A 134,457-nucleotide genomic window follows, 5' to 3' on the forward strand; every position below is an offset into this window, starting at 1 on the left:
CCCCCCACGTTGCTCCACTGCAGGTATTCATGTGTATAATCAGCGCCCCAGCGCAAGAAGCCCCCCCCACCCGCCCACCTACCCAGGAACAGCACTCCCCCCTGCCGCCTGTGCGCCTCCGCCGCCACCACCCGGAGCACCTCCAGACAGGTGGGCAGAGAGCTCTCCCGCACGTGCAGGTCGGTGAACACAACCCAATGCCGTACAGATGACCACAGCGACCCCCGAGGCACTTTGGAGCTGAACTTCACCACAGGAACCTCCGCCACCTCCTCCGCTTCCGCCACCGCGGCAGGAGCGACATCACCGGCACTGCCACTGTCGGGCTCGGGAGGTGCAGCGGGGGGAGGAATAGCGGTGGCGGCTTCGCCGCCGCCCTTGCGATTGCGACGGACGCGCCTCGGGCGCCTTCCGGAGGCGTCGCCGCTGACCTCGTCGTTAGTGTCGTACGTAGAAGGCATGGCCGCCGCCTCCAAGGCGGCGGAATCCACGCTGGCCGCAGTGGCGCCTTCAGGAGGGGCCTTACGGCGCTGGGTCCGTCTGCGTTTGGTATCAACGCTCCCACCCGCAGCGGCCGTAGGGGCGGTGGCTGCTGGGAGGTCGTCGCCATTGGTGGAGGTGGAGGAGGACGCCGCGGCGTGCGGGTCGCCGCCGCTTCCGGTTCGCCCGGCAGCACCCGCGGCGCGCTTCCGAGTTGCCTTCCGCTTTGGAGCCGGCGCCAGCGGCAGATTCGACGCAAGCGGTGCAGTGATGTCTGTGGCATCGAAATCAGTGGCTACTTCTGACGCTGTCTCTAGAGCCCCAGCGGATTCGGAATCGCCGTTGTCACCGCTGATATTGCGGCGGACAGCGGCAGGGGGTTTCCCGGGTGCGGTGTCGGGGCCGTTTGCTGACGCTGACGGGGCGGTGCAACGGCCTTGCCACATGGTTGCGTTGGCTGGAAAGTAATGCCATGTGAGCCACTTCTGCTGTCGTACAGGAGAAATTGAGGAGCAAGCCGTGGTCGTAGCAGATGTTGAGACAACCGATCGAATAACCTCCATTCCCCTAGATGGGGATGGTGTCACCATTGAGAGCCGAAGTGGGGGGCGACGTGCTAATGGCAGCGGGGCCGCCGCCGTACGGATCCGGATTCGGGGCCCAGTGTACCGCCCGAGCGCTTTTGCAGCGGGTTCTGAACCCAGAGCGGAGGCAGCTGCAGCGCTGCAAAGCCTTGCCGTACCGTCCATCGCCGATGCGTACCCCTAGCCACAAAGCACAGGACTCTGCTAAATCCCGTCGGGACTGTTCCGTTGTGTAGACGATGACAAATGCAACTGCAATGGCTTTGGGCGATTCTGTTTAGGGAATCACGCTAAACGCCGAAACCGACATCTCACGGAAATAGTGCGGAGCACCTGTGAAAGCTTGTCTTGGTTGCCTTTCCCGAATCCTTACGCATCACTACCGGCGAAAATGCATTTCTCGTGTGAACAAGATGTGGCTTAAATTGGCGCCAAACCGGTAAACCAACCACCGGAACAAGATGAAAACCGCTGCTAATTATTTCCCGGGCAACGAATTGCTGACAGAAACCAAATGTGCTGCCGGTCTGGCTTTCTTCAGAACAAGGACCCCTAGCTCGGTTGGGGCCTGGACGAGCAACGCTTTTTACACATCAGGCACCTTCGATGCCGATCGGTGTCAACTTGAATTACTATTTTTCCTACCACATACCATATTCCTTATAGCAATTGTAGAGGTCCTTCATGCGTTGTCGTTGCAGGGCACTGTATTGTAGTTTCAACGCCAACCACGCCAGCCTCGTGACATACCACGCCCCTTGTAAACTCCAAGTATGACTCGGCGGAGCTTTGTCAGTCGATTAACTCGCTATGCAATAGATTGTAGTTGTGCAAAGGGTCCTTTGAACCCATCATGGCCTCCGCAAGGGGCCGTTGGCACCCATCATGTTTGCTGTCACGCTGGAGGACATGAGCCCAGCACAAGCTACGCTTACGGAATTCAGTCCACGGGCTTCCACAGTGTCGCTCGTCGTCCTTCCTGCGCTCGGGGGTTCTGCTCATGGCCGCTTACTGCTGCGGCCACATCGCAAACACAGAGCCAGGAAGGGAACAGCTCCGCAAACTGGGTCCTTGACCCGGCATCGGCGGCCGAGTACGACCGCCGGCTACGGGAGTTCCTGAATGCCTCACGTGCCCTTCAAGACCTTCCGACAGCTCGGCGCGATCCGCCTGCCCCTCCACCGCCGCCACGCCCGAACCGCCCCCTCCCTCCACCTCCATTCCATTCCTTCATCGCTCCTGCTGCTGCTGCCACGATACCAGCCCAAGACAATACGGGCTTTCTCGTTGGGGACGTGGCTACGGCTGTAGCAGCAGTAGCATCAGAATCGACAGGGTCGCCAGCAGCGGCATCGCCGACCTCGCCCGTACCATCCACAACATCACCACCACCAGGCATTTCCCCCGCATCACCATTATCACCTCCATCCCTACAATCTTCTTCCCGGGTGGGGCTGGGCCCGCCGGAGGTGGCCTCCTCGTCCTCCTCCGCCCTGCAGGCCACCGCCGCCGCCGCCACAGCTAGGGACCGAGCCCGCGCCGCCCTGCGCAACGTCCCCGCCTTCACACCAGCACGAATAGGCGGCTGCAGCAGCAACAGCAGCAACCCATCGGGGCCTCCCGCCAATGGTTGTGGTGGTGCCGCCGCCGCTGCCGCCCTCCCTAGGTCCGAGGTTTCCGCCGCCCTCCCACAGCCCGTTCCCGCTGCCCCCGTTCTTCCCGCTCCTCCTGCTCCCCCCCACCCCGCCTCTCCCACCCCTGTGGACTGGCGGGGGCTGCTGCAGCGGGCTCGCCAGGTGCTGGGCAGTCGCCAGGTGGCGGGGGCGGAGATGCTGACGGACAAATTCAGGTGGAGCGGGTGGTGGTGGTGGGGTGCGGTGGGTGCGGCAGGTGTGGCTGAGAGGCGGGGGCAGTGTAGGGGGAGATATGGTTACATGCTGATCTTACGTATTGTAATTGGGAAATAGGCTCTTGGTCACGGTATGAGAGGTCTTAGACAGGGGGGAGGGTGAAGGGTTGTCTCCGTACAGGCCGGGACTCGATCTGCGCTGTGTGGTCCCACTGCGTGATGTGGTGTGGTGTGATTGGTGTGGAGCTCTTTATAGTCCCCAAGGAGCCGGGACCGGGGTCGAGGGCCCCGCCAGGGAAGGGACTGTCCTGCGCCAGGGCGCGAAGAAGATCGTGCGCCGCGAGGTGAGCGCGAAAGTGGTGCCATCTGCTTCGCTGCAACACCCCGGATTTGCGTTAATGGACCCCGCTCCCTCCGGCCCCCTCACATTTTCGCCCGTTCCCCCGGCCAGTCGCATACACACGTACCTGCGGATCTCCCTGACTGAGCGATGCAACCTGCGGTGCACGTACTGCATGCCGGACGAGGGGGTGGCGCTGACCCCCACCCCCCAGCTGCTCACATCGCGGGAGATCATGCGGCTGGTGGGTGGCGTGTACGGGCTTGGGAGGGGGAAAGAGGACATGTACAGGCCGCACACCAACGTTGCAAAGTATAGGTTCACGGGAATGAAACCCAAAGCATCGGGGTGTCCCTCCTCCTCCTCCCCCTCCCCCTGCCAACTCTGACAATGCCTGACCCTACCCCACACCTCCCAACCACCTCCAGGCTCGCATCTTCGTTGAGGCCGGTGTCACCAAGATCCGGCTGACGGGGGGGGAGCCCACTTTGCGGCGTGACATCACCGACCTGATACGGCAGCTGTCCTCGCTACGACCCATGGGTCTGCGTAGTGTGGCTATCACCAGTAACGGTATCGTACTCGCCCGCCAGCTGCCCGAACTCAAGGAGGCGGGTGAGCCCCGGGGACAAGCAGCGGGTAGGCAGTCCAGGCTTAGGGTTGTATGACGGGGAGGAGGGTCGTCCAGTAGGAGGTGGGCCAGCGGGCGGTGGGGGGTAGTGGAAGGGGCTAAGCGGGAAGAGACCGGAAAGAAGGGGAAAGGATGTTTGGAGGCGAGCAAGCAACAAGGCACGAGGCCCAGCCACCTGTCAACCACCACCCAGCTACCTAATACCAGTCACGTCCCAACCACTTCCCAACCACTTCCCGTCAGGTCTCACCGCTGTCAACATCTCCCTGGACACCCTGCGGGGGGAGCGATTCGAACAGCTCGCCAGGAGACCCGGACACAAGCGGGTGCTGGAGTCCATCCGTACGGCAGTGGGCTTGGGGTACGACCCCGTCAAGGTGGGTCAGTACAGCGCCAAGTTGGGGTGTTGGGGTCCCCTCTGAGGGGTAGCAGTCGACCTGTCCGGGGGATCGCGGCTGGGGGGGGGTGCGGCTGGCCATGTAGAAGCGGGGGGAGCCCGGGGGGGGGGGTTGCGTGCGGTGTGATGACGGATTGCTTGGAAAGTAAAAGCCTGGAAACAGCCTTTCTGTTTCCCAGCCACCCCTACCCCCGCACTCTCCAACCCCCCATATTCTTGCCTTGGGGGCCCCCATCTCTCTCACACACATACACATGCACGCACATCTCCCCATCCCTCACCACCTACACCGCCTCGTTGGCTTGTGTTGACCAGGTCAACGTGGTGGTGATGCGGGGGGTCAATGATGACGAGGTGGCGGACTTCGCCGCGCTCACCCGGGATCAGCCCATCAACGTCCGCTTCATTGAGTACATGCCCTTCGACGGCAATGTGTGGTCGGACAGCAAGATGGTCAGTTCAGCAGCAGGGGGAGGAGGAGGGGCGGGAGAGGCAGGGAATGAAGGGCGCGGTGTCGAGACAGCGGCACGGGCCGGGTCGTACGGTCGTGGGTGTGTGTTTGGGGGAAAGGGAGTGAGGGCGGACCGGGGATTACAGCAAGGGCGTGCGCGGTGCTTCGGATGGACAGTTTGTTGTGTTGATGTTTTGTGAGGTCATTTACAAGAGAGAGACTGCGCTGTGGGCTCAGAGGAGTTAGGGGATTGCTGTGATGAGCTGTGTGCTGTGAGTGTGGTGGAGGGGGCGCACCCTGGGATGAGGACGGGGACGATGGGGACGATGTCGTGGTTTTCGGTTTGTATATTCCGTGCGCTTTGTTCCACCTGGCTTCGCGGGGCCTTCCCCTGCCTTTGCGCCCCTTGCCTTATTATACCCCTTCTTGGGTATTGCAGGTGCCGTACCGCGAGTTGATCTCCCGAATTCAAGCGGCCTTCCCGTACACCCCCCTGGAGCGCCTGGACGACCCGGCGGGGGAGGTGGCCAAGAACTTCCGACTTTGGGTGGGTACCATGGCGGTGGGGGCGGTGGGGGGTGTAGGAAAGGGAGGGGGAGAGTGGAAAAGACAAGCGAACCCCTCTCTCAACCTGAATTGTGAAGCACCACCACCACCACCACCACCACCATCACCACCACCACCATCATCACCACCACCACCACCATCACCACCACCACCACTACCACCACGTCCAGCAGTATCAGGCTTTCAGGCGTTGCTGCCCCCTTGCCCCACCGGTTTGCTTTGAACCGCCCCCTCTCCCCAAATTCCAAATTCCCCAACCTCTCTGCCTTGCATGTGCCTTTACCCGCTGCTCCTGCTGCCTGGCCAGGTGAGTCCATAAGGTGGTTCGAGCTTCTTTGGTTTTTCGCGTTGGCGTCGGTAGGCTAGCCGGAATAGTTTAGTTTGGGTCGGTCGGGTCAGTCGCGCGTTCTAGTTTTTTTTTTGGGGGGGGTTGGGAGGAGCACTTGCATACCGGCAGCCTTTCAGTATCAGCAATGCAGCTTTCTCTCCTGGCCAGCAACTTTACGCCTCTTTTACGTCAGCACTTTCTTTTCTCGCCGCCTTCACTACTTTTTCTACACCTACTAGTTTACGTTTTGGCTATAATATTTCTGGCGGCTTAGGTAGGTAGGACTTCCAACTTCTACGCCAATTCTTCATCCCGAGGTTACAGTCGTCATCCCGAGGTTACAGTCGTCACATTCGCCACGGACGCCTTTCGGTCAGTTCTTTCGGTTGCTACTATCTTGCTCTGGCAGCAGCTTAAATCGCGTGTGGTTCGTCTTTCCCCCTCTCCCCCCGGTACGCCGCCACCGCCGCCGCCGCCGCCTCTCACCGCGCCTTTGTGTTCGCCCGCCTCCTCCCCCGGCAATCCCCGACAGGGCCATCGTGGCAGCGTGTCGTTCATCACCTCCATGACACAGCACTTTTGCAGCGACTGCAACAGGTGCGCGCTGCGGGAGGAGGGAGGACGGAGGAGGGAAGTGGGAGATGGGGGGATGCAGGGATGTAGTGCAAGGGGGTTGCGTCTATATGACTCAGATCGACATGCTGTCAGGTCCGGGCCCTCTGATGGGTTTCCGTTCCCTTCCCCCCGTCTGGTACACTCTTGCCCTGGCAGCAGCTTCACTCGTTTGTGGTTCGTCTTTCCCCCCTCCCCCTGGACCCACTAGGGGCACTTTCGGATTTTGGACGCCGGCAGTTCATTTCTGATCTTTTCGCACCATATGATGTTCCCCCTCCCGCCCGCCCTCCCTCGGACATTTGCTGCTTGTATATCCTTTTATTTGTTTCTTCTAATTCCTCCTCCCTTCCGTTCTCCTCCCTCCTCCACGGCCCTTTACGGCCCCTTTCCCTCTTTCCCGGGGGCTGCTCAGGCTGCGGCTGCTGGCGGACGGCAACCTCAAGGTGTGTCTGTTCGGTGCTGCGGAGGTGTCCCTACGTGACGCCATGCGGGGCGGCGCATCAGATGACGACCTCCGCGCCATCATCACTGCGGCGGTGGGCCGGAAGCGGGCAGCGCATGCGGGCATGTTCGAGCTGGCAGCATCAGCCAACAGGCCCATGATTACAATTGGAGGGTAAGCTGGCTGTGAACAGCACCACCAACACCACCAACAGCAGCAGCTGGAGGGCCCAACAGCGGAGCGGGATGACCCACCGGAGAAGGGGCCGAAATTTGCGTTGGAGTAGGGAGCATAAGGTTCTGTGCGGGTGCGGGTGGGTGCTGAGGGTTTTGGGTGAATAGTTTCATGAGAGGAGTGCTGCGGAGTGTCGTGATAGGGTTTTGGTCTTCGGCAAGGGCCTCGGGAGGAGCGAGGGGGGGGGGTCGCTGGGTGTGCGGCCGTGTTGGAGGCCGCGAATTAAGTAACGGGACCCGTATGAGGAGCCTTGCCTTGGGTTGATGAACTGTGCTATGATGTACTGTGCTACGAGGGTTTGTGCGAACTGTGTCGGAGAGGAAACTAGCATACGAGGGGGGTGTACCTGATATCGCAGGTTTCGCTGGGTATTGACCGCCCTTGACGCCGCCGTAAGAGGTGTTGACGCTGCCTGGCGGTGTACCTGGTTGAACATATGTATGTATGTGTGTGTGTTCAAAGAGATTAGACGCCGATTCGCGCGGATTCAACCCATGCACTTGTGTGCGTGTTTTTGTGAAGTGAACCGCGGGCCGAATCTGCATGGGTGTGTATGTGTGTATGTGTGGAGTTCATGTCTCCAGACGGCTGTATTGTTACATGTATATGGGGGGGGGGGGAAAGGCCGCGGCGGCCGCGGACACAGCGTTCCGCTGTTTGTACACCACCTGCCGAGGCCGGCTTACTCCCGATGCTCGTCCGAGGGGCAGTCCTCAGGGCCCCCCCTCCAGCCGCCAGCCGCCAGCACCTCTCGCTCTTTCCTGAGGGGCCCCTCACATCCACCGCCTCGCCAACATGCCTTCCCTCCCTCCACACACGCACACACACAGATTGACACCGAAGCTGTGCACACCATCAGCAGGCTCACGGGCAACACACCAGCCATTGCGTCTCTTCCCCCCCCCCCCCGAGCCAGCCCACCAGCCAGCCAGTGTAGCATCCAGCTAGTCAGCCAGGCAGCTCCTGTTCCAGATGAAACGGGAGTCAAAACCCCAGCTATCCATGTGTGTGTCAAAGCTGGCCGGCTACCTCACACCGGACTGGGGGGGTGCGGGGTCGTTTCCGGAGCGCCAGTATAGGGCGAGGTTTGGCCGGGTGGTGCGGAGGACGTCTAGAAGCTCCTGGAAGCCCCCCTCCTGGGTACCCGGGTTGGCGCCCACCTCCAGACTCTGCAAGGAGGGTAGGGTTGGGGGAGGAGGAGGAGGAGGGCAGGGAGGAGGAGAGGAGAGGTGAGAGGGTAAGGAACAGAGGCGTGTCAGATGAGGAGTCAGCTTCGGAACACCCCACGCACCGCCCACATCCATACACGATACCCTCCTCTATCCTACCTTGCGTCCGCGTCCCACAACAGCGGCAAAGTGATGAATGTGACCACTGCCTCCGCCTCCCGCACTCGGGCGTCCATGAACACCGGCACCCACTAGGTTTTAGCGTGTGGGTAGCCCCTTCCCACCAGTGGGCCCACTCCACCAACTATTTTGCGACATGGCCGTTCATGCACCCCAGTGCCCACGTCCCCAAGCGCCCACCCACCATCACCTTCGGAACCAAAACATACATATATACACCCACGCACGCGCACCCACTTGAAGGCGGGGTGCTCCTCCTGCTGCCAGCGCACCAAGCACCGCCCGCAGCTCCTCAAGACCCAGACCTGTCCCCGATATACAGAGCTCCAGTAACTCACACCAGGCTGGGGGCCCCCCATTCCTTGACCTTCCCCGTGCTCCCTCTCCCGCTGCTGCTGCTGTATCTGAGGATGCTGTGGCAACCAGGCTGGAGGCCAGGGCTGCGGCCCCCGCTGCCCCCAGCGGGCAGCCCACCATGCTGAGGTGGCGCAGACCCACTGCCCGGGACAGCGCCGCTACCGCCTGAGGACCCGCCTGCAGACAGACCGCGATCGTGTGGAAAGGGAGGAGAGCCCCTGGGGTCGTAATTGGCTGGTCAGCCGCACGGGTGGTGGTGGTGTGGTGGTCAGTAGCATCGGTGGTGGCGACGAAGGTGGCGGCAGTGATGGCGGGGATGGAATGCCACTCTCAATCATGGATAGGTTCTCCCAGGGCCCCGTGAGCTCCAGTGCCGTGCTGCCCAACACAACCCTTTCACATACATACACACACATAACACACATACACACACATAACACATACACACACATGCACACACACGTGAAATGGACTTCAGCACGTAAAAGGCGTTGACCCCCCCTCCCCACACCACACAGAGAGGAAACAGCCAACGTGCGACCGCCGAATTCCGCATGCAGAGTGGGGGTGGTGAAGGGGACAGCCCACACGCACACAGCTCTCCCCACCGAGGCTCAACGCGCCATAACAACACGTCTTTCGCCGGGGCGGCAACAGCAAACAACCAGGGGCCCCCGGCACGGCAACACTGCACACACACAGTACATATACACACATTCCTCCCCGCCCCGCATTCCCCCCCCCACACGCCCCACCGAGGTGCCCGACACGTCCAGATGCGTCAGCCGCGGCGGCCGAGCCTCGCCGCTGCCCTCCGCGTCCTCTTCCTCCTCTTCCTCCGCTCCCGCCAGCGGTCCCAGGGGGCCCCCCAGCTGGGCGACATCCCCATCCGACACCTCCGTGTTTCCCGCTAGACACAGGGCCGCCAGTCGGGCACCCGCGAAGAAGGCGTCTCGGAATGCGGCCCTGCGCAACCCGACGTGGCAGCCACCGGGGTACAGGCGGCCGCCGCACACGGAGGGGAGGAGAAAGGAGTCGCTTCATGGCTCGCAGTCGACCCAACAGCGGGGAGCCCTAAGCGACTCCGGGGCCGTGGGGAGGGGGAGACGCGGGTGAGGCCTTTCAACGCGCACGCACTCAACTTCAGGAATACTTCACGATAGCCATAGGGCCCACAACCCTCACACACAAACACACAATCACTCACTCACTCAGCCCCCCCCCACACACTCGCAAGTCTAAGTGAAGGAAAAGTAAAGGGAAGGGAAGCTGAAGGAGCTGAGATACACACAGACACACACATGCACAGATCAGTTGCCTGTGGTTGAGATGGTTGGATATACGATGGGGTAGGATGAAGATTCGATGAAGATTCGATGAAGATTCGATCTTTGCCGACCTGCTTTCCGTGCCACATAGCGGCCCGCCAGCAGCCGAGGGCCACGGCACCGCACCGCAGCCGCCCGGTGCTCTCCAGGGATGGTCATATGAGGCTCAGACCCTGGCGCCCCGTCCGGGGGCCCTTGGGCCGGGGTTTCCTCGAGACTGCTCTCGCAGCTTTTGAAGCTACTGGTGAGAGCACATACCTCCTATTTCGGCCGCGACCGCGACCCCCAACCCCCCACGGAGCTCCACTGCGCTACAACACTTGGCAGAGCTGGGCCACCGCCAGCTCCACAGCGGCGCTGCAGGGGTCCCTGGTGCTGTCCCTACTTGCTGTGTAGCATACCCGCACGCGCACATATCCCCACGGAGCGGGACTACTATTACAACGCCACTTACATCGCCCGGGGTCCCAGACCGCATTCCTCCAGGCCCAGACGGAGCAGCGGACTGCGGCTGGGTGGCGCTGGGCGCAGATCTACTGCTCCAACGGCAGCTTCTGTAGATCCTGACCTAGATGTGGATTTGGATCTGGGTTTCAGGGCCGCAGCCAGTTCCTCTCCGCCCTGGTCCCCCAGCTCCGTTCCCCTCAGCGATAGCTCTCTGAGCTGCGGTGCGGCCTGGCTGGGGGGAAGGGGAGTGTGCGGGCATGGGCAGGCGGGGGTTGAGTGGTTGACAGCTGGTAGGTTGGGGACTTGGCTGCTGGAGGGGCCGTGTGTATGCGCGGGTAGCAAAGCCACTCGAGGGCCGCAGAGGAGCATTCAAACACAACACGGCATTTGAAGACGCGTGGCGCTACTGGGGCCGCTGACCCGCCGTGGTCTGGTGTGAATCACACTGCTGCGATTCAGCAGTGGTGGGCGGTGATGGTGGTGGTTACGGACCAGAGGCTGGAGCGGACTTTAAGGCACGTCCCTCGCGCAGCAGGGTCCCCCTTTCGGGCCCCCCTTCGTCTCCCCCTCCTCCCCACACATACAGCATGACATCATCCCTCAGCCCTACCCGGTGAGGAACCGCCCTAGCAGCCTGCGACCAACCTGCTCCCCCCTCACACCCCCTGAAAGATCCTCTGCTTCCCGCCTCCCTTCCCCCTTTTTTCGTCATTCCCTGTACCCCCCCCCGTGTAGTAGCTGAGCGCGAAAAGGCCTTTGTAGATGCTGGCGGAGCGCCTTAGCGCGTATATATCGACAATATGCGTGCGGTACTGTGTACAGCTACTACAGCTCGCCGCAACAACCCCCTTTCCCCCCCCTGCCCTGCCCTTGCCCTGGCAGCAGCTTCAATCGTGTGTGGTTCGTCTTTCCCCCCCCACCCCGCAGCCGACGTACCCCCAGCAGCTCCCCGATAGCCTTCCCGCCTTCCGGTCCCAGCGGGTTGCCGTCCAGTCGGAGCACCTCCAGCCGGTAGCAGCTGGGCGAAGCCGCCAGCGCACGAACACCCGAACACGTCACACCGCAGCCCTGGATCTCCAGCACCCGCAAACCCGCCCAGACCGCAGCTGCCATCGGCGGCACGTCGGCGGTGTCAGGTACAGCGCTGCTGCTGCCGCCGCCCCTACCCCCACATAGCGCATGTAGACCGTCGTCCGACAGCTTGGGATTGCTGTTTAGGAGGAGGTGGGTGAGCGAGGGTGCCGCTGCCAAGGCGGTGCAGAGCGCCGCGGCCCCTCGCAGACCCAGACCCTGCGCGAGCAGGTAAAGAAGGATAAGCCGGGCGCGGTGCATATCGTTTAGTTGTTACAGCCAATAGTTCAATTCCCCTTCCCTCCCATTGGAATGGCAGTAAGACGTGCTCATGATGCGGTGCGATGCAGTGCGGTGCTTTCATCAGGTAGCTGCCAACCAGCCAGCAGCCAGCAGCATGATGTCTTCCCACCTCCTCCCAAACACCGTTGGGGACTTATGAGAGAGACGCGGTCCGGGCGCAGTGTGTCGGCATCTGGACTGGTGCAGGATGCGGATGTGCAAAAAGGTAGAAGGTGATGCACCAGGCAGGCATCTCTAGTCCGAGCTGTGAATTCAATCCAATCCAAATCTATGTCCATAGCCCCTGCCGGGTTCTTGGCCGATCCGAGGAGCCCGTTTTATGCGTGTCTTGTGCGTATTAGGTCGCTTTTGGCGGTCAGAGATGGCGGTCGTCTCAGCACAGACGCTGCGGTGGGGAATGGAGAGAACTAACCCACGGGACACAGGCGCAGCCGGACACGGCGGAGTTACAAGCTGTAGCTGTGCACATTCCCCCTGAGTCGTCTGCAACATACACGCACCCAGGTGCTGACGCACCTTGTTGCACAAGTCCAGACGGGTGAGGCTGCTGGCAGCGACACCGCGCGCCAATGCAGCCACTCCATCGTCTCCCAGGGAGCTGTCCCCCACGCACAAGGACTGCAGGCTTGGGCTGGCAGCGAGCATGTCAGCCAACAAAGATGCTGTGTGTGGAGCCAGCGGGTGGCTCGAACAATAGAGTTCAGTCAAGTTTGTGTTGGACGCCATGGCACGGACAAAAGAAGCCACATCCTATGATGTTTAAGGGGCGACGGCAGCAAGTAAGCCACAGTAGACGGATGCCGTTAAAGTAATTACGCATCAGGACGAAAGTCCACTGTCTTACGTCGTGGGCGAAGCGACGCTGGCGGAGGATGGTTAACGATGACAGCTTGGGGTCGTTGTCCGCAATGCGACGGACCAAATCATCTATTCCTCGGGCACCTGCTTGCCCCCAAGCCATAGCGTAATAACTGCGCCGCAAACAAATTGGTCCACTGGCGGCTGTGTAACAAGTGTCAGGTGGAGGCAGTTATGTAAGGCAAATGCAGTAGCTCATAGAGCTTTGCAGCATACGCAAGTTTCGCAAAATCTCCTGCGCAAACGTGTGAGCTCCTAAGAGGGGACGTGGACGACAGAAGAACTCGGGCCGCGTGTGAAAGATCAAATATTGTCATACGCTGTCCCGAATGGCACTTTCGCTATGAAGCTACCAAGCTTTGGAAAAGGTTGATCGGTTGTTGTGGCCACACGTGGCTATTTTGTACTCGGCTACTGCCATTTAAGTCGTACAATAAGAAAGTTAAAACCTTGAGTGGGTCACAAGAGCTGTTTAAGCATGGAAAAATAATGACTCATTACAGCTGCCACAATGCTCTCGGTAAGACGAATATCCTGGGCATGAAGTAGAAGCAGAAACCGCTGGCCGAAAAGCTACCGCCGATTTTGCTGAAGGCGGATGAACAAGGCGGTTAAAAGCTAAGTCATCAGCAGGATGGATGGGATTGCATGTCGGCATGCTCTGTTGCAATTTATGCCACAACTGTCACCTGCTCCTGGTTGACCCGGCATTGCAGTCCATGGTGCTCACCAGAAAGAGCATGATCATCTTGCCGCCTCCAACGGATGAACGTGCGGTGTTAACTTGGCATTACAGCCAAGACCAGTTGCAGGGCTTGACCTCTGTGACCCAGATGGCGCGTCCTGGGAAGCGCGCCCTACGTCCCTACGTCCTCCATCCCCAGATTTGTCCGCTGAGCGCGGGGCCAGAAATGTGACTCAGCGACACTCCTCTCCTCAAGTATTGCCCTCGGGGTGTAGCTCAACCTCGAGCAGCGGTGCCCAGAGGCGACCTTTACAACTCAGGCTGATATGCTGATATGTACCGTGCGGCGGTTGTACTGCCTGGGAGTTGCATGTTCTCTGTCTTCCGGTGTATAGTAACTTGGAGCGACAGCACCATCAGTGCGGAGTGAATCAAACACATCAAGACCGCGCCACATTGGTTGGAAATGGATGGGGATGAATGGTGCTGCGTCAGTGTCATGGGTACTCCGATGGGCCGACGCCAGATTCCGTGTCTGATGACATTCTTTAACCTTCTCTAGGACACAGAAGCTTCGTTTCCCTCGATGGTGATGATGATGATGATCGTCTTTATTGTGGTCAGTCGCAACAGGGACGGTGCAGCGACTGGTAGCAAGCCACAGACGACTTGCATGCCAATCCTCACCAGAGGCTCGACCATTGCCTCCGGGAGATCCCGAGATCGATACCCGTTAGGGTCAAAGACCTTCCGATGGTGGAAGGCATTGCGCCCCTAGTTGGTGGACGGTGGTGACCTGGGATTAAGTTTACCTGCGAGCCAACCAGGAATGGAGTAGGGCCGCTGTCGACCCGGCAGATTCCGTTGGATGTTGGTGGTGGGTGCAGAACTTGAGCGATCCACTGAGAAGTTGACTAGGGTGACTGGATGAGGGTGCCCTGAAATACCGGGGAAGGCAGGGTTTCGCAGGGTAGCTGCCACGGGCGAAGATACACCCCCCTGTTTCACACATCATACTTCGCCTATGGAAAAGCGGCTGTGGCCACCCGTCGAGGTTGCGGTAGGTTGGGGAACATGAAACCCTAAGGCATGGCAGCATGTGCTACCGAGCATTGTCTCTGGCGAGGCTATCGGAGCTGGGAGCCCTTAGGGGGATCGACCTTATGGTTTGGCCCCAGCCGTGGTCAAGCCCCCTTACGGTGTGTTTTTAAACGTTCTTGTGCATAGACTTGTCTGAATAACTACCGCTCTACCGACCTGGAAAGATGTTCCGGCTTCACGGACGTCGTGCGTAACCTCTGCCCGCTCGGCATGTGCTTCAGGTGCACCGTAGGTCGCTAGCGAAGGGATCCCGTACACACCTTTCCTTACGATTGCCAACGTCTCCCTAGTACGTTGCCCAGCCCGTTTTTTGCAAGGTAAATTGGCGCGCTTTCTACCCTGCCCATTGTCTCATAATAAGGGGCGACGATTTCCACCCTTCCTTCAGCGGCCTCGCCGCGGGACTTTGACGACAAGGGCACACGAAAACTTTCATACAAGCCTTGGCAAGGAGCCTCAGTTGCCGTGTTTTGGACTGAAGTTGAAATCACGAGTAACTGAGCTCGAGTTGGCTTGTTGCTTAAGGGTGCTTATGGAAGAACGCCAAGCGACGGGGACTTGCCGTGTTACACCTGACACACATTTGGGTTTCGTCATCAACTACGCCCGGAAAATCGGATTACAAATCATCATATATGAGGCTTTACGAAGCATGTTATTAAGGTTCACTTGACCTGTACAGGAGGAAAATTCGTTGCCGTACGACGGCCGGAGAAAGGTTTCACTTCACCTTTCACAGTTGCAACCTTCAAGTCGTCGCGCCGTTGCTTTGCAGACTGCTTATTGGCCCAGGAGCCTAGAGCAGCCAATGACAGTCGAGGATGAAGTCAGCCTCCGGCCCTTAGCCCTCAGGCCGGGGGGAAATGTCGCGAATCCGTTTGCAAGCTTTGGCAAAGGCCTTGGCTATGGTGTTAAGGGCAAGAAAGTAGGTTACTGTTTTAGCGCCGCCTTGAGGGATCTTTCCCGCGTAGCCTCAACGACTGACTAGCGGCGGCGCCTTGTGGATTTATTGTTCAGGCGGCAGCATCCTCTTCAGCAGAAGACAAGCCTCCGAAGAAGAATGGAGAGCGGGTTCGGTATGCGAAGGACTTCTTGCTTAAGTTTATGGAGGTGCGTTCTGATGGCGTGTGTTACAGTAAGATCAGCTTGATGTGCTTCTTTTTATGCATTCTTCGCCTGTGACCGCAGAAGTATAACAATTGCCCAAGCGAGCTGGAGCAACTGAACCTCGAGATTGTTGTGACGGGCGAGGACCGCCAGGCGCAGCAGGAAGTTCTTCAGGCAAGGGATGTAGTTGGTGTAACAATGCACACTTTGGGCTGTTAGGGCCTAGCGGGAATAAAATGGATTTTCAGCAGTGCAGCCGCCAGTATATGGTCTCATCCCCGCTGGGAGATAGGCGCATACTATCATTAGCTTACTTGTACCAAAATTGCGCAGAAAGTTGCGGAAGAGATTGACGACAGGGATTGGCGCGCCCGAACTGCTGTCAGCAATTACCGTGAGCCATATGAGGAACGCGAGTTTCGGGAGCCGAAGCAGCAGCGCGAGCCAAGGTGAGGAGCGATGTTTACACGAGCAATCCTGTGCGGCCTCGGATGTCGGGTTATGTGGAGGCTGGAGCAAAAATGCCTTTTGTGGTCCTGCCTTCATGCTTTGCGTGTTACCAATGTATCAACCCTTGCTCCTTTAGGGAGCCTGTCGAGTCACGACAGCAGCGTCCGGCTCCCACGCGTCAGGATGCGGCGCAGCAGCAACCAACCCAGCTGGCCCCACCTGCGCCAGCAGCTCAACAACCCGTAGCCGGTGATAATGCAACCAGCACGGCCGGTAACGGCCAGGTATGTGGGGATGGGTCTTTCAACCTGCTAGTTGCCCCAAACCTGTGCTGTAGGGGGGTGATCCTGGTGCTGTGTTTTTGGGGGTTTGGGCAAATGCTCAAAGGTTCCATTGCGCCGGTCTGAATTTTATTCTTCTTTCCCAACCCTGCAGGATACCTCCCGCATTGCAAAGGCCTCGGACGTGGGCCGTCAGGCGTACCGGCCTGGAGGTGTGCTGTCAACCGAGGAGCGGGTGAGCGGTGCCTTCTCTTGGATTTTTATGCAAGGGTATGCGCTCATAGGCCGGAGTAGAACGGATGCGCAACTACCACATGAAGTCAATAATTACCTCCAACCACGGGACTGTACAGTTCCGGGCAGATGGAGTGCATCGGTGGGAGCAAGGGCGCCATGGCGGGCACATTTCCTTAAAGTTGGACTGGCAGACACCTAAGACAATGTTTTCGCTGAAACACTAAGGTTGTGCAGCATTTTCAAGATTCGACTGGTAGAATCGATTGGTTGTCATAAAAAAAGGCGGTGTTGCTTTGTCCAAGCTCATGACCGACAGGCATGAATCCTTTTCTCTCTTGCATCCTCCAGGCTGTACGCTCTGTAAAGGGTATCCTAAACAAGCTTACGCCCGAAAAGTTTGAGCGGCTACTGAATCAGCTCCTAGAGGTAATTACTACTGCAGACATCCTGCAGAAGACGATAGCGCTAGTGTTTGAAAACGCTGTGGAGCAGCCGACGTACGTCGCCATGTACGGCGATCTCTGCGTCAGCCTGTCCAAGGAGCTGCCGCAATTCCCGCCGCCGCCGGGCTCTGACAAGCCGCTCAGCTTCCGCCAGATTCTCCTCAACACTTGCCAAGACGAGTTTGAGGGCGCATCAGAAGCCCGCGAGGTATGGGGTGGTGCAGTTCTTCCGCATGCCTGTAGCGTGGCGAGGGAGCAAGTTACAGTGGCGGGACTGTCAAGTTGAGGACAAAGATGCGGGAGACTCGCATTTCTTCTCGGGACCTGTTGACATGGGGGTGTCCTTGACGGGGCAAGGATTGGTCTTTCCGTGTCGCAAAAGGAGCAGGTATGGTCCTCAGTCAAGGCTGATGGGCAGTTAGCAAGTATGCTTCTCTCGCACGCACATGTAAGGCTTTTGATGTGTGTTGAATGGGTTGTGCAAATCAATGGTTGAAGAACTAAGCTCTTGTCAGGGCGTGAGCCTGGGCACAGCCGATTTCCTCATGATTGCGGTGTGCTCGTTGCGAAATTCTCCGGTTCCACAGGAGCTCTCGAATATCAGCGATCCGACTGAGCGTGAGGAAGCGGAGCGGCGCGTGAAGAAGCGTGTGCTGGGTAACATGCGCCTTATATCGGAGCTTTACAAACAGGACATGGTCAAGGACTGGATCATGGTGACCTGCATTGTCGAGCTGCTGTCAGCACGGGCTACCAAGTCGGCCAAGACGGCCCCCGAGGATAACATTGAGGTGCGCAGGGAGCGTGGCCAGTACGGCTAAGGGGCTGAACTGGTCGACGTGCCATTTCAAACTGTTAAGCTGCACAGATTCCTCGCAGTTGCCTTGTGTTTTGCAAAGACCTGCCTGAATTCAAACGGCTTCGGCATAAAATCCAAAATTCAAAGCACTGCTTGTCCGCGAACGCCCAACCTTTCCACTTTCTGGGAAGGTGCAAGGGTAAGAACTTTGGGGACTTCCATCAGCGCATGCCTTCCCACTGTAGGCTGTGTTGGAAATCATCAAGTTGTCGGGAGCGAAGCTATCTAAGAGCGATAAGCAGGAAACGCTGAAGAAGCTGGACAAGGTGATGCGGGAGCTGGAGCGGCTGATGACCGATAAAGCTAATGGCATTACGACGCGTGTGCGTTTGGCCATCAAGGACGTGATGGAGCTGAAACGCGCGAATTGGGTGCCGCGTCGGGAGGCCTACACAGCCAAGAAGTTGGACGAAGTGCGCGCGCAGGCGGAGGCAGAGCTGGGCATGATCAGCTCAAGCATTGCAGCGTCATTACCACAGCTGCCTGGCGCGATTCCGCGGTACGGCGAGCCAATGGGTTTGGGTCCAGGTGGCCTGGCGGGCATGGGCGCCGGTGCCCGCGACGACGCAGCGTTGGGTCTCATACCGCCGCTCCGCTCTGAAGCGGACGTGGCGCTGTTCCCTGCGTTCCGTGGCGATTCGGGGGCGGACCGGGGCTTCAGCCGCGGTAGCGCGCTGCTGGGAGATTACAAGCCGCCGCCAATACGCGTGCAGCTGCCGATGCAGCGACAGGAGCAGGTACCAGTGGTGGTACAAGAAGCGCCAGCTCCTTCCAGGTGGGTGGTGTGGGCCAGAAAGGGTGACGGAAGTGTGGGGTGGGATCCACGATTTACGTACAAGGTTGCCTGTTAGACGAACGTAGTTCATGTCAGCAGTGGGGTGTCGTTACCATGCAACAAATGCGGCTCCAATTGATCCGTCTTATTGCCAAGGACGCTCATGACGGCGCGGGGGCCTTTGTCCATCAATTGTTTTTGGAGCTGTCGTATGGCAGATCGCGAAGGCAGCTTTGGGAACTCTGCGCTTGGTGTTTTTTCACTGCACAATTCCACCTACGTGAGCGTCGAGTGCCTGGTGTTCACTGAACTTATCTCAATATGACCATTGTTGGACGGATGCTGCAGGCCTGCACCGGCTGCAGGTGGCAAGGCGCTCAGCGACGAGGAGGTGGCCCGCAAGGCACAGAACCTGTACGAGGAGTTCACCAGCACGCTGGACAAGGCTGAGGCGACCACCTGCGTAAGGGAGCTGGGGCCCCAACACCTCGCGAAGGTAGGGCAAGGTAGTTTGTATGTCATACTGGCGCATCAGGTTGCTTTTGCCCTTCACGTTTCTCCTATTGGCCCGTATGGGTGAGGGCGATGGCCAATTAGGATGGGGGTTGGGTGAATGGAGTGGCTTGCCGCAAGCGGTCCTCTCCTTTTGTCACTACTGCAGGCCCGTCTGTTTTCGTGTTGCACACGGCATAATCGTCCGTGCCCTTCTGTTGGAGTACATGCAAGTTTGCAAGCAATTTGTGCGCAAATGTTGCACGGTTCGATATGAGCCACAGGTGGTGGAGATTGGCTTGGATCAGATGTTCAACTCGCTCAAAGAAAAGGAACAGGACGCGCTGCTGGACCTGATCTTGCACTTCCACGATGCGGGCGCAATTACGAGTGCAAACGCCGTGGATGCGCTCACCACGTACACTACGCAACTGGAGGACCTCAGGTGAGTCATGCGTTTCGGCAGTAACGGTAGATCCTTGAACAAGAATTTTGCGCGCAACTTCCATACTCAGGAGTGTTTAAGCTTGGTTTCCATGTTAACTCACGGCACTTGAATTATCAAGTCACGTTTCCGCATGTCCTTTCCGCTCCCCAGTATGGATGTGCCCAAGGCGCCGCAACTGCTGGGCCGCTTCTACGGCTCGTGCGTATCCCGAAACATTGCATCGCTGGATCTGCTGCCTCAGCTCATGGAGGGAGACGCGTCCGTGGAGCCCAAGCGCCGGTTCAGCGGTGCGGCCTTTAAGGTTCTGCGCAGCGCGAAGGGCGATCAGGGATTGGCGAAGATGTGCGGTGATGTAGGGCTGGCGGCGGGCACATTCCTGGAAGCAGACCCCGAATTTGACCGTGATGAGCCGTCCCTTGCTAACTGGCTAAAGGCCGAGCGTTTGGCCGGCATTGTACCTGTTTGACTTAGAGCACTGAAAAAGGCAGGGGTTTCCGCTTTGGGGTTCTGATGGCTTTCGCTGAGATGGATGCTGCAGGTCGATCCATAGCTGACAAGCGCAAGGGGGTTAGGATAAATTGTGTGGGTTATAGCATGGGCGTTAGGTGCAGTCTGGCCGCAGGGCGGATATCTTAGATGAGGATGGGATGCGCCGTAGTAGCGCGATAAGGCATGAGAGGAGCTGCAGCATTAGGTACAAATACCGGATGCTGTTTCGTGAAGCTGAGGTCGAGTGTGGAACGGAGCGGGAGGATTTTTTGTGGTTCATTAGGTGCTCAAACTATGCAAGCCGAGTGGCGATGAGGGAGCGATGCGATAGGTGTCGGCTTGAGAAATGCAGACATGAGGGGTTGTCACCTGCGCGGCTGCAACGTCGCTTGGGTTTTGGCCAAACGCGCGTGTGCCGTGTCGATTGAGGCTGGCGCGCCTGTTGACTGGGCACGCATTAAGGTGCCGATTAAAGAGTGTTTTATGAGGCGCAATGTTGGTATTGCAACGTGGCAGTTACAAATATATACCATGTTTTAACATGGTTCAGCTGTGTTTGTAAATGTCACCTGCAAATTAATGTCATCAGCCAAATTAAATGTCAATCCGTTTGGACTGCCTTACGGCCTTTGCAACTATAACGAGGTATATACAGGGTACACACCGTGGAGCAACTACCCATCTTTTCTCTCTTCACCACCGTGCTCTGCTGTAGGCTCCGAACCAAAGAAATGCCGTAACTTAATAGCTTTCACACAAACCAACAACCAAAAAATGATGCGTATCCAAAAACAAACTTGACGCCGCCGTCGTCGTCTCTCAACACAGGACAGCCGGACTAATCCGATAGACACCTCGGCCGTTACTTGCAGTCCTCGAACCGATTTTCATGCAGGTTCGGTTGGTCTAACGGCGAAGTCTCTAACCGCAACGTAGGTCACGGAGATGATTGCGTCATTAGGCCGCGCAGCTACAGTCACATCAGTCACGGCGTGCGCAAGGCGCGCTTCACCCCACCCGTATCATGCACGTATTGTACAGAATGCAACTGACCGCTGAACCATAGCCGCCCTTTATATTGTACAGGTCTTTGCAATGGCCACAAGATATCTATGCCTTGTGGAAGCAATGCAAGCAGGGCCCCCAAATGGCGGCATTTGCTTCCCATGACCTGCACAATGTGCCACGCGCTCGCAGTTGCTAAGAGCCAAAAGACAGCCATCATCTTGCATGTTGCGACCGCATCACATCAATGTAAGCCTTGCCAGCCGGCGTAGCCGCATCGAGCCCCGGGGGCATCAGCGTCACTCCCCAGGTGCCGGTACTCGCCTCCCGCCGTTGTTCGGCAAGGGACGACTGCGTCCACTCGCCGTGTCGGCCCGCCCAAAGGTGCTTTTCCGGCTCCAGACGGGCGGCGGCAGCATCGGCGTGATATGGAATGCGCTCGTACCCTGGTGGGAGACAGGAAATAGGGTGGTCAAGCGGCGGAATCTACCAGGGGTTCAGCACCGCTAACCTCACGCAAGACAGCACGGGAGCCGAACGTGACACGTAGGCAAGCCTAGCTGTATGGCCACGTCAGCTATATAGCACCTTAGGTGCCAGCAAGATCTCGAGCTGCTTCACTTCAGATTTGTCAGCGTCAAGACGTCTTGACCTGGGTTCTGGGTTCTGGTACTCTGTACAGATATGCACGACACCCCACATCTTTCCGCGCCCACCTATAATGGAAGGATCAAGCTGCTGCCCGGGGTCAGGGCGCAGATGACCATGTAGCGCGGCCGCTCCTGCCGCCCCGCCCAGGATCTGGCCGTCCTGCCCCACCAGCAGCCCGTCCGAGTGGTTGCGCCGGACGCTGCCACCACTGCCGCTGCCGACGGCCGCCGAGCCGCCGCCGGAGGACCGGGGTCCCCGCAACCCGGGCTCGGCTCCTCGCCGGGCAGCAGCCCGCGCAGCGTGCTCCACACACTCCCTCTCCAGCATCTCCCGCAGCCGTTCCTTGCAATCCTCCACGAAAGCCAGCGCCTCGGGTGTCTGCAACGCTGTGGCCGCCCTCGAGCTGTCATAGCCCGCTGTGGCAGCTGCGGCTGGCATTTCGGGCGGCACCAGCCGCGCCAGCTCCGCTTCCAGAGCCGCCAGCGCGAGCGCCGGCTCGTCAATTTGCCAGAAGCTGTGCCGGGCGCAACGAGGGTGGGACTCTGCCAGGATTAGCACCTACCGCCACGCTCACGTAGGGCAACGACGCTTCCTTGCCGAGACACGACGCGGTCACGTACGTAATTAAACTAAAACGCTCTTTCCTATGGGGAGGAAAAGACTGACTACCTCAACGCAGGACAACAACAGAGCCATACTAGGGGTTGAGCCGTTTCCAGACTCGCAACAAACGTAGGTGCACGCCACCGCTTTTCTTCTGGTGTGAGCTGTGCGGCCATCAAAACGCTATCTCCTAAGTGCTGCTCTTGAAGGGCCTTCTGGGGTGGGCCAGGAATCCCTGCTGTCTTGCAGCCCACCTAACCTGATTGGGCTCTTGTCCGTAAGAGACCCGCCCTCGTCCGCTAGCACTGCCTGCTGCTGCTGGGCCCAACCCTGCTGCTGTCCATCCTCGCGTTCCGAAGACTCCTCTTCCCGGGAATCCTCGAGCTGCTTCCTTTTGGTGAGCAGCGAGCTACAGACCCCTACCCGGGCGCTTAGGGTGCGCCTTGTGGGCAGGGCTATGGCTGACCCCAGTGCCCGCTCACGGCCCGCCACAACGCCCGACCTGCTGCTGTCCGCGCCATTCTGCACCTCGAGCTCCATGCCGACGTCCGGCCCTGAGCCTCCAGAGCCGCTGCCACGTCGCGATGGCCCACGACGCGGCGGCCATGTTGGCAGCGGAGACGATCCCAGCAACGACTCCGATGTCCCGCGAGCGCTCGCCGGTGCCGCTTTTGCCGCCTCGTCGCCGTCTCCCGAAGCTGTCCTGCGGTGCAGCTGGCTGCGGACGTGCCCTAGGCCGGACATTTGTAGAGGCGCCAGACCGGTGGCTGCACGGCCAAACAATATCGCGTTCAAAACGGATTAGGCGCGATTTGTTAAGGCCACGCGTGTGACATGAACCAGACAGACAATGGAGGTTGGTAATAGTTATGTGATATGGCGGAAATCCTTGGACAGCTGTGCAGGCAATAAAGAGAGTGCTCACGTAACCGTTCAGAGCCCGGTTCCTGGTCCGGCCCGGCCCGGAGATGAGACTCGCAACTTGGTGAGGAACACAGACGAACACGTCATACACCCACATACAGGGCGCACGCACAGGCCTCCGGAAGACGTACCAAAGGAAACCCGTTTCGGTGCTTCGGAAAGCCCGGACCTGTAAAACACCTTTGCGGGTTGTGGCAGCATGATCACGGTCTCGCTCACCGCACCAGCCCCCATTTAGCAGCACGCCTAGAGCCCTCCTGCCCCACCTGCCAACTGCACCTCCATATGCAACATGGCAAAGTACTCGTGCGCCATGGCCTCCTCTGCACTGGCCCGCCGCCTCGGATCAAACTGCAACAGCCGTGCCAGTAAGTCCACTGCCACCTCCCCTGCCTGGCTGAAGCGCCGGTAGAGCGTGGGGGCCCTGGCGGAAACGGGAAAGATATAGCCGGACGCAGTACGTATGGCTTTACCGTATTACTAGGGGATAAGCCAATGTAACCAGAGGGTTGTGCAGGGAAGACGTACAGGCAAGAACGATGCATATGCTGGTGCTGGCTGCAGCAGCGACGACAGCGACCTCCAGAGGAGCAGCCTCACCTGCCGGGGATGTGGTAGAGGTAGCGGCGCCAGGCCTCATTGGGCACCGCTTCAATGCAAGCCCAGGCGGGGCTGCCGATCACGGCGAACAGCGCCGACAGCTCGGCATAGGCAGATGCGCTGCCGCCCGGCTCCGCGGCACCGTAGCGCTGGCCGGCATGGGGCGTCAACGGCTTGCCCGTGATGGCGAAAACTGGCGCGACCTGCGAGATGGTGGCACATAGGGCATCATATCAACGTGTGTCCTGCACACCTGCGCACTAGGAAAGGACACATGGACCTCTTCATCGCTCCTCCGTTTGTTTGCCAAGTTGGTAAATCAACGCACCCACGAGGAGTGAGAAAACCTGATGCGCCCGGGCAAGCTGCCCTATGTCTTGTACCCCACCAGTCTTTGACTTTCCGCATCCCTGACCTGCCTTGCGCCAACCCTAACTCTTTCGCCATGCCAACCTTTCCAAGCCCCCTTTTACCCTTCCCGACCTGCAGGTGCGGTGTCGACGCCTTGCCAAGGTACGCGGCCCGCTGCAGCAGCTCCCCGAATACACAGCCCGCTGACCACATGTCAATCGCGCTGCTGTAGCCGCCTCGACTCATCACCACCTCCGGGGCCCGGTAACATGGCGTGCATACCAGCGATGTCAGAGGGGGCTGGTAGCCACCGTCAGCCGCCGGCACCGCCACCAGCCCGCCGGCCGTGGAGTGGCAACCCACGGCACCCGCCGTGGACCGGGGTGGCCGGCCACCAGCGGAGGTGCAGCGCTCATCCTCGCCGCCGGCGTCGCAGCTGCTGTCACCACCGCCGCGGCGGCCAACTGGGGCGGAGGCGATATGGCCCAGCGGGGAGCTTGAGATGTCATTTTCAACATCCATGCCGTCAAAGCCCCCCAGAGGTAACGGCAGCTCCATACTGGATGTCCCGCTGGGGCGACAGTTAAGCAGTAAGCAGGCGTGGGGAAAGAGCGCGTGACAGAGAGGCGACAGAGTAAGAGGATTCCATTCTCACAGCAACTGAGCCCTGAGCCCATGCACTAGGGGCTAGGAGGCGTGTTCGGCTGGACGTTAGCAGGAAAAACAAGATGCAGCGCACTGGCCAACATAACTGTAATAGGCGGGGAGCTAACTTGCGGGGACCGAGGAGCGCAGCGGCAACCGGAAGCAGCCATAACCACCGCACTACAGTTGCAGTCCCCATTGCAATCCGTCAATGCAACCTTACGTTCCGTATCAATGCACGGCCGTGAGGGCCGCGTGCTCATGGGTGGTTGGCAATCGGGGACTGGCTGCCACTAGGGGGCCCAGGATGCAAACACCGACACAACACGGTGTCGGAGAGCTGGTCAACAACATCGGTATTGGAGAGTGATCAACACTCCTATACCTCTGGGATGTTTGAGGTATCTCAATACGGCCCGTAAGTGGCCGGGCGCTTTTCCTTTCTCACAGGATATGAGCTCCGAAAGCGCTGCGGGTGTGCGCACAGGGAACAAGAGGTCTTGAGTTTCGAGCCCAGAGCCTGCGCTTCCGATGCGGGGAACCGCCGACTTTCGATGATGCAGATTTCGTGCGCTATGTGCTGCTTGTCTTGCGAGGACGGTCGGTCTCCAAGAAATAGGTAGGTAATGTGCAAGCACATTTAGGTGCATACCCCTTCGCGTACTCTTAAGTTGTGATTCGACTAGCTCATGACCGTAACACTGACAGTATTAAATGTTTCTGACCAACTCCTTTGCTGCCCGCAATCGCCTCAATCGTCTCATAGTGTACCTAGACGACGACCTTGACGCTGCTTTACATATTTCATCAGCCAGGCCTTGCGGACCAACAAACTCAGTACCAAACCGCTCAGCCGCAGGCCCGCAGCCTTACCGTTCATCACGACCGTTCAGTTGTGCTGCCGGTCCCGCATCGCTCGCGTCCTTCGCCGAACGAGCCGACCCGAAGTCAGCCACCTGCAACGTCGAGTGAACGGAGGGCGCGCTGCAAAGGTTACTATCCTCGACTACTGCGCGCTAACATCACTCTGCCGCCCATTCCACGCACAGCGGGCACAGTACACCGAGGCTCCAACCTCCGAGTTAGGGCAGCGACTGTGCTTCCGGCTTCCGCCCTGCCTCTCTGCAAAACTGGGACAGTGCAACCGCCCAACAGCCTGAACGCCAGCAGGCATCCTAAATCAACCCTATCCCAGCCAACCGTACCTTAAGCAACCGTCGCCCCTCGTGCAGCGTCAACAGCAGGTTTCCCGTCTTAATATCTCGATGCCATACATTTAGCCCGTGGAGGTACCTGCCAAAGCACCGCAAAAGGCATCGGTACCGTGTGTGTGACATGGGCTGTGAGAGCTACACCCTAAGAGGCTGTGCGCCTAGCTATCCTCGGTTCGTGGGTTGGCGACATAGGCATGGCAAGGTAGCAGCCTAAGGCATCCCCGCCCTGGCCGGTGTGCAATCTTGTGACACCACTCAGCTGTCCCTACACAGGCCCCGCCCAAAGGCCTGCGCGCACCCACCTGAGCGCACTCAGCAGCTGCCACATAAGGCTGCGCACCTCGTGCTCAGGCAGCTGACCACGCATGTTGAACAGGTCGCCCTGCGGCGGGATCACCATACGGGACAAGGCCGCGCGTAAGGAGCACCGCATAAAGTGCTAATGGGCCAGCTCTCCTGGCCGCTCTCGGCTCCGGAGAAATACCGGCCAGTCCATGCGCACAGCACGCAAGCAATTACACATGTCACGTGCCTCCCAAGCACGTCCCATTCCTTCCACACCTTCTGTTCCCTCGCACCTGGTCACAATACTCCATCACCATGTAGCAGTCATAGCTGGTGGGCACCAGGCGGCCACCTCGGAACACGTACTTCCCTGGCAGCAGTGTACCAGGCAGAAAAGCGGACGGGGAAAGGGGCTCCTTTGTTTCTGCTTGAAGTAGCAACAGCGGCACGACTGCACTTCACAGCACGTGCCGTGGTCGCTGGCTGGCGCCTAAAAGCAATCCCAGAGCTTGCAACTGCTCCTTCCAGCTGCCATGTCTGTGAATCTTTTTTCATTGGTTGCACGTTGAATGCGAAAGCATATGGTCATGAGCTAAGCGGGAAAGGGCCGCTTGCGGCACACCGGACTAATGAGTCATTCGCAGCAATTGCGAGGGCTGAGTCCATGCTCGCACTTACACACCCATAGCGCCGTCCAGCAACATAAGGAGGGGGCCCTTTGTGCGCTGCTGCAACCCAGCCTTGGGCCCCGGAGGGCCTCAACCTCGCCAATGTCCCAAGTAGCACTTAAGCTGTGATGGAGCTTTACAAGTAGCACTTAAGCTGTGATGGAGCTTTACCGCCAATGCTACCACTGATCCTCACCCGTGGGCGAAGGCTTCAGAAAGACGTCCCTCAAGCGAATGATGTTGGTGTGCTGCGGCCCAGGCGGTGAGGAATGGTGGACATGCGGAGGACCGGGGTTTAGTACCTTGTGCGGTAACCCTGGAGCAGCCAGCTATATTGGCAATGACGCCGGGCTGGGAGACACAATCGGACGCCATGGTCATAGTAGAAAGAATGGAGGCAATTGAGCTGAGCGGGCCACTGACACCTACCTCCAGGCGGCGCATAATGCACACCTCCCGCAGCACCCGCTTGGCGTTCTCCAGGCTTGCAAATACATCCCCCACCCGCTTCAGCGCTACCTACAGATCGGCACCAACAGAGGGACGGAGGAGAGCTGAAGCGTTGAAGTGATTTCAACAGCGGCGTCCAAGACAGGGTGATACGATGCAATGAACACCGACTTGCGTGCCCGGCGTCTAAGGAGGCATGATTAAACCCGATGGCTTCGTCCAAGGTGAGCAGAATCCAAAATCTGTCCGTGTCGGGTGGTGCGCGGCACTATCGACCGCATGTGGATCCACAACCGTCTTCACAGTATATGCACGCTTTGCCCCAGTTATTATATGATTTGCCGTCAATTTAACTCCTCAAGGTGGCCACGGAGGAAGACGCTTCCGGCTGTCCGCACTTCTATCAACGTGTTGCATGGCGGAAGACCTTCAGCCGCGAAGCTAGAAGGCGGGTCCACACACTGAGACCGAGCACCGAGCCCAGATATCTCGGGAGAATGCCTTACAAGATGTCGCCTTCACTAGCAATTGGCACATCCCAATAATTAACAGTTGGACCAGCGGCTTATCGCACCTTGTCGCCTTCAAGGTTGTCGTGAGCTAGACATACCGCAGAAAATGATCCCGTCCCAAGAACCTTTTGAAGATCATAGCGAGCGCCAACCTGGCCGGATGGTTGCTTCGACCGTGAGCTTCCGACGTCAGCGGGACCAGGCCGGAGTGGCAGGAAGCCATGCCCACCTGCCATGTATCTTTGCCGACATAATACACCCCAGGTTCATGGCACGGCACTATCCGGGCAATTTCTCCGGGCATGGTCACCTAGCTTACACCTTTGTCCCGGCATAAAAAGTTTCTTCCTGACTCTTTTAGGTACCAAACGACTATGCATGCCTTGTAGGGGATTGGTGTGAAGGAAAGGTGCTCGTCTTACGCATTCTCAAAGACAGTTTTGTCGTACCTTACCAGGAAATGGGAGGACCTGCAAATATCCGGTGCCGCGAGCATGGTTGTTATAAGCTGTGTCACACATGAGGAGGCGGAACATCTTCTGAGCGATAAACACTCGGCGCTTGCTTCTGATTGTAGAGATTTGCAGCTGGCATAGGGGAATCTATAGTGCTCTTTACCTTATCCTACCAGGATAGTCATTTTATTTAATGCAGAGGTGATAAAGAGTCTTTTTGCATGGTTGCATAGTTGCATGGGAGAGCTCGGCTGGCGTTCTGGGCGCCCAGGCTTTAACTGGAAACGCGTAAATTATTAACATTCCTGACTATCGGGAGAGGAGCTGCAGCTTCTTGGTGAAACACAGGTCGGCAAGTTGGGCACGGGTCCCTGGACACACTTGCCGCCAGGGGGCCAACCCCACCTGTCCGCCCACGTTATGTGTGTGTCACTCTCTCCCTTTGCCTTCCCTCCTTTCACTTTCCTCCTTATGGCCTCTTACCCTTGGCTGTATTATGGCAGCCCCTGGGCATACTCGGCCAGACGGCCGTACCTTCGTTCTTCTCCCAAGTAGTCGCCATGCAGCCCCAAGGTTTCGCCGCGTCCACGGGTTGGGTGTCTTTCGACGATGACAGCAGTGGGTTTGGTCTTGGAACGGATTGCCCTGCCGTTGCCAACGGTGCACCTCCCAGCGCCTCAGCCAGTTGGGCCACGCACTACACCACACCAGGCGCACCCGCATCAGCTCCCCAGGCAACTTTCAGCCAGCACCTCGCCGTCCCCCTGGAAACAACAACAGCAACAACAATGACAACAACGACATCAGCAACATCAACGGTAACAGCACCACCACCGCCAGGTCCCGCAGTAGCACCAGCATCAGGGCCTGTCAACAGCGCGGCGCCATTACTCCCCAGGCCTCACGGTCGGGCGGATATCCCCGCCGCAAACCTCTCCCCACAGGCGCCACCGACCTCTGCCTCGCCGTCTGCAGCATTCCCTTCTTTTGCTGCTCTGCATGGTGGCGGCCCTGCATTCGCCGCTGCACCCGCCAACGTGAGAAGCCCTAGCCTCAGTGCGGGTGTTGGAGGGCCCGGCACCAGCCCACCCGCGCTCCCAATGCCAGGCGCTTCGGCGGAATCAGGGAACTTCATTCACCGGTTGCAACGGCCGCCTACGTCAGCGCTCCGCGGGGCAGCTGGCCCGCCGGCCGCCAACCCATTTGGGTCGGATGTTGCGCCACCAGCAGTGCTGCCATCCAGCAGCAGCAACCCGTTTGCCTCCAGTGTCAACCCGCTTGGGGCCACGGCGGCGGCCCGCAGCTTGGACCCCTTCGCGGACCTGTCCTTAAAGCCCGCCCTGCCCAGGCCGCCGCCCATGGCAGCTTCCAAGGGCTCCCCGCCTTCGGCTTCTTCGGTTTCTCCGGTCTCACCGCCCGCGGCGCCAGGGGCTGTTCCGATGGGGGCAATACCGGCCGCGCCGGGTCTTGCAGCTGTGGCGCCTGCGGGTGCGGGGATGGCCGGGGCAGTATCGGGCCAGGCAGCAGTTACCGGGGCCACGGCAATGACGGCGAGTGGGGCGGGGTTGGGGCTGCGGCGACCACCCGCCGATGGGCTCCTGGCGGCGGGTCAGGGCCCCGCAGCTCCGGCGGTAACCGCACCGGCAGCACCACAGTCCATGTTCCCTTCCTTTGCGGCGCTCTACAGCCAGCAGCCGCAATCACCAGCGGCTGCAGCAGCGGCAGCGCCTCCGCACCGGGCGGTTGCACTGGCGGCCACAGTGCCGGCTGTGCCTGCTGCAGCCACGGCTGCTGCGCCGTCGCCGCCAGCAGGCTTGGACCCCAGCATGCAGCCACTAGCAGTAAGGGCTCCCCAGCTGTCCGCCCCACAACCAGTCCCCGAGGCTGTGCTGGTGCAGGGATTTGGCGTCGTTGACACAACCAGCTTTAGTTCCTTCCACCCGCCGGCCGCCAAGCCATCACCGCCATCATCTCAGGGCCAACCAAACTTGTCGCGTTCCGAGGCGCTGATGCCGTCGCTCCCGCCGCCACCATACTCCCTTGCCGATAAGGGAACCGACCTCGCTTCTTCGCTTCTCATGGGCCCAACTTCTTGCCTGCCGACGCCGCCGCCGTACACTGAAGCCTTGGGTATGCCCGATGCACAGCCGCCGCCACCGCCATCGTACGAAGAGGCCGTCGCCTTGCCGTCCGCTGCGGAGCCTGCCCTCGACCGCGCCGTGGTGCCCCTTCGGCACAGCAACACACATGCCTGGACCGCTTTTGACGACGCCGACGGCTGCGCAGCAGGTCCCCCACAGTCACATGACCCTCCCTCCGCCGCTGCTGCTCCGAGCTCTTCGCCGTACCGATTCGCCGCATCGGCCAGGTCGGCGGCCCAGCCGCCGCCGGACCAGATCTGTGTAGAGGTACGGCTGCCACCTCTGAAGCCCAAAGATGCCGCATGCCCCAGCCGCCTGGTCTCGGGCATGGGGCTGCTGTTCGCGGCCCCTGGCACAGAGGGAGTGGCCGCTTTGCAGTGGTGGTTGCAGCCGGGGTCGGGGCCGCGCTTCGCCATGTCGGTGGGGTCGGGGACGGGGTCAGTGATGCTGGCCCCCCGCTGTACAGAGGACGCGGATTCGGCACCTGCGGCGGCGGTGCTGCTGGCGCCCCCGGTTTCCGACGTGCAGCCAACATGTTGCATGTTGCTGGATGACGTCAGCGGCAGTCTGTGGACGGGTGAGGGAGAGAGGGGGAAACGGGTGGTGGATAGGCGGTTGGGGCTTAGTGGTGCCGCTTGAGGAGCGGAAGGAAGCAAATCATTGTGATGATCGTTATGATCATTATGATAATGATGATGAGGAGGAGGAGGCGGAGGAGGACGACGACTAAGCTGGCACGTGAGGGAGGTATACTCTGTGGCGATTCTCCCCGGAGAGAGATAAGCGGGGTTGAGAGCTTCAGGGTGGGAGTTAGGGTGTGAAGTGGCAGGGCAAGCAGCTTCCCCACGGGCTCCTCATCCCGGTGCCTTGGTACGCAAGTGCCGATTGCACCGCAACTTGGGGGCCTTGTCGGCCCCTTCTGGTTCCCAACGGAGAAGCTTGCGGCCCAATGTCGTCCTCCTCTGCGGATCTGCTGAAGTCCTCCCAAGGTGCTTTGGCAACAGGACCGCCTCTCTCCTCCTCCCTCATCCTCTCCCCCCTTCTTATTGTCCCCTGGCTTTCCCCCCCGCAGGCCACAAGGACGGCCGTGTGGTGCGTTGGAGCGTGGAGCCCGGCAGAGTGGCCGTGTACGAGCACCATTGGAGGGTGGGTGGGTGGGTGGGTGCAAGATGGGTGGGTATGGCTGGTTGAAGCCTACATCAGTGGAGGCTAGCCGGGCTCGTTGGGGAGGTGGTGCCATTTGGCTGTGATGTCTCTGCCTGCCCAAGCCTGGGGGGGCTTCAAGGGGCGACTCAACGAGGGGCGTGACGATACGCCGTGCGACGCGTGGGGCAAGGCGTCCCCCAGCTAGCCATGTAACGGCTGTATCCTGGGTCTGCGTGTAGAGCTTTCTCCTCGCTTGGCGGACGTCACTCGCTAGGCTGAAAACCTTATGGCCCGCTGCTGGTGGCCCCTTCCTTTTTCTCCTGCTCCTCCCACCGGTTGATGCCGCCATGTCTTCCACCTCCACCAGGCGCACGTCCGTGGCAAGATCACCAGCATGACACTGACCCCCTGGGGGGATCTGTGGACCGCTTCCTCGGGGGGCACCATCCGGGCCTGGCAGTACCAGGGGGGCCTGCCTGGTGAGCAGGGAGGGAGTGGGCGGGTAGGAGGCAGGAGGTGAGGCCTAGGGGTATTGGGGGTTCATTTGATAGGGCACGGGGTCCGGGGCCCTGTCCCCCGGTGGCGGCTGGTTGTGCTGGCAGATCTCCTTTGGAGGAACCTCCGTCTCCAAGCCATGTGTGTATGCTTGTATCCTCCGCTGCATCCTCCGCGTCGTGTCCTTATCAGATCCATAAGGTCCTCCCCTCTACTGCGGTACATTCCGTGCAGCCTCACGACCACCCATCAAGCTGTTCGAGTGCCGGCGCTGCAAGCCAGCCATGGGCTCCGCCGCACGCACCAACGCCCAACGCCCCCACAGCAAGGCTAGGCTGTTATGTCTGGGACCCAGTGGCCGCGTGGTGTGGTCCGCGGGCCGCACCGGCATGGCGCTGTGGGCCGCATACGACGGGGAGTTCCTGGGTGCACTGACGCCGGGGCTGCAGCAGGACTCCAACCGCCAGGGAGGGGCATCGGCGGCGGCGGCAGGGGGCGCGGGGGTGTACGCGGGTGACACAGGCGCACTGTACAGGGAGAGCGGCGCGGCGCAACAGCAGGTGGAGATTAACCCTCGGACGGTGAGTTGGAGATTAACCCTCGGACGGTGAGTCGCGGCTGGCGGGCACTGGGGCTATAGTCTTGCGGCAACGGGGATTGGGCTGGGTAAGGTAGGGTTGTTTTCTCTACCCGTCCCTCACAACCCCTTATGCCAGGTTGATAGCAGGGGGGGCTCGGATGTCCGTGCGGCAAGCCGAGCACAGAAGTGGCTGTTTTATACCTTACGCGTTGTTATACCTGATCACGCGCTGGCTGGTTACTGCGATTGCGCTGTCGGGGTGGAGCACCACGGGTTTCACGCGGCACATTTGACTCTTCCACTGCTGAGCTGTTGTCTCCCAGGTGCACCGGTGTGTGTGTGTGTGTGTGGCGGGGGGTGCGGGTGTGCATGCGCGTCGCTCGTCCCTTCCCTACTTTCCTAACCCGCGGCTCCACCTCCGCCCTCCGCGGCCGTCACTCGCATGTCGCTCTTCATATTCGCCCTGCAGCAGCCCCGTCGCTGCCCGTACTGTTACACGTTACTACTACCGCTTACCGTCGTCGCGGCCTCTGTTGCCTCAGGGTCTGGAGGCGGCGCTCATCACTCGACCCTTCCTTCCCCGTCAGCTGCTGGAGTCCTTTGAGGAGGCGGAGGCGGGGGACCCGGACCTGGACCTGGGCCAGCAGGTCATCAAGGGACTGGCGGGGGCGGCCAAACTGGCGGCAAAGCTGGGGAAGAAGATCCGCCAGAACTTTACGGTGAGTCCCTGTATGGATGAAGGATGGGGCAAGGGCGATGGGGGTAGTGCAGGAGGCGGGTGGGGTAATGCAACGGGCGTCATGTGTGATGTGGGGAGTTATGGTGCAACAGGAGGCACCTCTTAAGAGGTCAGCGCTGGGGGAGTACGGGCGAACTAGGGACGGAAACAGACGGAAGGGATCCAGCCGCTGCACCGGACACCTCGCGGGCTGTACATGGCTGCTGAATACCGCACCTGCTGCGTGTCAGTCAGCCAGGAGCTATTTACTCCTATTTCCCTCTCGAGTCCTCCCGCGTACCCGCACCCTTCTCCCATTCCCCGCCTCCGACCTGCGTAGCTTGCCATGTTTGCGCTGTGAGGCCCTTTTCCCATGTCCTACCGGGGGGGGGGTCACCTCAGGAGAGCACAGGGGTTGGCGCCGCCACGGAGGCAGGGCCAGCCAACGAGCTGTACGGCACGGGCACGGGGTCCCGAGGCAAGGTGGTGGCGCTGATTCCTGGTCTGGACCAATCGGTGTATGTGGCGTACCGGCGGGGAGTGCTGGAGAAGTACAGCGAGTGGGGCATGTGGGTGAGGGTCTCACACGGGATGTGGGTGAGGGGGGGTTGAGTGGTTGGGATAGGGCGGGCGGTGCCAGTGCCTGGGGGAACCCTTCCCAGGTTTCTTAGGGCGTGATACGGTGGCAGCGTGATACCGGTGCTTTGTTGCTCCGTTGTCCTGCGGGCGCGCAACCCACAGAGCACGTACATGAGGCCGAGGCCCCCGCAGCCTCAAGTCTCAAGCGACGTGAGAGAAGGGGCAAGTACAGGCCCTGGCCACCTCACCACAACCCACCACACCGTACCGCATCTCAAGCTCTGAATGGCTCTCAATCCAACCGCTTGTGCTTTCCCTCTCCATCTTCCCTTCCATACCCGGTCCGCACCGATCATCTTCACCCTCCCACGTCCACGTCACGCAGGTTGATATGGACTCGTGACTACGGGCGCCGTGTGGAGCTGTACAGCGCCATACTGGTGGGGTCGCGGCTGTGGTTGGGGTGCGGCGACGGCGCGATCCGCACCGCCTCCGCGGCCTCGGGGGAGCTCAGCCAATCCTGGAAGGCACACGACTTCCCCGTAGTGAGGCTGGCGCACGATACGGGCAGCACAGGCCGGGGCAGCGCGCTGGTGTACAGCCTGTCGGAGAACGGAAGTGTGCGCGGCTGGCCGGCAGTGGCGCCGCCAGAGGCACAGCGGCTGGCGTGGCGGGTAGGGCACAACAGTGCGGCGGGTATATAGGGGAATAGCCATTGCTAGCGCAGTCAGTGGGGGGGCAGGGATCTGGAGCTGTCCGCCTGAGTTGTTTGGCGGCCCCCGTGTTCGCACCTCACGAGTGATTGCCGCGGTACTTTGTCAGGGACAAGGGCGGGGCAAGCTGCGGAAGACGCACCTCACTCACCCCCCAGCACTTAACCTACATTTTACCATGACGGGAAAGGACAGGGCCTCTTACCAGTCGCTCGTCATTACGTCCAGCCGGCACCGCGCTGGAGCCGCGGCGCGCCGCCCAAGCCGCCTCACCTCCTCATTCCTGGGCCCCCTCCTCTCCCACCGCTTGCAGAATGGGCTGTTGCCCTGCCTGCAGCCTCACCGGCTCACCATCCTGGCGGCCACATGGAACGTCAACGAAACACGACCTGCGTCCCAGTCGCTGCGCAAGTGGCTGGAGCCCGCAGCCAAGGCGGACATAGTGTCCATCTCGCTGCAGGTGAGCCGTCATCTCCACCATACGTGCGCTCCTACCTGGTCTCCGCAACAACCCTGTGGTCGATAATCCTGCGAGCCGCAGATGTTAGGCCGCCCCGTCCCCACGCGGGGAATGCCCTAGCACAGGCAATCCGGTCGGCAATCTGCTGTATTAGCATTCGGGTCATTCGAGGGCCCACCTCAGGAGCCACGGGCGCTTTGCCAGTAAGAGGCCCTCAGGGGGGTTTCCTCGTCGCCGTTGGAAAGCCCCTGATGCCTCGGTGCACCTCAGGAGTTGGCCACCCCACGCGTGTGGAACTTGTCCGCTGGAGCGCTCCTCTGTTTTGGTCCCTTAGAATTTTCACCCCTACCCTTCCCTTCCAGGAGGTGGAGGTGGGCACTAGCAGTGTGGCTTGGGACGCGGCCGTCACCCTGCTGTCCAAGAGCATGCTGGTACGCTCCAGGCCGAGACCGCGGGGGAGAGCAAAAGCCGAAGTTTACGAATATTAGATTTGATGGGATGAAACATTGGCCGGACAGAACAGGTGCCCAATTGGCCCGACAGGCCCTGGTCAGCGTGCGGCGTCTCACTGCTCACGGATTGGCGACACAGGCGGGGCAGCTCCAGGTCGGCAGCGTCACACATTTTCCCTCGCCACAAGACTTCCTCCCGTTTTCACTCTCGCTGAGCGGTTGACGAAACTATTCCACACAACCCACACCTTCCTCTCTGCTCTGCAAAACGTCTTCGTCTGTGTCGCACCTTACCGTTGGTGGACGTTATGATGAGCCGCCAACACGTGTGCGCACGTGTGCCTGTTATCTGTACTAGACTCTGAAGTTCATGCCGTATGTCCTGTGCGTGTCGTGTCGTTCTCAGGAGCGCGGTAACCAGAACGCGCAATGGTGGTCCACGGAGCTGGCGGCCGCCCTGCTGGCTGCCACGGGCGGCTCCTGGGAACGGGTGGCGCTGCGGCAGATGTCGGGGCTGGTGATTGTGGTGTTCTGTCGGGCGGAGCTACAGCAGCACGTGGGCGAGGTGGCTACGGCCAACGTAGCCTGTGGTGTCATGGGAGTGGGGGGCAACAAGGGCGCCGTGGCGGTGTCCATGTCGGTGTTTAGGTGCGGCGCCTGGGTGGCCGGGAGAGGGGCCAGGAGGGGGAAAGGCGGCGGGGATGGCGAGATGGATACGAAGGGTGAGGAGCGCGCGCCGGAGGGAATGCAGCGCTGGGTTGGTACGGAAGCAACGGGAGGGTTGGCGTCACCGGGACTGGCCGATCAGGATATTGACGTATCGATCATGCTGCTGGTTCAGTGTCATGTGCCCTGGCAGACCGCCTCCAGACCAATAACGCAGGCTGGAGGGATGAGGACCGAAATGCAACTGACTTCACACACGACAACTTTTAGGCTGTTTGAATGGTTGTGGGATTACCTCGTGAACCGCCTTAACTGGCATTCTGCTGACCCTCCTTTCCCCCCTGCTCTTGTCCCCGGCTATGCCAATTGGCCACGCGTTCCGCTGCAGGCGCCGGGTGATGTTCGTTTGCTCCCATTTCGCAGCGCACCAGGAGCACGTGGAGGAGCGCAACGAAAATTACAACAAGATTGTTCGCCTGCTGCATTTTGACAATACCAGCAAATCAGCGAATCAGGTGCAACTGCTGCGGCAGCAGCAGCAGCTGCACCAAGTCAGCGAGGTTGACATAAAATCGGATTTCGACGGCTCAGTGAACCCTAACACAGCCCCGGCCGGCGCTGGTTCCTCGGAGGCTGAAGATGACGGCCACGGACCTGGGCTTTCCGACGCGGCGCTGCTCGTGTGGGCGGGCGATTTCAATTACCGGATAAAGGGCACGTACGCGGAGGTGTGCGAATGGTCGTGCAGCGGGGCGCTTCCGCATCTATTCCAGCTTGATCAGTGCCGCATTGAGATGGAAAAGGGCGTCATATTTCGCGGCCTACGAGAGCCGCTACCGCAGGGCCACCCCGTATTTGTACCGACGTACAAGTACGATAAGGGCATCCCGCACAGGGTCATTCCGTCGCCCGAGCCTGGCGCCCGTGGCCGGTTGGAGCTGCCATTCGACTCGAGCGAGAAGCAGCGCGTACCGGCCTGGACGGACCGGGTGTTCTATCGCGGCTCGCGGGCGGGAAGCCTAGGTGAGGGCCGTGGGGGTGAAGGTGGCTGAGTGGGAGGGCGTTGTTATATAGCCATAGACCCTACATATTAGCATCTCGTATTTGAAGCTGTTAAAATTGGGGCGGGATTGGGAGCCGGGCGTTGCGGGCCAACCATTCACTGCTTCTGCGGGAGGCCGTTCTTGCTCTCACGTTCACATTCCTAACTGGGTGTGTGTGTACATGTCCCGTTCCTTGGCTGCTGCATTCGCATGTTCAGCTGCGCCCAGCTGCTGCCCTCCTGCAGGTCCCCCCACCTGCCGCATCGCGTTCGGGTGTTCTTATCCTTACCGTCCCTCATGCCAGCATGTGCTTCCTGTGCTCCCGGTGCGAAAGCTGGTCGGGAAGGTCTATGCCATCGGATGATTTGCCAGCGCTTCCTAACTCGCCTTAGTCCACAGTCCTTGACCTCCAACCCTCAAACCCATTGACCGCTGCCTAATGCGTGGCAGACGTAGCTGAGGAGGAGGTCGTCGTCGGCATCGACAGCTCCGCCGATTACAACTGCGTCCTGGACGTGACCGATTCGGACCACAAGCCGGTGTTCGCGCTGCTGCAGGTGCAGCTTCCGGGCTACGAGCAGGTGGGTGGCGAGGCCACAAGTCAGTTGGAAACGGAGTCAATCACACACTGTTTGCGGGTTCAATGGCGCTTTTCACCGGCGGTTGCCGTCTTGGATGGCTCTTGTATTGGATACATGAAAGCAACAACCAAATTAGGGAGCACGCTGTATGCACCTGTGCATGTGCTGAAAAGGCTTGACAAGTTATGTGATGCCGTGTCGTCACAACGCCAGGAGCTCTCACGGTGCCAGTTTCGGCCCCCTCCACTGCTCCCGGATTTTCGCACGGGGTGTGCACCATGGCCGTGTGTACACCATACCCGCAGGAGCAAAAGCGGCGGCACAGCCTTACCTCCGCACTCGCAGTGCACCAGGCTGTCCTGTCACCGCAAGGAGGCGTGGGGCTGGCACGACAGCAGACACAGCTGGTGCAGGTGTCCGCGTCAAGGTTAGAGCTAAGACCCAACAGCAGTTTCAATCTGGATCTTTCGAACGGCGGCTCGGGGTCCTTCATTGTACAAGTTATGACCGAACGACGGCCAGACGCGACCATGGGCCCGCACGTCTTGGCCCCGCTCCCCAGCTGGCTTGAGGCGAGCCCGACGACGTTCATTCTGACGCCAAGAGTGGCTGAAGGGAGCAGCGGATGGGAATCATCACAGGTTGGCGCGCGAGTGATTCTCCGTGTGGTTATGGGAGACTTCCTTAGGCCGACAGAGGCCCTGCAGCTGCGGTTTATTTTGCGTCCGTTGTGGGGCTGCGAGACGCTGGCGCCTTGCCTGGGCCCTGCAGTTACATTGGATTTTCGGTAGCAGTGCTGCGTACGCGGCCATAGAAGGCCGCGGGGGTCGTGATTGTCAATGTGTGGCTATGTGACGATTGTAAGCGAACGCGTGGCTCTGAGTATATCCCGGAGCGTGACAGTGCTGCCCTGGCACGTTTGTGGTGTCAACTTCACTAAGTCCGTAATGTACCAGGATTCAAGGAACGCTTATAAGTGCGGGAACGGCCAGTGCAATTGGAATTGCTTGATGATAACGGCACGCCAACATGTTACGCACTGATGACCTAGCCGTGACGACGCAGGATTTTTCATAGCCACTTGTGCCGCTCTATCGTGTACCTATTATCATGCCTATTATCAAGAACCAACATGAGCTAGGGCAGGCGATATGTTAGCGAGAAAGGTGTATGCCGAGCTGTCTGGCTAAGAATTATGCGAAACCATGGTCTTCTAGGTTTATACCAACATATTAGGACATGCTGTGAACCTTTGACACGGTGGAACGAAAGTCATTAGGTAGTTGGATTCCCCCATCGAGCAGTTATGCTCCGGCTATCTGGATGTTGGCGCTTCCGAAATGGCGTTGCATACGGACGCTATGAGTTTTATGCACGTGACGGTTCGGTGCGTGACCAATGTACGATGGTGCGTATACAACGGTTCTTCAACGATCGATACAAAGAATTTAAGACCATCACAACATGTCTTTATTACTACTTCGCAGAGATTAACGTCCGACTTTACTGACGTTCTAGGTCTATTAACGGTCCGACGCTATGGCTTCCTTCGCTGACGCTCCCGCGGGCAACGTTGCCAACGGAGAGAAGATCTTTAAGACGAAGTGCGCACAGTGCCACGTTGCTGAGAAAGGTGCCGGTCACAAGCAGGTGCGCGCCGCCCGCGCGAGAAGTGAAGGGTCGATTCTCATCAGCTGTCCTGTCTGCCTCTGGGACGACGCTTTTGGACCCAAAGGGGTTGAAGCATGAAACTCCTTTACGTTTTGCGCAGGGTCCTAACCTGGGCGGACTGTTTGGCCGTATCTCGGGCACTGCTCCTGGCTTTGCGTACTCCAAGGCAAACAAGGAGATGGCCGTCGAGTGGAACGAGAACACACTCTATGAGTACCTTTTGAACCCAAAGAAGTAAGCACTGCGCAATGGTTTATGACCATTCACTTTTGATGTGTTTGATGACGCCGTGATGTCGGAGATGTGGAAGTGACGGCCCCACAGCTTTGACGTCTTCGTAAGCTTTGAGCAAGGGTAACGGGTTTAATTCACTTAGCTGACTTTTGATGTCTTGCCGACCCCCCCAAACAGGTTCATGCCGGGCAACAAAATGGTTTTCGCTGGTCTTAAGAAGCCCGAGGACCGCGCGGACCTCATAGCCTACCTGAAGCAGGCGACCGCTTAAACCTTAGGAAGCGCGAATTGATCATTCATGCACTTTATATGAGAGTGTTACCTCATCACATGCCTGTGGGGGGTACTGTGTTTCGTGACTGGGTGTTGTAGCGAGTGCCTCATTCTTCATTCGTCCATGGTTACAGCGTGACTTGTTCCCACTTGACATGATTTACAAGAGATTATAAGTGTGCCACATTTGGCAGCAATTACCGCTGCGCTGTACAACAAAAGTGTGTGGCGGATTATTGATCCTGCAAGTCCGGTACCTAAAAGGGCACGCTCGGTTACCCGCTACGCATATTTGTATCGTCGACTCGATCTTAATATCGCACACCTGCTCGGCGAAAGTCATGTCCTGTAATTACTCTTGGCTATTGTCCTTGTATATGTACATCCATCCTCAGCATTGCCATCCATTAGCTACACAGTGCCGAAAAAGAAACCATCGTCAACGTGAGGCCTTCGTGCCCTTGCGAGCTGAGGCAGGTCGTTTTTTTGCGGAATCTGGACGTTGAGCTACGTTCGCGGTAACCTCGCCGAGGTGTACGTTCTGCTCCGAACCTACGAAGATAAATTCTCCGTCCTCTGCGAACGCGGCGTTGATGGCAGCCTGTGTGGATTGACACGTTGCTCGTTAGATTGATACATTAGCATAGGATACCGCAATAAATTGAAGAAATACCCTAGCCCCCGCCTGCGAAGAATTTTACCTGGCAAAATTCAGATGTTCGATAAATCCATGTCCGGAGCTGCAACCCACCTGCACGCGTGGATCCACACCCGGACCTTCGTAGTCGTACGTTGTGCGCTCTGGCAGATCTAGCTCCAAATTCAGGATGTTTTCGGACTTGAATCGTGGGTTCATGTCGCCCATGGCGTTAGCCAGCTTGGCAAAGTCTGACGTGGGGCGGCGCTGCCCTGATGCCGACACCGGTCGGCGAGAATTGCCAGCCGCCGTTTCACGCTTGCCAATATCGCTTAGCCGCTCTAAGACCCAGACTTCCCTCTCGTCATCCCAGTGCGCGCGCTTCATGACCTGGCAATTTTGCAAGGTAGGACATTTAACGGACTTCCGACGGGCAAGCGTCAATTTAGCAAATACTATACATAGTTCAAAAAACTTCAAGCCTGAGTCAAGTTGCGATCGAGTTGTTGCGTATTCAGCGCTACTGAGAGGTAAGGGTACAGCACGATGCTACACATCTTGGCGTCGCACCTTCTGCACCTCCTCCGGCGGGATGAACGCCTCGATGACCATGTCCTTGAGCTGCATTTGGTCCTGCAGCATTCGAATGCTCTCCAGCAAGTCCTCCTGTGGGGGCGAGCGGCTCACGCCGTAATGCTTCTCACAGATGAACGCAGATGCCGGTAGCCTTGACTGGCGTTACAAGTCATGCAGGCCGTCCCAACGGCCTCAATGCCAAACCCTAAAACCACGTAATATGTTGTTCCTATATAAACACCCATCACTTTACCTTCTCCCGCTGGAATTCCTTGTACATATCCTCAACCTCGGCATTGACCTCCTGAAACTTCTTCCACAGCTTCTTAAGCTTCTTGGTCTTCTGTTCCGCCTCGTCTGCCTTGTCCTTGTACTTCTCCTCTGCAGCCAACTGCGCCTCTTCCATAGCCGCAATTTTCTGCCTTCGCTCATCTTCCTCTCTCCGCCTAGCGGATTGCGACAGGGTTTGCAGGAGCCATGGGCTCCAGCCTCAATGCTGCTGTAGCACACAGGGCTTTCATAGGCCTTAAGAGCAACAATGCAGATATAGCACGCACTACGTACACTGCAAGCACGTTTACATACAATGCGAGCACTAACGTGTTCAACAACTTCGGCCTTAGCCACATGCTGAAACATTTGTAGGCCACGAGCAGTTGATTCACGTGTGCCAACTCCCAAACTCTCGGATGCAGTGTCTAGAGATCCATTGCTCATACCTGCGCTCAAGCTCCTGCTCTTTCTTCTTAAGCTCCTCTTCCTTCTTCTTCGTGACTTCCGCCAGGCCGCCCGCCGCATCTCCCTTTAAGATTTTAGACTCCATGGCCTTGAGCTTCTTAGCGAGCGCCTCCTTCTCTGCACGGATCTACATGGTGACATAGTCCGGCATTGGGGAAGAAGGCCCGTCACTGAAAGTGGTCGTGTATAAGCATATCTTCCCTAACAGGTCTACACGGATACGCAGCCAAGGGTTGCATGCCCTGCCATGCATGCCTGATAGTGACGTATGCTTCCCTCGTGGTGCCCCACGCCGTCATTCACCTGCTCCGCATCGTGGGACTTCTTTTCCATCTCCTCCTTGATTTTTTGCTGCTTGCGCTGCATCTTAGCTGCCTCCTCCTCGGCCCTCCGTTTCTCCTCCGCCAGCCGATCAGCCTCCGCTTTGGCTTTTGCTGCAGCTTCCTCCTTCACCTGCAATCGACATGCATCTGCAAGTAACCTTGGGGAGAAAGGGCTTCGCTGCAGTGAAGGCCTGCCTGAGCGCATATGACATCTAGATCCCAGAAATCCCAGCAGCAAAGCAAGGTTAGAGCGCTTGTGAAACAGTTACCTTCTGCAGCTGCTCCTCATTCAGCGCCGCAGCCTGTTTAGCGGCAAGCTCTGCCTTCATTTGCTCCTCCATGTCACGCCGCATCTTCTCCAAGAACGCGGCGTCGAGTGCTTTGGGCACCGTCACCACCTTCTCTACCACCAATTCACCGCCAGGGCCCGCTGCGGCGCCCTCCGGGAGTGCTCCACCCTCAGCCTAAACACAACAGTGGAGGGCAATGCTACCTGAGGATATATCCACCACAAACGTGGCTGCAAAATCTGTGCAGGCTAAGGCATGGCAACGGTGTCAAGGGTGGATCACACAGGTGCGCGTGTGTAACCTTAATATGCATCGTGGTGGAAGCGTCGTCATGAACTTATGTACCTTACGGTGAATCCGAAGAGATCACCGGTGCTGTTCGCATTCAAGCACTGTCTTGGCCGTTAAAAACCCTAAGGGTTACCAAGGCGAACCGCGTACCATGGCTCGGACAGCACCCTGGCTGGCAGAAACACCCTCCTGGCCTGCGCTCCTAAGGAAAGACCCGAAGCACGTCCCACAATGAACAAAGGTACAAAGGAGTTAACCAACTATGGGCACCCCTCTTAGCCACCAACCACCAAAGCCACCACCTCTTGGACCACCCAGGCTCTTCGAGGACTGAACAGGGCACGGGGAGCTCACAAATCACAAGTAGCCGACAGGTCGCCGGAAAGAAAAATCATCGCCATGTGGTAGCATAGAGAAACATCTCCATAACCCCTTATCTGAGGGTTTCCCTCATGGACCCAGAATGCACTGCTACCACACGTCCTCTGCCCGCGGTCTGCTCCTGCGGCACACCTTACCCAGCGCACCGTATCCACAGCTGCAAGACTCACCGCCAGCAAAGCTTTGAGCCTTGAGATCTCCTCCTGGAACTCGCGCAGCATGGCATCCTTAGGATCCTCGTTGATTTTGGGCTGTAGGGGTCCGGCAAAAAGACATACTCAGCAATCAAGCCCATAACTCCCAAGCACAATTTTACATCCGATGTTCTCAGCCCACTTCAGCCAATGGATTCTGACGGCATGAGTGCGAGGGCGCTATAGCCAGGAGAGAAACCCTTGAGGGATAGGCCCCCGCTACCTTGTTCTTAATGTTTTTAGCACGGTTCGCGTAGCGTAGCGTCGACAGTGTCTCGTCGTAGTTCCAGTCGGCTGGTCCCATGTTGGCGCACATGATTGTCTTCGTGTTGCCGCCAAGAGAGTCTTGTAGCAGGCGGGTCAGCTTGGAGTCACGGTACGGAACGTGCCCTGCACCCGGCGGCCCATTCTCTCATAAATACAGAACGCCCAAATTGCTAGAAATGTGACAAGGACATCGAAAACATCGATTAGCCTGGATTTTGCTTTTAAGGCAGTCGCATTCATTCCGACTGTTTCTAGGTTCCATGACTCGAGGGAACACAGGGGAGGTCGGGTGAAAAATTGGAAAGCTGCCTAGCGGGGTCTAATCCCAGCAACCCCGTATTGGGTGCGGCAGCTTGTATTCGCCATTTGCTGCGGCCTTGGGCGGGGTGTCCACTGCTTGGATTGCGGTAGACTTGGCACGGCAGAAAGACGGAGGCATGGAATCAGTGAAAGCTGCAGCAAGTTTGTGTGATGTGGACGGGTTCGCAATTTCCAAGCTCAATTCTCATCCCACGGTATTAAAGCGAACGCCGTGAAAGAAATGCTCACCCAACGTCCTGGAATGACATGATGTGACATGTTTTCTGGACGATAGGCCCCCAGCTCTAGTAGTGCTTGCAAGACACGCAGGCCTTGGATAGCTGCTCATTTACTCATGGCTTTAGAGACCGAAGTACCTATTAGCAAGCAGTAACCGTAAGATGGTGCAAATTCCCAGTGCATATGGGCATGTGGGCACGACAGGGCCAGTGCTTCGCCGTGCCGTCTAAGAATTCACGGGTACGGCAAAAAGGTCCAGCTGCATGCGCTTTTCTTCCCGTTAGCTTCTCGTGCTATGCACCTTCGCCTCGGGGCCCCCATCCACGTAGTCCCCACCCACCGCTCTTGCCGTCGACCAAGGCCGAGATGACGTTACCCAGCGCTGATAGCGACAGGTTAATCTTGGTGGCCTCCTTAAGTCGGTCTCCCGTAGCGCCCGTCTTCGACTGGCGCTCACTGCCAGCAAGATCCACAAGGTTGAGCTTCCCCACCTTGATGTGGCCCTCGGGCTACAAGCAGTACCAGGGTTCCGTCCCAGACTCTCATTGGGGTCCTAGATCAGGCAAATCCACAAGAAGCTGTGACACTTGTGGGACACAAGGGTTCCGCCAGATATGGGCACTGATTGGTGGCCTCCACCAAGAGCGGCCCCAATGCAATCAGGTTATGCGACTGCGGTCTGCAAGGTAATCGGTCACCTGCTTGCGCTACCCTTTTCCTTAACCCACGCAGATAGCCTAAAATGCAGAAAATCTCTTTACGAAAGAGCTGTTTGTGCACAAATACGTGTGCATGGAATAGGCCTGCACACCCATGTGCTTCGTGCTTATAAGCATGATTAACCAATCTTGCAGCGCAAATAAGAATCGGTACCGCTGCTATCCAGGGCACGCTTCGGAAATCCATGTCCGTGACAAACGTGTGCACATGCAGGCAAACATAGGGAAAAGTCGCCGCGATAAAGTATAGCAGAGCAAGCACAGACCGCTGTATAAGTGTTCAGGTCGTAATCCGTAAGGGATCATAGCATGGGGCCAGCCGCTCCTGGCAAAACCTGCCAATGTGCTGGACCTACTGCCGGTGCTCAGCCAGTAAGCCGTTCGTTCACACTCCCCGCGCCTCGGGTACTTTACCAAAGGCGAAGCCCTGGGTTAAAGTAATACAACTTCTGGAATCGTAAGACATTCGCTATAATAGCGCGCCCAGGTTTACCCGTCCATTTTAGCCAGGTGTGCCAATAGCCGTGTAAAAGAACATTGGGTGAACACCCCGACCGTCGTCCATATCTGCCACGCGTATGCATGGCGTAGGCCGTGTGCAATAGGATACCCTTGCACTCAACTTACGAGCTCGTAGCCCTGACCGCAGAAACGACATCTCATATACGCTTAGACCCAGCCCTTATACCTGCGCCTTCGTCTGCTCAATGGTCTCAATGGTGATGGTGAAGATGGAATGCGACCGCGAAGAGTCCTGATTCATCAGTGTTGCGCCCACCGAGCGATTCTTCTTCCCAACCTGCGGACGTAAAACAGTGACCTGTCAGCAAACATGATGCGCAGCCAAATGGCCTAGTTGCTCATGCTGGCCAAACAGACTGCTCTGTCATCCTTCAACCCATTGAGAAAAAATAAAGCTGTGTTAAACTTGGCAACGTAGGATCGGTCACACCCAGCATCACACGCCGTGAAGCAATCTCTTCAGGGACATATATAGGCGAGTCAAGAGAATGGAGCTACTCATGACAGCCACTGAGCATGGTCACACAGTCAGCATCCTCTTATTTGCATGTGTTTCGCATAGTCTGGGATGGTGTACACTGTTGCAAGGTTCGGCATACAGATGCAGGATCCCAAAAACCCTGTCCCCCTGGTCGACCCCCCCGTCCCCGGCAATCCATACCTCGAGCACATTCTTTAGTTCGGGCACGCCCTTGACGACAAATGCGTTGAGCCCTTTGACGTAAACTCCGGAGTCCTTGTGTTCCTTTAACTCCAGCTTGTTCTTCGGGTCCTTCGACAGTAGGTCCCTCACCTCCTCGTTGTAAATCTCAAGGTACGAAGCACGCACCATCCATTGTCGGCCTGAACTCCCATTGACAAGCTCAAAGATGTGGTCGAAGCAGTTGGGAATGATGCCCTGAAGCTCTGGTGTAGGTTGGCCTTCCATGGTATGCGTCTTGCCCGTGCCAGTTTGCCCGTAAGCGAAAATGGTGCCATTGTATCCGTCGGCAACGCTGTTGACGATAGGGCGAGCAACGACGTCGTAGACCTCCTTTTGGGTAACGTTCCAATCGAATGCATTATCGAAGGTGAAAGTCTTTGGGGGTTCGTCGCCCTTAGGATTATGTAGGGTAACTTGGCCAATCTTGCCGTCAACCTCCACAATTACAGCTCGGTTATCTGCTTTCTCCTTGCTGTTAAGGGGGCGGCATCGCACCGCGACTTTTACGCACTCCCCCATTTTCAATGAATCGGTTCAAAATCTACTTATCTACCGCTAATCCTAAAGTAGTATCTCGTGCGCCTGCGCGCGTCGTTTGTCGGAGACTACACGCATGCCCTGAGAAGGTAGAGCTTTGACGCCAATTTTTGACCGGATAATCCCCAGATATTATCTGTGAAGATTAGATATGGCATAACTTGTCTTGCTCGGCATTACACCAATGTTTCCGTAAGCTATGTTGTACAAGCGCCTGCATGTCGGTTGATCCGGCATGCGCCCACGCTGAACACAGTTCTGCCCCTTCCCCTACATACGCAAGAAGGATAAATGTTTTTCCCCTCAAAGATAAAACAGCCAGCTGTATTAAGAACCTTTGCACACGTGACCTCTCGCAATCCTGAGGGCATATGCACATTTGACCTTGTTCGTCCCTTGCAGGCCAAAATGCACCCCCAGCCTACATGCACGCTGTGTTGTACTTCAGGTCATCTGTCACGCCTCCAATGCCCCATGCGTTGGGTACTCCTTGCGGCACGGTCTCCTGTGGGGCAAACGCTGTGCACTGAAGACATTGACTATGCATTATTTTTAGGGCTTTCCTCGATGCGAGATGGCGCGTCACAACTGACATTGCATCCCGATGCATGCTGGAGGAGGTTCTCAGCCTCCCTTGAAGATAATCATACAAGTCTTCCCACCAGTCGATGTCATGGAGAAAAAAGACTCAGCCGAATGAGCTGAACCACCCGCATCGCGCGCTGTGCAGCAGCCGGTTTCAAGCCGGGACAGCTCAGCCGCGGAACATGGCACTCAAACTGCTTTTGTTCACAATTCTGCTCACAAAAAACACGGCCATAGCTGCCACCAACCTATCGCCCGGCCCCTTGCAAGCCCATAGCAGTCACCGTTCCTCGGATTACGACGCCGCTTCATGCAGCTAGCGGCGCCTTTCATCGGCGGCTGTGGTTAAGGCCGTAGTCCTTTCGTCTGATGCTAGAGGTCCTAGCAAGCAGTCCAGCGCGTTTGTTCGCTTAACCTCACGAGCCCGGTTGTGTACTGTTATGAATAAAGCATCGCAATGGATGGTTGTACACACGCGCCAAGGCAGGCCACCATCGCATGCGAGGGCGGTAAATACTGGCCCGTCTCTATGTCCATAACCACGTATCGACGCAACAGCTACAACAGACCGTACACCAAGATGAGCCATGCCGACGGCGAATTGTTAACTCCACATGCAACAGCTATGCCTTCAACTGCAATCTATCGTGGCACAGTCGCACCCAGCACTGACTCTAGTTTCTGTGCCTGCCCTATGCTCATGCCTCCGCCAGGATCCTGGCCAAGCCGTCCCAGCGCATGCGTATCCCTAACTAAGCCTTTGATGTCGCAGATGGACCCGTTCCCGCTCACTACAACCACCTCATCTGTCGACGCATGCTGCGGACGTTCTGCTGAAGGTGTAGCTACTCGCCGGGTGCTATGGACCTCGCTCTCTCCCTGATGTACACACTCTAGTACGTACGCGCCCTCACTGGCCTGGCCACCCACGCTGCTTCTCACCCCGCTCGAATCCAAATGGAGCCATACTGAGATCTTCTGCGCTTCGGCACTAGAGCAATCGCAGTGGGCATCACCACCCTTGCCGCTGGCGTCGTTGCCAGTCGACGCCCCCGCCGACCAGCTGCTACCGGCCTCGTTTTCAGCGCTGGTAAGCTCACTCCCGGTTGCTGAATTTCCTGATACCTGCTCGAGGCATGAATCCCCTCCCCCAGGAAGCATAGGGCCTCGCCCAGTCGCGACAGGAGCTGCAAGCTTTTCTCCCTTCACATCATGCACCGCAGTTAGGCCCACTGCCGCAGGTGCTCCATCAACAGTCCCCCCCCTGTCCATGCTGAATGCATCTGACTGCTGCCTGTCCCCTGGCAGCTGTAAGCTGCCTAGGACAACTGAATGGCTTTGCTGCCCGGTCCCGATATGCTGCAAGCAGGAACGCTTGCCCAGTCGCCCCAGAGAGCTGTCGAACGAGCCTGCCGTTGCAGTGGCACAAGCCTTGCTAGCTAGCCAGCCGCTCAGGTCCATATGCACTGCAGCAATCGAACGTTGGCGATTGCTACCACCATCATCACAAGTAGCCATGGCTGCAGACTCCAAGAGCGAGTCCGGCGGTGACACGTATGACGCGCTGGTCCCAACGCCTTGCGCAACGTTTTGATCGTAGGGCTGCCCTGACGCTTCCGGGCTAGCGCTCAGTCGTGCAGTTTGGCCGTTCGCGGCTGGCAGACCTGCGGCTACAGTGGTACGAGCTAACAGGTCACCGCGTCTGGATCGAGCCTTGCACCGCAACCGTGTCCGCTTCGCAGGTGGCGAGGTGGTAGTGGCTGAGGATATCTCTTTTCCAGCTTTCGGCTGAGGAGACGAAGCTGCTTGTCGCCGGGCGCGTGACTGCCAGCTCCGCCTGTATTCTGCCTGCAATTGCAGCCACGATGGCTGCCGCCCCGACGAGGAAGCGCCAAGTTGCTGCTCCCGGCCTGCAGCAATGCACTCACCCACGTCCTGCCGTGAACTGCCTTCGCACTTGGCCACATCATCCCTGCTAGCCCTGCTGATACTGCCACTCATGCTGCTGCTCGCCTCGGTCCCGATGCTTGTGCTACAACCTCCGTTAGGCTGCTCAAGAGCACTGGATACTGGCGTGGGCTGCAACGGCATGCGTAGTTGAGAAACACCAAGCCCTGGATACGCGTTTTGCGGCAAGCTGTTGTCTTCAACGTGCTCACCAGTCCCCGCCGCGGCCGTTGCGCCGCCTGGAGCCGCGTGCGCCGCCTGGAGCCGCGGCGACAGCGGATGCTGCACGGGGCCAGGCACATTCATGCACGCCCGCTGGGAATTCAGTCCCACTTGCGCCACACTTTCTGCGGTCCCGCGTATCAAGCTCTTGTGCTGCTTCATGCTCAGGGCGGCGTACTGCTGGCGCCGCTGCATCCAGTCCAGGAAGTCTGGCCATGCCTCTCCCAGCGCCCTCGCGAGCCCCCCATTGGGACCAGGAGAAAGTAGCTGCGCTAGCGGCGCCGCACCTGCTCGCCGCCGCTGTGTGAGGTACATCATGGCACTCAGGCTACCACGGCGATTGAGCACAAGCTGCGCGACGCCGGGTGGGCGCAGCTGTGTAAACTGCGCAAACCATTCGGGCGACGCAGCGAGGCAACGCCGCAGCGCTGCGCATCGTTGATGTACTCCCCGCGGTGTCAGCAGCAGTAAGCTCGGCGCATGGCACACCATGGCATACACGAAGCCCTCGTGCTTCCGCAGCAGTACCTGGAGGCTCCCGAACGCATGCCTCACGCTGTCCAGGTTGCAGCGCAACAGTGCAGGGAGCTTCACCACCAAGGTCACGACGTGGTGCTTCTGCTTGTTCATAATGCACATAAGGCCGTTGACCTTTGTGTTCATTACCTTGCCGGACATGAAGATCAGGTCTGGGCGTGCCTGCAGCATGGCCGCAATGGTGCACCGCGGCCGCCGCAGCACATAGCCCAGGGCTGTCATCCGCTGGCGCACAGACGAAGGCGTGTCTGACAGATACTCGGGCCCCCGAGCCATTACATGCAATACGTCCAATGGTGTGCACCGGAGCAGCATGCTGTAAGCTTTCACCCGTCGATCAGTGAATGCTGTGCTGCGCCGCAGGATAGACGGCACTGTGAGCGCCGTACGTAGCACTGCCGCTGGCGGCACACTCAGGGCGTCCGACAGCTCTTGCACCTTGGCACTGATGTCCGTCAAAGGTGTAAGCAACATGTATGCAGGCTGATTGGCAACCATAAAGGCTGCCTGCTTAGGGAGGATGCCTAATACGATGCACAGCTCCTGCAGCCGCTGTGCTACATGCTCCGTTTCCATGTGCCGTACTGCCGCTGGGCTGCCTTGCAGGATTAGTTCGACTCGTGTAACAGGTAGCAACAGCACTTCCGATAGACGTGCCAACTTAAGCGGCGTAATTGGACCTGAAATCAAGTCGGGAAAGATACATTGGCATCAACAGAGAGCCGCTGCGTACGGCCCAGGCGCAACCGCAGGGAGCCCCAATGCAGTAACATATACTCCAGGAAGTGAAAAATGCTCGGCAGGACCACACTAAGCTAAACAATACCAACCCGCTTGTCCAACATCCAACCGCTTTGGGGTTACATCCACACACCCAGGGCACTTACACACCCGGCACCGGGCTCCCAAGGCCCGCGGCGGGATGACATTTGCTTGCATGCGCACCTGCCACTGGTTTTTCCGGTGCCGATGAGTGCCCTACGACTGATGATGTCCGACCGGTACAGGAGGCTGCCAGCTCCCGAGGGGCAGCATCCGCCGGTGCCACTGACGCTGTAAGCACAGACTGAACCAGTGTGCATCTTACATACGTTGCACCTGGAATTAGACAAGGGACGTGTACGTTCGGGGAAGAAATAAGTCCGGTGCCGACCAAATTTCCAGATACTTGAGGCACAGACGCATTCTTTAATACATTATAGCTGCGCTACACACCAGCTCGACTTGAGGACTGGGGTCTGGGCGATGTCCTCCGCCCCCAGGCTTGCAGCATTCGGTAAACTCCTTCGCAAGTGGCGTTTACCTAGACGTGATTAAATTACAGGATGCTTGTGATGCATCCATACTAGCTTAAGTACAACCGATAGGCCAAGTAGGGGCAAAGGCAAGGAGAACCGCACGCGTTTTTGCAAAAAGATCTGTATTAATATACACTAAAGAAATGTATTATTCCTCTGTGTTTGTCCACTTGTGACCTTCGGTGCAGATCTTCTCGTACGGCACGCAAAAAAACTTGGTTCTTCACTCAATCGTCGGTATACTATCGGAAAGGATCATAGTCTACGACTGCACATGTTGCAACTACGAGCTTTCAGTGATTCGGACGGAGTAGCCCTCGGTCGGTTTAGTTGCTGCAATGCTGCAACTACTGCTCATGATATTAGCCACATTTGTTCATAGCTATGATGTACCGAGTATTAAAAAATTTCCAACGTCCGCAGTGCTCTGTGGTAACGTGGTTATTTGTAGGCTTATAGTAGGTGCCCCGCCGCATCGCGCCTGTAAAACCGTGTTGCTCAGCACAGAGCAGAATTGTTGCATACCCTGAACTCTGCACGTTCACTGAACTCTGTGAGTACGCCATCCATGGTATTGTAAGCTTACCTGCAATGCTGCGGTATTAGTACTGTGAAAAGGGGCTAGCTAGTGTGCACACGGTTTGTCTGTGCCCAGCTAGCGTACAGCGGTTGTACCAATCATGACTTTTTGCACGGACAGACCTGTGAAACACACATATGGATCCAGCACCAACATTCTCTCACACGGTAAACGAACGTGACAAGAGGATTAGACTAGAATGAGGTATCTATCAACCTTTACCTCAGGCCATAGAATGATACGGGCTGGACGCGAAACAAACACCAACATACAGACCAGGCCAGGTGGCCTTGCGTGTGGTACAAGTCAAAATACCCTTTCGAGCTTTCGCGAATCTCGACGCGGCTTACGCTTGCTGTACGCCTCCCATAAGCCACTGAAAGGACAGCCGACGCATAATGTTCTTCCCGTAGCAATGATCCCAAAGTAACCCCGGGTAGGCACCATACCCCGTCCGTAAATATCCAACGAGGCCAATGCTAGCTATGCCCACTGCAACGATATCAAGTCCGGGACATAATTTCTAGACCGCTGTAACGACTCTCAAGCCAGCCCAGTCCCCGTTCGGTGTATGCGCATCCCCACAACTAGTAATTCCGTGCGAAACAAAACTCCAGTCCTCGACTGCACGCAACTATGACGTCTGGCGAAGCTTAATCATGCGCTTGACAGCGCTGAGCCAGAAGCCACACTCATCCCAGTCCGTGGTGGTCATCTGAACCTGGATGTGGTTTGCGGTGTGCCAGTCTCCCGCATCGATGGCCGCACACAGTTGTTGCAGTTTCGGCACTACGCTTGCACTGACTTCGCCGGAGTTTAGCTTCCAGAAGAGCTGTCCAATCTTTTTCGTGTTGTCGTCCATCTCCCGCTTCTTGGCTGCAAGCGGGTTACATTTGAAAGCGACCGTGAATGGCACCACGGAAGTGCATGTTGCGGCCGGTGTTTACTGCATTTCCTATGCTTGCAACCGCCTTACCTGGATTATTCGCAAGCGGGATGCAGGCATTGTAAAGATTTGTGAGCGAAATGACGACAGGGCGCAAGTCCGCAGGAACAGCGCTGGTATCCGCCGTGGCGACAGAGATGTTGGCTGGTGGCCCTGGAGGCGGCGGCGGTGCAGTCGGCTTTTGAGAAGTCGGAGCGGGCACCATGCCGCTTTGCGCCATGCCAGGCATGGATGGCATGGGTGGTGCACCCCCAAAACTTCCGCCGCCACCTGATCCCATGGCTGTTACAGGTGCAGCTGTGGGCGCACTGGGCACGAAGAAGCTAGGTTGCGGCGCCACTGCCGCAGTCGTGTGACCAGGGGGCATTGCCTGCTGGGCAGGAGTCGGCACGAAAGCCGACGGCGCCACCGCAGTTGTATATGGAGTTGATGTTGACATGGCAGGCACCTGCGGTGGTGGCACTGACTGCTGCGCCTGAGGCACTACTGGCGGTACGACGGACGTGGGTGTGAAGGGTGCTGGTGCAACAGCTTGTGTGGGTCGCTGCTGCTGGTACGCCGAAGCAGAGTTTGCACTGGCGTAAGTTGCTTGCTGCGATGGCTGCAGAGTAGAACTAGCGGATGTGTATGTAGATGGTTGCTGTTGCGTCTGCTGGTACTGCCCATACTGTCCATACCCGGACGCCTGTGTCTGGGCTGCTGTCTGCGACGCATATGGATTCGTCGCCTGCTGCTGCCCGTATTGCGATGCAGGGCCAGCTTGCGGGGCAGGCGCAGTGTTATATTGCTGTGCAGGTGCTGCTGACGCGTATTGAGTGGCCTGCGCCTGGCCGTACGCGTTGACGTTGTACGTCTGCTGTGGCTTGGAATACGCAGTCTGGCTCGTGTTGAAGGTCTGCGGCTGCACCTGCTGCTGTCCCTGTTGGCCATACGCACCGTACTGGCTGGTAGCAGGAGCAGCCGCAGTCGTAGCACTGTAACTCGCCCCGTACGCGCTGTACGCATTCCCAGATTGCGCCGCCTGAAGAGCATAATTTGCAAATACGACACTTGGACAGTCAGTTTTCCCCGAGGGGGAAAGCTTAAAATCGTCATATCGGTTGAGCTTTTACATAAAGACATGAAAACTGCATAACAGCAGAATTATCGACGCAATAAATACTTACCTGTTGTGGCGCCGGCTGCGCTGCGGGAACCACTTCTTCGCGGACAAATGGGAATGGTGGCGGATGGACGCCATGCGGAAGTTCCGCGACACCACTGCGATAAATGCGGTCTTTCAGTACCGCAACTGTCGTAGAGGCCTGCACAGTTCGGGAGGCGTTTTCAGGTTTATACGCGTAAGCAGCGCCGTCATCACGCCTGTCTTGCACGTCCACAGCGTCCTCACTACCATTATCCAGATAGTGATTACTAGCTTCCCCCGTTAGGAGCACGTCCATCTGCGATTTCCAAGACACACCTCTCCTGGCACATGCTCCAGATAGTCCAGAGCCGTCGCCATGCGGCCATTGGACGCAAGTAGTGACGCATATGCTGTTACAAGCTCGGAGAGGCTCTGGGACGCCTTGTTGACGCCATCCGGGAAAGAAGTTGACGAAACACCCGGCGCCATGCCCATCACGACTGCCTTCTCAATCACGTTCTGCAGGAGGGCCAAGCAGAGCAGGGTTGACCCCTCACTTATCCTTATTCAGTAGAAGTTGCGCTGCTTTGGAAGCTAAATTTTTCACCCCGGCTGCAGCACTTCCACTGTACCTGCAGCACTTCCACCTTCATCGTCGAGCCGCCCGTGCAATTACGTGCCCAGTAAGACACAGCTTGATCTGTATGGCCGCCACAAACCCAGCAAAGCGAAGCTTCATGGTGCATACCGGCCTGCAGGCAGTTTTACAAGCAGGAAAATCGGTGATATTCATGTCAGGGAGAGAAATTACGTTATCGGGTGCACTCTGCATTCTGCTGCGAAACGAAAAACGTCCCGAAGAGCACTGAACCTGTTCCAGTTGCGTTCCCTGAGCCAGGCCCTTCACCTGTGCCAGCCGGCTGGCCAGGGTGTCTGCCAGGCCACGGAACTTGTCGCGATCAGTGTACGTTACCAGCATGGCCAGCGTCTCCCTCCACTGTGCAACAGGCCGCGTCCGGATCAAGGCGTTGTAGTCACCCTCCAAGTTGGCGCGAATAATTGCCTGTGGAAATTGCAGTGAAGTTCGTGAAGCGCACTTACCAAATGCATGTCTGCATCCCAGGCCGCAGGGCGCATGCACAGTTCACAGCAAAGCCGTATCCCTGCCCTTTCGAGGCTTGAAGCTTACCCGCAAAACATACCGTGACTCTGTGATACGTCAAGAATGCGGAGATGTGTAGCCTGACAACAATACTGGAACGCACCTGGTAAGGATGAGGGCATTTCTGCATGTAACTGTGCATTGTCCGCTGGTACAAGTCGCGCCCTGCTGTGTTTGCGATGAGGAGGGCATCAGCGTACCGGTGTACTGCCAAGCAGTGTTCAACGGCCGTGGCATAACAACCAACAGTCAGCGCTTTAACAATTTCCGCCTCCAGTTCACCACCAGGAACGTGGTCTGGCACATGTCCATGCCCGTCACCGCCTGCCTTGCCTGTGGACCATCACAGCAAAAGTGAGGTTATAGTAAGCATCGACCGACGGGAAGCTTCAGGGATAAATAAAATGCATTGGAAGAAATCACAGAGGGCAAGGATACTCTAATTCCCTTATCATTGTGCCCTATCCAAATGGTTTGATGCGAACTTCTCGTCAGCATTTTTGCACCTCCACATTTTCCATGCTCTGACCCTTTCCGCCCTTCAGGTGTGTCATGCTTGGATGTACCCGGTGCGAACACGGGTGTTGCACTGGCCGCAAGAAGTCCCCACGAGCTCCTGGGCCAAGACAACCCTTCGTTTTTCGATAAGCTTGAGGACAGCGGCGACGTGCTGGGTGGGCCAGCCGTAATAGCCGACAGCGCGGCTGCAGCCTCGCCCGATCTTGGCACCACAAACCGCTGAGTGCAGGTGCAATTGATGCAATGGCGCGTGAAGCTGGAGAGCGATTTCATGGCAGGCATACCCATTTCTGATAGGGCTCCAAAATAGGTACACCTACCATGGAATTGCTCTCTGGCGTCGCGCGCCATTGCATCAATGGCACCTGTGCCCAGCAGCTTGAGGGTGCCAAGATCGGGCGAGGCTGCAGCCGCGCTGTCGGCTGTTACGACTGGCCCACCCAGCACGTCACCACTGTCCTCAAGCTTATCGAAGAACGAGGGGTCGTCTTGGCCCAGGAGCTCGTGGGGACTTTTTGCGGCCAGTGCAACACCCGTGTTCGCACCGGGTACATCCAAGCATGACACGCCTGAAGGGCGGAAAGGGTCAGAGCATGGAAAATGTGGAGGTGCAAAAATGCTGACGAGAAGTTCGCATCAAACCATTTGAACAGGAAAAGGTAAGGGAGTTATTGTATAAACCCGATCCCCTGGCAGCAGACAGGATACGCATGACACACCAAGCTTCAATGTCACTTAATAGACTGTACGAAGCAACTGTAGTCGGAAACTTTCTTGCAATAATCTCTTCTTCCTCACCGTCGGCGCCTTGAAGGCTCAACTGCTGAACCCCTGCCGCGGCAGCATCTACACCGTTTTCCGTAGGCGCGCTCGCCAGGCTGCCCTCGCGGGTTGGTAAGTCCTTAAAACCCAAGGTTTGCAGCAGCACGCGGCGCGCATCATCCCCCTCAAAGAGGACAGACAGAAACGCCCAAGTCTCCACCTCCTGCTTTGCCTCGGCCGACTGAATGTCTGCAGACGAAAGCACAGCACGCTTTGTGCAGCAGTACTCGCGCAGCGTTTGCAGGTTGCCGCCTTGGATGGCCGCCTCAAAACCCTCGGACCTCGACACAAGATCCTGTTCTGTCACAACTTGCTTCACGGCCACAATACCGGTGTCCTGCAGCCGCACGGCGCCTGTCGCTGGGTCAGTCTGCTGCGAACGATTGTTCGTAAAAGAGACGAGGCGACCACCGAAGCCGAATGTTGCGCCAACGGGTCGACGCATCCAAGCAGGAGCTTTTGTAAGCGGCTTGGCATCGCCTACGATGGACTGGGTAACTGTGAAGTCCGCATTCACCGTCTCCGTCACCTTTGAACCAGTACATGTGTGCAAGTTGCACACACCCAGCTTGCCGTCGAATGACGACGTCGCAAAGATGCCAGGTACCGTAGGGCTCCACTGCGGCATTCAGTTCGGGGAAGAGGCCAATGCACAAGCGGCCCATCTAAAGCTCCACATACGGAGAGAGTATTTGACGGACAGGTCGCACATTCTCCTAAGCTCTCAATAAGCAACAGGTTCTAGCCGCATCACTTGAAAAATACTGAGCAGCACTCACTATGTGATGCGCCTTCCAGCAAACTATGGGCGTCTGAGCCCTGCCGCACCTGGACATCAAAATTCCAGTTTGCGCTGCTGAGCTCACACACAATGTCTCCGCTTTGGACATCCCAGCAAATGGTCCGGTTATCCTTTCCGCTACTCAACAGCAAGGACGAATCATGCGGCGACCAAGCCAAAGCAAGCACCCCCTGCACGAAAAATGGGCGACATCTCAGTTCTCATTACGACCATGCAAGGACAAACCCCGAAAAACGCATCACCAAAAGCCTCTACGACGATGTGGACGCTTACTTTGTGGTGCCCCACGAACTCCTTAAGCGGGGAGACACTGTTTCGCAGATCCCACATCTGCAACGTGGGTGAGCGATCATCGTCCGACGCCACGATAAGCTGAGTCGCAATATCCGGGTTCCACTGAATGGCGGAAGCACGGCGTTGGCTGCAAATGCAGAAATAGGATTCGAGGACACGCCAATGTTGGAAACCGAAGGTACAGGATATGTTATTCTTCGCAAGCAAAACACCCGAATAGCTAAACCCAGAGGGGAGGTACGTAGTCTGTTCACGGCCATCCACTCAACATATAGATGTAATTTGGGGCGCTCACCTGTTCGTGTCCCGAAAGCTGATAACCGGCTTCTGACGCTTCAGGTCCCAAACCACGGTCGTGCCATTGGTGCTGCACGAAGCCAGGATATGCTGGACCTTTCTGTTCCAGGCCAGGTACGTGATCTCACCTCCGACCGCTGACCCGGGGGCCCCAGCACCTCCCTGCCCAAGCAAACCCCGGGGACCAGTAAGGGACAGAACTACATGTAATAGCCACACAACCTAAGAATTAGCTTGAACTTGCAACCCACCTTCAAGGCTGGGTAAAGGGAGGGAGTTGAAGGCTTTGTCAGGTCCCAAATGCACAAGTCGCTATCCGCTGCCCCCGACGCGAGAAGATTTGGGCTGAAACCGTTGAATTCAAGTCCTTTCACTGCTCCAGTGTGCTTCTGCATTTTGGCCAGCAGTGGAGCACGGTGCTCCCTTGCGGACGGATCGATTAGGGCAGCTGGGTCCCAGAGGCACACAGAACCATCCGCAAGACCGCCCGCCAAGAGTCCCAGCTGCAAGATGTTAAAGAAGTAAGCGTCAAGTCCAACCGGCCGCAGAGCTCGGGCAACATCCCGTTGCACGAGGGACACCGCATACCTGAAAGGACTGATCCGGCAGGTGCTGGCCCCAGGCAAACCTGTTGAAACGCTCTGGTGCCGCAATGCTTCCGCATGGCGAAAGATAATCAGAGGTGCTTGAAAAGTCTAACGGGAAAATCTGCAATTACATAGTTTGCCAGTGATCAACGAGGTTCTCCAAGCCTAACTTTGGAGACGTTTCATTGCCTTACTCCTTAAGCAAAAGCCATACAAAAGCGGGGCTATGTTCTGCCCACCTCAAGGACGGAAGAAGTTGAGAAACTAATGTCAATAGCGCCTGCGACTGTCCCTGCCGCCAGATACGGAGCATGGGGACAGAATGCCCCTGTTGCAGATCTGTCGATTTGCTTTAAATATGGCATTTTGCCGTCCTATCCTTGTGCAAACAGCAAAGCGGGCAACGGGAAGCTAAGCGTGAACACGGTCGTCCATTTGGTACTTGCAAAGGTATGCTTAGCAAGGATTTAGCAGGACTTTACAAAGCGTTGAGGCTCTGAGGAATGTAGCGTCAGACCTTTGTATACGGCAAGATGAACCAGTTTCGGTTTCCCATTTCGCTGCGCTGCTGTCCAGTCTGAGGATGCAGGGCCAACATAATGACCAGCGCAAATCATTTCTACATGCAAACAGATAAATAATAACGTTATCGCGGCGTATCAGGGGGACCGCAAAGCAGATAACCACCGATTTAGCGTCAAAGCTTCAGCTTTTGTTTTCAGTTACTTTTCAGTGTTGCCTGGTGGTGACGGCCTCAGGTTATTGCGTCACCTTGCAAGTTCAGTCTAGTCTGTTGCACGTGCAACTGACAACGGTCGACAGCTGGACCTACGGAACAGCCAGGGGTCGGCAACATCATATTTCGGCTACGGGTACAGACGCATGACCCGTGAAACCCGCAGGGCACGTCGATTCCCTGCTGGTCACGTCCTCGACCGTGGTGTAGCAAGTGTAGGTATTCAGGGACTACAGCACCGACTCGTCGCTCAAAAGTCAAACTGCCGTTGCCTGGAAAACACGTCCCCCCGCATCATCGCCCTGCAACACCGACCCAGACAAGGTAAGACACTGCCGCCGGTGCATAGAGCCTTGCTTACGAACCTTAATCTCACTGGTATGCGTGTCACGAACCCCGGGCCTTTGCAGGCCTCGAGTGCAAGAGAACCCTTAATTGCCGCATAACCGGGCAAAGATGCTTAAACCTAATGGAAGACCTGCACCTTGCACAAGCATGATGTCGGAGAGAACATCCATAGACCGACAGCACGTCATGTGCTAACGAAGAGCCATCAATACCTTCGTGCTAAAGGCACGGCACAGTACATGCGCGGACACGTGATACTAAATGGGCTGATGGTGAGGCATTGAAGTTTCGAGCGCATCAAAAGCGTGCATGTGCAACTGATATGTAGTTCAGGTATCTAAGATTCCAGCCCACCAACCCCGTCAAAAGAATAGAATCATGTCCCGCCAGACGTTCTCAGCCGACAAGTGTCAACGAACAACGGACAGTCATACATACAAGCTAGGGTTGGTGTTCACATCAATTCGTCATTATGCATTGGGACACACGATTTTAAGCATTGAGCTACAAGCCATGCATCCTAGTGCACCAGGGTCAGGATGCCAGCTGGCATCAACAAAATAACCAGGCGCGTACGTCGTTGATGGCACAAAGCGCCTTTACAGGCGCCCCAAAATGTTTCACCCGCAAATGCAAATATTCACTATCTCGGAAGACCGCTAGCTTACTGCTCGGCGCATTTGAGGCACGTGCCCCTGCTTGCCCCCCGGCAGATAGTGTACAGATGAAGAAATCCTCCAGCGACTATTTAGCTCGTTACGTTCTGGTTGCAATCCTGGTGCGTGTTGAGCGATAGCACCGGAAACAGGGATCGCATAGTCCCCGCTGCCGGCTGCTTTGGTAGGATAAGGCGCGGAAACACCGCGCCCTGTCCAGTGGAACCCAAGCCAAGCGCTGTGGTAGGGGCCACCAAGACACTGCGACTACCTGGAGCTGATACATAGGAAACGCCACCTGTGCTACCGCCTGGAGCCGCAAGCCCAGGCAGCTCTTGATTTGCAACTGGTGGACGCGGCTGCAATTTCCCTACGCAGACACTGGACGGCTTATGCGCTTGCTGTATCATAGCAGGCATGAGAGCAGATGCCAGGGCCGGCGGCAACGGTAGCTGGCCTGGGGTTAACGATGGACGTGCGATAGAGAGCTGCACGCCCAGGTAAAGATGTGGCGATGTCCCATCCATGGCTACCACCGGGCATGGAGGCACGCTTGCCAGGGTGGGCGCGGTTGTGTGATCGGCCATAAGGGTAGCGGGCTTCAGTTGCTCCAATTGATCAGCCATCAGCCTGTTACTGGCGAAACCAGTTCCGTGGTATGCAGTCGGCGGGTGAGTTGGCAGACCTGCAGGAACGAGGGCCTTTGGTTGGTTCTGTAGGACTTGCGTCAATATCGTGAAAACAACAGGAATAACATCGGTGCACATGCTGCAGTTGCGGGTGAGATCCTGGTACGGACTAAAACCCGCATGCTACCCCAAAACACAAGCAACCATACCTTGCACTCTCTCCTGTGACTTGAGTTGTGAGCCGCTAATCGCCATGTGGTGTTTGTCTGCTGGGCTGCAGAAGTCAGGTATCGTGCAGTCGCCTTTTCCATTTGCTGCACTGGTCTGAGCTTTATGGCGCGAGGGTGGCAAGTCTGGCGCCGCCGTCCCCGCTCTCGCCTGTCGAGAGTGGCCGCACGCAGTCCTATCCGTACGACAGCCGTTTAGCTGCTTGGGGCCCTGGTTTGGGCCGCAAGGCGACGGCGGCATAGAGAGCGTGTCACCCTGGCCTTCATCCTCGGTGCTGGATTCACCTGCAACAATGGTGTTGCAAAGAAAAATACAGTTTTGGCATGTAGAGAGTACATACCACTGGCACCTGCCATAACAGCGCGCCAGGTAGTTTCCAACGGCCTGCATTCGTTCCTTACCTAGATGGACCATGGGGCTGGACGGGTACCGCACAGCAGCAGGTGTGGAGCTAGGCTCGCCACCCTGCCCTGTTGACCGCACGTACATATCTCGACGAGGCGTTGTTCCAACACGGCAGTTATCTGTAAAGCAAACAGTAGCAGGTATGAATTCACGTTAACTCTTTACATCAAGGACCGCGTATAAATCCCACAACCCCATAGCTCAGTCCACACGGCCACCCATCGGCACGGAGGCGGTGATTCCTGGCACGGGCGTACCTGGCACGGGCCGCAGTGCTGGTCGCGAGTTGTCAGGAGTGCCCTGGGCACTGGATGTAGGTGGGCGGGCGATAATGCCGAAGCTGGGGTGACACGCCTGCAACTCTGTCCATGAAAGCGCAGGCACATCCGACCAGTCGTTGCTGAAGCCTGGCGTCACCTTGGGCATACCCGGCGGGACCGGCGCACATAACAATTCCGGTCCCGGGCTGGGACCCAGCGCACCGGTTGGCGTTTGCAGGAGCCCTGCGTTCCCATGTCGGGAAGGTCTTAACCAACATGAAGACGAGGTAGCAACGCGCAGTGAGGATTACAGCAACGTTAACTGCAAGTATGTAACCATAGTACTTCAGCTCACTGCAATCAGCGCAATGCCGCACAAAAACGCACCTGCTTCCACGAATGCAAGGAAGGAGCTAGTTGGGGGTGAGCCAATGACTTCTTGCCAGTCCAGGAGCTGGTCGCCACGGGGTGGCGTCCCTCCTTCCCCGAACAGTTCGCCAGGTAGGCCTAATGACGTGTCCGCACTGCCGCCAGCGATGGCCTGTCAGCGAATAAAAGGAGAATTTTAAATGTGAGGGGACTATAGGGAGCAGGACGATACAAAGGATTCCCATTGAAGCGCTTACGCCTGCATCAAAGCTCACCTGCTGGCGAAAACCAGCGGCAATCGTCGGGCCGCCGTTCGAAGCTTGGGCTGTGAAGACATAGCCAGGTATTGACACCCCGGCCTCACCAGCCAGGCCACCAGGCAAACGGAAAGTATCGACATCAGCACGCTCTTGCTGCTCTTTCATCTCAGCTAATGAGTTCACGGATGCAGCCAGCGCTCCATCCAGCCCGCCAATACACCCTCCTGTCGTGTCTGCAGCATTGCCCGGGGCTTCCGTGTATGCCCTGGCGCCAGGTCCACCATCATCCGCCTTGCGCTGGAGGCTCAGCGTCGCTGACATAATGGCAGGCATCGTTGCCAGCGGGTAGCAACGGCCACTGCGCGTCTTCCGGCTTGACATGTGCAAAACCGCATCACCTGATACACATGCAAAAAGGGACGAAGATTCTGTCTACACAGCGGCCATTGAAGTTCCTACACACCCGGATTTACCTAGGAATGGCGGCACGGCCCTTAACAAAGCCAAACCCCTCACCTGACGGAGCTTCTTCACTCCGTCCGGCTGGCCTTTGGCGCCGACAGCCAGTAGAGGCGAGCCCGCGGCGGCTGCCTGTGCTGACGGTCGGACGTTCACAGGTGCTTACGACAGCGTTTGTGCCGGCACCCTTGCTTGCCCGACAGGGATGCGGAGCACGGCCATCTGTGTTGCCGCTGTCGACTCCTTGACCGTCATAGTCCTTGCCGCGGCATTCTTTAGCACCACAGGGATTGGTACTGGGCCGGAATGGCACATGCTCACCGACGATCACATCATCAGTGATCACGGGAGAGTGGTGCCCTGGAGACAGCAGGGGATCGACTGCCGCAACGGTGGCAACAGCGATGCTAGCAAGCGGCTCCGGCTTTGAGGCTCGTCCTTTGGGTGTTCCTCCGCTAGACGGTAGGATGACTGCCGTAAGACGGCCGCGCGGCCTGCGCTGTGTGGACCTTAAGCGTCGTCTGAAGGAGAGGACTCGAGTCCCTAGCAGCAAACGGCCTACAGGGTAAGCAGACACACCTTTTATTAATCTCGCGCACAATCATTGCAACAAAGTTTCTAGGTTCGGTTTACGTGTAAGCCATAAATGTATCTGAAGTCCCGGGGTTACGTACCTCTCTGGGTGCTGTCTACGCCCACGAGGTCGTCTTGTTGGTCGACGCCAGTCTGCGACTGTGACTTGGCTTTTCCAGCGTACATGAGCGCGCCTACTGATCCAGGGTCTTGCAATACAGCTGGTCGGCGATCTTGACGTAATAGGCCTCCAATCCCGGACACGTCAATTCCCACCATGGTGTTGCGCACACGCAATCTGGCTAGGCGCGTTTGCTGGACCGTCGGCGGTTGCAGGAATTCGCCGCCGCCTTGCGTAAGAAGTAATGCCGAAGCTGGCATTGCAGGCATCTCCGTCGTTGCATCCCCGATAACGGTTGAAGGGCAGTCATGAGGTTGCACTCGTCCGCGTCGTGTCGTCTCAGTGTCGGTGGCCTGGGACCCCTGACCGTGAGTAGCATGCTCTTGGTGCGGAGTCTCGGGTGCTGCCGGCAACGATGCCTGGAGTGTACGGATAAAGGCAATAGGTATGCGTACGCGGTCTTCAGGAAGACCAGAACAGAATGCAAGCACAACACCCTCTTCAGGCGCGTGTCTTCCTAAAGCCGCTAGGGCAGGTCATAGAAGGATCGGAGGATCACCCGCTCGCACGCGCATACACACATGCAAACACACACCTAGCCTGTATAGACATACCTTGCTCTTGCTACTGGTCAAGATGCACCATCGCCCTCGGCACTGTTGCGGCGTGCGGTTTGCGATGCACTTGGCAATCATGGACCAGGAGGATCCGTATTCTTGGTAAAGGGCATAGAGCCGGGCATCCTCCTCTGCGGTCCACGCATCCTGTTGCACGGATTTGGGTGCGGTACACAGGGAGCTAACTTGTAGGATGACTAATAATGCAGCAGGGTCAGTCCATCGCCGCGAGAGTTAAGAAGGGTAACTCAGGACTCAACGATGCCACGTGGCTGCCATCCTTTAGTTTACTGACTGCATGCTTACCTTTCGTATGTTCGGATCGAGGTGTCGTCGCCATCGGCCCTGTTACATGAATGTGCAGATAGAAGGTAGATGTTCTGTAATTAAGTCGTTCACAGCGGCCGTGAGCGGGGTACCCGAAGCGTAAAACGTACCATGCACTGCTGGTCCGTACGCCCAGGCAAGTGACGCGCGACGGTTGCCCATTTTCCAACGCCTATCTCCTGAACAAACCTGGTGAGGCGGCTGGGCGCATTACGGGAATGATTGTCAGATGAATACGTTGGTGAAGCGCAATGTCCAAAATACATGTGAACTTACCTATCCTCTTCTGGCGTCCATTTCTCGCGGGTAATATTGGGATTGACCTACGACACAGGCGATATGTTTCATTTGCAAATCGAGGTTCGGCTTGAGCGCTATGATTTGCGGGCCGCGGCCGACTTACTTTGTGCCGCCAGCGCTGAGCACAGCTTTGCCCGTTACGGCCAGGTATGTGTTTGCTTATCTGTGACCATTTGTTACCATACACCGCCTGCGTGGCAATTACGTATAGATTCTCTTTCGGTTCCTTGAGCGGCACACCCGAGGAACCTGCAACAACTCACTTGGTACTCCACAAGCAAGATATCTTCCTCCTCTGTCCAAGCGCCAGTCTGCATGGAAATGATAGATATTAGAACGCGCGTGACGAAAGCGGCCGGGTCAAGCAAACTTTGACTGCCCACTCCTTCAGCACAGACCTTGGTTGGCGCAGATTTCATTTGTTCCTAGGGACCTAAATTCATGCTTTCCAACAATTACGCAGCAACTTCTTCGTTGAGGAGAAAACGTCAAGAACCTGTCAATGTCAATTAACCCGCGACCGTCAGGGGCAGGGTCAAGGACCACCGTCAAACATTAGAAATGTCTTTCGTTTTCACTTTTGCGTGTTTTCTTTGCTTCATGTGTCACTTCGTGACGACGGAGTTTGGCTGCAGTTTCAAAATTCGAAAACTTCGCGCTGTCAGAGCCAAGAACGCGTCAGAGCTGGTGTTGCCGCTGAACGAGCGTGCATATGGTAGCAAGCACGAGTCCTTGTACTTTGCAGGCGTTTCCGGGGTTGCGACAACGATTTGCCAGAACTTCAATCAGTGAGCCGACATCGCTTCTGGCAGCACGGCTTCCGCAACTCAGGCCCCTGCACGTGCCTTGACAGCATAATAGAAAAGCTCATATCCCAGGCCGCAAAGGGTCCGCCTGCGTGAAAGTTCTTGCACTTCGCACCCTGTGTCTGACCTGGAGGTCGAATTGGCAGATAAGGGGACCTGCGGCGCACATACCCGGCCACAAGCATGTATCAAGAAGGTGGAGCATGAAGCATTAATAATATCGATGGTTCACAAGGCTCTGTCCGCAGTTCTTGCGATAGATGACAACCAGATGCGAACTTCGAAAAGGGCCACTGAAACCCCGCTCCCGTGCGTGAATTGTGGCGGCAACACCAAAAGCCAAGTCTTCGATGGTTTAGCAAGCACATGGACTGGATGCAATGGGGTCTTCCGTACAACATCGCAATTCATGCGGACGGCCTCGTCGACTGCCTGACGGAAAGGCGCAGGGAGAGCTTCTTCCCTTGCCAGTGGTGGAGGCGGAGAAGAATGCGACATTTTGTGGCAAATAAGACTATTGGATCCTGCGTTTAAAAGGGGATTTGATGACGTCAATAAGTATATTGTGTGCTACAGGGCTGACATGCTACGGCCTGCGCACCTTGGGATTATGCCTTGGGATAGCTCTAATTATACATGTATTGTGCTAGTAATGCATGCACCCGATAAGGCAACGGCGTACAAAGCCTAGGGAAGTAGTTTCCGCACTTGAAGCCGACGATAGCCAGGGAGCTCTCCTTGTGGATTGCCCGGTAGCTTCTGACGAACCTTTTGCCTAAGGAACAGCTAGCGCTAAGGTTGAGAACCAAAGGGGGAAGCTAAAACCCCCTGCGTGCCAATAGCAAAACCGTGCCAATACGCATTTACTGCCACAGGGGATGTGAAGACTTAACGGACCTGGAGACACCCTCACGGACAACCAAGCGAAACATCACGGACGTCCAACACCATCGCGTCCCTCTCCCGTCCGCGGGAGAGAGCTTAGGCTGTCTTTTCGTTGGGGCTGGGCAGCAGCCCCTGGCCATATCAGGCCCGGTCAGATACTTGTTACTACTGTTTTCCTTCTTGGAGTGCAATATTTGGAGCGGAATACCGCAAGAAGTCATCAGGGTAAAGGAGCGTGTTGACTGGTTGTTGAGTAGGCCTCTACCCGAAGGAGCGATGATAACGGCACTAAGAGAGCGTTGGATGAGCGGCTGGGACCATACGCGTCTGACTGTCTTGCCAGAGGAGTACCCATCAGATGGGAAGCAACCGGGAGTGCAAATGGCGAAGTATAAGCACTGGATGGGGCTGCCCTTTTCGGGAGCCGCAGCCGTCATGTGGCCAACACATGCTAAGGTTTTCATTCCTCGTTTAGCACATCGTAAGCTAATGCAGTTTCGTTTATGTTGCTGGGCTCTGGAGGCAAACAGAGCACGAAGAGGCAAGTACCATGTCCCCAGGGGGCAGCGGTTTTGCCGCTGTTGTGGTACTAATAGCCGAATCGAGGATGAAAAACACGTGTTATTGGAATGCCCAGCCTATAATGATATTCGTGCTGAAGAGGGATTTGATCATCAACAGAGCATGGTGGAGGCCATGAAATGGGAGCCAGCACGTCTTGCGCGGATGTTGGAACGTATGTGGGCTCACCGAGACTCAGTTACCCCCTTTGGGCGCTAGTCTGGGCTGATGTGCGGTGTTTCCTTTTCTCCGTGGCTTTTAGGCGTTGTAGTATTGCCCTTGGGCCTTCGGCTCGTATGGGTAGTTTTTACAGTTATGGGGTCACGCACCCACCAACCATGTAACACACACAGATACTTGTAACCATCAACTTCGTCACAGCTGCCACAACCACCACTGCAGCCACCATCGCTATCACAATCAGAACCATCGACGATCATTGACTTAAGGCCGATCCCTCCAGAGTCCAGACACCACACCCTAGCACAATGACAGCATATTTCCAGTCATGCACCACTGGACATACTGGACGTGCCAACGTGTCCTGTATGCAATGGTGCAAGGCTGCCGGCCTTCCCAAATTGGCCGTACCTGCTAAGAGCCACCACACAGTCAGGTCGAACCTAGTACACACTGCTCCATATGTGCCATGCATCTGGTTCTTCCTGGACGGAGCATTCACCTGTCCCATGTGGAGAAACTTATGGACGACTTTTGGGGAACATGTGGACACACGGACCTTACCATCAATTTTCGGTGTGCGCCTTGAGTGCCGTGGATGGCTCTATCGCCACCCGGGTAGCCCACACCGCCACATCAAACCGCATCTACACCCAGCTGTCTTTTAAACGTGGGAACTTGCCAAGCCTGAACATCCCAGTGATTATGTGCAGCAAAGCGTTACCATGGACTGTCGGTGTGGAAGGGCCATCAGTGCAACATGTCTTGTCCAACACCATGGACGCCCATGGCCAAGTGTCAGCCAACTGGCCAGAGGCGGACCCTGGTCCAACACACCCAGGGGGTACTCATAGGAAACAAAAGATGGTCAGGGCTCGGGACAAAGACCCCTTGAGAGTAGTTGGCAAACGCATAGGCACGTCTATTAGCCGATCATTACCATGCATCCAAGCCACCCTTTGCCATGTGAAGACTCGACTAAGCTTGGAGGGCTGGTAAAACCCAGGAAAATCTACAAGCCTGGGACTTGAACTATCTGATGGAAGGAGGCTTCGTTAGGTCAGGATGAAGGTTGTGAAGCGTAGAGACACCTTCTTACCTTACCACTTAGCAAGTGAGATTACATATTAGGAGCGATATGGGGGGGAGACAAGACCAGCTGCGCAACATGAGGATAACATACCCGTTGTAGCTCAACACTTATGCACCCTGCACCTGAACGGTATATGCGGGGTGACCCCTTTGCCCCCAATCGCCCCGAATTGCGCTGCAGGCGCCGCTGGTGCTTGATGGCTTTGATACCCACGGATGGCTGCAAGTAGCCAAATGAGCACCACTAAAGACCGCATAACTTGTTTGCCTTGGAACGGGTGCTGTTCCTTATCTTTCCTTATGCCCTGTTGAATTGGAGTTAGGCCATTATGAAAACCTGAGACCTGGATCCTGATGATAAAGGCCCTCTCCTTTAAATAAGATATGATTAAGACACGATTGCCTAGGTGATGAGAACAATGGGGTGGAAGTCAACTCGGCATGGCACATCGGCATCCGAATTATAAGGGGGGGTGGGCGTGATCATAGCGATGAGTGGGGTAGCAAGCGTGGTACTTCCAGAAGATGCTGCGTGTTCGAAAGCCGTTGTCAGTGTAGAGAATTTTTCCTAGGCGACACGGAGGAATGCGGGGCACCTGAAGGCCACTCGTAAGTGCAGTATTAGTAAATTGCTGGATGCGAATGCCACTGGTTTACAGCCAGCCAGCTTCTTTCCATGCCTGAACGTACACCACGCAGCTTGACTTACCACGTCATGCTAGGTCCCCAACCTGCACTGGCGAGTTCTATGCTTGGCTCGACACCTTTTAGGAAACGGCTAAGTGTCCCACACTAGAACCCCTTGCTGACAGCTCCACATTGCTATTACCGTGCAACTTCACTAGCACCAAAGCCGTCACCTAATATTGTATCCTGGGTATATCACGGGATCTGCATCCACAGTTCGGTTCCTTCCTGAAAAGTCATGATGTAACACCTAAGTTGACTCAGGTGCTTCAACTGCTTAGTCTGTGCGATAAGTCCTTGGCATGATCGAGACCTGCCGCCACATCTCGGTAGCAAGTTGGGTCCATTGCTAATGCAGTCTTACGGCAGGATATAACCGATGCTCTGACTAACACGGAATGGAAGGGTTGGGGGGTAAAGGAGCGTCTTGACTGGTTGTTGAGTAGACCTTTCCCCGAAGGAGCGTGATAACGGCGCTAAGGGAGCGTTTGATGGGCGGCTGCAGCCCAGCTGGGACCATGCGCGTCTGACTGTCTTGCCAGAGGAGTACCCATCAGATGGGAAGCAACCGGTAGTGCAGCAGTATTTTTTAAAATGGTTACTAGTGACCAAGTGGTTACTGAGAAAATATTTCCCTTCCAGAAGGTGGTCACTAGGAAATGTTTTTGAGTCACCTGCCAGTAACCAGGTGGTCGCCAGGAAATTGGGCCACAGAACCCCGTAGTGACCAACCAAATCTTTCTATACATAGACCCACGTAAGTAAACAATCAACATATACGCGTCGTCCTGGCTGTTCAAAACCGTGACTGAGCGTTGTGAAGTTGGATCTTCGGATGCATGGTTCTAGTGGGACCCTGTAAACAGGAGTCCTGTTCAGCATACTCACTGGAAAAAAATGTAGAGTGGTTACCTAGGAAAACCCCCACAGTAACCACTTGGTCACTAAAAAATTACCCTGTTGAAAAAGTTTTAAAAACGCTGGCGTGCAGATGGCGAAGTATAAGGGAGCCGCAGCCGTTATGTGGCCAACACATGCTAAAATTTTCATTCCTCGTTTAGCACATGGTAAGCTAATGCAGTTTCGTTTATGTTGCTGGGCTTTGGAGGCAAACAGAGCACGAAGGGGCAAGTACCATGTCCCCAGGAAGCGTCCCCAGGGAGCAGCGGTTTCGCCGCTGTTGTGGTACCAATAGCCAAGTCGAGGCTGAAAAACACGTGTTATTGGAATGCCCAGCTTATAATGATATTCGTGCGGAAGAGGCATTCGATCATCAACAGAGCATGGTGGAGGCCATGAAATGGGATCCAGTACGTCTGACGAGGATGTTGGAACGTATGTGGGATCACCACAAGTCAGTTATCCCCTTTGGGCGCTAGTCTGGGCTAATAGTGCGGTGTTTCCTTTTCTCCATGGCTTTTAGGCGTTGAAGTATTGCCCTTGGGCCTTCGGCTCGTATGGATAGCTCTACAGGTATGGGGTCACACAACCCCCAACCATGTAACACGCACACACATGCCGGTCATGATGCTCATCGGCCACTGTTGATACTGGTGTACAACACCGTCCGAGCAATGGCTGGGCTCTCCCTTGCTTCACCAGGTATATAAGCTGGCCCACATGCCCTCTACTATGGGTATCGCTGCGCTTCCGCAACAGTGTGTTTGCCATGGATTATTAGCCGTTGTCATGTGAAAAATCGATTTGTTAAAACTCATTGTAATCCTAACCTCCGAAGCCGTGGTCTAAGTGGTCCCCGTGCATTGGTGTTGGAAAGCCACATATTTGCGTGTAAGTGTGCGCCGATAACGGGAAGGAGGGGTAGAGGTCATCACCACATCCGACGTCGGATCTTGACCCTGGCAAGTCTGAGAATTGGAACAATCTGGAGTCTTGCACATGTGCAGCAGGACGTTGTGCCCTGTGGTGCTGACAAATCATGAATTGGCCCAAATAATTTCGAGCGTTTTAAAGGGTGCCGCGTCTTCCCCATCCATCTACTGCAGCCAGGAAACCGCATAGGACGCGCGAAGTGGACCATTGGCGTATTTACGGTAGCCAAACGGATGAAGTTCAACGGTGCCCTGGTCAGGGTAGCCTTTTTGCCTTGCTGCGCAACGCGCATCGTGAAAGAGTCGATCGCTAACCCCAACTGGTCCTAGCGCCACCTTAAGGTATCACGCTTCGACACCCAAAACTCGTAGGGATTGCCCATTAAATCATGAGCGCTGCGTGTAAGCACGTCCACCGAAGCTATTCGGCCTTCTCCTCAAATGCGTTCATGGACGATTACTTTTGGACCATCACTCGTAACGCCTGACCTTAGCCTCCCTCCCGCGCTTATTCGCAGCACAAATCACGTGCTGGTGCAGACGCATACTATACCCACATCTAAACTCGCACCATCACGCTCGAAGATAAAAAAGCGCAGACTGACTAAGACTCCGCACTCTAGCCGAGGTCTTGCCGCACCTAGAGAACAATGCACTCGAAAAGCGGAAGTACCATAACCCCTGCTGAGACCGGTCTGCACTACGAATCCTGCATTCACAAGCTGAGCGTGGGGCCCCTTCAGCCGGCCACTGCTCTGGGTTGCGGCCACTCGCCTACTTCATTTGGGATTTTTAAGGTAAGCCCGCGGAGCACGGAGTTCCCTGTGGGAAGGCACGCTAGATGCATGGCATTGGCCTCACCGCCATGAACGCATCTACAACGTCGTCTGTTACCTGCGCCCGCGCTCGCTCGTGGCGCGACACCAAGTCCGTCAAGACAGTGATGAGTTCCTTCTTGATTTCGCCTGTGGTGTCGACAGGCAATGTCCGGACAGTCAGCTCTTCAGGCACCTTCATGTCATTACGCAATTAATAGACGCATTAGCAGGGTATGGAACCATGTTTTGAAGCATGCGCACCAACCGCGCTGGCTCTGCTGCGGACGAAAATTCTAATTTATGGCACGCCTTTGAGGACGGTACAGTGGCTGGAGGGCCCTAGTCAGACGCAAAACAAACCCCAATCCATGCCGGACGGTAAAAGTAAACGTGCTCGGCGTCATGACAAAAGCTTCACCAAGCCCCTAATCGCCGAAGCCACATGCCGTGCACCCACCTGTCAACATGCGGCCTGAGCTGTACTCCTCCCCAATGGTGGCCAGCTTGGCGTCGTCCTCCAGAAAGAAGTTGAGGTACTTCCATGGCACGTCTACTGCCAGGTTTGCGCCTTTGGCGCGGTGCTCTTCCACAGTTGCACCGCCACCACTGAAAGCGTACTTGTTAATCTGTTGGTTTAGTGGCAATGGGTGGATGTCCAGATGTTCAGGATGCCGACAGAAGACACTAATGTAATTGGAAAATCTTGATCCAGCAAGGGGCAGATGTCTTTTCGCTCAGTTACATATACCAAGGATCAGCTGGCGCGGATTTCTGTCCGCTGCCACCATGCGTCCCTCTGTTAGCGCGTCGTCAACTTCACGTCCCCTCACCTTATCTTTAATCTGCGACGGTGTATCGTTCACAAAAATAGCGGAGTTTGCGTCGCTAGCCGACATCTTGCCGCTCTCTCCTTGCAAAGCGGGAAAGAACTTGGACTCAATGAGCGCCGGCTTCTGGTGGCCGATACGTGGCGCGACGTCGCGAGTCATGCGGAAGTAAGGGTCCTACGGTCGGAAAAAAATGGCGGCCAAGTGTCAGGCCGAAACATCAACTTCCATCCGTACCACTTCCATCGTAAGCTCCCATGACAGGCGTACCGCCAAGCCTGCGGTGTAATACCCCGAAGAGCTATGTGGCCTGACTTAGTCACGTATCCTGCGATTTGGAGGGCACCGGCATACCATTGATCGACCGTGCTGAGCTGCTATGCATCCAGTATGATCCAGGGTTTGCCTATCGCGTTTACCCTTACCTGGTCGATTGCGCACGGGATCAAGCACCGAATGTCCTTTCGCTGGCCGAACATATGTGGAAAGCAATCCGGAAAAGACGGCGCTGCTTGCACAGCCGGAAAGGCAATCTTCCCGATGTTGTCCTCCTGGGTAAATCCAAAAATGCCACGAACTTGGTTCATGGTGACGCACCTGACATATCGATGGAGAGTGGCAGGACAGGTCAAGAGGGTCGAGGGACGTTAGCTTGTACCGTGTGTGGTACAGGCAGCTAGGCACACGAAGTATGTCCATTAATCCAAAGGGCATTGCGCGTGGCAGCTGCAATTGCATGTAGGCACAATGACCGAGCAGCTGTGGGCGTCCACGTGATAGTAGAGCTGACAAGCCTCCAATCTATGAGTTGTTCGGAACAGGCACGAGACGGACAAGCATCATCTGCGCACCTCTGAATGCGAATGATGTTGCGATAGAAGGCGCCGCCCACGTACTCAAAGTCCGAGAAGATGAAGGTTTTCGATACGTCAAAGCCACAGGCGATAATATCCTTTGCATTCTGTGGCACCGCATGCACGACAAAAACAACTCTGGCCGCGGCAACGGTTACGGCATCGTAATGTCGCACGGCTACGGTCACCGCGAAGGCTCAACAACAGCCCAACATGTCCCATGGTCAGGGTCATGTCCTATGGTCCGCACCCAAAGCTGTGGCGAACCAAGCATATCTGTTTTCTGTGATCATCCATGTGTAGTGCACTGTAAGCTTCAAACATGAGCTGGGCCTAATAGCAACCCTAGCTTAGCAGCCACACTGTCGCACGGTCAGCAAAGCCGGTCCCTTCACTCTACAACAGCCGAGCCCAACCTTGGCCCCAGCATTCAAGTTGTCGAAAGCTACCCACCTCCAGCTCACCTCCCGGGCCAGGCGTCGTGCCTCATCTATGTCGAGACCCCGCCACAGACTCTTCTCATCGTCCGTTAGCTGGATGACAAGCGGCACGTTGAAGGCGTCTTGCAGGTACTTGGTGAACATGAAGGGCACTAGGTGTCCCAGATGGAGGGCTTCTGACGATGGTCCCTGCAAGTGCGTGTGGGTTGCGGCCGCGGATTGAGCCTGAGGTCAACGGTGAAGAAGCCTGTTACAAATGGATTCCCCCAAGAAACACGTTTCAGCAAGGTTGCCTTCCAGGAAAGCAACTACAAAGGGTCTATCGTGCTGCAGGACCCCGACGGCCGGGGAACTGTAGGGTGCGGCTGCAGGGCAGGACCCCGTGTGTCCAATTGGCAATGTTGCGCATGGTGCAGGACGGGGGGTTCCTGGAATCCAGCGATTGACTGGCGTGACGGAAACTTTGTTCACTGAGGGCGGTGGTCGTATTATGTTGACAAAACAGCCTGACTGCATCAGGTCGCTCTTATTGCCACGACGAGGCACGTGTCACTTTTATGTAGCTTCGTGCAGGCGCACATCGTCCTCCCCTGATGATACCAAGGCCCAATACGAACTTCTTACACGGCCGGTGTACAGGTAGAATGGAATGCCCTTCTCGTAGCAGTCTAAAATTTCTTGCAGGTCTCGATGAGCAAAGAAGATGCCCCGCTTCAAAAAGGGGTGCGCTGGTCGCCCGGTAAGGCGCTCCACTCTGCATGCGCACATGGATCATGGAATGCGTAGGCACACGGTTGCAGGCAAAAAAGACAGAACAGACCCATGGGTCCCATACAAACATGCCACCAGGAGAGGTTGCCAGTAGGGGAAAGGTGCATTGCCACGAAGCTGGTACCGCAACTTCATTCCCTTAGGAGCGCGCTTTTGGAAAAACCGCTCCCCCAACTCCTTACACACTCAGGGCCTGACTCCAAGGATATGTATTCGCACAACCTCCATGGGATTCAATGACAATTTTCACCTTTCAACGAGCTCCTCCGTAAGCTTCGAGCACCCAAACTGCGAGACAGGTCATAGGGTTGAGAACACAATGTCTCTGAGGGTGGAGTTGGGTATGCGTCACGGTGGAGACGCCAACCGCACACCTGCTCTAGGAGCTTGTTGTAATCAATACGCCCATCCGCGCCCCCAGAAACGCTCCATGGATCCACAACCTACGTGAGGGTCGTGAAGTGCGGCGGCTAACTGTGACCCTGACGTGAAGCCAATTAAATACAAACATTTGAACAGAATCTCATGGTATAACCTGCTCTTGATCTGCTTCCTGGGCAACTGTGTTGCTATTTGGCTGTTCCTCCGCCATAGTTTCCAGGAGGACGAGCGTGGCCAAACGGAAATAGTCCCTCCTTTTAAGATAGTTAGAACAAAATATAATAAAGGGAACAAAAAATGGTGCAATGTCATGGTCGGGGTGCGGGATGAAACATGGCATGCTTGCACGAATGGTAAACAGCAATCTGTCACTACCAGGCAGGAAATGGCAATTACACAGGTTACAACATCGACATACATGCCTTTAACTCAACAGGTCATATAGTGATTAGACGGAGAGCCTCCCTACAGTATAGTCTTGAGTGCGTTGACTGGGTCCTCTTAGCCGGTGTAACGGCCCCTAGAGCTTTCAACACTCGTAGTCAACGCCTGCGTTTCAACCTGACGCTGCCAAATAAGTTGTTTGGTCAACAGGACAGAGAAGGCAATGTCCTCACCTCCTCCGCCCGGAGGTGGACCCTCAGCTCTATCGGCCTCATACCTAAAAATATGCAGCGATATAGGATGTCAGCCAATGCCAGAGCTTGTTGAGGCCCTGTAAGGAGCCAATGCCTACGCACCGTTGGCATGGGCACCTTTCCGACAACCTCCGGCGCATTGTCTTGCGCAGGAGAACTGGACAGAGGGCATGCTTTATCAGCAGCCCTGCGGAGAGCCTTCCTGATGGCACTGTCATTTCCCTGTGCGCTGTGCTTCCTATGTCGCCGTTCGAGTTCTGCAGCTTTCACAACCTGAACTTGGTGAGTGCTCCCTTCAACGGGGAAGGAGGCTTAGCGGAGGCTTCTCGCCGAGGGCACCAATGGCTGCTCGGGTCTGGGCTGTGCCTTTTGGTGGTACATCAGCTGCAGTACCGCTGTCGGGTGTGTCTGATCACCCGACACACCCACCCGGCCTAACCCGCAAGGTTCATTGAACTGCGTACATGAACCACAGAGCACTAACAGCTGGGCGGCGATCGCGGACGCCTGCTCCAAAACACGGACTTTGCAGCGGTTAATGTTCAAGGATTGCAGCTTCCGGGACGGTGAGTGCGGTAATTTGCAATCAACTCAGTAAGTACAGGCGCTTAGGGGGGCACAAAAACACCGTGAGGCAGCCCACGAAGCCGCACGTTTGTCGCTGGATGATAACTGTTTTTGCTACGCGAGGCAAGCTTAGTTACATTGACGCATGATGGCTGTTGGTTCTGAGGGATACAGGGTTAGTAACAGGGCCCTCCCAGGCTTAGTTGTCGAAAGACCCATCTGTCTTTACATGTATCCTGCGGCAGCACGTGTATCGCACGCGATCTCTTTTTTGCATTGCTGTCCGGATGTGGTCTTTGGGTTATCCTAAGCGAACGACAGTTACACTTATGTTTTCCCTTTACCAGGCCACGGCTTAACAGTCTTCGCGCGTGCCTTGTCTGCCGCGGACCTTGAAAGCTTGGAAATCTTCAATTGCCAGCTGGTGCGTGTCATGTATTTTGCCAAACCTAAGTGCCTTCCGTGACGCCCAACCGCCAGTTGGCGCGTGGCCCGCGTCTGGTCTGCCCCTGGTTCGCCGTGATCATAGCTAGTACCCGCATCGTGAAATGCTTGGCACGTTGGAGCACGGAGTTCAATTTTCGACAAACTTCAGTCGACGATATGGCAATATTACAGCAATGGCCTGTTTCGCTAGATCTATGATCAGATCCCTAGGTACGACATGTTCCTGCGTCATTCACAACCCTGTAGAGTGACGACTTCACCGTTGGTCTGACGGACGGCTCGCTGCTTGGCAACGAGAAATTTTCAACGCTGCGGATGTCAGGTTGCGGGCTTGGTGATAACGCAGTTGTGCGCTTGGCCAAGGCCATCGAGAGCGTAGGTGCGTGCGTGTCTGCGGCTTTGCTTAACGCTGGCTAAAAAGCTTTTGTCGTTAGTCGCTTGACAGAACGGTTCAATGCCTGAGGGGAAACGCATGTGCTTGCCATGCAGGCTGCGTGCAGACACTCGCAAGCCATGCGGCTGTGTCCATCTGCGCAAGTCACGTTATCGTGCTGCCCCTCATGCAGGCATGATGTGCTCATTGCGGCATCTGGACTTGTCGCATAACCGGATTGGCGATTCTGGCGCTTGTGCACTGGCTGCCATGGTTGGCGGAGAGTCGTCCCCATCGGCTGTACCATTAGTGGCTCTGGAACTCGAGGACAACCAGGTGACCGATGGGTTCGAGTCGAAGGTTCTGTTGATTAATACGCATTACAAGTGCCGACACCACAAGAGATGCGCACGCTTACGGCGCTTGCTTTTTTGGGAACCCAATTGTTGTCTCTAATGTCGCAACTTCCTCTGTGTGTTTGTACTGCAGATAACAGACGTGGGGGGTCTGGCCCTCTGCCGGGCCGCAAAGGCGGCTCTAATGCTGCACCGTCTGAACTTATCGCTGAACCCAGCGCTGACATCATCCACAATGATGGCCCTGGCGGATGCCGTGCGCTTCCACTCCGGCACGCTTGCCGAAGTAGCTCTGGCAGGCTGCAGGGCAAGTGAAGACGCAGCGGTGGCGCTTTTGCGCGCGGCCAACAAGAACAACACGTTGCAGTTGCTGGACATCCGGGGTGTGCCCCTTGGGCCTGAGGTGCGCCTGTCCTGCTTACGCTTGCGTATCCTCGGCTATGCAATAATTAGGACCATCTTTTTCTAACGCGGCCAACTTGCTTTCCGCAGGGTGTGGCGCAGTTGTGTTCGCTTCTGCGTTATACAACAAGCCTCAACACGTTGCGGGTTGATGTCGCATCCGTTGAGGGTGCCGAGGCCATTGCGCGGGATCTGCCAGCTAACCGAAGCCTTATGCATATCACGCTTGGTGGGCCCGTTCCCGACGGGCTACTGAACGCCATGTCGGAGATTCTGGCCGCCAACACAGTCCGCCGCATCAACGGATCACCTGGTGAGGGAGGGTCAGGATAGAACAGATGGGAGCTCGCAGGTCGTACGTTGTGTTGGGGACTAAATCCTGGAACCTTGGCCTAGGGCAGATTATATTCCCAGGTGTCTGGTCGTTGGTATATATACCAAGAAGCGGTTTGTGCTCTGCTAATCCCTCTTGTTAAATGTCGCAGCTTCAAGCTCACCGCTTATTCACGCCTGGATAGAGGACTCGACGATTGCGTACCAGCATCACAATGCTGGAGCTTCTGCTGGAGCAAGCCCCAGTCGCAATCCATATCCGCATGCCTACACCAACAGTTACTTCCAAAACCATATTCAAGCCGGGCAGCCTGGCGCCAGTGCGTTAAGCCCCAGAGCCATCCAAAATCAATACCTGCAGACACGCAGCCGGCCGTCGTCTCCCTCTCCACCGCCCGCTGAGTTCGTCCGCAGCCCTCGGTCAGATGCGGGGGGTTCAGTGTACAGTCACGCCACACACCGGACAGGTCGTACCCACCGTACGCATCGGACCAGCACGTCTTATCTATCGTTCGGGGGCCTGACAGACATGAGCCGACGGACGATCATGGTTAGTAGTTATTCCCGTCCACATGGAAGCGTGCAGGGCGTCCATGCAGGGCATTTCATCTGCAATGATTTTCCCCTCCGTCATTGGCCCACTCTAGCCCTGCGCACCAATCTGTGGTCCCTTTGTGTCGGCAACATGTGAGTTGCGTGAGTCGTTTTAAACCAATGCTGACGCGCGGTTCATTGCCCTTATAGGTGGGGACCACGCGCCTCCGCGTGAGTGCATCATTAGCAGCTGGCGGGGCAGCTGAGAAGGCTGTCGTGATGTTCCGGAAACACGACCAAAATGAGGATAACTATTTGAACAAGCAGGAAATGCTTGCAGCGCTGGAAGAGATGGGTGTGCTGAATGGGATCAAGGCTAAGCATGTTGGTGAGCAGCTAAGCACGCCTAAGCGGATTCTCCGCATGCTCTGCGGTCAAACCATAGCGCTTATCCCTTCCCTTTATGGCAATGCCGTCCCTTTGGATAACGCCAGGACGCTTCTTGGACAGCGAGTTTAAGAAGGCTGATTGGGTGAGTAAGAACTCCTCCTTGAAGCTTGACCGTTTAGCAGAAAGCAGCAGCAACGTTTCTTACGCTTGTCAGGGACTGTCAACTCTGCATAGAACTTTTCCCATGTGATTGGTTTCTACAGGACAAAGATGGGCGCGTCAGCCTTCAGGACTTCATCTCGTACTATGAGAGAATTGCCTATTACCAAGCGCAAATGGCCCGCGAGGGGCGGATCAAGTCCATGGCCAACTTGAACAAGCAGATGGTGCCGCAAGGTGACCGCGTGCAACCGCGTGGGGCTTCCTCGTTCCGCTGTAGCTAATACAAGATGCGCAGCTTTTTTACTATACCCCCATATGTGGGGCGAACTAGTTGATGCATACATGCTGCAACACATTTGTGGCCCCCCTGCAATAAAGGCGACATTGATGTGTAACCCTGCGCAGGCACTGAGCACAACGCGCATCTGAAGCGCGTGTTCAAGAACTATGCCCGGTTGGCGATTGGCCAGGGTCGAGTGTATGCTGACGGGCTGCCACAAATGAACAGTGCCCAGTTCCACCGGCTATGCCAGGACGCCGGCTTCATGGAGCCAGAAGGTGAGGAGGACATAGCCCAGTAGTTCTCAGAACCTCATTCCGGTCAGTCAATAATTCTGAGCTGGGCAAGTTGACTGACGCGTCCTGCAGGGCGCTTGAGCACCACCGCGCTGGACGTCATTTTCACACGGTACCGTGCAGCTAACAGCCGTCGATTATCCTTCAAGGACTTCATAGCCTCGCTTGCGGCGATAGCTTATGAGATGGGCTACCAATTTGACGACATCATGGAGGCCCTTGGTGCCCGGAACCAGCAGCCTCTGGGGCCGTCTGAACCCGTGGTGGTGGGTCATAAAGGTTCAGGCTAGACGAAAGGGCTCCAATATGTAGGGACAGGATGGCTTGGATGGCGTTCCGTTTGATAAGTTGCATTTCTGGATGTTCGTGAGCAATGGTACCTAACACTCTTATTTGGGACGTTTATTGCCTGCAGCGCGACACCTTCAGCGAGCCCGGTGGCATCCAGTATGTGCACAGTCAGGCTCAGCAGCAGCAGCCAACGGGACAAGTGAACGGAGAGGCCAATCCTGACGTGCTTGGGGTTCCACTTGTCACGGTGTACGAGGGTGCTGAGGGCAAGAAAGCGGCAGCGGTAAGCTATCAGGACCTGTGGAGATCGTGTTTTGCTTGCCAGATACCCAGCTAGGTGTGCTCTCACCCTTGCTTTGTTTGTCAGCGCTGTGGCACACGCCGTTGAATATCCTCGACGTTCATACATGAGATGCTTGAAACTGACATACCTTGTTGCGTACCTCCTTACCAGCAGCCGAAGGGCAAGCCGACCAAGAAAGTTTCTGGTTCCGGTGTCCGGGCGAGCCTTGGTGGACGAAGTGGCAGCACCCGTGCCAACAACCGGGGCACATCGGTAAACAACAATCCTCTATACGATAGCCAAGATTATACAGTACCGGGGGCGCCGGTACCGTTCCAATCGTCTTTCAATGTGAATGGCGCGCTCAACAGCCAGGGGCATAACACCCCGCGGGTTCGCGGTTCACCTGGGTACATGTCGCCTGGTCGCAGTGGGTCCGGCGTGCAGCCAGGGGCACCACAGGTTTCAGACCTGGCCATGATAGAGACTCGCTTGCGGTTGGAAATGGAAGCGCTTGCACGGCAGATGGAGGAGCGGTTTGAGCGGCAGTCCATCGCGGCACGCAACTCGGTGGGGACCGCAACGTCTGCCTCAGCGGCAGCCAATAATAGCACGGGAGGCCTTCCTGCATCAGCCGAAGCGTTGCTCGGCGCCAAGCTGCGGCACCTGGAGGGCCAAGTGGCCGGTCTGGTGTCTCGACAGGACGATGCGGAAAGGCTTGCTGTGCAGTTATCCAGCATGCAAGAGATAGTGAACAAAATAGCCGACGAAGTCGTCCGGGTCAAGAACAGGGCAGACGCAGCGGCTTCCACGGCCGCGTCAGCAGTTGCGGCAGCTTCCGCAGCTACAGCGGCGGTGGGCAACTCTGGCAGTGCGATCCCCGCTGTTGAGGAACGGCTCACAGGCGTGACTGCCCAGGTGGGCAATCTGCAGGAGACTGTGACCGCGTTGCGCCGTGAGACGCAGACATTGTCGTCGCGTTTGGACACTCTCACGGGGCAGGTATCAGCATATCGTGCTTCGCAGTCGGAGTACCAGCAACAGGCAGAACAGCTGATTCAGTTGAGGCAGCAACAGGCGGCGCAAACGGAGCAGATACAGCAGTTAGCGGCGAAGGTGGCATCTCTGCCGAATGAGCTGGCGAAGAGCAGCTCCGGCTCCTTGACAGCTGCGCACCTGGAAGCGCTGGAGAAAAAGCTAAGTTCGCGTCTGTCCCGCTACGATGGCGCACTGCTACAGGTCGCCAAACAGGTGGACGTTCTTGACATGAGGCTGCGGGAGGAGCAGGAGGGCAACATGAAGACAATCGACATGCTGCTGATGGCAGCAGGCGCCAACCCTATTCCCAAGGCGGCGCCTGGTGTAGATACAGGTGTCCCTAGCAATGCCATAGAGGGTAATTAGTGGGCATTGACTAGGCCCTGTGGATGTGCCCGAACGTGTAGCTTCTCATCACCCTGTATCCACAATTTCGAGGCACGTGGCGGTGCCAGTTTAGGCCAAACTGTGGGTTTTCCTACATGATGCGTTTTATGAGACTGCGAAGGAAAAAATAGGCGAAGCACAGAGTGCGTGTGTGTGAACATTTTACGAAATTAGTGATAGGATTTTGAGCCCTTATTGCGATCTTGACGACCAATGTAGGGTAGAGCCCTGAGGACAGCGCTCTGCTTATGTGGTTGGGCAATTTGCCCCCTAGCTAAAGAGTCCGGTTGCGTTGGTTTGCCTTAATTTGTTGTTGTGTCAAAGCACACTGGCTTGGAGCATCGTCCCAAGGGTCTGATAAGGAAAGTTGATCAGTGCAGTAGATAGCCTTGCAGTGCTACCATGCGCCAACGTGACAAATGCGTAGTGCTGCTAAATAAGCAAGCTTTGGGGTGGCCGCGTCGTTCCTTCATACCAGAAATGTGTATAGATGGCGGCATGTCTCCATTTGTAACTGTACTGTACTGGACGGGCAACAACTGAATACCAACAATTACACGCATGCATAGTCCCGGCGCATCGCTGCATGCTACCTTAGTATACACTCACAACGCCACCTTTGTCACCGGCTCAAGACGCACAATCCCTTATGTTGATATACGCAATTTGCACCTGGCCATCGTCAGGGTGTACGCCAACCAAGGCTACGACGCGACGTCACTACTGCATTTTTGCAAACTACCGTCAGCCCTTTGTACATGGCTATTGTTACAACGACCGTTGTGCAGGAGATTGACCTGTACAGCTTCTGTCCGTAAGCATGCAACTGGCAACAACCTGGTTTGCATGTTACCCATGCGTAATCATGCTGTTAAGGATAGTGTAGCACCACCACAGCAACGGACTATCCAAAATTCAACGGAAGATACCTCGAGCCTAGCCAAAAGACAATAGGACCCCTGGCACAGGCACAGGCTTCTACATCCCTGCCGACACTGAAATGGATGCTGTAAATCAAGTATGCAGCTCTTCTGAACGCTTTGTACTTTCTTCCATGTACAACTGATAATGTACAACTCCCTAAACAAACGGTATCTCTTTGCATTACTTGTTGCCGGAGGCCGCATCAGCAACGTCCAGGGCTTCATCCCCAACCAGTTGCCAGTCCTCACTTCCTCCCGAGAAAGGTGTGCTAGTTCCGTGGCTTGCTGTTGGGGCTGCGTCATCAGCGCTTCGTATGGCGCCTGCGCAACCATTAGTGAGCGGTATCGTCGTCAGCTCCTCGTCCAACTTGCTTCCGGGGGCCATCTCACTGGAGGACATCGCCTCCAGGAAAGCCCTGCTGTAGTCGAAAGGCATGGCTGCGAGGACAAGCGAAGGGCGTATGGGACCCGAAACGATATCTTATGTGGTTGCAAGGAAAGCAGCGGTGGGTTGAGCTGACGTTATGGAGGCAAATGTCAGGGCTGAAGAATCGGCACGGGCCCCCTTCCGCACCCAGTGGTCAGCATCAACTACGGGCATATTCTCGGCCGATCAGCCATGGTCCATACCATGTACCCCGCCCAAGGCAGCAAACGCACTACCCACCGCTGTACGATAACGACGCACACGCCGAGGATCCGGATGGCAGCGCTGATGCGGCCTGGGAAGGGCCTATGGCAGCTGAAGGCCCGCTAGTCGCCTGATGCGGAGGCAGGGCAACACTATCTTGTTCCTGTTGCTGTTCCTGCGTTTGCTGCTTGTCGACTGCTGCTGCAGGCAGGACTGCGTGGTCGGAGACAAGCTGCGCATCGCTTGCACAATTCCCCGACTCCGCAATGGCCCCCGGCATAGCAGCCGCGAGCTCGGGCTGGGCAGCGTCCATCAGCACAGTGAAGCCGCCGCCGTCACCGCCATCGCCGCACTCAATATCATGTTCCGAATGTGCGGAAGCGGACACGGCCTCACTGGTGACCGCCGCATCGTCAATATCCGGGACAGAGGCGGCTGACGAACTGCTGAACGGCGTCGGCCACGTCTGCATTGCCACCAGAGGTCCGGTCGCCTCGGCCACTTCCTTATCCTTACCCGCCTCCGGGAGCTGACTCACCGCCGACTGCGGCTCCACTTTCAGCTCTTCCTCCTGCCCGTGAGCCTTCCGCCAAACCCTGTCCGTCGCAACTGCCTGGGCTATTTGTTCATCCAAGCCTTGCTCTACTTGCTGCGTCTTTGGATCCTCACGGATGTACGCGCCTTCATCGTACACATCGTCGTACACCTCGATCTCATCCATTAGGCCCGTGGCGCCTCCTGGCACCGCCGCCTCGGCGTCGCGTTGTGCCGCCTCCGCCCGTGCCAGCAAGTTGTCCAGTCGGGTCAGGTAACTCTCTACAGATGCCAGAGCGCAACTGCGGCACTCGGCGCCGCGACTGCTGGCCGCCAGGGCTGCCGACATGACACTCAGGTACCTGCACCAAATACGTCACCGGGCGCCATGCCCGGTAGCAATCAGGACGTTCCTTGGCACAACGTAAATGGTATGACAATCTCGAGACAGCGGCTACCAGCATCGAGGTGCTAAGGAGTCGTTGGGAAGGTCCGCAAAAGCGTTCTTCTGGCCGGCGTTTAACCTGCTAGCTCCCTGCACCTGGCCGCCATCGTGCCTTGGCATGAGCCGCTCTGGACAGAAGTGACGACTGTCAAACCGCCACTTTAACATAAACTCGAAACCCCAAAACAAACTCGAAACACTCATGTGCGCGCCTGGAGCTATTCATGGTGACTTATCTGCCCGCATCCAGCAGCAACAGCTTGCATAACCTCAGGAGATCTACTGCATCTACTCCAATAAACGTCTTTGAAACACCTCATACCGCACCATCCATGCCCCATGCGTACCTGTCACCGTAGTCCCGGATTCGCTCCTTGGCTGCTGCCAGCTGCCGTTCCACCATCGTTCCCACGTACGCCCCCAGCGCCTGCTCGCTCGCCGTTACCGCGCCGTCCACCAAACCTGTCTTACGTGTCGCCGAACATCATATAAACCGGCATCAAATTAAAACGCCTCTAGTATGGCAGGCTAAAGGCACTGCACACGTCTCCATCTATATGTAATCACAAACAGCGGAATGTGCAGACATTGGGATGACAAAGCAACTGAGGAGCACGCAAATGCATGCGGAAAGAAAGTGAGTGTCAAGCGCAAAGGCTGCGCGGCCCTGCGGAATGCGACCTATCACCAATCCACGACACCTGCACCATCTTGGATTTGCTATCACCACAATAATTTCGCACGACATGCCATCGTCGCTGTAACTCGCCTCGGCCCCCGCGGCCCCGTGTCCCTAGCCCGGTAGCCTGAGCCTCACAGGCCAGCCCCGTTCCAAAGCTCACCGATAAAGTGATTGGCGATCTCATCAGGCCTCAGCGAGTACACGGTGGCTGTGTAGGTCTCCACCACAGTGCGCGTGCGGGGCACCTCCACCCAGTAGCCGCCCCAACGGCACAGCGACGGAGGGCCCTGCGGCTGCTGGAACACGCGCTCCGTGGTGGTGCGGGCGCCCACCCGGATGTGCTTCTCCGTGCTCTCACGAATGCCTGCAGATAGACGAGGAGCACGCGGGGAAATGTGCGGACGGCAGCGAAAGGGTGTTGCTGGACAGATTAAGCAGTAAACGACAGTGAAAGGCGCAAATCTTCCGGCAGGTTGCGCCGTACACATATCCGGGAAGCCTGAATAACATGGCTTCGGAACTCATCACTCTGTAACGCAAGGCAACTGTCCATATCCCGGGTGCCCTTCAACTGCTCATTGCGCAGGATGCCATCCCGCAAGCGGGGTTTTAGCGTCTTCCAGCGAACAGCACCGCGCTGCAGCCCTTCCCACCCCAACGGCCCGCACCCTTCTCAATGAGACCCTGCACGTCCGAGTGCAGCTGCTCGGCGGAGGGCGGTCGTAGGCGGAGGTCTGCCGCCGCCAGCTGCACCCCCAGCGCCTCACTGACGGCACCCTCCACCCGCCGAGACAACGCCGCCAGGTGGCCGTTGAGGGCGGACAGCAACTCCGAGTGGCGACTAGCGGCGCAGGCCTCCAGTACGCCCCAGAAATCATACACCTCCGAGTGAATCTGAGGAGGGCGAAATGGGTTTATGGAAAGCGGTTTGCATTGAAAGACTGTACCAGCGAAAGGGTGTACCAGCGAATAAGCGAATACATAATATCGTGCGGTGTTTTTCCTTTCCTCCGTGGCTTTTAGGCGTTGTAGTATTGCCCTTGGGCCTTCGGCTCGTATGGGTAGTCTTACAGGTATGGGGTCACGCAACCCCCAACCATGTAACACACACACACACATAATATCGATATTAACAAAGACTCCAGCTTAGCCCCAGCCGCCAGCAGCCTCCCCGCAGTTCCCCCTACAAGTCGTCTTGCACGCCAGGACCGCGACCGCCCCGTCCTTCTCCGCCGCTTCCTCCTCCCTGCCCACCTGGCCCATGAGGTCATCATGCAGGTCCAGCAGTAACGCCTGCAGCTCGCCCCGGCTCCGACTGCGAGCCTCAGGCACCAGGCTAGGCCCGGCAGGATGCGGCTGCGGTGGCATGGTGCTGCTGGGGCTCGTAAACATGGACAGGAACTTCTCCCGCACCCGGTGCCAACGACTGGTGGGCGGCTGGGTGCCGGCGGCGGCGGCCGGCGCTGGGGCGCGGGCGTCTGTGTCCAGGGTCTGGACGATGTGGGTGAAGAGGCGGCGCCGCAACGTGTTGAGGTGGGCTTTAATCTGCGAGAGGGATGTGAACCGGCAGGGGAGTGGGTTCAGGATTGAACCCCAGCGGCGGCCAAACCCCAGCATGAGCAGCGACAGTACCCCGTAACAATCACCTGCCCAAGGACAAGGAAAAGGCATAGCATGCGACAACTGCCGCAGCTGACGGGACCACCTCCAGTCAGTGGAAAGCATTCCGGCAGCAATCCAGGCCCTGCGTGCGCGGCGCTCCCTGCGCGGGTCCCCCGGCGCGGATCCCTCCACGAACCTATGTGAGGCCCCATGGCCTATGAGCTAACTATAAACTCATCGCCCACATCGCACCTGAACCAGGAGGCTATCGCCCCACACCTTATCCGTCTCACCTCTGACACCACTTCGGCCTGTACGGCATCCGTCCGCGACCGCACTTCCTCGAACGCCGCCGTCGCCTCCTCTAGCTCCATCCGCAGCCCCTCTGCCTGGTCCTGCAGCGCCGTCACATTGCGATGCAGGCAGCTGCGACAGGCCAGAGCCACATTGCGCACCTGCACCACCACATGGATGCGGACAAACGCAACAGGTGAGCGCGACGAGTAAAGGGATATCGCGCACGGCTAACAACACAGCAATAACAGGACGTACTAGATGAAAAAGGGAACTGTTTACAATCAAACAAGCTCTTGCAGATATCGAGATCCTAAGATGCGTTTGCTACGAAGACGGACAGCGTCTAGGCTGAGGAAGCCTTCCCACAATCCCTGTTGCCATAAAACGACATAAATGGAATCTATTTCCAAGCCGCTTTCACGTCTACAATCTTTGCAAAGGAAGGTTGAATCTCAACCCCTTGAAGCCCCTTCCCGCCTTTTTCGCCGGAAGAAACCCCAAGCCGTGGGCTGACCTGGACTTCTGGAGTCGAAATCCATTGCACGACAATCATTCCTCTTCTAGCCTCACCCCAGCACTGCACCTCCCCTCCTCCCCACTTCCGATCCCTCGTAGCAGCACAGCACCTGTGCGAGCAGCCTGGTCAGGTCGTCCGCAGTGGCCAGCAACTTGACAGAGCCCGCGTGGGCCGCCAGGAAGGTCAGCACCCGGCTCTCCAGCTCAAGGATTCCGCTGCCCTCAAGCAAACACCCCGCAGCGGCGCGAACCTGAAAATACCAGCACCAAGCAGCACCAGTAATGTATGTAAGTAATTGTTGCAGCAAATTTAGTGTCCGCATCGGGATTCATGGCAGGGGCGGCAGCAGTACGCGCGGTTAAAGCAACCATGGTACGGGATGGGTGCGGTTGAAGGAAATGACTCTTGCTGGAACAGGAGCTACGGACGGCTGCGGACGGGGAACGGAGAGCAGGCAAGTCCAGATTGCGGAACTATAACGGCCGTCGAATATCAACGGATTTTACTTAGCAACTAAACCACGAAACTCCCAACTGCTGCTAGGATGCTGCAAGGAGCCTGTGTGCGACCTAAGCCAGTCAGCATTCAGCGGAGAACGTAGCGGCGTTATTAGGCGCACGGCAAACGAGGCGGCATTGATCCGGAAGTATGTGTGCGTTACACCTTCTGAGTTGCTGTACCCTCCAAAGCTGTAAGGGCCCCATACAAGCCGGGGGACCAAGGGACCATACGAGAGAAGTGCTGTCTGAATAAGTATTGGCTACAAACGAAAGTGCGAGGAGAAGATGCCTCCCGCGCAGAACGCGGACGGGACATACCCCCAGCCCCAGCCGGCAACGGACCTGCTCTCTTGACGGACCAGCTGCCGCGCCGCGTGTGCCAAAGCTTCCAAAGCCCCCTCCCCCGAACGCGCCGAACGCCAGCCGGTGGAAGCGTTTCGCCGCCTCGGGGCTCGCCCTGCCGGATAGCACCAGCCTCGCCATTAAGGCATTGCGGGCGGACAACAGCAACACCTGGTCGGGATGAAGGCGGAATGGCTGCTGCTGCTGCTGCGCTGCCGCCGCCGCCGCTGCGGCGTTAGCGACGCCTGCATGGATGCCCTCCGCAACGGATCCAGAGCCGGAGGAGCCGATACGCGCGGACGCCGCCGGCGACACCGACGCAGCGGTGGGGAGGGAGCCGGAACCGCCGCTTGCCGCCGGCAGTGGGGCAGTTCCTGCTGTCGTTGTTGTTGCTGACGTAGCAGCTCCGCCTAGTTGCCGTGTGACCAGGTCCGCCACGTAGTTGCGCACCTCCTCGGGGTCCAGTCCCTCGGAGGTCTCACTGGCATCCACCTGGAACGCGGCGGGCAGGGGTACAGGAAAGCAAAGTCACGCAAAATCTGATAACGAACACAGGAATCGCTCTGTAGCTGGTATTCGCGCTGCATGTTAATGCATGTGAACTTGATACCCTTCATACATCCAGTGCGTATGGGAGACCACGTAAGGGAAGTCCGGACCAAAAGAGGCCGTCATTTAGGACAGCTTAAACAAACTCTGGTTGTCCCTCACAAGGGCACGGCGGCTACGGCTGGTGCGAATACAGGATCGTGACACAGGGTTGTGTGCGGGAGGAGGGGAGGAGGGGAAGGAGAGGCGCATGGGTTGGAAGGTTGGCAGCAGCGCCACCTGCCTTGTTGATGACAAAGAATAAGCGGCTGCTGAGTCGTGCCACCAGTTGCGGGTTAATGGCCCTCAGCCTGCGGAAGAGGCACTCCTCCTCGGCCGTCTTGAGCTTGGTGTAATCCAACAGGTACAGCACACAGTCCACACCCTCCAGGAGCCGCTCCACCTTTACGGGAGGGGAGGAGAGGAAATTCAAGACGTTGATTATTAGACACAAAAAGCAACGCGGTCACAAACGGCTCAGAAGTCACAACTTGAATCAAAAGGTTACTGACTGGCTTTCAAGGAAGGGGAATGAACATGACCACGCTGTATGACCACGCTGGGCAAGTTACAAAGCCAGTTTGCCAGCAGGGGATGTCATGTCAGGAAAGGCGTGATCTCAAAGTTGGCACGGTGTTCTCTCGCACTTGCGGAGTGCGCCTCCCTTATCCCCCCTAGCACCCATCCCCACCTGGTGCTTGAGCTGCTCCTCTCCTGCCTCATTGGGTCCCGGCGTGTCTAGCAACGTTACCCGACCGAACTCGGGGCCGTAGCCCTCCAGCGCAACCAGCGGTGCGGAGATGTGCAGCACGGGCGATGAGCCGCTGCCGCTGCTGCCGCTGGCGGCCTCAACCATACCCATACCCAAGTCCGCGAAGCCAGCGCTCGGGCCCCCAGAGGGCTGCGGTGAAATCGGTCTGCTGCTGGAACGAGCTGCGCTGTTGAGGTGCTGCAGCCGTGACCGCACGGCATGCTCCCCACGGACCAGGGTCTTGCCGGCAGCGTCATGTAGCAACGGCTCACGAGCCGCTGCGTCGTGCGTGATGCAGCAGATTCGTGCCGTCTCGGGGACGTTGTTCATAGGAAGTACTTCCATGCCCATGAGCGCGTTGAGCAGCGTGGATTTGCCTGAAAATTAATAGGAGGGAGCTTGTCTCTCGGCGCTTAAGCAGCGGTTGAAGTTGGATAGCTCATATGAACATAATTTAATGGGTGAAAGAAACCCAGAATTGTATTCAGGGTGTTTTCCTCGCATACATCCTGCCGGGGTGGGGAGCTCGGCTGCGTGCGTGTCCCTGTCCGAAAGCAAGTTGCTAAAGCGTGTCCGTCATCAAGAGAATGACCAGGCGGCAGGAGTTCAATTTACAAATTTCAACAAATGCTAAAACAAAGTCCAGCAGCTGCCTTGCAGGGTTGCCTCGGAATTCAGCCCTTCCTGGGTGACGAAGTGCCTCGCACCGACACTACATGGTAATTTCGACCTAGGTATGTTACGTCCTGACTAAACAAACAAAACAAGCAGCGGCCACATAAAAGACTCGCCTGACTTTGTGAGGGCAAGCACCCCAACCGAAAGCGCATTCTCCTCATGCCGCCGCTTCAGTTCGTAATAGCCCTGCCAAAACCGCTGCAGCTCGACATCAATAACACGGCGAGCCTCCTCGTTCTCACCGTCCTCCGACGCCCCCGTCGGGTGCTCCTGTGACGTTAAGTCGGCCAACAGTCCACCGACTTCCGTCAAGAGGGCATCCACCGACTTGCGTGTAGATACTAAAAGCCCACTGGCAGCTGTAATTGTGGAAGCCATGGCCGTGTCGGGGGGAACCGGCCACAGCGGGGCTGGAGGCTGCTGCAGCGGAAGCAAAACCCTTTCCAATTGAACGGTGTCCGCCGAGCCGGCCGCAGCAAAATTCCGTAGAACAAGTCCAAGTGAGTCCTTCTAAGCTATCCAAGGCAACATGTAGCTGTGATGTGTAGCAACGCTTTCTGAGTGAAGACCGTCGAGAGTCTGGGTACACAATGTGTTATAACATGTTGCAGCAGTCCACGCGCCCGATACCAAGCAAATTGTAAAGGTGCCCGGTGGGCGCCTTGCCAAGAAATTCAGCTTTCGTACGGCACCTTCCAGCACGGACTATTCCAGCCTGTCGCCTCCTTTGTGCAGGCAAGCTTCAGAGATTTTGGGGAAATTACAAGTGCCTTTTAATTCATTTGAACTGCGTTGTACTGTCGTTATTGTCGAGGCCGCGGCCCCAATCACGCCAAGTTGGTTGTTACAATCTGAAAAACTCGCCTCAAGCTCTTTTGTTACGACGTTTCGCCGTTAACATCTTGCTCCATTATGATTCTTTGGAGTACAACAACCGAGTCAAAGGTGTTGTACTTTGTGTAGTCCATTCTAGAGCGGTGTACATTCAGGGAGCTGTGAGGTAATAACCTGGGCAGCATCAGGAGGATTATTGTGTCATCGTGATTGGACGCGGCCCTGGAAGCTTCATCAGCCTGTCTGTGCAGTTAGGACTTCAGCAGTTAGGTGCTAGGAAGTCGCGCGCTCCCCGATGGAGCGCTGGGTTGATAACCGCTGACGGCCCAAGGGGGCATCCAACCTCTTCACGTACGCCGGGTCCCTCCAACGGCAAGTCCCCGACACCATGAGGGGAGCCTTACCGTCAGACCAAGTGCGGGAGATTATGGGAGCTGCCAACCTTAGCTCCACGGCAGAGCTCAAGGTGGGTTGCCACTGTACCGTCCTAAGCCGGGTCCTGACGACTGAGCATGCGCCTCACACCTTGCACCTTCGCATCACTTCGTCCGTGACAGCGCCGTACCCTTACGAATGTCACCTGGCGGCCCTTGGTACGCAGGCTGCCAGAAAGGCCGCCAAGGCCAGCTATGCGGCAGAGCTGCAGGCCCAGATGCGCGCGAACGAGGAGGCCAAGGTAAAGGACCGAATGGAGCGACTGGGGATCGCACGCCCACCGCCACTGCAAGCACCTCCCCCGGGAGGGCTGCCTGGTGGTGGCGGTGCAGTTTCCCCCGGTGCCATGGGCGGTGGCATGATGGGCTTCGGGCAAGCGTCACCGCCTGGTGCACCGCTGGGGCCCTATCCACAAGCAGCGCCGCCAGGTGGGATGAGCCTGGACAAATGAGCATGGGGCGTTGCAGCCCTGACATGGTCCATACGGTCCTTGGGGATGGCACTGCGGTTTCAGTCGAATGGGCGGCGTCCTAAGTGGATGCCTGTGGATGGGTTGGGCCCACTGGGTGGTGAGCTGGGGCTCTTCAAAGGTCGTAACAAATTCTGGGGACTAGACGTGGGCAGCAGATGTGGATGGTAGCTGGTTCGTTGGCGGGTTGGCCGCGTCCGGTAGCCACTTGAGCACCCAGGGCCATTGGCAAGTTGACCATTCCCCACTTCGACCATGCCACACTGTGCCACAGCTTTCCCACCGGCCGGGCCGGGACCTGTAGCCGGGATGCCGCTGTCTGGTAGCCCGGGACGGGGAGCGGCGCCCCCTCCCCCGTTATGGAATCAGCCGCTGCAGTATCAGCTATCCCCGCCGCCCTACCAGCCGTCGATGCAACAGCCCTACCAGCCTGGTGGACCGCTTGGGAACTTGTATGGCATGCCGCCTCCCAACCCCTCTCCGCCACCGCCGTTCGGCGGTGCCAACGGCTACGGCCCTCAGCCTCCTGGGTATAGTAGCTCCCCGCAGCCCGGTTTCGGCCCGGTTGGCGTCGGCGGCGGCTTTGGTCCGGCCCCTGGCGGCGGTTACGCGCTTCCTGCGCCGCCGCCGCCACCGCCACCACCGCTGCTGCCTGGCCCTGCACCGCCACCCGGCCCTGGCCGCGACACCATGCATCGCCTAGAGCAGCAGGCCAAGAAGGACCAGTACCGACTGGAGCTGGAGGCGCAGATCCGCGAGCGGGAAGAGCGCAAGGCGTCGGAGAAGGCGCGGCAGCGGGAGGAGGACATGCGCAAGGAGGCAGAGATGGCGGCGGCGGCGCGTGACGCGATGGGCCGCGGCGGCGGAGGCGCACCGCTTCGTGATGCCGCTGGTAACGTTGTCGCCAACCTGCGTGGCGCCATGGGCGGCATGGGGCCTCCCCAGGGCCTTCCGAGCCCGGGCGGGATGGGTATGATGCCGATGGGAATGGGGCCCATGATGCAGCAGCAGCCACCGCCGCCGCTGATGGGGTCTCCACCGGGCATGGGTATGGGCATCGGCATCGGCATGGGCGGACCACCACCGCCGCCGCCACAGCAACCCCCCATGATGGGCGGGCCGGCGTTGCTTGGGTCGCCTTCGGGCATGGGCCCGCCGCTGGGAATGATGGGGGCGCTGGGGGCCGGTGGAGGCGGACCCATGGATGCCGGCCCACCTGGCGTGTTGCCCAATTACCGGTTTCGTAGCGACAATGCCTACCTCACCCCGAAAGAGCTGGACAATAAGCAGCGGCAGATGCGGGAGCTGCAGGAGGCGCTAGAGCAGCAGATACAGGTGGGTAAGCGGCGCCGTGTACCCGATGGTCATTCGCTGGTCTGCTTGGGTGCTGAGGCTTGCCCCTGGGCGGTGCGGCTGGGATCGTGGTGTGGACCCCACCCGACCTCCGGGGTCCTAGGCAGTGATGCTGTGCCGGTGGCGCCAAGCAGCTGGGGATAATCCACGAGAGGGCCACGTAGCCCAGGCCATGTCACAGGGGGCGTATCTCGGGATAGCCGAACCGGGCCGGGCCAAGGTTTGCGGCAAGTGGCTCCCCTGAGTCCTGACCGACTGCATGTCGCCACTGTCACTCTGCCACCTCCACAAGTAGGAAAAGCGCCGGGCCAAGGAGCTCGAGAAGCACCGGGAAATCGCGGAAATTGAGCGGGAGGAGGCCAGGTTCAGGGCCGGCCTAGAGCAGCAGCGCGGCGGCGGGCAAGAGGGTGGCGCGGGGGCCGGTGGCGAGGCCCGCAGCAAGGAGGAGGTGCTGGCGGACGCCTGGGAGAAGGCCCGACAGGAGGCGGAGGAGCTCCGGCGCAACAAGTTTGCATCGAAGCGCGGTGCCGGCGGTGTAAGCCACGGCCCAGGCGGAGGCGGTGGTGGGGGCAGAGCTTCTCCTGGAGCCGGCGGCAGGGGTGGCGGCTCGTGGGTTGATGGGGCCGACGAGGGGTCGGAAGCGCCGCCGCCGATGGCGACGCACCACTCAGCGCCAGCACCGCAAGCTGGCGGAGGCTTTGGAGACGTGTTTTCGCCGCCTATGGCGGCACCAGTCGCTGGGCGGCCGAGCACGCCGATGGTAGTTGAGAAGGTACGGCAGGTGGCAGCGGCGGAGCTGGCGGCTGTGAAGCAGGAGTTGGCAGCAGAGGCGGCACAGCTGCGGGAGGTGGTGGCGGCGCAGGGCCAGCAGGTGGCGGCCTTGAAGACGCACGCAGAGCGGATGGAGGCGGAGGCGGAGCGCGCACGGGAGCAGGTTACGGCCATGCGCTTAGGACTTATCCAGCAGCGCAGTGGACCGGAATTCGACCCTGACCACGCGCTGGCTGCGGTGCCGCCGGGCCCCCTGCCGCCAGCGCTTGTTGACATTGACCTGGATCTGCCGCCGACGGGCGCCATGCTGAGGCGCAACGCCGCGCCGACGCCGGTGTATGACATGGGCCCCGCTATCCCGGCTGTCAACAGCTCGGTTTTAATGGTTGACAATGCTGCGGCGAGCGCGATAAATGCCTCAGCGGCTGCTGCTGCCCCGGGCGCCGGCGGCCCTGTGGCGAGCGGTCGGCCCCCGTCACGGCTGCGCGCGGTGAATCCCCTGGAGGCGTCCATGGCGGGCGAAAGCGTGTTCATCTACCCGAATGGCCGGGAGATGGCGAGGCAGCCCAACGGCGTCCCCACACGCCCCGGTGGCGCGCCCCTGCCACAGGCGCTGTCTCCTGGTGGCCCGCTGCCCTTCCAGTCTATTCACCTAGCGGGCGGTGTGGGCGCTGGGGGAGCCGACCTGCCCACCTTAGTGACCGTCCAGGAGCTGGAGCCGGGCCCAGTGCCACCAACGCCACAAGGCGGGGCCTTGGCGTCGTCGACGGTGATGTTGGGCAGCACAGGACCGGCCAGTAGCGGATACGGCGCGGCGGCAGCCTCCGTTAACGCTTCCGTGGCGGCGGCGCCGATGACGGTATCAGTGGCGTCGTCCGCGGCGGCGTGTGAGGCAACAGGCGGGGCCGCGGCGGGGCCACGGCAGCAGTCGATTTCGCCTGAAGGCCGGCGCGCAGCAGCTTCGGCGACGCCGCTGGACGTCGATATGGTGATGAGCCGGAACAAGGAGAAGCTGGAGATGCTCAAAGTAGGGGCAGAGGGGCCTCAACGCCTGTGTGTTCGTGTGGAGGCGTGCACAAGGGACATAGGGGCATATTGGGACCAGTGGTTGTGCCATCCTACGCGAGGAGTCTGTTCATGTCCAGGGTGACCAGGGCCCCGGGAACTCCTGTCCGCGGTCATCTGGTTTATTTTAGGGCCTGGGGTCTCTTTTGCGATAAACTTTTGCATGGATGGACACATACGTGTTTGTCTTTCCAATTGAGCTGAGGCGTCAAGGTCATGTTTGTACCGGGAACCACTTTTCGTCCTGCCCCATGATCCCTTCAGGGTATCACCGACCTCGCTGTCGGGGCCGCCAGCGTTGAGGCCCTGGACGAATTCCTGGCGCGGTACGCGGCACAGCGGCCCGGTCTTCCCGAGCGCACCGCCACCCCCGTTCTGCGTATCTGCACACCGGCGGTGGAGTCAGCAGGAGCGCCGACGCCTGCAGCCGCCGAGCTCCCCGCACTGCGAAATGGCTCGCTGCCTTCCTCCACGCCGCTGTACTCATCTCGCACCAAAAGTGTGGGGCCGCTGCCGATGGGGGCCGGTCACGTGATGCCTGTGGGCGGGGTTTCAATAGCAAGCAGCGCCGGTGGGAACAGCACCCTCAGCGGCAGCTGCGGCGGCAGCATACCAGGCAGCACCGGCGGTGGAGGCGGAGGAAGCAGCATTGGTGGGAACTCAGGTGGGGGAGGAGGTAGCGGCGGCGGCAGTGGCGGTGCTGCCGGGTACAGTACTCATGCTAGCAACACGCGGCATGTTAGCGGGGATGGAGGTACCCAGATTGGCGGCGGCACCGCGGCGGGTAATGGGCGGCGGCTGGCCAGTCCGCCGGGCGCGCTGGGCACGGGGCGTGTGTCCCGGCGGAACTCCTTCACGGGGGAGCGCTCACCGCAAGAAGGCGTGCTGTCGCAGCTGCTAGAGCCGGCATCTCGGCCTAAGACCGGTCCGGAGGCGGGAAGCGCCAGCGGCGTCCGCGCGCCCAGCCCCATGGCCGGCCGGCCACCCATGCTACCCAATAATCGGTACAGTAACAATGGCAGTAGAGTAGGCACCCCGGCGGCGGGGGCGACGTCCGGGTACGTGCCGTCGTGTGCATCCCGGCCAGCGTCGGGTGCGACCTCCGCGGCGTTGCCGCCGTCGCGACCGACGAGGACGGCGACCCGCGGGTCAGAGGACGGCTCAGCTCCGGCCACCAGTGCCTGGCCCAGCTACAACCCCTCCCGTGAGTCCTCTGCAGGCGGCACGCGGATGTCCCGCTCCCGATCGCTTTCAGCACAGGGAGAAATCCGCCCGGGGAAGGATTCTGCGCCCGTGTCTACCTCCCAGCGCGAGCACGAGGAGGAGCCCCGGCGCCCCGAGCCGCTGCCGCTGCCGCCGCCGCCGGAGGACACATTAGATGTGGAGATGCGCAAGGGCTTGGGCGCAGCGGCGGCTGCGCCGCCGACACCGCCGTCAGCAGGGCCGCACAGCTCCCTGCCTGGGACTCCAGTGGGGAAGGGTAGCAACCAGCAGTTGGGCACCGGGGACTCGGGGATACCGCCGTTTCAAATTCCTCGCTCACCCATGCTGGCGGGGGCTCGCCGTACGGGGAGTGCAGCTAGTCAGCGAGGGTCAGGAGGGCCCTGATGCCGGGCAGGGCCGGGTGGCGTATCATTCTTTTAAAAACCGAAATGCGACTGGGCTGTCGAGGCAGCTGATTTTGTTTTGACCGCTTGGACGGAAGCTTGGAAGGGGCTGCCGGCTCGATTGGACACTTGCACGCGGCATCACCTGACAGGCGGGTCAGCTTGGGGCAGCGTCTCTAGCGGCCAGGGCGAAGTATATTATCATCATACGGTTGCGGGGCTGCAAATTCGCGACTTGCTTGAGGGGATGTGAGGCCTTCCTCTGCTCGGCGGGGCCACTGAGCGGGCGTGAAACTGTTCGCCGACTGCAACTGTCGAGCTTTTGAATGCAGCCGCTTTGCGCCGCGGTTGCTGTGCACTATGCATCTTCAGAGAATGGATGTGCGTGTGCATGAACAATAGGATAACCTGCACGCTGAGCGTGTGCGCTGCATTCGTGTGTGCATCACGTTGCGCATCTGGGAGTTTGGACAGGAACCCGGAACGAGGTGTACGCAGCCGGGCGGTACAGAAGACCTAGAAAACTCTGTGCGCCAGCTGCACACGATGACTCCACAGTCTAAGCACTGGGCAAAGGTTTGTAACCTCGCTTCCTGGCTAGGGCCAGGGCCGAAGCATTGCCCTGACAGCGTTTTAAACATAGCCTGGAGTGACTCAAGTGCAATGCTTCGTCCAGCATACCACTGAAGCATCTCATCCGAAAGGTAATCAGAAGCCCGCTTCCGATTCTACATATCCTCTGCAGCGTCTTGTGCTGACTGTACTATCGCACGTAGCCTCTCATAGCTTCTCCGTCAACCCCCTTCCCACGTACTCACCCACGTACCCACCCACCCATTCGGCGTCCCACCGCTGGTGCGCAGTCACACGCCAGGTCATCAGACGCCACAGCCCCACTACACAAGCAGCACACCGTCGCAAGTACACGCACGCGTCGCTGCGCTATGTCCTTTCAAACGGGTTTCCGTCCAGGACCACGCCCCCATTTGGTTGATGCACGACGAGAGTACTAGACTCCGCGGTCCCCAGCGCCAGCCACGACCACTACATAGGTCCTCCGACGCGGCAACTCCTCTTTCCGAGGAACGTGCATCCACGCTAGACTGCCAACCAATTAGAAAGGTACATGGAGCTTATTTCCCGTGGCCGCCCTGGCGGTAGTATGTTACCACGTCCGCCGGGAACAGCGCATTAATGGCATGCAGGTACGCCTGCCCCTTGCCGCACAGCTGTCCCTCAAGCTCTTGCAAACGCATCAGGCCCCCGCTCGTCACAAACTGTTGCCGGCTCTTGGCATCGCGCGCCAGCAGGGGCTCTGCGCGCCGCAACACATGCTTCAGCACTGCCGGCGGCGTGCCGTTCACCACCAGAGGCTCCAGGGGCGCCGTGCTGTTGCAGTTGCGGATGAGCGACTTGAGAGCCGCCTTGCAGCGTATAAATACGGTATCATCGGAGCCGTCCACTGCGCCGGCCGCCGAGGCCTTGTAACCCTCTAGCACCGCCGCCAGTGCACCCTGCGCTATCAGTGGCATCGTCGTCTCCTCCCCGTGTTGCGCCATTTGTTCCAGGGCCCATGCAGCTGCCACTCGAATGCTCAATGGCGGCCCCGTAGCAATGTTGCCGGTGGCGTCGCCTACGGCTGCCATGCCCTTGGCCGTAGAAGCGCCGCGATTTGTCAACGTTCCCTTAAGCGTTGCGCCGCCTTTGGGGTTGGCGGCCGGGCTAATGCTGGTGCTGGTACCTGCACCGTCTCCGCGGCGCAGCGCCTGTACCACCTCCGCCCCCACAGCCGCGTCAACCACCGCCTTGGCCGTGGTTGGGCTGTAGCTAGCCAGGGTGCCCCCCAGCGTCACACCTGTGCTACAGCCATCACCCTCCTTTTCCATCTGCAAGAACTTGGTCAACGCAGTGGGACAGCCGCCCGCGCAGACATGTGCTGCCAGCGCGGGCGTCTTGCGCCCCAGCTGCAACAGCAAGGCCGCGGCAGCACGCCTGACAGGCGGCACCTGTAGCGCACGTTCGTCACGGGACAGGAGCAACGATATGCAACGCGATGTGAGACGGCGGGGTACCAAATGACAGAGGGAGGAAGAGGGCAAAGGCCAGAGGAAAATAAGTCCCTTGCTGCACAAGCCCCAAACTCAATATACCCTCCCGCGCCTCTTTCCCGCATCCGCACCATCTTATCCGCCAAATGCGCCACCACGGACTCCACCAGAGACGGCTCCGCCACCTGCGTCGCCAGGTCCTCGTTGTGGGCCGCGATGTGCGCCAGGCAGTTGATGGCAGCGGCACGCAGATCTGGGGTTGTGATGGCCCCGCGGACCAACATCATCACCGGCGGTAATGCCTCCGCCCTGGACAGGCCGACCAGCGTTAGGACCATGTGGCGATGGGAGTTTAGGAAAAAAGGTGGGTCCAAGTAGTATGATGGGTTGCAGCAACGCGGCGAGTCATGGATTGCGGGCCATGGATTGGGGCCAGGAACGCCTCGGTCCACACAACAGTAGCCCCAGATCAAATGGGTGCCACTGAAGACTACTTCCTGTACGAACCCAGCAGTGCGCAGCCAGCGTAGAGGGCTCCTGCCCGCCAAAACAGTTTGCCTACACAGCGTTGTCCGGTGTGCTTCCCCCCGGTGGCCAACAATGCCCCCGGCGCCATTCCCGCTCCCCATTCGCCAACCCACTTGATCACCGCCGCCGCCATGTCCGGCCCGTAGTGAGCCGTGGTGGCTAGCGTGTGCACCACCGCCTTGCACAGCGAGTGCGGCGAGTCTTGCGCGTTCAGAAGCGCCACCAGCAGCGACAGCAGGCCCTCGTCCGCGATCAGGCCCGCGTGGTCGCGGTGCGAGCCGATAAGCGAGTTGAGGTTGCGCACGGCGCTCTCCTTGACGGCCGCTGTGCCGGTGCGTAGCTGCGTCAGAATGCCCGGCATGGCACCTGCGGGGGTTGGTGTTGGGAGTGCAGCGAGGGAGCCGCCGGGGTATGCGTGAGGACCCGGTAGGGGAGGGCCCCCGGGGGGCTAAGAAAGGATCAGCTGTATCCCACCACACCCCAACGTGAACGTTCCAGAGGCTGCTGGTGCTGGCGCGGTAAAGAGCCACGTGATGCATACATGCACTTGCGCTTCACTCGCCCTCCGTTCTGACGGAAGCGTCATGTCTCAGTCCAGAGGTTGGACTGTCGCCCTGCGTTAGTCACCGCAACCTCTGCCAGGCAAAAAGGGGCTCCGGGACCGGACCGGCTATGTGAGCTGTGGCAGCAAAACTTGATCAGCCTTCCCGCCTCCACCTCCCGGTGCCTGATTCCACACGACCCATCCCGGGCTTTGCTGGCTCCCAGCCTTCGTCCCTTCTGCTGCCTTGCTGGTCCAGCAGCAACGAAGTAATTCAGTACCCTAGCCTTATCACCATGGCTCTCCTCTTCCTCCTCATCTTTTCCTTCTCCTGGCCTCCTGACCCCGCACCCCAAACTCCGCCCCGCCGCACCCGCCTCCAGGACTCTCCTCGCAAAGTCCACTGAGCTCCCCGCCACAGACGCGAGCACCATGTTAGCTCCCGACTGCACGGGGGCGCTCTCATGGCGCATGGACAGCACCACACTGCGCCACAACAGGGAGGAAAAGGGGCGGTAAGTAAGCAGTGACGAAAGGAAGGACTGCGGAAAGGAGGGAGCTGCGTGCGGACCCAGGAAAGTGGGTCCGACTTGCATATGGGACCTTGGGGCGCGAATGAGGAGAATATATGGGGGCCATGGGCCTGGAAGGTGATACTTGTGATGGTGTTGGCAGAAGAGCTCTCTTACCTACTCCACGCGGCTCCACGCGGTTCCATAGAGGAACACACCATGGCCAATCCTAAACAGACGCGCCTTCTCAGTGCTAGGTTTCCGTACGTACCTGTCAAGCACGCCGCACGAAATTACAGCCTGTGAAAGCAAGGGGTCGCACGCTGCCAACTTGGAGACGTTCCGCAGCGCGAGCGCCTGGATGCCTGCATCCCGGGGTGACATGACGGAGTCAGTCAAAGGATTTTGTTTGGGAATTCGGACAGCATAGTAGAAGGTGTTTGCGGATCATGTGGGGCAGGCCTACGCTGCCCTACCAGCTACGACCACCCAACTGACGAATTAGCTGCGCTGGCGAACCGCTCTGGAAACTGTTTACCAAACGCTGCCCGTAGGCTTACGCTTATATGCAAGGGAACAGATCGGGAAGTGGTGAGCTGAGAAGGGGTTCCTTGCCTGGAACAGGGTCTTGTGCAAGCGGACAGCAAAGCGTGGCAAGCACATCATTCTTCATCAACGCCTCCAGCATAACACTTTGCGAGTCCAGCCTCTCAAGGAAACCCTACAAAAGGCATTCGAGGCTCGGTGAGGACATGCGTCGCCATATAAGGCTGTCTGCACACCGGTGTGTGATGGCAACCTGAAGAGCCGTGACAAATGTATTCCTTGCGACTTGGTAAGCTGTAAAAGCTTGATCGACTTGCTTAAGGATACCCGCTACCTCAGCGACAGATGTCAATTTGCTTGTAGCGGTAGGCATCCTTACAAACTCTAAGAAGGAAATAATTCAAGTTGGTCTGCTATACAGCCTCCGCAACAATAAAGTTTTGGGATGGGGAACCGGCAAGAAACCACCTGTGTCGCGTTATCCAGTTGCATCAAGTTCATGACTTCCTGTTGACAGAAAATAACGGTGCTGCTGTACTGGTCAAAAAAGTTTCGATGTACTGTAACCAGCCGTTTGTACGACACGACCGGTTCTTTGCGGCCTTTTTCCCTTCAGGACGTAGGCGGTTACATGCTAATTGGATAATCCCCTCTGTTGTCCGCTTCATTATCCCATTAGCATATAGCAAACACTACCTGTGCTCCGCTTGCAGGCGAAAGCCCTTAAGAGTTGCCTTCGCAAGACACTTTTTCCTTCATTCTGCCGAGTACTTTTTCATTTCATCGTCCGCCACAATATGCCCGTGAGTTAACGCTTGACACATGCAGCTCCTTCCACGCTCATAGCGCGCAATACCCTGCACGTACCCTCGCCTCTCCTTACCATGTACGTAGGCAGTAACATAAGATACGCAGAAGCCAACTAAATAAACCTAACGGTTTCTCCAACCGAATAAAAACGGCTAACCGCCTAAGGAGCCACGTCGATACCATACCATCAAGGTGCAACCACCAGTAGGCACCGTAAGCAAAACTAACGGATTATCCACCTGGAAACCAATATCGCAATCATTTGAAATCCAAACAAGGTTGCTTCACATCACCGAACCCGCAAATCGCACGCCATGACGTTTTCCACGACGTGACCGCTGCACATGGGGAGGGAGCACCCCAAGGCGCAACTCCTTCAGGGAGATTACGGCGGAATATTCGAGTTCCATTGGATTCCGGTTTCATACGGGCCTTGCTACCGTAGGTGAAGGCCAATACTAACAGGATGAAAGAGGCCCAGACGGGGCAAATACATGTACACTCTCATCCCTCCCCCCGCACGCAACAATGGCGCGCTTGCCCGAGCCAAGTGCGGACACCAAAAGGAAGTGCGGACGGACGTAAACATCTGTACAAAACCTGTGAAATTCAAATGTGCCCGGATCGGCGTGATGTCTAATCGAACCAAAATGAACTCCAAGCCACGTAAGCACACGGCTCTCTCAAATGAGTGTCTTGTCACCGCGTCCGCACCGTAAAACATGTCGCCCTCCTTAACCATCAAATACAAAAGCCTTCACCTCCAGCGGCCCAGCCTGCCCCCGTTCAACATCTGCCTCGATGTTCACTGGGTGCCGAATTCACGCAACGTTAGACCACAGACCGTACGGCTGTCTTTGCAACAGGAAACAGCAACGTATCCGCCAAGGGATGCTGCCGCAAGCACTCCCGGCGATTCACGCCCATCTAAGCACCCCTGCATACCTCGATGCAATCCTCCCGTCCAAGTTCTCCCGTGCCACATCCCGCACCACCCGGCCTTGGACACACGGAACCCCCCATGAATAAATAACACCCACAAAGCAAGCGATGCTCAACTTTTGACCACACATTTGCGCCAAGCGCCAAGCACATCGTCACCAGCCAGCACACAGTGACGACGAGCATCTGGCGACAGAAACGAGCATAAATGGGCAGGAGCCCCTGCTCTGCGCTGCCTCTACCTATACCCGAACTGCCACTGGCGTACCCATCGGCATTCCGACCGGATATGAGCGGGTTAGGGCAGGGCACCGCAAGGTTGCGTCCTTACCGGCAAGTTATCTCATGCCGCCGCAAATTGCGAGGGCGCTCCTGGCTATGTCGAGGCCAAGATGGCCTGCGAAGGCACCGGCGCCACCGTTTCGTCGCCTCCGGCCGGGCTCCCGCCGGGTGCCGGCTGCTCGCCAACGCGCTTCGTCATCCGCTCCACTGCCTTGCGGTGCGCCTCCTCGATAGGATGCCAGTCACCCTCCCCCCCAAGATCCTTCGGTAGCAACTGTAGGCGGCAGCGAAAGGCAATCGACCATCTGGCCAGTCAACGGCGGGTCCAAAATAAGGAACGCCACTTTGCACTTTCCCCCAGGAAGCGGCGAGGGCATTTCACCAGAGAGCAGCACCCTCCCTGGAGAGTGACAATGTGACACGGCCTTTCCCGGTTTCATTTCGCCATAAACACCAATATCAAGTTGAGAAGCCCCGGTCCTAGGTCTCGTAGGAATCCAAACTCGCATACCTGCAAGTCAAAGACCTTCTCAAACTCCACATGGGCATTCTTGGCGAACACAAAATGGATCTTGGTTTTCGTGACGGGGTCAATCTGACACCAACGGGGGATTGGGCGGCAGCAGGACATCGTCGTCAACGCATTGATAAGCGGCTGGGCTCCCGAAGGGGAGACCGATGGCGGCTTATGCTCAAAAGCGTATGTGTTAACGGAGATGCAAGAGCAGGAGAGTCACAATGAGAGCTCAAGGAATATGCTTAAAGGTGTTGGAGTGCAATTATTTATGCAAAGGCTTCTTGGAGAGGCAATCGAGACAACGCGCTGGCGTCACCGGCCGCGAAAAGCCTTGGCAGCAGCCGCATGCAAGTTCATCACATCCCATCGTGGTCGCTGCTGTTGCTGCTGCTACCGGCGACAAAGCTGCAGGGCTCTGATGCAACAATAGAACGCCCCCTCGCTATGGTACAGTGCCAAGTGTCCACTCCATGGCAGTCCATAAAGCTCCACCCCGGCTGCCAAGGCCATAACGCAGTAAGGCCGAAAAGCGGACAGCAAGCCACGGGGAGTCGTGCACCCCCCTGTGATTGCAAGTACTATCCATGCAAGCCGCAATCCACGTAAACCACTGCAAATTGTTAACAGCCAACTAAAAATCCCAAATCCACATTGACACGTGCACCCGGTCAGTCTACGCGTCACTTACGAAGGGGCCCAGCGCTCGCCACAACGCGTAGAAGGCCATAGGGGCCTCGTACAAGAACAACTGGCCGAGGCGTTCCGGATCTAAGGCCAACATCAAAAGTGAAGAGGCATTCGGAGGGGGCGGGGGAGGTAAGCGGCATATGTGGTCCCGGACGTTGCACGAAGTGCATTTTGACTCAAGAAGCAGGGTTCAACAAACCAGCTACATGCCCATGGGAACGGGTTGAGTGCATCCATCTACCCATCCACGAGACGAAGGAATCCCAGGCATCGTATAATCACAGAGGTCCCGCGAGCGAAAACGGCTAGGAAAGCTGGAACCGCCAACGGGCATCAGCCTCCAGAAACAGTGCACCCATCAAATAAACGTATGGTTACACAACGCAACGGTGTCAGTCGCGCCTCCCATGCAAAAGTAGAAAACCTTTCGGACTAGTCAAGCAAACACCCAACGACGCGAACCAGTGGAGCAACAGGAGAGCTCACAACAACCCGACTGTGACGCGCCGCAAAAAAGACCAATAGGCGGCTGCGGACCCCTCCTTATTCCCAATCACCTACAGTGGTTCTGAAGGAGCTCGAACATGACCTGCAGCGCCGTCAGGTCGGCGTTCTTCATGCCCAGATCTGCCGGGGGGACAAAACATGAAACACACTGGGGATCCTGGGCGGCATGGGCGAGAGGACTGCACAAGTGCCTCTCTGGGTAACGCAACCCCTGGTGTAACACACTCTCACACACACACACATAAGTGCTATAAAGCACGGGGAATTCCTGGTATATATGCGGAGCACAACATCTTCAGATGTGTGGGAGGTTAAGGTCGTCGCCACCGGCATTGTCACCTTGGTGGTTGGTTCAGGAGGGTGTCACCTCAGGGGCGCCAATGTACACAGCAATGGCAAACGCGGCTATCGACATGAGGTCAAAAGCCCTGACTGGCCAGCAAACCTCGCAGCGCCTTATGAAGCGCCTGCCTAACCAATTCTGCGGCATAGCTGTTCGCCGCCAGTACCGCTGTCCTCCGACCACGTGAACCCGTCCCCTCCATGTCCCCATTTTCCCGCCACCGCCACCACTACCATCTCCGCCACCACCAACACAACAGCAGCACTCACCCCGCAAGTCGAACACGCCTGTGAACTTCCCGTCCCAGTCGTCATGCGAGTTCCTGCAGGACAGAAACACGGGGGACTAGTCGTTTGCACAACAAAGCAGATGCACTCAACATACCATTGCTCGCACACATGCACAGTTCAACGGTATGACGCGGGACACAGCTCCCAGAGGCCAGAGAACCATTAGTTGCACTAGGCTTAGTTGCACTAGGCACCGGCTGGGGAGCTGGACGACGGGATACACCGTAAGGCGCCCACTTTGTCCATCAGCTCGGACAGGACGCTGCAAACCCGCAATGCACACGTGTAGGTGTTACGTCAACCTGCACGATAGTCCTTCACCCTCATGGCTGCTCGCGCACCCTATGGCCACGGCGGTATCCAGGGCATAGATGCAAAACGCCATCGCATCCTCCTTGCTTTCAAACTTGCGGTGTCGTGCCCCCACCCCCAACACGATGGGGCGCCCGGTCTTGTCCAGACCTTGCAAGAACACCTGCGGGAGGGGATATGGGGGTATCGGAGAGACAGATTGCAGCAGATACAGGGTCGTCCCTTGTGGTGCTGATCATTCCTGCTCAGAGGGCTCCCCCAGCGGCAACTGAAGCCGGACGCTGCAGCCTTGGGACGGATGGACTCCTCGCAAAACGCAAGGGACGAAGGTAATCATCGACGCAGAAACGCAGCGTTAGGGGAAGGCCGCCCTGCTGTCACATAATCCCTGCGGGCAGCTCCCCAACAAGGCGCCCGGGTCCGTCCAAACTTAGTGCTGTTTGGGTTGTGCAGTCGAAGGCGTAAATGCAGCAGCGGCACCAGGCGCAATTTCCCGCTGTACCGTGTCACGTGCGCGGCAGTATCGACAAAACCTCAGAGGCCACATTCCCCGCAAACGGTAGACCTCTCTCTGGATGGCACCATACAATGCCATGCAGCCTACCTTCTTGTGCCGCAGGTTGACCTGCACTCCGTGATGCTCCTCCTGCACCGGGCGCCCTGGGCCTCGCCGCCAGGTGATGTGCTTCTCCAACATGGCAGCTGCCGCCTGGCGGGATACGTGTCGGGTGGGATAAGCAGGCGCATTGCGATTTAATAGATAATTATATTCATATACTAAATGCGGCATGGGTCAGTAGGCTGTGTTGGGCAAATAAGGCGCGACGAGGACGCGTAGCGCACTCCACGAAACCCGGCGGCGCCTAAACCGCCCCTCCCAGCTGTATTTCGACGACCCACGTGTGGTGTCACAGGGGTGTAGCCACTTGTCTACCAGTGTGATTGAACTATGCGCACAGTCGGATGCGGATGTCGGCGTAAGGGGCTGATGATGATGCCACACTTGTGTGATGAGCCGCGTGAAGTCCGACCGCCAAAACGCACGACTTGCCTTTATATCACCTTTGCGTGCTACTAGCCACCTGGCAAGAAGCCTGTCAGTCAGTCCTTCCTCAAAGGCGCTCGTAAGGACGTCGTGGGCATCGTGAGGCAAGAGTTTTCTAAGCTCTTCAAAATCATGTGGAGACGGATTGTAGGGTGGATGTGGAGACATTTTATGTAGGCAAACAGCGGCAAGGTCAACGTGGTAAACTGCGATGTCGCTTGGGGGTTAAAAACCTAGGCAGTTCCCTACTTCAAAGTAAGTGGTCAGTCGGAAAGAATGTAAGGTGCTGTAATATTTGTCAGCACATTTCTCAAGTAACAATAGGGTTTAGGCGATTATACCACTTCAGTACATCCGAACTCGTAGCTGCTTGCCGTCGTACGCGTTTACGTCCACTCATCCAAGCCTTGAACACTATCACAGGCGTGATGCAGCAGCATGCAACGTCACCAGACTTCTTATGGTAAAGCCATCACCAGGCCACGTTGTCCTATGTCAAGCGCAATGTATTCGCGCCCGGCCCCGCACAGGGACTTATGGCCACACCACCCGGTAATACAGCAGCTCTCACTCCTAAGTCCCCTCTCGTCAAATCATCATTCGTGGCACTGGTATCGGTGTAATCAGCCTGTCGCTCACCAGCTTAGGGTAGCCTGCTCCTGCCTCCGTCCCCGGGCCAGTGTGTACAGCGCCGGTTGCAATCCCACCCAGCCCAGAGCTCAAAACGACCGCAATGAATGCGTATCTGGCATCGGCAGACAACGGGCAACATGGCCCTCGGGTCCCATCTCGTCCGGAGTGCCATGGCCGCCACCCACCCATCCCCCGCGAAGCCCTGCGTGCCTGACCCCGCCACCTCCTCTCATTTCGTTGCTGGAAGTCGCGGCACGTTCCACTGCCGCAATCCTGCTGACCGCCACTCTAGTCCTGTCCGCCACCTCGGGGCTGCCCGCTGATGCAGCTGCAGTGGCCGCCGCGCCGCCTCCATCGGCAGGTATCCTAGGACCGTTGCCGCCGCAGCAGCCGCCCCCAACCGTACCCGTTGGCAGTGCTGGTGTTGCAGCTCAGCCAAGCGCTATATCCCCCCCTGACACCCTGGTTGCACCCACCATTCGGTTCACTGGCCTCGAGGCCCTGGAATCGCTCCCGCCCCTGCCCACAGAGTTCCCTCCACTGCCTGAGCTCCAATTGCCGTCGTACACCACGGTGGGTGGGTATGACTGGGTTGACTGGGTGCAGGTCTGCCATGTTAGGATGGTCGTTGGGATGTACCGTCTGAGTGCGGTGGACCTGTCGGGGGTGCAGTGGAGGCTCAGTTGAGATCTGCGCCGGGTGGTCCTAAGGCCCTGCCCCCGGCACCGCTGGGAGAGCAGCCAAGCAGACGATTGCCCTTCCCTCCAGTCCCTCCTCTTTCACTCCCCCCTCTCCCCTGCCCTGCCCTGCCCTCCGCTCCCTTCCCCGTTGCTATTCGCGTTCGCATTCGGATGAGAATGATGTCCGTGTGTCTTATTGCCTTCCCCGACCAAACCCCACCCTCCAGGCTAAACTGCGGAATGGGCTGCGTGTGTTTCTGCTTCGGGATGAGGAGGTGCCCTTGGTAAGAGCCACGTTGCTCATGCGCGGAGGTCAGTACGGCAGCCCGCCAGGCAAGGTGTGTGCGTGTGTGCGTCCGGTTACCGCTGGTTCTGGAGCCCCAGTACTCGAAGAGGGGGAGCGGGAGGGGCCGTTATCACCCTTCGGGCGGAGAAGGGTTGGCGCGGGTGTCCGCGTTTCAGTCACTGCGTTAGATAGTTGCCGCCTCCCTGACGATTTATCTCTCCCTTGTCTGGCGCCAGGTGGGGGTTGCAACGCTGACGGCCTATGTGCAGCGGGCAGGCGGCAGCGTGGCACACCCCGCTCCCTCCCTTGACTATCGCCTGGAGGAGCTGGCTGCCAGTATTGAGATGGGCGCTGGGCCCCAGGCGGTCAGTGCGGACATGCAGTGTCTGGCTGAGGACGTGGAGGAGGTTATGGGGCTTATGGCTGAGGTGGTCAGGTAGGATGCAGTGGAAGCAGTGGGTTGCTTTGGCTCAGGTCGGGTACTTGCGCCTTGGCGCTGTGCTTGGTTGCTTAGGTGCGGATGGCTGTTGGATGGCTGTTGGGCAGGGAGGGAGGGGAGGGAGGGGAGGGAGGGAATTAAGAGATCAACTGCCGAGGTGTCGGAAACAACGCCTCTAGGGCGCCTCGTGCCCCCGGGCTCCCGACCTGGACTCTGCTTACGAAGCTACTTGCACATCATCAGTTTCCCGCCGACGTCCCTTGTAGGACACCAGCCCTTCCCGGCGATAAGCTGGCGCTATACCAGGCTCAGATACTCAACGCCCTGGAGCATCAGAACGACTCCCCAGCAGCCATCGGGCGCCGGAAGATTACCAAGCTGCTGTACGGTCCGGACTCCATCTATGCGCGCACCCCTACCAAGGCAGGCGTGTCCTCCATCTCGCCTGACGACCTGCGCGCCTACGTGGCCCGCTGGGAGCGCCCGGATGCGGCGGTGCTGGGTGTGGTGGGTGCCTTCGAACCGCGTGAAATGCTGGCGCTGTTGGACCGGGAGTTCGGTGACTGGGCGCCCGCGCTGGGCCAGCCGGATGAGCCGCCGGCGGTGCCCCGCGGTGCACCGCCAGCCGTACCTGCCCTGAACTCTACGCCTGCCGCAGCCGCAGCCGCAGCCGCAACTACCGCCTCGTCAGCACAGCCCGAGTCATCCCCACCTATTTCCTCGTTCGCCCCAGCTGCGGCCCCTCCCACATCCACCTTTTTGTCGGAGGGGTCTAAGGGAGCAACACCGGCAACGACGGCGGCGCCATCGGGTCGGCGGCCGGTGGTGTACCTGGTGGACCGACCGGGTCTTACGCAGGTATAAGGGTAGCGCCGCATCTGGATCCGCATCCACCACTGGTGTAAGTGTACCTCCCACACAACAAAACTCCCCGTGGATATCCGCCCGCGGCTAACCAACCAAACAACACGCGCGCACAACGTGAAGGCAGCTGGCGATGGGCGAGGAAGTGCCAGCTGGTGTCGCCACCATGATGTGTCTTTCCCCCCTCGCGCCTCGCACCCTGCCACCCTAAAACCCTGAGTAAACCTCTTTCCCTCTGTCAGTCAAGTCACTACAGTCAACTAGCAGTCAGAGGGGTTTTTTAGATCCTCAGTCGTCTCTCCGTAATCAAACACTTGTGAGGTCCTAATTGCCGACCCGGAGCATCCCCCACTGCAAATCATCCAACATGTCTCCTGGAAGACCTCCGAAACCATCTTTTGACCCTTTCCCCCGGGGCCCCTTTCGCCGAGGCTACAGGCGTACGTGTTGACCGCTGAACCGGGCATATCTCTTTCCGACCCAGACCTATTCGCACTGGATGTGTTGGGCGGCATCTTCAACTCTTTCGGGGGCCAGCTGTTCGACACACTGCGGAGCCGGGAGGGGCTGGCTTACTCGGTGTCGGGCGGCTGGGACAGCCCCGCCTATCACCAGGGTCTGTTCGTGGCAGGTGCGAGTTGGGTGTGGCGCGGGTGCGGGTGAAAGTGTGGATGGGCAAACGAGGTGGGCGGGGGAGCTGAGAGGAAAGGGCCAGGGGGTTGCATGGTGGGAGAGGGAATCAGCGGGGCAGCGGGTAGGGGCGAAAATGGGTGTGAAAGATGGGGAGGGTATGAGGTGCGCGCAGGGAGAGATGGGGAGGGTACTATCACCTTGTGGAGAGTGTGCGCAGTGATGGAGAGAGAAGGAGACGGGGAGGGGGGGAGGATGGGGCTGGGGGCCCCAGGGTGGAGGGTAGTTGTGCGGGGCCAGGCTAACGACCGCAGCTGCTGCTGGCCCAGGGTCGTCGCCTCGTTGTGTGGGAGGGGCCGATAGGTGTCGCTTTAAAGACCGCTCATATAAACTTTGTGGGGAAGAGGGGTTGGGCCACGCAACGCAGATTCACGCATGCTGGCCGCTGCATTGTCGCTTCTCCTTGCCCGGTTCCAGCCATCTGCCCAGCGCCCATGGCAGGCGCCATCCTGCCTCACTCGTTGGGCTCAAGCATCCTCGTCTGTTTGAGCCTCTGTTGCTGCTCCCGCGACCATCCACCCTCCCCTTTCCCCCACCGCCTGGGGGCTCCAGGCGGCCAGACCTCCTCCCCGGGCGAGTTCCTCAGAGCGCTCCGACAGATACTTGGCCGAGCCGCTACGGAGGCACCCACTGCCCAGGAGCTGGAGGCCGCCAAGGCTGAGACCCTCAATTCATTCGTCTTCAACTTTGCATCCACTGCCAGCCAGCTGCAGCGTATTCTTGTGTACGAACTGCTCGGCCTGCCACAGGTACAGTAGACGATGCCGTGCACTTTACCCGTTGTACAACGGACCTAAGCTGATAGATTCGCCCGTGCACTGCCAGGCGGGGCCAGCGGTGGTGGCCCATTGCATCCGGTTCATTCTTAGGGTTTAAGATAATGGCCTGAGAGCAGGCTTAAATCAAGAATAGTGCCCACCGCAGACAGTTTCGGCAACCCTGCGTAATTTGTTTCCCGTGTGTGTGTATGTGTGAGTGCAGAATTTTTTGTTCAAGTACAAACAGGGCATCGAAGGGGTGGAGCTTGAGAGCGTGGCGAGGGCGGCTGCAGCGCACCTGCACCCTGAGCGGCAGGCGGTGGTGGTGGTCGGGGACCGGGAGGTTGCCCAGCTGAGTCTGGAGGTGGCGGGCTTCGAGGTGCTGCCCTTGAGGCTGGACGACTGAGCTACAGGGGCGCGAGAAGTAGAGGCTGGCTGATGGAAGGGCTGGCTGACTGCATGGATGGCCATGCGGCGCGGGCTGGACAGCAGGCGGCCGAGGGGCGGGGGTTGCTCGGGGAGGGCCCGCCGCTGCTCACAGTGGGCTAGTGGGCTAGGAGGACACACAACACAGCGCGCTGGGCGGGTGATGGATTAACGCGGTCATGATGGGGTCGCTGCATGGGGTCGCTTCAAGCACTGTGTTGCAATATAACGTCAACGTGAGCCCAGCCATATTGAAAAGTTTCTGGTGCGGTGAGGCAATGGCCTTCATTTCGCTGGTTGAAGTGTGGTGTGTGTGTACCCAGGGAGCCTGCAACAGTAGATGTTTGCAGAGCTTGGCGAGAATGCGGTGTTTACAGCAGTTTGCAGCGGCCAGGGAAGGTTAGAGCCAGTGGTAGAGACAGCTAAGCTGTGTGTGAGTGTGTGTGAGTGTACTGGATGGTACCAGCTTCACCAGCTGTTCATCGGTGCCGGCTGCTCTGCGCGTCCTGCAACTAAGTACTCCACTGTTACTGAACAAACGGTTCTTGGGCAACAGCCTGAAACGGTGCGTTCATATAGAATGCTGAATCTTAACATGTACCACGATGGCAGCAGCTTCAGACAGGTACCCATCGGGTTTCGTGCAACGGCAAAACTTGTAAGGAGAAACTCAGGAACGAGCAGCGGGCTTGCGCCATATTTTGCACCCAAGGCATCCATTCGATACAACTGTAGCTGAATTGGTTAAGGCTTCTGTTGAGTCTCTGCAGTCCTTGAACACGCGTCGACAACCCGTGGGTCGGCGGTAGATGAACCGTCGGACAGTTCGCAGAAGCATGCTGCTAAACAAACTGGTTAGCATGATGCTCGGAAACATCAGGATGAGTTATGGTATCACGCATGTTTTGTAAACCTAGCATGAACACCAAGTATAGTAAGGATGATGAACGGCAGGGTGATGCTACTTCCCAAGCATGTCAAATTATATACCCTTTCATTCGTTTGATGTGATAATGGACAGCTGCTATAGACTTTTCAGTTTACACAGCGCTGCCTAATAGCTCCTAGCCGTACCCTCTGGCACGGAATGTTGCGCAGAATGCCAAGCTCTTAGGTTGTAATATTTAGGGGACTGCTCGATCTGAAGGACGCTTAAGCATTAGCTTTTTCATCAAGAGCAAACCCTGCGGCGCACGCATTTGGAGGTGCGCACAGGCTTTTGCTGCCTGATCATGACAGGGTTTCCGAACTTAAACGAGGTTGAGCTATGATGAAGTCGTGCAAGTATTTTCCATTTTCGAGAGAGCGGTGGTTTTCGCAATTCGTCCGATGCGTGACCTGGACGGGGTCCCAACGGACGTGGACATAGGGCGCAATTTGCTTTAATCTAGATCATTGAAGTGGGGACATCTTGCGAGCATTCCTGCTTCTGGGTAGCCGTTCGCAAGCCCATGCTGGAGTAACTTCCCATGGGCCTTGACGGGAGCACTATGCCATCAAAACACATAACGGCTCTTCAATACCATCAAAATACTTTCGATGTCAGGATACTTCCTTGCTTTTTGTTTGGCTTTCCCAGGACCGGAGTACGTCGAGGGAAGAGCTGTTTGACCGGCTTCGCAAGTATACGCCGCAGCTCAGGGACAGCCCAACTACAGAAAATTCCCCTCTGGTGGACATCAGCACCCTTCAGCAAGGCCGGTCCAGCCCGCTAGGAACCGGAGCCTCTGGCAACAGCTTAGCAACGCTTCTGGACCAGCAGCCGCGGAGAATCTACGGCGATTGCTTCCACCTAGCTTAGTCCCACTTCAGCTTTGCAACCTCCCCGCGCCAACTCCAACCGTTGCCTCCGGTTTTGGCTCACTTGCACAGTGGACCACTCAGCAGCAGCACTACTAGTAGCAAAACCACATCATCACCCGTGGCCTGCACTTCCAGTGTAGCACTAGGGGCCAAATCGAGAGGGGCCGGAAACCCTTCTCTGGCTTCCCGTCGCCGGCCAAACATATAGCTCCTAGTGGCAGGATCACTACTTACCTCGTCGGCTGTACATCTCAGCCGCGTCACGTAACGCAGCGGCGTCCATTAGTTAAAGCCTTGACTAGCTTACAGAGCACCAGGTTGTAGCACGCGGCGGGCGCAGTTGGAGGTGCCTCCGTCAGCACCATGTCGGACTCGGGGCCTGACAGTGGGCCGGTAGCCCACCTGGCGGAGCTGGCCGCCAAGGAGGCCCGGCTCGCGGAACTGGAAGCACGTCTGGCGGAAGCGCACACCACCAATATACGATTGACATCTTCTTTGGAAGCTGCAGAGGCGGAGAACGCGGTGCTGCAGGCGCGAGTGGCAGCCGCGGCCATGGCGTCAGCGGAGCCGTCGCCTCGCGGCGCGTTTGGTGTGCTGCCACCGACCACGGACCCAGCGCTGCTGGGCGTTCAGGACAAGATCATCAAGCTGACGCGTGACCAGAGTCTTGAGCGGCAGGGCGCATTGACCATCCTCAAGGAGGAGCAGCGGCGTTTGGCGGCCATTCGCAAGGAGTACATGGAGACTGAGCGCACCAACGTGGAGCTCAAAAAGATGCTCGCACGGATTGACATCAAGAAGCTGAGGGAGCAGAAGGAGGCACTGGCGGCGAAGGTGTGGGGCACGGCTTGCGGCACGGCTGCTACTCAACCTCAATCCTAAGGGGAGAAAGGGGGAAGGAGGGCCGGCGATCAATCATGAGTGAACATCCTACCATGAAGGGCATACTGAAAGGAAGGGCTGGGGATATTTCCTCAGGCTATAAACAGGAAGGCTGGGCATGGGCTGGCGGCCTACGTGTGATGGATTGATTGGGGCCTGCTGCAGCTTGCTGTCGGAGCGCTTGAAGCCTCCACTGTGGGAGGCTCGTAGCTGTTAAAAGAGGCCAGCAGGAGCAATCGCACACCCTGTCGTGTCCATCCTTTGCGACAAATTATTGACCGGGATCCATCACGTCTCGGGGGAGATGCAGTGCCCTGCACAGTTGCACCCTCCTGCGCATCGTCGCCTCTCCGCCGATCACCTGTCGCCTTGATCCTTATCCTTCCTTCCCACACCCATCAGGCTGCTGAGGCTGAGCGGCTGGCCTCGGACGTATCCTCCATGGCGGCCTCTGTGCACCGGCTGGACGCCCTGAAGGCGGAAAGGGCCCGGCTGGAGCCTCTGCAAGGGGAGCTTACGGCGCTGGAGGAGCAGCTCAAAGAGCTGCGGCAGCTGGAGGCCACACGCAATGCGCTGCAGGCAAGGACGATGGGAGGAGGTCTGGGCGGGACTTTTGTTGCCTGCACTGCCGTATAGATCCATGTTGGCACATGGTCCCTTTCTCCTCCTCCATGACCTTGGCAAGGAGAAGGTCGCATTCCCCGCTTGATCCCGCTCGGGGCGGGTTTTGCCATGACCTCTCTGTATTCCCTGCGCCTTCCTCACATGCCACCAGGCTGAGGTTGCGGGGCTGCAGCCCGCGGCTGTCGTGACGGAGCGCCTGCGCAAGCAGCTGGCTGCGCTGCGGGCTGACGCTGCCGCCGCGGAGGCCCTTCAAGAGCAGGTGTCCGCGCTGAGCCCGGTGGCGGAGCAGCTGCCGGCGCTCAAGGCCCTGTACGCCAAGCTGCAGGCAAGCACGGCGGAGGTGCGGCAGCTGGAGAAACAGCTGGAGCAGCGCGATAAGATGGAGGCGCTGAGGCTTCAGCTGCATGGGCAGCTTGAGGAGCTGCATGTCAAGGTCGCAGGCATTGAGGACCTGAAGCGCCAGGTGGAATCTGCACAGCTGGCGGCGGGCGAGGTGATGCAGCTAGAGACGCGGTTTGCGCAGCTGCAGTCCGTGGCGGCCCGCCTGCCGGTTCTGCGCGCGCAACACGAGAAGCTGGAGGCACAGTGTGCGGAGGTGGCAGACCTGGAGGGCGAACTGGCGAACCTCAAGCAGCAGGTGTGGCAACTACTTAGGAAGAACAGCAGGCACGACGGGGAATAGGGGTGGGGTGCAACTAGGGAGGGGTGCAACTATAGCAGGCGACGTATGGTGAGGGCTTTACCGGCTTATGAGTGGGGGCCTGCGCCGTGCGCGGGGTTGGGGTGGTTTGGGGTCTTCGGTGAAGCGTAAGATGTATGTAGGAGCTTAATTCATTGTAGATCGGGCACAGCCTAACGCCGTTCATACACGTAATGTGCTCCCGCACTGCAGCTCAAGCTGAGCACGCTACCCCGTCTCCCGTCTCTCTTTTGGTTACTTTGCATCGCAGGTGGCCCTACGCAACTCCCTGCAGCAGCAGATTAACATTCTTGCGCCCAAGGCAGCCGGCACTGAGGCCCTGCGCGCCGCCCTACGCGAGGTGGAAGCTCAGCTGGCGTCCAGCGAGGACTTGGAGCGGCAGCTGGTGCTCATGCGCTCCATGGCCATGGAACGCCGCCGCGAGGGCGCCAGCCAGTTCGTGGAGGCCGTGTCCAACTTGGGCTTGGTGCCAGCAGTGGACCAGCAGCAGCACGAGCTTCGTGCCTCCGCTGGCGGCGCAGCGAACGCGGAGGCGGCCACTGCAGAGGACGGAGCGCTGGCGCCAAGCGTGTCCAGTGGCGGCGGAGCTCCCGCTTCCTTGGACAGGCCGCTGGTGCCAGCCGGCGGCCTCGCGTTCCCGGCGCCGCAGCCGCAGCCATCGCGCAACGCCTCGGCAATTTCGACGGCTGGTGCCATTCGCGACGGCAGCCAGTTCGTGGAGGCAGTGACCAGTCTGGGGCTGGAGGTGCAGCGCAGCATGGCGGGGCCGGTGCTGGCGCCCTCTGCGCCTGCGCCACTGACATCGCCGTCCAGCGGCCATGTCACACCACGGACGGGCCTGGCACCGCTGCTCGCCGCCGCCGCAGCTGCGGCACATTCCACAGCCACGGCCACCCCGGCCTCAAACCGCTCCAGCCCGGGGCCAGTGGGGCTAGATCATACGCAGCAGTCGTGGCGGCATATGGAGCACGAGTACAAGGACAGGCTGGCGGAACTGGAGCAACAGCTGCGCGCCGCCTCAGGGGACTCGCAGCGGGTAGAGCTTGAGCAGCTGCGCGCGAGAGCGTCGGAGCTTGCTGCGGGGTTGCCGCCTCCCGAGGAGCTGGCGGCGCTGCGTGTGGAGGTGGTCACGCTCGAGGCGGCTGCAAAAGAGGCGCTGGAGCTCCAGGGCCAGGTGGCTGAGATGCGGCTGCTGGCTGGACAGCGTCAGGAGCTTCAGCGGGACATGGAAAAGAGCCTGAAGGTGCGGGAAGGGGAATGAAAGCGTTCTATGGAAGGCATGCCAAATTTCGGGCAGGATACCGTGACCAGTAGCACCACCTCTGTGCGTTGTGGTGGTGATATCGTTGAATGGATGCTGGCGGTTCGGGGATTTGGAATTGGATTTGACTCGTGTTTATAACATGGGCGAATTGGTGATCAGGAGATGCCTTTGGTGTACATACAAACTCGAGCGCTCCCTTCGCACGACCTGTCCTTTCCTTTACCGTTCCCTGCATTCCCATTTTTCGGCCATGAGTCGACGTCCTGAACTCTTCTTGACACTGCAGTGAACAGTCGGAACCCGTTGCGTTTCCCGCTTTCTTTCACTTCCCTTTTCGTTACCATCCCTCCCTCCTGCCGCAGTCCCAGCTGGCACTGCTGGAGGAGCAGGCTCGAGAGGCGGAGATTCTGGAGAGGCAGGTGCAGCAACAGAGCAACGTGGTGGCTAGGAAGCACGAGCTGGAGCTGCAGCTAACGGAACTGGAGGCAACCGCAGCGGAGGTAGGGCGTGTGTGTAGGAATTAGGTTCAGGAGTTCGGTAGGTGGATGTGGGGACTCGGACCCGGGATTGGGTGTGAATGGAGGACGTGGCCATTGGTGGCCCGGTACTGGCGCCCTGGCATATTACATGCACGGCGGGTGGGAGTTTACACAGGAAAATATTCTTGGAAGCTTTCGGGCCGGTCTTCTTTGCTGGTGTAAAGGTGTCATCCTCCCATGTTAATCGATTGTTGCGTGTTCGGGCTGCGTACGGTGAGCTCGCTGCTCGCGTAATTGCTGCTCTGCGACACAGATCTACCTGCTGGACCGCTTGGTTGCGGGACGGAAGGAGACAGTGGCTAGAAAGCCGGAGCTAGAGGCCGAGCTGCAGCGGCTACAGGTAGGGAAGGGATCAGGGCACGGTAAGAGCCGGAGTTCAGAGCTGCCGGCCTTTGCATTGTATTGTGGGGTGGGGGGGTGGGGGGAAGGAGCGTAGATTCCATCAACTACTGGACCTGTAAATGTCTCCCGGGTGGGTCCCAGGTGGGGGAATGATGTAGCGCACTCATGCCCGTGGCGCCGAAGTGGTTTGGGAACCTGGAAGACGGTGATGTTGGGCTTGCAACCCCGGAGCGTGACTCTACAAGGAATCGTTGAGTATCAGTGCCCCTGTCGTTGGCTAAACCGTCTGTTCCGTTGAATGTGCTCATGTGTGTGGGTATCTCCCTCTCTCAGCCGGAAGTTGACGTGGTAGACGAGCTCCGACAGCGGGTGGAGCGGGCGCATGCAGCGCTGGCGGAACGATCTGAGCTGGAGCTGCGGCTGGCGGAGCTGGGTCCGGTAGAGAAGACAGTGGAGGCGCTTAGGGAGCAGGTGCGCAGGGAACCTGCGACTATGGGGCTGTCACCCTCCACTTCTTGGCACAGAAGTTGACGACAGCCGCGGCTGCGCCAAGGGGAGCAGGGGAAATGACGGGGTGGGGCAGTGCAGCTGCCGTGTACAAAGTAGCTTTTGCATTCCTGCCCCCTCGTTGTATAGTTACACTACCACATGCGTGTCTTGATTCGCTGCCTCTTAACCACATCTTTACCCTTCTCCCTGTGCCCGGGTTTCCCCTGCGTGCCCATGGTCAGGTTTCGACACTGGACATGATTATTGCGGAGCGCCCAGCCCTCGAAGCCCGGCTTTCCGAGCTTCAGTCCCAGGCGGCCGAGACAGCGCAACTGGAGGAACAGCTGGCGCAGGCTCGGGCCCTGGTAAGTGCGGTGGCTGGGTACCTATTTTTGTTGTGGGAAGCCCTGGCTTTGTGGGTCCTTATCCGCTCCGCTGGGCCTTCATGAGTGATGCCTTCGCGCGTGATGTTCATGGTTTGATATCCGGATCTATTGGGACTTGTGATCCCCCCGTTCCGCAGGTGGCCATTCAGCCCGAGCTTTTGGCCCAGCTGGCGGTGGTGTCCGGGCCCGCAGCGGAGGTGACTGCACTTCAAGCGAAGCTGGAGGAGCAGCGCGCACTGTCGGAGCGGCACGCAGAGCTCGAGGCCGAGATTGAAGCCGCCGAAATGGAAGTCGCTCGGGTGAGAGCGCCTGCCGGCAACGCAACTGTACGAGCTTCCGGTTCTCAGTCCCAACAGTCGTCACATCGAGCGCCAAGTTTTGCGTTTCTACGTGTATAACCGAATTCCCGGACCGTAACCCCTCAGGACCCACAATTTACCCAGCAAGCATGCGCGTCCCTGCTTTGTTTCTTACTGCATGTTTGCGTGTGCATTTGAAAGTTGGTATGCCACTGTACTCTACGGAAGGCCTCTCTCATTTCCCATTAGGCTGGCTCATCCACCTTGTGTGGTGCACATCACTGGCAATGCAGATCCGCACGCTGGAGATCATCGCCAACCGCTTACGGGCAGATATCAGTAAGGGCCCTGTGCTACAGTCGGAGCTTGCCAAACTCAGCGACACAGCCGACCGTCTGCAGGACGCGGAGGAGTCGCAGCTGCGGGCTGAGCGCGACGAAGCACGCGCACGGGTGGCGGAGCTGGAAGCAGAGCTGCGGCATCAGCGCCAGACGGAAGGGCAGGGGAGGGGGCGACGTGACTTGCACGCCGTGCCATTGGAGGGCGGTGAAACCGGCGACGAGGAGGGCGAGGATGAGGACGAGGAACCGGAGCAGGTGTTGGTGGTCAATATGCTCGGGGAGAACGGGGAAGCGCGCGAAATGGGGCTGGTCGAGGGCGGCATTGCGCCCCGGCAGAGCCACATTGCTCGGCAGCAGCAACTGATGGATAAGCGACTGTCACTACAGCAGGAATTGCGGGACCTAAAGGTGAGAGATTGGGCAACAAATTAAAGCGAGCGGTTTTTTTTGTGTGTGTGGCTGCGGTGGTGTTTGGCAGAGGAAGGTAAAGAAGGTCACGCATCAGGGTGACGCACGTTTCGTGCATCCCACGGCTTGTCCTACGGCTCGGGATAACTCGGCCAGGCAAGGACAGTCGCGGTCTGTGTTGTGTACTGCCCAGGTGCTGCTCCGCAATTGATGGGCTCGAGCGTGCACGTGCTGTCTGCACCGCGATGCCCAAGCCAGCCGTTTGCAATAGGGGTTGGCTCTGGCCATACCCGAGGGCGTAGGGTTCTTACCTGGACTAGTACAATTCAAACGTCATCCTGTGCGGGCGCGTGCTGATGCCCTTGGCTTGGTTCCCCCTGGCCCCTGGCACATGACTCACGGCGCTCCAACGCCACGGCCCGTCCGCAGACCGTGGAGGCAGAAGTAACACGCCTGGAAGCCGCCATACGCGCACTGTCACCCCTGGTGGAGCAGCGCACGGCTCTGCAAGCGGAGCTGGAGGAGTTGCAACGCCAGGCGGCAATCACCGCCGCCGGGCTCACCAGCTCGGGGCTGTCAGGGGAGGCTTCGGCGCCGACAGCACCGGCCTCCGTCGGCAGCTCCTCCGGCGGCGATTCGCTCATACCAACGCCGCCGGAGCGCTTGCCTCAGGTGCCGTATTCGTCTAGCGGCGGTGGTTCTTCATCCTTGTATGGCCCGCTGGGCCGGGGTGCACTGCCGATGCTGCCGGAGGATGGCGCCGGCGTGGGGGCGCGGCTTGAGCCTCAGGCACCGTTGCCGTCGGACCTGGCGTCGGCAACGTATGAAGCAGACGCCATCGCCGCGTTGGCACAGCAGCGCGGTGCGCTCACTGCGGAGGTGGAGGCGCTGCGAGCGCAGGTGTCGGAGATTGGGGCGCTGCGGCAAGAGCGCGATTCGCTGCGGGAGCTGGAGGCAGAGGTGATGGCCCTGTCGGACGAGATTCCTCTGCTGGCGCCTTATGTCGAGTTGCTGCCGGCGCTGCGGGCGGAGCATGAGCGGCTACGGGACGCAGTGGGGGAGGCGAAGCGCCTGCATAGTGGTGTGGAGACCATGACTCTGCAGCTGGACCTTATGCGGGCGCTGCGAGAGGCGGCGTCGCCAGCAGCGCCGATGGCGCAGGTCATTAAGGGCACCGTCGACCCGCACCTGGCTGCGCCTGCAGGCGCTTACGACGTGGAGGACGACGATGAGCATGAAGAAGATCAACAGGACGAAGCTGCAACACCTGACGGTGAGAGCAGGCCGGGCGCCGAGCCGAGCACCCCCGAGGCCATGGCGGTGACGCCGGCGGGGGATGGTGTCAGCGGCTCCCTCGGAGGTGTTGTTGGGCACACCCCGTCGGCGGAGGTGGAGTCGTCGCTAGCAGCAGTGTTCACAAAGATCAAGTCGCTCGAGTCAGCCAAGCAAGAGCTGGAGGAGGAGAATATGGAGTTGAGGTCCAATATTGAAAACCTGAGGGAGCAGCTGGCAAGCAGCGCAGAGGCCATGCAGAAGCTGCGAGGCGTGGCGGAGGCGCTCAACATGCTGCGCCGGACCAGTATTTAACTACCTTGTGGGGAACTTGGAATGTACGGACGCTCGGGAAAAGGCGCTTGTTCATGTGGCTTGGTTTAGTGGCGCTTGTTTATGTGCTTTAGTTTGGGCCGCGTGTATTGGGAATAATATCTGGGGGTTATATGGCAGAACTGGGATCAGGAGCGGATGTAGTTGCCATGGGACCGCACGAGGGTCCCAGCTGAGTTTCGTAAAAGTCAGTGCTTTAAGCAAGGAAGAGGGCCTCCTGGGATGGAATGAAAGGCCTGGCACGCAGGGGGTCATGCGCGTCGGATCGTTACAATGTGCTTTTGGCGCGGCTGGGTCCCGGAAACTGGGGCGCGTGGTTACGTCTGGTCTGCCTTTCCTTGGTGATGGTCTGTGTCGGTGGCGTAGGCATGCAGCGCAGCAATTGCGTGTGTGGTGTGGCCGCAGTGGCCTAGGACTTTGTGGTCGAGGTCGGGGAGCGTTCTGCCATTTTGGAGTGATGGCGCAGTCGCAGCGTGGCATGGCGCCTAGGACTGCCGCCTTAATATGTCCACAAATATTGATTGGCGGGCGCGCTGTTGGGGGCCGCATAAGACTGAGCCGAAGGGAGAGGAGGCCTCGGCAGGACATGAGCTCAGAAGCTGTGATTGGGAATTGAACGGAAGTGGCGTTGCTTTAGCACCACACATCGTGGGCTTCTCTCGCCTTGTGAAGCAAGGTCAGCTGTTGGGAGCAGACGGCACCTTTGCGAGCGCTGTGGGGTGTCGTAAAACTGGGAGCTGGCGCTGGGGAAGTGGCTGGACTGCAACCGAGGACGCCGTTATGCCATCACAGTGAAGTTGAGTTGCTTATGCCATTGGCCGCAGTGCAGCAGGAGTTTTGGAACTGGCATCGTTCCACTTGTCTCGCGCGGCAAAGTGTGCTGCAGGGCAAATCATACCTGCCCCGGATGTCGAATTGTCGGCGACCTGCCGCTAGGCACGCTCCCACGATGCTGCTCGCATGCATGCCTAGGACTGCAGGCTGGGGCATAGAAACCATAGGCTGCATACAGTAGGCCGTATAAGGTGGGTGCTTGCTCCACGCTCCTCTTTTGATTGCAGGTATGAACTTCATTGCTATGTAAGCCCGTGTCCAGGAAAGCTTTCCCACGGGACACGTTTTCTTACGTTATCGACGTTGTAGTAATCGATGCGATGGTACCCATATGCCTTCTGGCCCTGTGGCGTTGAGCATAATGACCATGGTTCGCACTGCAGCGATATGTCTTTGGAAAGTTGTTATTTCTGTAAGTGCCCTTGAATACAACTCAACCCTGGACAATGTCCAACAGTTCTACGTCTCGTGCTGCTTCTGGTCCGCTAATCAAAACCGTGGCTGCAACCCACCAGTACCGTCTGCAACCTGCATTCCTAGGATGGGTTTCGTGTCTGCCGCATCAAGAGCCCTATAACATGCTATGTACGTATCCTAGCACCCTCGGATGCTGTCATGCATGGCAAATGGTTGAAGCGCCTGCCTGCGATTAAGTCGCCACCCCTGCGGCAGCTCGCCCCCCGCTGACCCACTGAACAAAAGATGGTACATCTACCCGGGTTGGGTTCATAGCGTTTCACGCCTGAGCTGCAAAAGCGTTCAGGAAATTGTGAAAGCTGTCAGCCTAAACCAGGATTTCACCTAAATGTATGCTGGATACCTTATACATGCATATCCTTGAAAATCTGTGCCATACGGCCATACTGCAAGGCTCGCTCTTGATGCATTCTCGTTTTGGACACAGCTTTCGCGTGCTGGGCAGCTGCATGGCGGCCCCCGGGTCGCTATGGGCCCCTATCCAGGGCAACCTTTTGTTAAGGATCACATTTGTAATGAAATAGTTTAAGTCAGAAATTGTTTGCAATTGCCGATTGCCACAGGACGCGACAGTTGCAGCGGTACTGGTAACACATGTGGGCGCTAAACCACCCGTTAAGAAACCCGGTTGCCTGTTATGTTGTATATATTTTCACGAAAGTCAACCTTGCTTTACCTGCTTACTGTAATACAAGCGCACCCATCGGCCTCGGGACTGTGTGCTGACGAGCGATGACAGCTTTGCTGTTATAACCAGCAGTTTCCACGCGTCAGTCACTGCTGTTGCTTAAACAGAATAGGCTTTATCATATCACATCATTCATCTCCGTTAGCACCTAGGAAGTTCATATCGCCTTGAGTTTAGCATCCCGTGTCGACTTGAGCTGCTCATAAAGTGACGGTGAAGTCCAGACGTTTCTTACGATGGCGCCAGGTTCAAATGGCGTAATAAATGCAGCAGACGAAGCCACGGAGGTGTGCGGGTTGCTTTGCAACGTGGCAGCCCTCGCTCTTGGGTGCTCTTTAGCCGCGTGCCTACATGGTTATCCTTACCTTCAAATATAGCGATCAATTTTCAGCTCGGACCCGCTATGTGTCGCGCCCCATCAGCTTCTGCAGTGATGGCGGGGTTTTGCCTCCTGCAACTTTTCCTCAATAAATGCGTTGCGGTAGCAAGGGCCCAGCTCCTGATCACAGCTCCTGATCACAGCTCCTGATCACAGCTCCTGATCACAGCACACAATTAAGTTGAAGGGCACCTGTCCCGTCAACATCGGTAGCCCGCTGCTCTCCGCTCTTTTGGGGGCTATGACAACTACCATGTCCGTTTACGAAATGAAATATATTATTTATAATTAACCGTCGCTCCTTGTTGCATGGGCCCGCAGCCTGCCGGCCCTAATGCCACGCCAACCGCTACGCCTACTGCCACGCCTACCGCCACGCCTGCGGCTACGAAGTCGCAACGGCAGATACCGGTAACTGATCAGCAGCCATTCTCCCCAGCGGCTCAACGTGCAGCAACCATTGAGGGTATCCAGGCCCGTATGGCTCGGACCACCTTGCATCAGGTATGCACCCCCTAGATTATCCAGAGTGCTCAGTTCCAGGTCTCAAGCACTAGGCACGATCCGGGCCCAGTGGCCTGGCGGTTTAGCTGAAGCGCGGAAGTGCTACGCAGTCATGTGGGTACTCGCTGGTACTCCATGCGGAATAGACGCTGCGGGCGGGCCGATTCACAGTCCCGCACCTGGCGGTAGGATACACGCCCATTAAGGGTCCTTCCCTTTACCGCCACAGGGGAATCTGCTGGCCTAAGCCTAGACTGGCTTTGCGCTGTCTCGTCCGGAGGTGCATTCACTCTGCGGGTGTCTTAGGCCTTGGGGTACGGGGAGCTCAGCGTGATGCATATGCCGCCAGAGAATGGCGAACTTCAACGTGTATTGGCTGGAGCTTGTTTGTCCGCGACTCGTATGCCAGGGCAGGGGAGCTTCGGCTCAGCTATTATAGCCTTTGGGAGCCATTACTGCTGCTTGTAGGCGCATGACATCACGAGCTCTGGCACTATGCGGCTGTGTGGAAGGTGCTTATGACGGTGGTGCCGATGCCTTCATACCTCCATGTCCAATTCACTATCCGCGTTTATCCATTGCGGCAACATGGTATTGGCCTGTTTTGTCCGTTGCTGTATCCGTCGCATTAGGCTGAAGTCGATCGGCAGTACAAGGATGAGCTACGCTGGCTGCAGAAGGTGCGTGCACGCATAATTGTTATCGGAATGCAGTTATGGGCACACATGGGTGGGGAGCGTTAGGGGGTTCCCCTTCTCCAGCCGTACATGTGTACCTGGCCATTGCTCCGGTCTTGCCTGCATCCAGTTCTCCACGTGCATGAATCCTAGCTTGGACTGCACATCTCAGCCATTCGCTGCCTCGTGCACTCCTGTTATATCCACCTTTTGACATCATCGCGGTAGGCTCCGGGCACTTTAGCACTAAACTGTGGGGGAAATGTAGGGGCCCCAAAATGAATTTCTTACACCGCTGTGTAAGTTTCCTTTTCGTCCTCCTCCATTTGCCTTCCCTGCAACTCACACATGATCCAAACACCGTGAATCAGCTCATATGCTACTGGCTGTTGCTATCGTCCGCCTGGCTTGTTGTTCCCAGGGAAATCTTTAGACGCCTTTGTTAATACCCTGTCTCCTTCCTTGCGGCAGGAGTCGGAACATCTGAAGACCGAGCTGGAGGTCAGTCGTCGCCGCCGTGCCGAGGCCGACGAAGAAATTGCTGGTCTAAAGGTGCAGCTGGAGGCGGCCCGCCAGGAGGTGGCTGCGGCACAGGCGGAGGCTGCAGAGGCGCGCGCGCGGGCGGAGGCAGCACGGAAGGACGGCTCGCGAGCGGAGAACGAGCGACTGCGGGGAGAACTCGAGGCTGCGCGGAAGGTTGCAGTGCAGGCCGGTACGGAGGTGGCTGAGGCGCAGCGCGCAGCGGCGGCGGCCGTCAAGGAGCTGCGCGCAATGCAGGCGGAGAGTGAAGCGCGAAATGCAAAGCTGGCAGCAGCGGAGGCGTCAGCGCAATCGGCCGTGGCGGAGGCGGAGGGGCTGCGGCAGCAGGTCGCAAATCTGACGGAGACGCAGCAAGAGACATCGGCCGAGCTCACTCAGGCGCGTGTCGAGCTGCGGACGGTTCAGGGAAAGTTGGAGGTGGCGGTGCGCGAGACGGCGCAGGCGCGTGGCGAAGCAGAGGCGAGGAGTTGCGAGCTCAATGCGGCGCAGCAGCGCCTATCGGCGGTTTCTGCCGCGCAGGCTGCGGCAGAGGCCGCGGAGGCTGCGGCGCAGCAGCGAGCTGCGGCTACGGCTGCAGAGCTGGAGGAGCTCAAGCAGTCGGTTTCATCTGCCGCGACGCTGAAGACCAAGCTGGCGGCTGCGGAGTCCGAGCTCTCTGATCTGCAGGCGCAATACAGGTGTGCGTGAACACTGGGCAAGTACCCAGGGATTGGAAGCAACTGCGGTCCCGCGTTTTGCCTGATGTCTGGCTCCTTTACTCTCCTGGTTGCTGGGTGTTATATACTACATCATGTGCTGAAACCCGGTAGAGGATTGCATGTCGGACCTGTGTGTTGGATGGCAATGCCGGACGGCACTGGTGCTCGTTGAGGTACCGTGACTTGTGGGGCATATGGACTTGTCCAATATATGAGGTAGCTGAGCTGGTAAGCATCGAGTGGGCAGTCCGCGATCGAGAGCTGTTGTGATTAACGTCCCATTGCTTGCGTTTTGTTGCGTGCAGTCGCATGGTGTTCGAGCACGCCAAGTCGCGTGCGGAGCACGCCGAGATGAGCGGCAAGATGGTTAAGGTGAGCTGGGCTCCATACTTTGTCCTCTTGTGTCCTTTTGTTCCCCGTGATCTATCCTTGACACGTCCTGTTTGCATCCTGGATGCAAGTGCGTGTTGAGCTCGCGGGCAGGGCTCACTCGGAAAAGGGGCGACGCGCATGGGCAGGGTAGGGCCTTATTGTATGATATGGGCTAACGACAGCCCGCAACAAGGGTAGGGGCCTCCCAAGCTTTGCAGATCCTGTTGCCACTGGTTTGGCAGGGAGTGATTGCGAAATCGTCGCGAAATGCGCGAAGGCTCTTTGCACGGACTAGAGCCTGCAAGTGCAACGTAGCGCTCGCGTGATGAATAGCAAGTAGCGCGTATGGCAGGGAGCTGAATCGGGTTACGGATCTGACCCCGTGCTGTTGTCGGCCGTGCGCAGGCACAAGAGGAAACGGCACGCTACTTCTCTTACTATGAGGAGGTGGTTTCGGCGCTGCGACAGCAGCTGGCCGGGCAGAACGTGGAGCCAGTAGCGGTTCCGGAGCCGCCACCTCTGCCGTCCTTTGTGCGGCATCACCCGCAGGCTGGGGCGTGGGGAGGCGGCACGGCCGCAGCGTTGGCTGGCGCGGCGTCACTAAGCCTCCGTCGCATCAGCCTGGGCAACCGGCGGAGCAGCGGCAGCAGCCTTTCGGGTGACGTTTAAGGAGGGCCGCATGCAAAAGACCTTTCTGATTGGTTTGCGTTTTGGGATTTGGTGCGGTATCTCCTGCCTAGAAAGTAAACGGCTGGACGTGAAGGCGATGCCAGATGTTGTACCAGAAGTGAGTTACGTGAGACGGCGAGTCGCAGGACGGAGGGCGAGAGCCGCAGAGGTTGAGCGGTCGTTCGGCAACATGGCGACGGTGGCCTTGGGTGCTTGCATATGACGCGACGAGTGGAAGCGAGCTACGAAGTTTAATTTCTGGTCGCGATTTGTGCGATTTACTGGAGGTGGGAGTGTGTGTGGCAGTGGTCCATGAAATGTATTGTGTCCGTAATTAATCCGCGGTACCCTATCGAGGCTGGGCCAGTCGGGGTCAGGGACTGGTTGGGGCTAGCGGCGTGTGCCATGTCGGGCCAATTTGCGCATATGATGTTCACGATCAGCTTAGGTGATGGGAGTGCATGGTGGTGGTGGTGTAGCAACATAATGGCACGCGGGTTGCGATGGCCGTGAGGATGCATGTCATGCCTATGCGCCGGAAGGTGCAGCGCAAGCGGAGGAACGGCGTTTGTGTCCTGGCTATGTGTTTTGTAAGTCAAATTGGTATGGTCAGTTTTGCCGCTACTGTTATGGTCTACTGATACCGTGCGCTCTGTGCAATCTTAAAGAGCATTTCCGACAAGCAATGTTTTGCAGCCGCCAACGCAAACACCTCGCAATCTATTTCCACGTCCAGAGGAGGTTACTCATATTCATGACAACGGTATGCGCGAAACTGGCACGTCCCAGCTGCGTTGTGCCCTCAGTTGTCAACGCACCAGCAGTGCGCTGACCTGGCAGAAACGGGCAGGCGGCCCTGATTAAGCGGCCGCCCAAGGGTGCCAGAGGTGCTGCTGACCGACTTATTGGAGCATTCAAAAAGGCCCCGCTCTTGTATACTAATGATTGCTGGGGTCCTGGCAATATGCCTCCCTCTCGTGGATAGGGGGTGGCCCCCGGGGGCTCTACGGCCCTTAGGGCCCTTGGGGGGGGCCCTGGGGCTGCGACCTTCAGAGGAAATACCTCATGTAGGGTTTAGTGTCCGTTCCTGGGTCCTTAGTCGGATGCTTGATATACCGTGCACGACTGCTCTACCGTGTCGTACCGTCGAGGCATAGTTGCACGGCTGGACACAATACTTGACACATCACACGCCGACTTGTCCAAGCACCCGCACCCGCACACACACGGCATTCCTGCTTGTTTCTCGTTATTTGCCCGCATTAACCCCAAGGTGGCTGCAACGTAAGGAGATGTTGCAGTCCGCGTGCTGCTACTGCTGTTGCTGCTACTGCGGGAGGTGGCTACCTTCGAGAGCTGAGAGCATTGCTGAGATGTATGTGTACGGTAAACATCTTGGAAACTTGTGTGTGTGTTACATGATTGGGGGTGCGTGACCCATACCCATACGAGCCGCAGGCCCAAGGGCAATACCTAAACGCCTAAAAGCCACGGAGAAAAGGAAACAACGCACTATCGGCCCACGCTAGCACCCTAAGGGAATAACTGGGTTGCGGTAAGCCCTCGCCAGACGGGCTGGCTCCCATTTCATGGCCTCCAACATGCTCTGTTGATGATCGAATCCCTCTTCCGCACGAATATTATTATAGGGTGGACATTCCAATAACATGTTTTTTCATCCTCGACTTGGCTATTGGTGCCACAACAGCGGCAAAACCGCTGCTCCCTGGGGACATGGTGCTTGCCCCTTCGCGCCCTGTTTGCCTCCAAAGCCTAGCAACATGAACGAAACTGCATTAGCTTACGATGTCTAAACGAGGAACGAAAACCTTAGCATGTGTTGGCCACATAACGGCTGTGGCTCCCGCGGCTGGGTAGGGCCGTCAGGGCCGTTGGGGCCTTGGGGGGCCTTGGGGGCCATCAGGGTCCCGGGGGGTTCTAGGGGCCCTCTGGGTCTTTGGGGGCCGTTGGGTCTCTGGGGGCCCTGGCAGGCCCTAGGGGGCCTTGGGTGCCCTGGGGGCCTATGGTGGTCCTCAGAGACCTTTGGGTTGGCTATGGGATGTTGCCGCCGGGGGTTTGTGAACAGCATCAAACCCTCAGCTACCTAAGGTTTGCATGAAGCCAGATTTACGGCTCCACCCAGTCCAGTCACCGCACATTATGCACATTATGGGCTCAGTGCCTTGGTAGCCTGGGCCCCACAGTCCACGACTCCCATTCGATGAGCCTGTCTTAGTTCTTCATGACAACGCTTTTGATGCTGAATGAACGCAACAGTACGCCAACAAGCGCCGTTCGCCATTTCGCCATTTCTGACTCATCGTTACAGCTAAAACATTAAAGTACAGGACAGCAAAGTTCTGCTAGGCTCGTCTTATTCAAGTTTCCACTTATTTCTAGTTTTGATGCAACGTTTGAAATTCGGACGAGCAAATATAGTCCAGCTTGATCGCAATCATAAGTGAAACGCGCACCATACATATGACTTGACCTGTAATCACCCTTTATGGGTGCTTCTTTATACAGCGTACGTCCATGCACCCCGGCCGTTGGGTAACTCGACTGTGCCATATCCTGGACGAGCCACCGGTGGTCTTCCACAGTCCCTGATGATGCTGGTGCCGACGCCACTGGGGCGTCTCCAACGGCCGGCGCCACATCCCTCCCTCCCCCGGGCACCTGACGGGTACAGGTCCGCGGCGCGCAGCCAACACACCAATGGCCGCCGCCCCAACCCTCATGCCCACCTGCCGGCCCTGCAGCAGCAGCATTATAAAAGGCTGCAGCGTCATCTCTCTTGCTCCCTGCCCCGCTACTATGGTCCTATCGCTCTGAGGCCCCTTCCAGGTGGGGATGGGGACGCAGCGGCTGCAGCATCTAACTCTCCCCCCACTCACCATCGTCGTGTACCCGGCCCCCGCCATGGTTGTAACGCCTCAGTGCGGAATGGCAATACCCCGAAAGGGTAACAAGGCGGTTCCTGTACCACGAACGAGGTATCCACAAACAGCCACAGTCACCCCCTGTCTGCCACCCACCACCTATAAGGCCTACCCTGGACACGACCTGCGAGCCTGTTCCGCCTCCCTTCCCCTCCTCTATCTCCAGTGCCTGCTTGCCTGCCCGCGCACCTGCTGCCTGGCGGCCTTCCCACCTCCGGGGCGGACCCCCCCTTACCGCCGGCCTTGTCCTGTACCGTCCTGTCCTGTCCTGTCCTGTCCTCTCCCAGGCAAGGGTCGGGGCCTGGTGGCGCTGAGGGATCTCGTCCCCGGGGAACTGGTGATGGTGTCACTGCCCGTAGCGGTGGTGTTCTCCGACAGCGGCAGCAGCGGGGAGGGGGAAAGTGGTGATGGTGATGGTGGTGATGGTAGGGGCCCGGGGGAGCCTCCCTCCCTGGAGAGCCTTGCGGAGGCCATCATAGGGGGCCCGTTGACGCCGTCACAGCGTCTGCTGCTCCAGCTGTCGTTTGATGGGACCTCTGACAGCTTGGAGGCCTGTCCCAGTCTGGGTGGGTGGAGGGGGTGGGTGGAGGGGGTGGGTGGAGGGGGTGGGTTAGGTAGGAGGGCGGCAGACTGCTGCTGAGTGGACCACAATGAGCTTCAGTTTCCAGTTTCCAGGTCGCGCCGGTGAAGAGGGCTTTTTCCGTTTCTCGCCAAACTGGAATCCCAAGATCTGAAACATGGATCCTTGAAAGCATGCGAGTTTTTAGACTTTGACCTAAAAGGTCACGCACAAAGTGGACTTGCTGGGGTACAATCCTGGCGAAAAATTAATGCGAAGATGGGGCCGTCGGGCTTGAGATGCGGGTACTGGATACGGATGGTGGAGCAGTGTTGCGTCGCACTCCACAGCGCGTCATGCCAATATGTGCGGTCACAGAGGCCCTATGCGACGGCGCGTGCCGAGGGGACCCACCCCGACGTGGCGGCCGCATCACAACACAACGCAATGACAGCCCCTCAGCAAGGGCAGCGGGCCCCCCACACCGCCACCAGCCCCTCACCTGCAAGTGGCTCAAACGTGAAACCCTCCTCCCCCTATCCCTCTCCTCCTTCCCTCTCTCCCACACCCCGGGGCCTCTGTTCCCTGCTACAGCCGATCTCCATGCAGCACTACAGCGCTTGGAGGGGCTACAGCCCGTTGCACTTCGGGAAGGCGTCCCCGCTCGGGCTACTGTTACTGCTGATGGTGATGCTGTCGGTGGTGCCAACACGGGCAGGGAGATGAATTCGGGTTCGGCCGGTGCGGCTGATGGTCGGTGCGGTGGGGAGGAGGACATGTCGCCGGAACGGGTGATGCGACTGTTGCTGCTGAACTGCTTCTCGGAATCCACCATGGACCCCGCAGCGGCGTTACAGCCACAGCTACAGCCACAGCAACCGGTTGCGCGACAGCCCTCAAACGCAGGGGATTACCACCAACAGCAGCAGCAGCATCACTTGGGACACATGGACGGCTCGGTGGCTGAGCTGTCCGCTCTGCCGTTCCTGCGGCTGCTGCAGCTGGGTCCGGAGGCGGAGGTGTCGAGGGCCCGCGATGCGGCTGGTGGGGTGGCAGCACACCGCCCCGAGGCCCCCTCGAGGTGCCAGGGGTCTGACGAGGGTCGGGGCCCGGGCACCAGGTCGCCCGCTGACCACCCCCTCACCTCGGCCCAAGGAGTCGGCCCTCCCATCACCGGTTGTCTTCAAGTTGCCGGTGGTGGCAAAGGTAGTGGCGGCGGTTGCGTCGAGTTCGGTGTCGGCGCTGTTTCCGGTAGTCGTTGGCGCCACCGCCCAGGCCACACGGGGTTGTGGACGGAGCACGCGCTGATGAACCACAGCTGTGTGCCGAATGTGTGCACCTACGTGCTGGGGGAGGCCATGTTGGTGAGTCGGGGGTTGGGGAGGTCCAGGAGTGGGGGGAGGGCACATGGTGTGGAGCGGAGTATGGGCCTAGGAGGGAAGTCAGGGAGGACCAGCTTGCCACCAGTTCACCTCCGGGGTTCGTTTCTGTCGCTGAGAAGTGAAAGTAACACTTGTGATGCGTGCTATGCGTGGTGACCACATGCGTGGTGACCACATCTTCGCAAGGCCCGCCAACCCGCGTTCCTCGCCTGGGCCCCTCTCCTCTCCCCTCACTCTTCCCAACCCGACACCAACTTCTGCCTTGTCCCCACAAACCCCCGCCGCCCGCCCACCCGCCTAACCCCCCACCCGCCTAACCCCCCACCCGCCTAACCCCCCACCCGCAGGTCCGAGTGTCTCGGCCCGTCCAGGGGGGGGAGGAGGTGTGCAACAGCTATCTGGGGGCCCCACTGGCAGCGCCCTTGAGGGTGTGGAGGGGAATGGAGGGGACGCGGGGATGATTACGTGTGTGTATTGACGCGTGGGTTCCCAAAGAAGGGCGTGAACGCTGTGTGTCTTAATGATGTTCGGATCCGCGATAAGGGAAACGCCGAGAGTGATGTTACACCGGAGAATAACTTTACCGGCGCGCGTGTGTGTGTATGCGTATGCGGGGGGGCGGGCGGGATGTTGGGGGAAGCCAGGGGTGGAGTCCTCCGGCCCCAGGGCAGGACCAGCATATTCAACGGGCGCACATGCCTCCGAGCTGATCTGGTCCACCCCCCCCCTAGGGGGCAGCCCCTTTCCCGTACAGACCTCAGAACACCTCTGCGTGTGCGTCTGTGTGTGTGTCTGTGTGCGTGCGTCTGTGTGTGTGTCTGTGTGTCACAGCCCCGGGAGGGCCCCGAACTTCCCCTTTGCCTAACGGCCCTGCCTGAACCCCCCTTTTCGTGCAACCGTCCACCACGCGGCCCTTCTTGTCAGGTACGCCGCAAGGCCCTGTACGACCAGTACGGCTTCACGTGCTGTTGCCCTCGCTGCCGCCTGGAGGAAGAGTTGCTGGCCAAGTCAGGGGCGGGCGCCAGGCTGGCGGCGGCGTGGAAGTTGGTGGAGACGCGAATAGAGCCGCTGGCGGTACGGCTGATGCGGCGGGTTGCGGCGGAGGCGGAGCGCAGGGCCCGGCAGCGAGGCGGGGCGCTGGCGGGTGCGGGTGATCGTGGGCAGTTGTCTGTAATGAGTGAAATGGCCGGTCGGGACGGGTTGGGCGGAGGGCTGGGATGGGGTCAGGAGCGAGGAGGCGGTGATGAGGGCGGAGAAGCTGATATGGGAGCGAGGGGCGAGGAAGATGAAGATGAGGACGCCGCAGCGGACGAGGGGTTAGCAGACGGGGCAGGCGAGGAAGAGGAAGAGGGAGAGGAAGAAGGTGCGGCAGATGCTCGGATTTGGGCGGAGGGCATTCTCGGTGGTGCCCTGCCCTCGGCTGATGGGTTGGGGCCCCGTCTGGAGGCGGCGGACGGCTGGGGCGAGGGGAGTACGGCGCTGACGCAGCTGGGCCGCCTGGCCGGGGCCCTCTCGGAGCTGTGGACGGCTGCGGAGGCGGAGGTGGCGGCTGCACTAGGTGGGGCCCCCTTCAAAGGCGCGCTGCTAGACAGGAACGGTAGCGGCAGCGATGCCGCCCAGGGCTGGGCGATGTTCTGTCTGAGCGGGGCTCTGGACCTGGAGGTCGGCTGCCGCCGGGTGGTCGTCATGGCTGCGGAGACGGAGGCGGCCGAGGCGGCGGAAACGGAAGGGGTGGTGCGAAGTCGGCAGGAGGGATGCGGGGAAAGTGGTAGCCGTGGGCATGGGAAGCTCGCGGACCTTAGCCCCCGGGGGCCCCACTCGGGGTTGCAGCGGCAGAAACAGCAGCTCGCGGCACGGAGGTTGCGGCTGGTGAAGCTGGCGGCGGCAGTGGTGGGCGGTACGGCATTCCACGTGGACGCTGCGGTGGAGGACTGGGCGGCACGCGCCGCCGCGGCTGAGGAGCTGTGGGCGACCCGTGGGTCTGTCAGTGATGAGCTGCGGCACGCGCTCACGTGCAGGTACGGCAGGCTTTCCCCCGGGCCCTCCAACATACTGGACATCCGGGGGGCTGCTTCCGTTGCTGCTGTTGATGAGGGGTTGTCGCGGTTAGTGGGTGGTAGTGGTGATGGCGATGCTGATGGCGAGGGGGGGGCGGCAGCAATGGTATTGGCTCGGCTGTGGCTGGAGCTGGGGTCCTAGAAACTGCTATACCAGTACAGGCACATACTCGTATGTGTCGCAGCCCGTCCCGGTACGATACGCCCGTGTACGGCCCGTGTACGACAGGGTACATCTTATACATGGCATACCGTACATGCAGGAAGGTTGAGATGCGTGCAATCACTTGATGTCCTGGTTGGGGGCTGGCCCAGGGTGTGTTGGTGTTCGTGTGTGCACAGCAAAGTGAGATTCTGAATGCACAGGCCCGAGCGTGACCTCTTTCCTCCTGCCAACGCCGTTTCGAAAAACACCTGACAACATGGCGGGGTGCGCTGCTCTCGCAGCTTGCTTCTCTGTATATATCAGAGCTGTCGACACGGGGGTGCTGAATGGTAAAAAGGAGGGGGCCATGGCGAGCGAGTGTTCTCCT

At 58.0% G+C, this 134,457-nt stretch overlaps 17 protein-coding genes across 17 annotated transcripts; 8 read left to right on the top strand and 9 right to left on the bottom strand.

The window, feature by feature from the left end:
• Window positions 1-3,311: 3,311 nt before the first annotated feature.
• VOLCADRAFT_57519 (uncharacterized protein) lies at window positions 3,312-6,862 on the top strand (the record flags this gene model as incomplete). The annotated part of the gene is made up of 7 exons (XM_002947907.1): window positions 3,312-3,497; window positions 3,682-3,868; window positions 4,128-4,261; window positions 4,597-4,734; window positions 5,172-5,279; window positions 6,160-6,224; window positions 6,655-6,862. 7 exons carry the CDS (start codon window positions 3,312-3,314, stop codon window positions 6,860-6,862), a joined length of 1,026 nt encoding a protein of 341 aa, XP_002947953.1.
• Window positions 6,863-7,943: 1,081 nt separating this feature from the next.
• Window positions 7,944-13,379, bottom strand: VOLCADRAFT_116664 (uncharacterized protein; the record flags this gene model as incomplete). Its single annotated transcript, XM_002948058.1, has 8 exons — window positions 7,944-8,087; window positions 8,742-8,801; window positions 9,380-9,590; window positions 10,407-10,627; window positions 11,336-11,505; window positions 11,566-11,689; window positions 12,290-12,523; window positions 13,362-13,379. The coding sequence occupies 8 exons, from the start codon at window positions 13,377-13,379 to the stop codon at window positions 7,944-7,946; spliced, it is 1,182 nt and encodes a 393-aa protein (XP_002948104.1).
• A 1,797-nt stretch (window positions 13,380-15,176) lies between these two features.
• eif44 (eukaryotic translation initiation factor 4) lies at window positions 15,177-20,571 on the top strand. The gene is made up of 12 exons (XM_002947908.1): window positions 15,177-15,342; window positions 15,435-15,527; window positions 15,606-15,710; window positions 15,858-15,973; window positions 16,111-16,258; window positions 16,410-16,490; window positions 16,841-17,143; window positions 17,523-17,726; window positions 17,980-18,569; window positions 18,918-19,065; window positions 19,286-19,506; window positions 19,660-20,571. Exons 1-12 carry the CDS (start codon window positions 15,226-15,228, stop codon window positions 19,973-19,975), a joined length of 2,442 nt encoding a protein of 813 aa, XP_002947954.1. The 5' UTR covers window positions 15,177-15,225; the 3' UTR covers window positions 19,976-20,571.
• Window positions 20,572-21,219: 648 nt separating this feature from the next.
• VOLCADRAFT_88384 (uncharacterized protein) lies at window positions 21,220-28,142 on the bottom strand (the record flags this gene model as incomplete). The annotated part of the gene is made up of 14 exons (XM_002948059.1): window positions 21,220-21,449; window positions 21,720-22,168; window positions 22,517-23,024; window positions 23,448-23,605; window positions 23,782-23,984; window positions 24,265-24,703; window positions 25,226-25,246; window positions 25,651-25,733; window positions 25,983-26,070; window positions 26,294-26,373; window positions 26,570-26,646; window positions 27,141-27,192; window positions 27,374-27,463; window positions 27,969-28,142. 14 exons carry the CDS (start codon window positions 28,140-28,142, stop codon window positions 21,220-21,222), a joined length of 2,652 nt encoding a protein of 883 aa, XP_002948105.1.
• Window positions 28,143-28,921: 779 nt separating this feature from the next.
• VOLCADRAFT_88385 (uncharacterized protein) lies at window positions 28,922-38,362 on the top strand (the record flags this gene model as incomplete). Its single annotated transcript, XM_002947909.1, has 15 exons — window positions 28,922-28,979; window positions 29,337-31,079; window positions 31,575-31,648; window positions 32,016-32,127; window positions 32,378-32,750; window positions 33,193-33,442; window positions 33,844-34,010; window positions 34,406-34,694; window positions 35,047-35,193; window positions 35,556-35,624; window positions 35,737-35,799; window positions 36,052-36,293; window positions 36,700-37,334; window positions 37,805-37,935; window positions 38,241-38,362. Coding segments are annotated over 15 exons (4,475 nt in total), but the record flags the coding sequence as incomplete, so codon positions are not given.
• A 1,709-nt stretch (window positions 38,363-40,071) lies between these two features.
• On the bottom strand, window positions 40,072-46,813 carry flaH (kinesin-like protein; the record flags this gene model as incomplete). Its single annotated transcript, XM_002948060.1, has 12 exons — window positions 40,072-40,714; window positions 40,865-41,140; window positions 41,321-41,416; window positions 41,580-41,772; window positions 42,046-42,191; window positions 42,368-42,517; window positions 42,657-42,851; window positions 43,520-43,600; window positions 43,767-43,933; window positions 44,691-44,859; window positions 45,758-45,868; window positions 46,253-46,813. The coding sequence occupies 12 exons, from the start codon at window positions 46,811-46,813 to the stop codon at window positions 40,553-40,555; spliced, it is 2,307 nt and encodes a 768-aa protein (XP_002948106.1). The 3' UTR covers window positions 40,072-40,552.
• Window positions 46,814-52,634: 5,821 nt separating this feature from the next.
• Window positions 52,635-58,920, bottom strand: VOLCADRAFT_120559 (uncharacterized protein; the record flags this gene model as incomplete). The annotated part of the gene is made up of 16 exons (XM_002948061.1): window positions 52,635-52,876; window positions 52,977-53,099; window positions 53,256-53,967; window positions 54,113-54,250; window positions 54,409-54,591; window positions 54,705-54,824; window positions 54,980-55,135; window positions 55,338-55,567; window positions 55,801-56,322; window positions 56,552-57,194; window positions 57,404-57,547; window positions 57,651-57,798; window positions 57,967-58,130; window positions 58,220-58,357; window positions 58,557-58,676; window positions 58,795-58,920. The coding sequence occupies 16 exons, from the start codon at window positions 58,918-58,920 to the stop codon at window positions 52,635-52,637; spliced, it is 3,909 nt and encodes a 1,302-aa protein (XP_002948107.1).
• Window positions 58,921-64,240: 5,320 nt separating this feature from the next.
• On the bottom strand, window positions 64,241-64,866 carry myb5 (transcription factor Myb5; the record flags this gene model as incomplete). The annotated part of the gene is made up of 4 exons (XM_002948062.1): window positions 64,241-64,363; window positions 64,523-64,561; window positions 64,654-64,744; window positions 64,820-64,866. Coding segments are annotated over 4 exons (300 nt in total), but the record flags the coding sequence as incomplete, so codon positions are not given.
• A 6,148-nt stretch (window positions 64,867-71,014) lies between these two features.
• Window positions 71,015-75,264, bottom strand: VOLCADRAFT_80016 (uncharacterized protein). The gene is made up of 10 exons (XM_002948063.1): window positions 75,132-75,264; window positions 74,971-75,039; window positions 74,847-74,884; window positions 74,450-74,579; window positions 73,850-74,014; window positions 73,383-73,492; window positions 72,957-73,128; window positions 72,535-72,708; window positions 72,162-72,330; window positions 71,015-71,851 (listed from the first exon to the last, which is right to left on the bottom strand). The coding sequence occupies exons 1-10, from the start codon at window positions 75,186-75,188 to the stop codon at window positions 71,724-71,726; spliced, it is 1,212 nt and encodes a 403-aa protein (XP_002948109.1). The 5' UTR covers window positions 75,189-75,264; the 3' UTR covers window positions 71,015-71,723.
• A 320-nt stretch (window positions 75,265-75,584) lies between these two features.
• Window positions 75,585-81,733, top strand: VOLCADRAFT_116670 (uncharacterized protein; the record flags this gene model as incomplete). The annotated part of the gene is made up of 16 exons (XM_002947910.1): window positions 75,585-75,694; window positions 75,768-75,897; window positions 76,091-76,181; window positions 76,530-76,606; window positions 76,876-77,008; window positions 77,196-77,338; window positions 77,534-77,761; window positions 77,851-78,083; window positions 78,508-78,643; window positions 78,838-79,015; window positions 79,122-79,159; window positions 79,281-79,413; window positions 79,585-79,737; window positions 79,828-80,021; window positions 80,171-80,329; window positions 80,504-81,733. 16 exons carry the CDS (start codon window positions 75,585-75,587, stop codon window positions 81,731-81,733), a joined length of 3,366 nt encoding a protein of 1,121 aa, XP_002947956.1.
• Window positions 81,734-82,295: 562 nt separating this feature from the next.
• On the bottom strand, window positions 82,296-89,896 carry VOLCADRAFT_103740 (uncharacterized protein; the record flags this gene model as incomplete). The annotated part of the gene is made up of 11 exons (XM_002948064.1): window positions 82,296-83,115; window positions 83,345-84,204; window positions 84,635-84,749; window positions 85,130-85,333; window positions 85,638-85,863; window positions 86,224-86,514; window positions 86,865-87,026; window positions 87,495-87,635; window positions 88,228-88,719; window positions 89,102-89,218; window positions 89,507-89,896. The coding sequence occupies 11 exons, from the start codon at window positions 89,894-89,896 to the stop codon at window positions 82,859-82,861; spliced, it is 3,255 nt and encodes a 1,084-aa protein (XP_002948110.1). The 3' UTR covers window positions 82,296-82,858.
• A 1,570-nt stretch (window positions 89,897-91,466) lies between these two features.
• Window positions 91,467-96,779, top strand: VOLCADRAFT_88396 (uncharacterized protein; the record flags this gene model as incomplete). Its single annotated transcript, XM_002947911.1, has 6 exons — window positions 91,467-91,544; window positions 91,680-91,941; window positions 92,257-93,317; window positions 93,631-95,133; window positions 95,436-95,670; window positions 96,391-96,779. The coding sequence occupies 6 exons, from the start codon at window positions 91,467-91,469 to the stop codon at window positions 96,777-96,779; spliced, it is 3,528 nt and encodes a 1,175-aa protein (XP_002947957.1).
• Window positions 96,780-97,911: 1,132 nt separating this feature from the next.
• Window positions 97,912-100,791, bottom strand: VOLCADRAFT_88397 (uncharacterized protein; the record flags this gene model as incomplete). Its single annotated transcript, XM_002948065.1, has 5 exons — window positions 97,912-98,784; window positions 98,958-99,135; window positions 99,468-99,720; window positions 100,269-100,381; window positions 100,679-100,791. 5 exons carry the CDS (start codon window positions 100,789-100,791, stop codon window positions 97,912-97,914), a joined length of 1,530 nt encoding a protein of 509 aa, XP_002948111.1.
• Window positions 100,792-103,081: 2,290 nt separating this feature from the next.
• On the bottom strand, window positions 103,082-106,340 carry VOLCADRAFT_88398 (uncharacterized protein; the record flags this gene model as incomplete). Its single annotated transcript, XM_002948066.1, has 7 exons — window positions 103,082-103,261; window positions 103,499-103,582; window positions 104,193-104,272; window positions 104,753-104,818; window positions 105,311-105,363; window positions 105,673-105,806; window positions 106,248-106,340. 7 exons carry the CDS (start codon window positions 106,338-106,340, stop codon window positions 103,082-103,084), a joined length of 690 nt encoding a protein of 229 aa, XP_002948112.1.
• An 808-nt stretch (window positions 106,341-107,148) lies between these two features.
• Window positions 107,149-112,009, top strand: VOLCADRAFT_103741 (uncharacterized protein; the record flags this gene model as incomplete). The annotated part of the gene is made up of 8 exons (XM_002947912.1): window positions 107,149-107,240; window positions 107,522-107,894; window positions 108,229-108,339; window positions 108,524-108,723; window positions 108,993-109,584; window positions 110,029-110,221; window positions 110,833-111,029; window positions 111,262-112,009. 8 exons carry the CDS (start codon window positions 107,149-107,151, stop codon window positions 111,442-111,444), a joined length of 1,941 nt encoding a protein of 646 aa, XP_002947958.1. The 3' UTR covers window positions 111,445-112,009.
• A 1,621-nt stretch (window positions 112,010-113,630) lies between these two features.
• Window positions 113,631-121,128, top strand: VOLCADRAFT_103742 (uncharacterized protein; the record flags this gene model as incomplete). Its single annotated transcript, XM_002947913.1, has 11 exons — window positions 113,631-114,101; window positions 114,552-114,779; window positions 114,925-115,410; window positions 115,724-116,716; window positions 117,100-117,237; window positions 117,530-117,616; window positions 117,952-118,089; window positions 118,350-118,472; window positions 118,631-118,792; window positions 119,086-119,541; window positions 119,971-121,128. The coding sequence occupies 11 exons, from the start codon at window positions 113,631-113,633 to the stop codon at window positions 121,126-121,128; spliced, it is 4,440 nt and encodes a 1,479-aa protein (XP_002947959.1).
• A 2,705-nt stretch (window positions 121,129-123,833) lies between these two features.
• Window positions 123,834-134,066, top strand: VOLCADRAFT_116676 (uncharacterized protein; the record flags this gene model as incomplete). The annotated part of the gene is made up of 11 exons (XM_002947914.1): window positions 123,834-124,028; window positions 124,661-124,708; window positions 125,177-125,572; window positions 125,687-125,922; window positions 126,249-126,315; window positions 126,721-126,846; window positions 129,747-129,831; window positions 130,214-130,492; window positions 131,080-131,849; window positions 132,215-132,250; window positions 132,792-134,066. 11 exons carry the CDS (start codon window positions 123,834-123,836, stop codon window positions 134,064-134,066), a joined length of 3,513 nt encoding a protein of 1,170 aa, XP_002947960.1.
• Between the last annotated feature and the right edge of the window lie 391 nt (window positions 134,067-134,457).

This window comes from Volvox carteri, assembly GCF_000143455.1.
Source record: "Volvox carteri f. nagariensis unplaced genomic scaffold VOLCAscaffold_8, whole genome shotgun sequence".
Lineage (NCBI taxonomy): Eukaryota > Viridiplantae > Chlorophyta > Chlorophyceae > Chlamydomonadales > Volvocaceae > Volvox > Volvox carteri.

Bases quoted from the DNA above. Each gene is read 5' to 3' on its own strand.
- eif44 (XM_002947908.1), top strand. From the start codon at position 15,226: ATGACAGTCGAGGATGAAGTCAGCCTCCGGCCCTTAGCCCTCAGGCCG. The intron at 16,491-16,840 runs GTGAGCGGTGCC...TGCATCCTCCAG, and splicing joins TGCTGTCAACCGAGGAGCGG to GCTGTACGCTCTGTAAAGGG. The intron at 17,727-17,979 runs GTGCGCAGGGAG...TTCCCACTGTAG, and splicing joins CCCCCGAGGATAACATTGAG to GCTGTGTTGGAAATCATCAA.
- VOLCADRAFT_80016 (XM_002948063.1), bottom strand. From the start codon at position 75,188: ATGGCGGAGGAACAGCCAAATAGCAACACAGTTGCCCAGGAAGCAGAT. The intron at 75,040-75,131 runs GTTATACCATGA...ACCCTCACGTAG, and splicing joins AGGAAGCAGATCAAGAGCAG to GTTGTGGATCCATGGAGCGT. The intron at 74,580-74,846 runs GTGAAAATTGTC...GTGCGCATGCAG, and splicing joins ACGGAGGAGCTCGTTGAAAG to AGTGGAGCGCCTTACCGGGC.